Here is a 144,179-nt window from a genome sequence, read left to right on the forward strand (position 1 = left end):
GTAGAGACTTTGGGTAAGTGGGAGTCTCAAGCTTTGGACCCATGCTGATTCTCATTAGGATATATTACATAGGCATTTAAAATTGCTAATGTTTACCTTTAATGGTAATGCAACTGGTATAATAATCAGATATTTATCAAACTACTTAATCACTGAGTGCTTAAGACCTCTTAATGCCTAGATATGTACGTCCTTTCAAAAATAAAAAGAAATATTACATGATGCCTTTCCTCAGTGAGTTTAAAATGGAGAATGAAAACATGTAGAGAATAAAAATAAAATGACAACATACAACAGCCCAGAAGAGAGACTCTCCAAAGTGCTGGGCTTCAGAGGGTGGAGAATGTATCCAATGTGAAGAATAACTAGGAGAACATTGCAGGCAGTTAATATTTAAGACAATCAGTTAAATTTTACAATCCTTCTCTAAATCACCTATGTTTAAATTATGAACTCATTTTTCATCCTAATCTAGGAGATCTGGAATTATAATTGTGATGTCATATGCAATGGTGTACCTAAATCTGTGCCTAAGAAACGACACTACCCTATTTGCTTGACATTTTGGCAGATCTTGAAGGTAACTGAGAGATCACCTCTTCTGACACCATGTTTCAGATGTTTCACAGATGAAGACACTGAGGTTTAAAATGTAAAGTGATTGCCCAAAGTCATTCAATTTGTCCATCATAGTGCAATGAAACTAAGTTAATTACCAGCAGAGTTAGAATGGGTTTCCAACTTCTACTCTTTTGCCCTTTAGCAAGAAAAAACATAGGGATAGTTGTTTCAAAAGAAAACACATTCTTAAAGTCTTCTAGAAACATTCACCAGAAATGTGTTGTATTTTTATATCACATCAGATTGTCTACTGCTTTGCTGCCTCCAGTTGGGAATGGCATGGGATTTATAGACATGACCAAGGAGACAGGGTCACATCACTGTAGACATAATGCAATTCCATAGCATTTTTATGCCGAAGAATTCAGAACACTTTGCAAACATGGTTTAATTAAGCTTTACAGCAGGGATGTTTAACGTGAAAGAAAGCAAGAAGGATGAGATGCTTAGAAAATGAAAAAGACATGAAGATGACCTTTTTATGATCACTGTCACTTTATTGTTCTCAAAGGTGTCTTGGTCCCCTATGAGAAGCTCTAGATGGCATCAAAGAAGGTGACATTTTTTCACTTGAACTATATTTTAAAGTTCAAGATATGTCCATCTTTGCCTTTTTTTTTTGTTTGTTTTCATTCTGTTAACTCAGAAAACCTCTCCTAACTAAGTACATATAGAAAGTACTTTGGTACATACTGTGGGATTTAATGAATAAATAATAAAGATAAATAACTCACGATTCCTGATAAGGAGAATACAGTTTAGAGGAGGAATCAAGAAATGTATAAAAATCACTGTTATTCAAAGTATAACATGATAAATGCAGTGTTGTCTCTATGAAAGAATGCTCAAACATTTATGAGAAGGAATGACTCAGCCCAAAAGAGAGCTAATTTTTGGCCTGTTATGAATTAAACTTATAAGGTTGAAATTTAGGGATTTGAATATTACCCTGTTTTGCCTGCCCTTTTTACAAATGAGTTGGGTAAAGATTTAGGTGACATGACAATCAGGATTGTGAGTTATAGGGGGCCAGGAGGGACAGAAGAGGAGGTGGATGATAAATTTGAGATCTAAGACAATATTAATATGGAGGGATGGGCTGCATTTAATGAGAAGACATGTAATAGCAATGAATGTAAAGTTCTGCACCTGAACGCAAAAAAATCAATACTGTAAGTTGGAAGCTATTTTTACAAAGCTTAGTCACCAACCACCCCCAAAAAAACAAACAAACAAACAAACAAAAAAACCCTATAATAACAACAACTAGCACTTGCTGAGTTTCTACTATGTGTCAGACACTCAACTGCATGCCTTATACATTTTTAATTAGTCCACACAATAATCCTATGCAGTGGGCATTGTTGTTATCCTCATTTTACAGGTGGGAAAACGAAGTGTTGGGTAAGTTAACAACTTATCCATCTTCAATTTGATTGCTGAGCCTGTCGTTGAAGCATGGCATGTTTTGTAACAGATCAAGCTTCCCCTTCTCCCCACCCAGTATCTCAGTTAGGATATGTAAGAGTCTTCCCTGGGCACAGAAAAACAAAATAATAATAATAGTAATAGTAATAATAATAATTATTATTATTATTAGTGGATTTGGAGCCCCTTATCAGATCTTTTTTAGAGTAAAATGCTAATTAATCGTACATGAGTAACTTTATGCAGTCTATTTTTAATGAAAATGTTGTAAAGATTTTATTAAAATATCATTTACTTAGCGTGGTTTGTGAGTTATGTTTTCCTAGATATGTTTGATGAACAGAAAATTTCCTATCATCAACATTTTTAATGAAAAAAGACCCATGATAAAATGTTTTTTTAAGTGGCCACTATTACTGTCTCTGCTAAGTGACCTTGACATTTTAATTAGCTTGCTTTTCATTTCTAGAGCGTTTGCCTTGTCATCCGCTTGTTCTTCTCTCCCTGGGAGGGTGAGCCTTCTTGCTTGTGTCAACTAACATCAAAATATGTTTTTATCATTCCTATGAACAAATGAGATCTCTGCTTGGAGTTGCAGTCATTGAACAAAACCCATTTTATAATAGAATTTAAAATCATCTTTCTGTGATTACATAGTCTTCTTCTTTACCAAACATTTTTAAATGTTGAATCCGAGTTTCCCTTGGATATCTGTTTCACCATTGTAAGTTTTACATCCTCTTCCCACTTTTGAGCCCATTTATGCCTCATTTACATAATAAAATAATTGTTTAAACTAGACCTTGGAAGGCAAGTTCAGAAAAATTGGTATATTTTATGTGACAGCATAACATAGAGTTAAAAAATATTTGATGTCATAAAGCACAAACTACCAACTTTCAATGCCCAGCTGAAATAAAGTATAAATACCAGGTCTTATATAAAAGTGACACCAAATGTCCTAGTTATAAAGCCACAGAAAATGAAGTCAGTGTCAATAGGCCTGAAGCCAAGACCTTTAAATTTCGTTCTCAAAAGTCGCAGATCCACAATAGCTCTGAAGCTTTCCGCAGCTGACTGTCTTCGAAATATAGAGATGTCTATGGGTGCTAGGATAAATTACTGTTTGTCTTTCATTTTCCCTTCCTTATTCTGAGCAAAGAAGGTTTGGGCCAAGTTTGTAAAGCTTTAGACATTTCAAAATAATCTGCCTCATGGCTTTGCTTCTCTAAAAGTGCTCTATCAGAAGTAGCACAGAGGCCCAAGAGTAGGGAGACATGGTTCCCCATGCTGGATGGGGAATCGAGATCAGGGGTCTTGAGTAGTGATGACCCAGCTCACTCTACAGTAGTCCATCAGAGATGTGGCAAGACTCAGAGACCCCACAAGAATGGTTTGCCTGTGAGTCAGGACTCCATTCATTCATTCTGTCATTCCACCATATTTATTGAAAATTTCTGTGTGCCAAGTGCTGGTGTAGACACATGGGATGCATCTCTATAGGAATAAAAAATCACTGCCCTGGGGCACCTGGGTGGGTCAGCTGATTAAGTATCTGCCTTCCACTCGGGTCATGATCCCCCCCGCCCTGGGATTGAGTTTCATGTCCAGCTCCCAGCTCAGCAGGAAGCCTGTCTCTCTCTCTCTCTCTCCTTCTGCCCCTCCCCACGCTCATTCTCTCTCTCTCTCAAATAATAAATAAATATTTTTTTAAAGATTACTGTTCTTCAGGAAAAGCTGTCCTCTCTAGAAAAGACATAATAAACAATGACCATCATTGATATATAGGATGTTCAAATGCAATAATTGATTTTTTTTTTAAAAAGCAAAATCATAAAGATTAACAGGGGTGTCTGACAATTTTAAATAGAAACATCACCATAAACCTCACTGAGTGCTATTATCTTTGGAAAGGTGAGATGTAAATAAAAACTTGAAGGAGGTAAGGGTTTAGCGATGGATCTATCTGGAGACTGAACAATCCAGGGAACAATTCAGAGAAGAGCTAGTTCAAAGGGCCTCGTGGTAGGAATGCTCCTGACATTTTTGAGGAAGAGAGGGAGGTCAGTGTAGCAGAGGGAAGTGAAGTGTGTTTGTGGGAGACAGCCCAGAGATAGTATCGGCCATTACCATGGTGAGGACTCTGGCTTTTATTCTGAATGAAAAAGAGAGTTGTTGAAGATTTCTGACCTGAGCAATGACACAATCTTTGTTTTCAAAGAATCACACTGGTTGTGTCATACCTGGGGGACTCAAGAGTAAAGGCCAAGAAACTGGTTCAGAGACTAAACCAGGGAAGATATGATGGCAGTTTACATCATGGTCGTAGCCGCTAAGGCAGAAAAACATGGCGGGACTGTGGCACTGTGGGAAGGCAGAGCCCACAGATTGCCTAAGGGCTTGGATACAAGACGGGAGGGAAAGACCGCAATCAAGAATAAGGAACCAAGGACTGAAGTTACAACAATCTTCATATAATGTTCAAGAAAAATCCCTGTTTTGAATGCAAATAGCAGTACCAGAAAGAAACACGGGATTTGGAAAAGGAGGACATCACTGGTAACTGCAATAGTGCGAAGAGGGAAAGTGTCTCCTCAATTCTCTGGGTACCACAGAAGCTCCCAAGATGACCTAAGAGAGAGGAGGGAGGACTTCAAGAATTTGAGTTGCATTTTCTTATAATAAGTCAGATTAAGTTATTCAAATAATATATGCTTACACATATCATAAGGGTGCATCTTGGCAAACTTTCCACGAACTGAGCACACCTGTGAAGTGAGGGGCTCCTCGTGTCATGAGGGTTACTCATCCGGTTGAACATAACCACTAACCCAGATTCTCAGAGCGCAGGTTGATTTTGTCTGTATATACGGTGTGATTTGTGGATAGAACCCTTTTCACTCAACATGTTGCAAACCCATATTGTTGTTGTAGCTATAGAGTGTTCATTCCCTTTGCTGTGTTCAAGGTCTGCAAGTTTTTCTGTGAAAGACGAGACCGTAAATAGTTTAGGCTTGGGAAGCCACATATAGTCTCTGGTAAAGATTCTTCTTTGTTGTTGTTATTGTTTTGTTTTTGTTTCTGTTTTTGTTGTTGTTGCTTTTACAACCCCTTTAAAAATATGAAATCCATTCTTCTCCCAAGGTCCATTAATACAGCAGATGTTGAGCTAGATTTGGCCAGTGGGTCATAGTTTGCCAGCCCCTGTTACAGAGTATTGCAATGTGGGTTTACTACAATATATTTATCCAGGTGGGTAGTTCCCAGTTTGGGGCTCTTAGAACACTCAAGTGCAAGTCTTCTGGTGCACAGATGTATACATTCTTATTTGCATATACTTGGTGGTAGAATTGCTGGGTCATCAGATAGAAGTATACATGTGTGTATGTGTGTGTGTGTTCAATATAAGTAAGTATTGTCAGTTTTTCAAAGAGGTTTACCAATACTTGGTATTTTTCATCTTTTCAAATTTTTCACCATTGTGGAAGATGTGCAGTACAATCTCACTGTGTTTTAATGTACATTTCCTTTATAATTAATAGTTGAGCATCTTCCCAGTGTTATGGGCCGTTTTGATACATATAAATTGAGTTAAAGTCAACAAAAATAGGATAATTATTAAACAGTTTTCTGAGCAGAAATTACTTGATCATATTATTCTAGTGGCTCTTGTTTCACTTAGAATAAAATCCAAACACTTTATCTTGGATTGCAAAGCTCTATACCATCTGGCCCTGCCTACCTCTCTGACCTAATTTCATATCTGTCTCCCTCTTGACCACAGATCTTCAATTATGGGGACCTTTTAAACTTTTTCTTGAACAGATCAGGCTTCTTCCTGCCTCAAGGCCTTTGCACCAGCTATGTCCTATGGCAGAAATCATCTTACCCTGATCTTCCTATGACTCACTCTTCATTCAGGTGCCAAGTTAAATGCCACCTGCTGTGAGAATCCTCTGTTCACCCTATTTAACTAACCTGTCAGTTGCTCTTCTTCCCATTCCTCTATGGTAATTTTCTCCATGGCACGTGTTACTACTGGAAATTTCAGGGACCGTGTTTGTCTCACTCATGTTCAGCCCCTAGAGCAGTACCTACACGATGAATGTCCTCAGCTATGATGTTTGGCCCTCCCCCAACATGTATTAGGGAAACGTCCCCACCCATGGTCCCAGTACATTGCCACCTTGTCACAGAGCTGGACTGACTTGAAAAAATGACTTCAGTGAATTATAGTTCTTCTAAACTCTGAGCCAGAAGAGAAAGAAAGGATTGCCAAAAAGTGAGGAAGACTTCATCGTGGAAGATCGTGAAACAGGTCTGTGTCAGGGGAGACCGTGACAGAATAGCATTAGTTGAAGTGGCAGGGTGGGATGGGGGATGGGGAGCTGACTGGGAGAAAGCCCAATCCTTCCCCGTTTGGGGTACCTGGAAAGTGACATCAGGTCACCAGAAGGAAGGTCTTGGAAAGTCTAGTAAGTTCTCCAGAACCATTTCAAATACTAGATCTAAAGGTCAGCTTAGAGACCCTCACTCTTGTGACGCCTGACCTCAGAGTTCCATAGGATCCCACTTAGACTTAGAGCAAATCAACCTTTGTTGGCAGTTGTTTAAATAAATTAGTACCCCTCAAACACAAATGCAGCACGACTGTAGTGTTACTATAGCCTGCGGGTGAATACTCGGTAATCGGTTGACTGAGACCTATTTACAGAACATGAGATCAATTCACTAATAAGCATTGATAGAACAGGCCAGTTTCAAGCTAACAGGTATAGGAAACTTTAAGACATAACCCTAACGGCAAAATAAGAGAGTACAGCTGCAGTATTTTTGTTTTCTCCAAGTCCTTCCCCTCCTGGCAGTCAGTGGGCACCTTGCGTTTCAGTGATCATCTACGGTCCCCCGCGGTGAACACAGCAGCCTACACCTAATCAGGGAAATCATAAGTGAGATTATTCTGTGCCATTTGGCTATAATTAGACCGGCTTTCTTTTTAGTGATTCATTAGCATGATACTTTGCTCTCAGAACCAACAAACTCTATCTAAATTCCACTGGTTCGCAGAGTTGCGAACCAGAATGAGTACTCCTGGTAATAAGAACAAGGAAAAAGGAAACAGAAAAGAATATTGCTTGGTTTCCCTTTATCCCCAAATTGTAAATTGCAAAGCAGACAAAGGCAACAGCCTGTCTTCCTGCACTGTTGAGCAATAACCTTCATATACTCTGCTCCCAAAGGAGACCTGGCTGACAATTATGCTCTCACAGCATATCTAGACTTTCTCATACAATTGTTCCAATCCCAGTTTTCCCTTTCTGTGTCGAGAAGAGATATATTGTATACATGAAATTCATATGTCCTACTGTTTTCATTTGGCCATTGTCTCCTGTTGTCTCTGGTGTGTGAGACATATAAATGTTTTAACTCTCACTGGTACCCACTGGCACGGAGCTAGTATTTGCCGCCATTGTCATTCCACTATGGGAAAAGCACTTACAGCAGCAGAAAAGGAATACCTTACTATTTACTGAAATCAGCATTTAGGAAGCACTGAATAAGCCTTCAAGAGAAAACATATCATAGGTGCCTAAAGAACTGGGGTATCTCCTCCATGGACCCTGTGCTCAAAGGATTGCAGAAGCACAGAGGAACACAGCCGTGTCTGTTGGAAACTCTCCCGATCCAAGAAACTTCTTCTCAAGCTGTAATATGAATACAAATAGCTCAGGCATCTTAACATGCAGATTCTGATTCAGTCGTTCTTGAGTGAGGCCCAAGAGTCTGCATTTCTCACAAGCCCCAGTGGATACAAGCGGCTAGTCAGGAGTCACACAGAATACAAGGTCTAGGAAAGTGCTGTCCAATGGCCCCATGATGGAAGCCCATCAGTGCTAAGTTTCTAGTAGCCGTGTTACTGAAAAAGTAAAAAGAAACAGGTAATACTAATTTTAATACTACCTTACATACCCCAAACATCATCCCAATATGTCAACAGCATACAAAATGTTAATGAGAACGTTTGTATCATTTTTTTGTTGTTTTGTTTTGTTTCAGAACTATACCTTTGAAATTAGAGTACATTTTACATTTTGGCTCATGTCTGATTGCACTGGCCATGTCTCAGAGGCTCAATAGCTACATGGGCCTAGTGGCTAGCATACTGGGCAACGCAAGAGCTCAGGGGACAAGCATAAACCTACGTATCAGTGAAGTCAGCATCTACCTGTCCCAGTGAGCTCCAAGTACCACAGCATGCGTTTGGTCAAAATATCTGCCCTGTAGTTTTTTCTATCTGCCTGCTTATTCCCAGATTATTCCTATCCTATTAGATTCAGTTAGGTGATGTTATTAGATTACATTGTAGTCACAAAGGATAGTTTTGAATCCAGGCTCTGAACTATGTGACTTTGAGCAAGTTATTTTAATCTAAATCTGTTCAGATGTTATAAAACTAGGAAGTTGATGTCTCATCGCATCATATACTTGCCTGCATAACATATGCTCATTAAATTTTATTCGAATCTCAATATTCAGATTTAACCATGAAACGTTGTTTAGTGGGTGTGGAAGGCAAGTTTAATTAATCATTAGTACTCTTTTATACTCCTACTTGGGTGAATTAAGTTTTCATATTGCTAGATCTTACAGAACAGAGAAGGACCAGCTCAGATATGCTTTGATGGGAAAGAGCAGGAATGTGACAGAGGGGAGAAATGGTATGAAAAATAGGCCAACAGAGAAAAGTAAAACGAAGAGAGACTTCGTAGTGGGATTCTTTGAACAACACTTCATAGTAGGATCCTTTAAACTGCGTTGGAGATGGCGGAGGATGTGCTTCCCAGCGTCGTGAGTGGAAAAAAAAAGGAGAATGCACTAACTGGCATCTCTTAGAATTTAAAACATCATCTTATTTAATTTTGAAATCAAAGAAACTACATACTCTTATGGCGTATCACAGTCCTTTAAATTTAAAGCTAAGTCCGGAGTGGGGTTGTGATGACTGTCGAAGAATCAGAGGAGAGGACTTTGGCAAATGGCAGAGATATCCACAGAGATTTTAATTACCCCTTCACGACCCAGTCAGTTTACAGAATGCGGAACAGTTCACACTTTAGAATCGTCACATGATACGTCCCTAGAGCCAAAAGTCACTGTGTTAATAAATTCCTGAAGAGGTTTTATTTATTGCAACCAATAATTTATTTGGTCTTTGGGAGTGAAATATATACTAAAACTAAAATTCCATCTTCTGTTTTCATTCATTCATTTATTCATTCTTATTCACTTGACATGACTTAATGCATCCTACATAAAGAGTAAATAGCTTAGCGTCTACCACTTTGAGAAATGTCCTCCAAATCTTTTAGTTTGGAATCCTTTAAAAATAGTCCTCTGTTCTTCACTGTACCTCCCACCTCCAGGAATTTTTGTAGTATATAATTTCCTGTTGTAGTCCAGTCTCTCCTTCTAACATTAGAAAGTTCAAATACTTACCTTCTATGTGATAAAACTTCATTATTTTCAATTTCACAAATTCAAAATGTATATGAATTCAGACTTGGCCTTAACTACCATTTGTTCTTATGGTATGTATTAAGTGCACACAAATTAAATCTACGGGTTTAATCAAAAAATTTTAATCTATTTAAGCATTTTGGTCATACCAAATTTTGTATAATATATCCATTCATAAATAATCCTCTTCTCTCCATTAAATCCAGCCTGGAAGAACTTCTATTTTCCAGCATTCATTAGCTGTTAATTGTATGCATATATAACTCTCCATCAGGAAATAAAATTCAATTTAAGACCCTTCATAAAAGTGATATTCTATTCATTTAGGCTAGTCTCCTTTCCAATTGTGTTATTAGAGTTTAGTCTCTTCTGAAAATTTTTTCCCATTCAACATGGATTAGAAAGAAATCTAAAACTCTTTTGAAATGTGTAATAAGTTGACTGTTAAAATTTACACAATAAAGGCATGGTGTATTTCATGCATTGCAGGACTAGATAGATGGACTTGGGTTCTTGTGTCTTGTGCCTAGGGTTTCTTGACTTTGTCTTTCCTTACAGTTGCAATGTCCTATAGAAAAGGAAGAAAAACAGAACCAGAAACTAAATAAACTTTATATATTTAGGGCTTTGGTGTATATGCTAACTGAGATACTGTCCCTGACCTGAAATCCTGTTCCTTAACAATCAGACCTTTTAAGTGGACTCTACTTACAAATGACCTTCCTCATCTTCTTGCTTTTGCTTATGTGGTCTCTAGAAGCCTCTCTTCTAGTTTTTTGCTTGCTGGAAAATACCTAAGTAGATGTTTTCACATGTTCTTTTCTTTATGGCATTTATTTTTGATGGTGGGTGTTTTTATTCAGTACAATGGGTCAGTATTATAATTGCCCTTCTGCATATATGTCCCGTTCACGATGTTTATAAAAATCACTTTTCATCATGGGGTCTGTTTTTTGGCCACACAGGGAAAGCTCCAGGGTGAGGTAGCATTTGTGGGGTTTTACTGCTATTTTTGCGTCTGCTGTGGTTTAATGGGTTATGTTTTAGAAGTTCATTCTCCTCTCACCTAAGGTATACACTGTTAAATTATCTCATTTTAATTACCCTGCTCCTATTTTCATCACATTGCCATCATTTCTCTTCATGCCCAATTTGTTAGCTACTGTAATGGCGGGGAGGGGAGGGGGGGAAGCATGTCCTGGTTCTTCAGTACTGTGGCTGAGCATCGAGATTGGATGGGTCATAGCAATTTGCTAATGAAGAGCCGCTGATGACAGGTTACTTGATTGTGAGTTCGGGAGCCTGTCGAAATAAGGCAAAAAAAAAAAAAAAAAAAAAAAAAAATCCGAAACCTTAATGTTTTAAAGAGATGGAATGATTTCATCGTGAACTGAGGCAGTTCTCAATATAGGCAGTTCTCAATATAAGCAACAAACAGAAAGTCTTCAAAGAAATGTTTCTATTTGTCCATGGCATTTTCTTTTTCTTTTTCTTTTTTTTTTTTTTTAGATATTTATTTATTTATTTGACAGAGATTACAAGTAGGCAGAGAAGCAGGCAGAGAGAGAAGAGAAAACAGGCTCCCCACAGAGTAGAGAGCCTGATGTGGGACTCGATCCCAGGACCCTTAGATCATGACCTCAGCCGAAGGCAGAGGCTTTAACCCACTGAGCCACCCAGGAGCCCCTGTCCATGGTATTTTCAACCCAGGGAATCTTGTCACAAACCTTATCATGACGCTAATCTGTTGGCTAACATTTATTATTTTGATACAGTTATTTCTAACAAAGGGACATTAGCATCATTTCTCTCATACACACTCTTGTCTGATTTCCCTCTTCCACTACTTAGTTTTTATTTCATGAAGATCTTCGTAATTTGAGGAAGTATTTTTTTTCTAAACACAGACAGATAAAATATATTTTTCCAGTGTTATAATGTAACCATTATAAATACAGATCTGTAAAATTTAATTCTGAAGAAATGTAAAAAGTAAATGCCTTGAATTTGACAGACAGGGTTGGAGTTTTGGTCCAACCGTTACCTGTGTGACATTGCCAACTTCTCCTTTCTGGGACCTTTAGCTTTCTCATCTGTGAAATGGACAGAGGCCTCAGGTGCACAACTGCCCGTCCCAGCTTGAAAAGCTAGGTGCCAGAAACATTATGTTGCTTGCTGTTCTTCATACAAACCATGTTCCTTTTAACTTCTATGCCTTTGGGGCGTACCTTCTGCCTCAAATGCTCTCCTTTCTCTCCACCAGGTCACCTGGCTCGGGCCCAAATCTATTAGTGCTCAGCTGTCTTCTTCCTACAGGAAAGCGTCACTGTGTGCTGGTGACCCTCTCCCCATTGTCTCAAGCCTGCAGGTTGGGAGTGCCTCCTCTGTATTTCCACACATCCCGCATCATCGCCAATCTGGCACCTTAAACGGTGTCTTAAAATGTGTTTAGGAAGGCGTCTGGGTGGCTCATTCGGTTGAGCTGTCATGATGTCAGGGTTTTGAGATTGAGTCCCACATCCGGCTCCACGCTCCGTGGGGAGTCTGCTTGCGATTCTGTCTCTCTCTCTGCCCTTCCTGCCCACATCCCAAAGTAAAAAAATCTTTTAAAAAATGTGTTTATCCGTTTGTGCCTCTCACAGTTTGAAAGCCACGTGGAAGCCAAAACCACCTACACCTCACTCATCATTTTATCCCCTTTGTTTTGCCCAGTGCTGTCACAAAGAAAGCTCTCTATACCTGTTAGAAAGGTTTCTCTCCTCCCTACCATGGCTCCCAAATCTCCCCGATCCATGTAAACGTTGTGTTAAAATGATTCATTTTAGAATAAAGTGAATGAGTGTGTTCCACGGTTTCTAGGGCACACTATAATCAGAGTGCCCATAAATTTTATTTCTTTTTAGTTTATCATATTATCTGTACTGTGTGATTCTTGAAAGTAGAATTCCATCTTACTCTCCCTGAAAGCCTCAGAGTCTTATATGAGACCTGGTAATAATTGCCCTCAGAAAATACAAAGGAATTTAAAATGAATAATTATTTTGGTGATAATGATTACCAGCTCTCCATTTATGAGACGTTAAACCACATTCAGCGTCAGTTAACTGGTAAACTTATTGAATTAGGTATTTATACATTATATATGGACATCTCTGCATACATGATAAGTCCTCTGAATCCAAAAGAGCAGTTACATTATTTTTCCTGTGAAAACAAAGTATAGTTTTTTTGATTGAACATTATAAATATTTTTATCTATCTCCTAGCTATCCCTCTTTAAATGCTGTCTGGAGGCAGCATTTGAAGTTATGAAAGGATCTTGAGATGTGCTTTCAAAGATTAACTTCCAACTCAATGATCCATTGTGAAGTCTTATTGCTCAACATAATAATAGACTCTACCTTATTGGGTCATTTGTTAAAATCATACCCCTTAATTTGGTGCAATGCCATGTATAGTTATTCCTCAACCTCAGCCAGGCCTTCGGTGTGTTCATCATTCCTCTTCTTCACCCCTGCTTAACTCTCTAGCTTACCCTGTGCAGCAGATCATCTGAACATTTCCCATTTATTTCAGATTCATAATTGCAGGTCCGTGCACTCAGGCTCAGCTGTCCTTGCCTCCTGCTTTAGTGATACAGTCAGTGGCAACTAATGTGGATTTCTGCCACTTGTAAACCTTTCTGACGTTACGTATCAGCACTCCTGCTCACACTCCCTTCTGTCTCCCTCTTTCCTCTTTCTCCCAGACCCCCGCCCCCTGTGGAGTTACCATTCCAGCTTTCTCCTCTCCTTACTTTTCTAACCAACTTTCTCTTCACCACCGTATATAATTCTTTGACTTACTCATGGAAAAAGTCAACAATGGCCACTTTGTTGGAATATATGATGGTCCTTTCTTGGCTTACATATAACTCAACTTTCCCAGTACATCGCTGTAGCACCAAATGTGCTGGGAGGTTGTTAGCCCATGATTTCTACTATGGCCCCTCACTCTGATCAACCTACCCAAATACAGTGAAACCTAAGTGAAATTGATATTCTTCCTTCATAGATGCAATTTTGAGACAGATGCACCACTAGCTTTCCTTCTTATGCACGGGTACCTACTGCATAAAAATTCTATAGGTATTGGTACTATGGTATTTGATACTACTGATTACCTACTTTCTGCTAGAAAATCTTTCTCGCCTCCAAAATGAAACTCTTCTTCTCTCTCTTCAAAGCCTGCTCTTGCCCTCTCTTACTGTGATTCTTTTTGTATCCGTAGATCCCCAGTTTAGTCTTTCTCTAAGGATCTGGCCTGGACTCTTTGCTCTCTTGAGAGAATTTCATTCATTTCTTTGACTCCAATTATCACTTTAACATTAATACCTCCTATATTGTCAGCTTCAAATCTGGCCTCATTTTATTTTTGGTTTACACATAAGAAATTATGTAAATATCATGGTCCTTTAAATGCCTATTAAGATGATTTACGAATTTATGGTTTATTGACAAAAATACATGTAATACATTTTAGCATGCAGCAATGCTGCTATGAATTTAATCTAGTTCTTATTTTTATTCAGGAACTATCGAGTTTACATCCAAACATTCTCAAAATCTTAAGCAAACACCTGAATTATTTTTTCAGTAATCCGTCACACAAAATAAAGAGATCCACTTCAAGAGGGTAGGCTAGCTAAAGTGGTGTCTGCTTTAATCCAGGATGTGGTACATATTGCCTCTCTTGACTACTACCCACAGTATTTAGGACTAAAGTGAACAGACCTTTGAAGACCTTTCTCTGAAGGAAAGAAACCATTCTTTTGATAGCTACCCACAAAACTGTCCTTGATCTCCAAAAAGGGAACAAATGTCTTGCTTCAAGATTGCTGATTCATTATGTTGTGGGAATTTAATGAGCTATTATTCATCCCTTATACATAAAAGCAAGCTCATTGCTTGTGTTTGGGTGAAGATAGTGCACAATAGTGACAACATCAATGACTATTACTATGGTTATACATTAAATGCCGCATGAGAGCATGTAGAGCTTTACCTATTTGTTTATTGAATCCTCACAATAATCCAAACAAGTAGACACTATTATCATCATCATTTGACAAATAAGAAAACTGAAGTTCAGGGACCGTCAATAAGTTGCTGAAAGTCATACAGCTAGTAAGTGGCAAAACTAGGATTTGAATTTATATCTATCTAATTCCAAAGCCTACCTTGTTACCTAGTGTGGTTTTAAAGAACACAGAATTGTGTGTCAAAACACACACTTCTGTCATCATCTAGCTGTGTTACTTTGAGCAAATCACATCAACTCAATGGGCCTTACTGCACACACACACAAACACATAATTAGAGTATGAACTAAGGTCCCCTATAGCGCCAAACATTTTCAACTTTTTGTTATATCTTGACTTTAATTCTTAGAGTAGAATTTCAGGTCACTGTCAATACCATAGATGTTTTTTAAAGAAGAGCTGACTCTAAACTCAGAGTGAGAAATAGATACATTTCTGTTGTCATTGTATTTCAGCCACTTGAAATTCCACTATGTCCTAGAAGTTGTCATAAGACTTAGATATGCAACAATGAGCAAAACAGGAAGAATCTTGAACACATATACTTGCTCTATTCTCTCTTAAAAGTTAAAAATCATAGGCTTCTGTACTTGTTGGTCTAGTAATATGGTAACCCAAAGCTGTACCCACCTTTCCCAGATTATGTGCCTGGGATTTTTCCCAGGTTTCAGTATTGAGTTGCTCATTATATCATCAAAATATGCAAGCAAAACAAAGACTGTGACCCCAGAATCATGCTTGGGCCATGTCTTCCCCCAAACACCATTGTCATTATTTTTCTTCTTCAATGGAGACAGGTATTTTCCTCCTCCTTGTCTTGCTATCTCAGTGTCAGAAAATCCATGGTTGTTTGGGGAAGCATTTCCTACATAAATGATTAAAAATTATTAAAAGCTTGAAAATATATGTCACATAGTAAATTCATTTTTACCAAAGTTAAGCATTTTGAAAGGGACTAATTTTGCAACTGCAAAGCATTTTCCTTTCTAAAACAAATTGTCTGTGTTAAAACATTATTTGTAATGTGCACAAAATCATCCAGATTTTTAGAGATAAGTTTTTTTATTCCTTCATTTTTTACAATACAGAGGGAAGAAGTCTGAGATACTTGTTCTGAGGAAAATAGTGTAAACTCCAAAATTGTTGTTTTACAAAATACAAAACTATTAAACTTAGCACACTCAGACTAACATTAAGATCAATGTGGAAGAGCCAAAAAAGAAAAAAAGTGTTTCTTTGTTTGTTTGTTTTTCGTTTTTTTAACTCATTAGAAAGCTAAGAATAAGAAAGCTAAATGGTGGAGTAAAGATTTTTTAAGAAAGGAGTCCCGTGCTTGCTTGTATCCCTGGGTCAATGAAGGAAACAGAGATAGGAAGAAATTATACCAAACTTCTAAAATTTCCTAACAGTGCTTGGGCTGGAATGAGAGATTAGAAAATTAAGGTCATAGAGATTGTCAGCACCCCACCACAGGCACACACACTCCTAGTGGGAATACACTGAACCCTGTGAGGTGTGAGGTGTGTGAAACCTTCCTCTGAGTGTAACACAGTGGCCTGCCCAGGACTGGGAGCAGAGCACACTGGCTAAGAGAGATGGGCAGACAACAGCTATGAGAGATCTTTCAAGGTATGGAAAGTTCTTTGGTGATGGGTGGACAACTCTAATCTCAGCTCTGATTTGCCAGCCTTTCAATGCAAACTGCTTTGAACCATACCTCTATGTTTGATTTACTGGTCAGCCAGAGACTTTGTTGGAATTTATATGAAGATATTGGTGTATTAGTTGTCTCAGGCTGCCATAACAAAACAGCACAGACTGGCTAGTATAAACAACAGAAACTGATTTTTTCCTAGTCCTGGAGGCAGAAAGTCCAAGAACAGGATGCCAACAGAGTTGGTGGTGGATGAGATCTCTCTGACTTGTGGACAGCTAGCTGCCGTATCTGTGTCCCCACATGGCTTTTGTTCCCGTGCAGGGCGGTGGGGCTGGTGAGAGGAAGAATCTCTGGCATCTCTTCCTCTTCTTATAAGCATCCTTATTCTTATAAGAACACTGATTCTATCAGATTAGAGCCCCCCACTTAGGATCTGTAACTTTAAGGAGATAACTATATCTCCTTAAAGGCCCTAGCTCCAAAGACTGTCACATTAGGTTTTAGGACTTCAGTATTTGAATTCTGCAGGGGACACAATTCAGGCCATAACAGTTGGGGTTTTCCTTCCCCCATTTCTCCCCTTCCTGGGATTCCACCCTTCCCTCTGCCATGGCTGCAATTGCCTGGGGTTCTTCCTTCTGGTAACCCAGACAGTAAAATGATGAGTTTTCTATAAGAGCTTCAGCTACTGAAGTCCACACTCAGGCAACTACAGAAGCAAGGAAGTGACGTCACATGGCATTTTGACTCCCTCCAAAATCTTTCTGCCTTTTTTCACTCTCTAGAGCTGTTAAGGTTGCTTCCTTCTTCTTCTTGTTGTTGTTTTGTTTTGTTTGTTATTCCATCCAGAGTTCTTTGACACTGATTAATATGTCTATTATTTTGTTAACACTACATATTCTCTTTTCCTAGGTTTTAGGGGCTAGAGATGAAGACAGTGATCACTTCTCTGGTAGTGACACCCCTGCTTTATAAGCAGGGCACTAAGTCAGGGGAGGTAGCCTCTGGTTCCTTTTCTTGCCTCTCCTAATGCAGAATCTCTGTCCTAGGATCAAGCTGGGGAAAGGACAAGGGCAAGAAAACCAGGGCTCCAGTATTCTGGGTCTGACATGCTTAAGGTAGAGCTTCTGCTCTATCAGCGGAGGCTGGGTAGAAAAATAGAACTCCTGACGGTCTAGCTGCACTTGCCTGAAACATAGTGTCTGTACCATGGAGCTGGGGCTCATGAGAAATGCTGGAAAACTGCCCTTCCCAGAGAGATACCATAACTTGGGCCTGGAGGACATGGGAGCCCTGTATTCTTGGTCATATTCATCCAGAGTGGAGTTTTTGTCACTCTGAGTTCTGGGAGGAGGAAGGGAAGCATGGGGCTTAAGGGACACAGACTCCCACTATTCTTACCAGATTTAGTACATTTTTTCGTATAATTTGTCCTCATTGATTGGGCCCTTAGAGCAATTTTCAAAGACTTTAAATAACTAGGGATTCTTTAAATACATTTTTTACTAGTTATGGTAGTTTCTCTGGGAAGCAGGTCTATGGAATTCCCCATGCTAGCATCCTGGAAGTGAATCTCTCACTGTACATTTAAATCCCATAAATCATTTTTACTATTTTATACACTCAATATTGAATTTACCTATTTTCTCCTACCTTCTAACTGGGATAAGCTCATTCCTACTGGCAAACACAGTTTTGTATGTACTATAAGGCAAGTCTGATGGTGACAACAATTCTTAGTTTTCATTTGTCTTAAAATTTCTTTTTTTATTACTTCTGTAGGATATTTTATTTATATCTTTTTAGAAAGAGAAGGAGAGCATGAGTAGTGGGGGGGAGAGGCAGAGGGAGGGAGAAAATCTTAACCTCCACCCCAACACAGAGCCCCATGTGGGGCTCAGTCTCATGACCCTGAGATCCTGACCTGAGTTGAAGCCAAGAGTCATCCAACTGACTGAGTCACCCAGGCACCCCTTGTAGGATATTTTAAAACTAGATAGATTAGCAAAGAATTGTTAGCATTACTTTTTTCTGAACTTTGACAGTATCATTATTTGTCTTCTGAATTTTATTGTTTATGCTGATATACCAGATCTTAGGCTAATTATTATAGTTTTGAAGATTATTTGGCATTTTCTGTTAATTTCCAATAGGTGATATTTTTGTTTTATTTTTTATGTTTTTTGTGTGTTCGTGTAGATATGGTCTTCCTTATTTTATTCCTGCTTGGAGTTTATAAGGTTTCCTCTGAATCTTTAACTGATATCCTTTATCAGTTTCAGAAAATCATTTCTTCAAATATTGCTTATGCCTCCCTTCCCAGTATCTTTTTTTTAATTAGAATTATTATCTTTTAGGTTCTCTAACTATATTTCCTATACCACTTACTTTTTTTTAAAGCATATTTTCCATTCTTTTGTTTGTCCTTTATTCTGTATACTTTCTTTTAATCATCTTCTCTCTTTACTTACTTTCTCTTTATGTGTGTCTAATCTATTATTAAAGCAACTCTCTCCTCAACCCACTGAGATCTTATTCACTGTAATTTTCAATTTTAGAATTTCCATTAGATTATTTTTATGATTTTCAGTTCTCTGCTGAGTTTCAGTATTGTCCATTATTTCTTTAAAAGTCCTTGTTTGATTAACCAATGATCTGAATCCCAATATTTCTTTATTTATTGCCTGTTATTTCTCATAGTTTCTGTTACATGTTTTGTCTCCTTGTGTGTCTGGTATAGACCTGTATATGAGAAGCTGTAAAATAATTTAAAGCCTAGGATTATTTTATCTTTATCTAGAGAAAGTTTACATTTGTTTCTGGCAAACATTCTGGCCTATTCGCAGTCATAGATCATTTTAATCCCATTATAGGAACTGAGATTATTTACAAATGGACTTTATAAGGTTAACAACTGGTCTACTTCACATACTTCACATTCACACTTATCAGTAAGATGTAATCTTTAGAGTCTCAATCTAAAATCTTGTGCATTTATTCAAGCCCCCTAGCTTCATTCTTGGCAGACATTGAAGTACAATATTTTTTCTCCTACTCCAAAAGTCTTTAAAATTTCCAATTAACTCCTCCCTCTCTCTGTTGTTTCTTTTGGCTTGAACAGAAACTTCTTGGAGAAAAGGGATCCCAGATATCTGACCTACTTACCTAGGTTTCCTTCTAAAAAGTTACAAGACCTGTAATTTCTCATGCTTTGTTAGCTCCCTAGTGTATTCAAGGAGATGATTTTTATATATTACCCATTTTTCTTGTGCTGAGCAGGAGGGTTAATGTGTCAGTCCTTACTGAAAACAGAAGCCCTGCAATCTGTTCTCCAAAATCAACTTGGGCGATATTTTAAAAACTGAAAAGGAAACAAAATAATCAGTGGCTCGTCAATACCTTCATAATGAAATCTAAGTATGCAATCATATTCTACAAGGTCATGCAAGACCTGGTCACAGCTTGAGTGTGAGAGACCTTGACTGATAAATCCTTAACTCTTTAATTACCACAAGATTAACCTTTCTGCTCTTCATACACACCAAACAACTTCCTGCCTCTTGAACTTTGTATTTATTGTTCATCTTAGAACATTTTCCCAGAACTTTACCCATGATTGACTCTTATCCTTTTTTATCTTTGCTCAAATATTACCTTCTCAAAACAGCCTAGATTGTCCATCCAACTAATGAAGAACTTCTACCCTCTTGATTTGTCTTCTGGCATTCACCACGATCTGTAATTATCTGCCTTTTTATTAGAATTGTATTTTTACAAGGACAGAACTTTGTGAGTCACCACTCCTTAAGCAGTATGAATAATACCTGACACCTAGTAGCTACTTATTAAATATCTATTTAAACTAATGAATTATAGCCCATGACTACAAGTAAATTCATTAACTTCTTTGGCCCTCAGTTTTTCACATTTCATTTTAAAGTGGAAGTAATCATAATTATAATGCTTAGTGTACTCACAAACCTAGCTAATTAAATACTAAATAAGAAAATATCTAACACTTAGAAGACATTCAATAAACTTATTTTTTCCTATTTTTTATTTCCTCTTCTTTTCTTTTTTCTTTCCCAGGTAGTTCCTGACTGATTAAAACAAAGTAAGCATTATTTTCTCTTTTGGTATAACCTATTCCCCTGGAGAATGTAGAAAGGAATTATTTCTAATACAATGAAATTACAAGATGGGGAGATAGTATTCAAATTTCCCTGAAAAGCTATGGGAATTTTCTCTAGTGCTTTTTGTATGATCTAGATTAAAAAAAAAAATTCTAAATAAAATGAATATTTCTTTGATTTGGGTTTGGCACTAATTTGTACATAGCAACAATATTGGAGAGATAGCAAAATACTTGCCTCTGCTGTGTATCCATTACTGGCTGTCACGTCCAGTTCCCCAGTCACTATCTAATTAAGGCATTGCCTAGATTTTATGTCCTAGAAGTGAGATGGACAGAATTTATTCACTGCAAGACCCTGGCTACATGATGGTTAAATGGTCTGAGTATACAGGACTGTTTATTAAATATTATTTGACTATGATTTGTACTGTGTTAGTGTTGAGACATCCTGCAACTTCAATTCCCATGTATCCCATTATTTCTGTTCTTAGGTTTTTAATGAACAAGCATTTCACCAAGTAGATCTCATTAGCAGAGACATAGCAAAACTGGTAGACTTGTTCTATACTTCATTCCATGGGGGAGCATATGATGGCACTCTGCAGAGGCTGGCAGGCCTATAGTCTGTTGCTATTGAGCTATAGAATATAAGATAATGCATGCATAATAGATAAGCAATTTGAAATATTTCTTTCTTGAATTTGTATATCCATAATATATAAAGCCTTGTTCCAGGAAAAGTCCTTCTATTAAAAAAGAATCCACTCATCCCATCAAATTTTTTCCGTTACCTGTATCTAGCATTAGGAACAAGAAATACTTATTTATTAGGATTTCACACTAAAATTCCATGCATTCTGTTTTGTTTGTAGATAGCAGAGTGACTGCAAATTCTTTGTGCTTAAATACTTTGTGACCCCATTAGAGAGAGAGCACAGTATAAAAATATTCAATGTGTCATAAACACAGTCATTATTTCTTGCACACACTGAAAATTACCAGTATCAGCAAGGATATGGAAACCTTCAAATTAAAGTCACAAGATAAAACAGAGTAAATAACCATTCTTTCACAATGAATGTGAGGCTATAAATTTATCAAATGTGAAGCCAGAACTATACACACTATGAAGTTTAATATAATATGTCTTGAGAATTTCCTCTCAGGTAGACACATAGCTTATAACATTTTCATTAGAACAACATTACAATTAGAAATATTTGAAAACTCTGGCTCTTGGAGGAAGGTGTCTCTAATACTGTGAATTGATTTTGACATCATTAGCAGATTTATTCAGCTAAAGGTAAATGCTTCTTTCAGAGATGAAAGATATAATATTTTAGTTTCTTTGGTTCTCTCAAAGACACACAAAGCTGACAAAATTGGATGCCTTTGAAAGTTCATAATCATATAACTTGAGTTATTAATTATTCTTCCTTTATTGAACAACTTCATATTAATTATTGCTTTCTAGACTACATTTCATTTTCCAAGCTGTTAGATTGGTTTGTATTTTTATCACAGTTGAGCAGATATTTATTTGTGAAGCCTTTTGCTAGCAGTTTCTCTTGGGAAAATTCTATGTGTTTAGAATGTTTGGTGGCCTTTCCAATAATCTGTAATTATTGCATCCCAAATAGTGGCTGAATTACTGGTATTTGTCTATCATTCCCTCACTCATTTATTTCTTCATTCCTAATTTTTTTATAATAATGTTATCTACCCTTTGAGTTTCTTGTAACAAACATACCTGGGGTTAGGATACTATTGGCACATAATTAGGGCTTAGTAAATGTCAGTTATTTCTATTTGTATTAATTTAATTATTTAGTCAAGAATTAAAATAGATTGTGAATGGTGGATGCTATAAAAATGTTGAGTAAATCCTCAAGCCCATGAAACTTCTATTCCATGGATGAACCAATTAAATGTAGATCTATTTTGGATGACGTATTTTCCTATTAATAACACAAATGAACAAAACACATCAAAATATTAAGTCATTCCATATTATCTCTTGTTAGTAACAAGTCTCCCATTCTTAAAGAATTTCTGTGACCTAGAAAAAATTTTAGAGTGGTTTTCAATCTTTCTAGTCTCTATAAGACCGCTGTATTTGGAGTTAAGAAAGTTAGGTCCAGGTGACCTCTAGATGTCTGCATTGCCTTGGGCAGGTCATTTAAATTCACTAGGTCATGTAGAATGGAAGGTAAATATCTGGGCAGTGAGACCCACAGATTTGCAGTGTTAAAATCTCCCAAGGTGCTTCTAAAAACTTAGTCAGAGTTAAGAAGATTGTTAACAGATCTTCCCATTCTCTTGTACTTTGGCAAAAACTTCAAAAGTAGGGGGATAAATGAATGATGTAATTCTTTTTTTCTCCCTGCCACAGTGCCAACATGTAAAAGACACACATCTAGCTCTTTAAAAAAAAAAAAAAAAAAAAAATTTTTTTAAATTATTATTTATTTATTTGAGAGAGAAAAAGCATGACCAGGGGGAAGAGCAGGGAGAGAGGAAGAGGGGAAACAGACACCCTGCCGAGCTCAGAGCCCATGGAGGCCCCTATGCCTAGACCCGGAGGTCATTACCTGAGCCAAAACCAAGAGTCAGACACTCAACCTGCAGAGCTACACAGGCACCCTGACACACATCTAGTCTTAAGATGATTTTCCCTAATGCATTTTATCAAGTAGACATTATTTTGGATTCAGAAAGGCCTCTATTAAAATGTAATCCATTCTGAGGCAATTAAACATATCAGTCCTTCCATAGCTTAGTATGAATGATTTTACAACCTCATCCTTTTAATATCAAGCTAAAATTAGTAGGGGACTTTGGCTGTGGGTAAAGGGTGAGGTAATTTTCAACATTTAGTGAAGTTTGGGTTTTTCAGAGGCACTGTGACAGCCAAGGGGCAGAACCATGAAGGTAAGTGACTTGGTAGATAGAGAAGAGATTTCAGGATTTGGGGAAATGACATCAAATAGGAGATGGGGAGGCAGAATTCATTTGTTCACTCATTTGTCCCACAAGCGTTCTTTGAATTTGACTTTCCGCGGAGCAAATATTTATGCAAGCCAAGATTACGCAACCTAAAAGGGATTACAGTTTATTGACCAGCAATTGTTATCTACTTTATCACTTTGCCTGAGATCATGATACCTAATAACTGGCCGGGGCCATTAATAACTATCTTACCTTGGGGTCTAATTTATTCCAACATTTAGTTTCAATATACCTCCTTCAAGATCTTCACCAAATCACATATCCATGATTATTTATTTTATATATTTTATATATTTAATTATTTTTTTATCAATTTATCATTTATACCTAAAGACTTTTATTTAAAAGGTAAAGCTAAAATCAGTACCGTAAGTGCAAAATTAATACCATCTGCCACACATATATGGTATTAGTTGCAGTTTCTGATTAAGGCACAAGGATGACTTCCATATTGTCAAAAAAGTGTTTCAGCAATCATTAGAGAGCTGTTAAAGATGTATTTTCAGCAAGTTGTTGTTTTCTCCTTACCAAAATATCAAAAAAAAAATTATCTATTTAGTAATGTTAATTTAGTCATATACTGTGCACAATATAAAGATTACTGGGCTTGGCAAATGCACAGAGCCTAAACAATGAATATTGACAATAAAAATACTTTCAAATATAGAATAAATGAAACAAGATGGGATTGGGAGGGAGAAAAACCATAAGTGACTCTTAATCTCACAAAACAAACTGAGGGTTGCTGGGGGGAGGGGGATTGGGAGAAGGGGGTGGGGTTATGGACATTGGGGAGGGTATGTGCTTTGGTGAGTGCTGTGAAGTGTGTAAACCTGGTGATTCACAGACCTGTACCCCTGGGGATAAAAATAAATTATATGTTTATAAAAAATTAAAAATTAAAAAAAAATACTTTCAAATATATAAAAAAATCCCAAAGAATTAACGACAACAAAAAAGACACTTGGAACTAATAAGTGATTATAGCAAGGGTGCAGGACACAAAGTTAATATACAAAACTCAATTGCTTTCCTATCTCTTAGTAATGAATAATTCGATTTGAAATTTAAAACATAATAGCATTTACATTAGTATACCAAAAACGATTATTGTTGGAAATCAGAAGAAGTTTTTCCAGAGATAACATTCCCAGAGTGTCTAAATTCCCAGTCCTCTCTACAAAAACTTTTTCAACCCATTGTGTAGTTGAGCACATATACTCATACTGCTACACAAAGTCTTCGCCCATCAGTATACATTTCCATTCCTTTCTCATAAAAGGAAGGGACTCTCTGATTTCTGAATTGCTTTAATTTGGGTCTCTCTGCATTAGTATTTTTTTCAGAAAAATAGGGTAGAGATTCCAGATTGATGGGAGAAGAGGGAAAGCTCTCTGAGAAATACAGAGTATCTTAGACCCAGAATAGGTGATGGTTTTCAGTGGGAGACTTCATTTGGGAGTAAATCTCTGGGAATTACATGGTTGGAAGTGGGGAAGCTATTAATGGGTAGGTTTGGTAAGTTTTTATTTTTCTTTTGATAAGAGGCTCTAATTTATACCAGTATTCTTAAAATATGAGAACCATGATTATGGTTCATATTTAACGGTTGCTTCTTATGTGCCACAAATTAAACCAAAGACTTGGTGTTTATCCAGTTAATCCCCAAAACAACCCTAAGATACAAGTAATATTATTATCCCCTTTTACAGAAGTTTTAAGATTAGATAGCTTAAGTAACTTGCCAAAAATCACGGATTTAGTAAGTGGTTATGCCTGGATTTAAACTGATTTAGTCTAATAATAGACCTCAAAAATCTGAATGTGCTATATATTTCTTAAGAAAATAGCTCAAATAAGAGGAAAGAAATTTCAATATCAGCTTTTATTGGGCTTGTTTCCATAAATGTGTACTGTGGTTGCAAAAGCACAATAATTTGGGACTCCGGATAATTCCAATTGGGAAATACCATACTTAGCAGAAGAATCCAAATCATGATCCAAAAGCCAAAACGAGGGGTTTACTGGCCTGAAAATTGTGCACAGTCACCCCAGTTTTGATTCTAAGAGCTGAAAGAGAAAGCAAAAACATTTTTCTCCAAATTGACTTACACATAGTAATTGTATTCCAGGTCATATCCATGGGAGCTTTCCTTTTCCCTTGCATTAAGCGAACCTTGGCTGAAATAATACTTTGTTTCCTGTTTGATTCTTTTGTAATGATCCTTTGCTGAATGCTGCAAAGAATGCTGTGAAGAGAAGAGGGCAAAAAGCCCGGAAGGGAGTGAATGATTTACCTGGGCATTAGCCTCTTGGATCTTTGATCTGGAGAGCCCTCTGATCAATGCAGAGGGCAGAGGTGTGGGTCAGGCTTTGAGATACTTTGAGATAACTGTTCCTGGGGGTGAGGAGTCCCGGTGGGGGGAGGGGACAATGGGCTGGAGGAGAGAAAGGGAGGAGGAGGGAGAGACCCAGCAGGGAGTCTGCACAGAGGAGTTCAAGCTCTGGCTGTAGAACCTGACCTGTAAGGCAGTGAGGCAAAGCCTATCATAAAAGCAGAACTAGCCCTCTGAGCCTCTAGAACTCAGTTCTAAGCATCTGTGATCTGCCTCCTGAACATTTGTATCTCACTATAGGAAAGAGGATGAAACAGCTGCACATGTTGTCTCCAGTGCTGTAAACCTGTCATCAGCCCTGCATTGTTTACATATGGCTACAAGGTCTTTAAGCCCAGGATCCCTTAGCTATACAGCAGGGACAGATATTTACATGACAGCTGTGTCAATTGCAAGCAGTGCTGTGAGCTTGTTTGTTTCACTAAAGCTTCAGTCACCACCACCTGCCCCTCCCCCACTGCCCCAAAGACACAAATCTAATTCTTCCCCCCTTTTTAAAATGAGCTCCATGTTAATAATAGAACTGCAGTGCAGATGCTCAAAATGGAAATAGCTGGCATTTCCCTAACAAGACTCATAATTCTGCTAGAAATAATGGATTTCAAGTGAAATAGCTTGAGTCCAAGAAGAGTGGTTATAATTCATGACCAGACGCCCAAATGAAATCAAAATCTGGGAAACATGCAAAGTGCTAATTTTCTACATCAGTGGAATTTATCAAGTTCCTACTGATTAATTTGAACAGTGGTTTGGTTGTTCAATTGATAGAGCTTTGTTTGCTTTGCAAAGACATCTGAATGACATTGATTTAAATATTATTGCAACTTCCTAGCTTTGTGAAAAGCTTTTGAAACTGTAAACCAAAACCTTTCCGAATCACAAGTGGCTCATATTAAATGTTTTTATTTTTATTATTATTATTCTTTACTGTTTGTGGGGGAGACTCCTATGTATTTCACCGGTGAGGTGAATAGCAATACATCTTTGGAGAACAATTACCGTGCAATTCTCAAGGAAATGAAGCTTAATTCATTTCTGTTGCTTTAGTTTATTATTAGCTTTTCCAAAGAAAGTACTTATAATATGATAATGACTATTTACAATTAGCTTGGTTGAAAAATAAACTATTCCTAAAATGCTTACACATACTTCAGCATCGATAATATGCCCTGTAATCTCTTTCCCACTATCTTACAACGTAAAATAGAAGAACACTGTCCGGACCTAGTAGGGTCAGTAATGACCCCTCCCACCAACAGCACGGCGTGCACGTCCTCATCTCATCCTGGAACCTGGGAATGTTACTTTATATGGCAAAAGGGACCTTGGGGGCTGTGATTAGGTTAAGGATCTTGAGATGAGAAAATTACCCTGAATTATCTGGGCAGGCCCTGTGTAATCACAGAGGTCCTTGCAGTAGGGAGGCAGGAGATCAGAGAGATAGAAGGCTACAGGATGATGATGAAAACAGGTTTGAAGATGTCACACTGCTGACTTTGAACATGGAGAAAGGGAGTCAAGGAATGCAGCTTTATGAACTGGAAAAAGTGAAGAAAGGTTTTCCTCTTGCTAAAAACAAGTCAACAGCATCAAATGGCATTGCTTGAGCTAAGTCCCTCATCATCAAGCTGAAACTCAACTTAATGAAAATTTCAGTTCTCCCAGAAATGGAATCTTAAACCAGCCAGTCAGGAATCTCGCCTGCTCAGCACTAGTTAGGTAACCAGATAAACTCCTGCCATTCCCTGAAAGGAACCTTGGAATGTATCTTCCTGGTTTCTGCTCCCTTCTGCCTATAAACGTCTTTCATTGTGAGCAGCTCCTTGGAGCTCCTTTCTGTCTGCTAGACTGGATGCTGCCTGATTCGTGAATCCTTAAATAAAGGCAATAAGATCTTTAAAATGTACTCACTTGAATTTTTTTTTTTTTAACACCCTAGAGCTTTCTAAGGGAGTACAGCCCTGCCCACACTGTGGGTTCAGCCCAGTAAAATCCATTTGAGTTTCAGAGCCGTAAGGTAGTAAAGTTGTGTCGCTTTAAGTAACTAAATTTGTGTTCATCTGTTTCAGCACGATAAGAAGCTAATACCCCAGCATCAACCTGAATACTTATAGCAATTAATGCCCTTAGATAAGCAGAGGGAGTGAATGTTTCTTTTGAATTGGAAAATATTGACTAAGATTTAATGCATTCAGGTAACTTAAGACCTAAGATTTCTAGTCCTTTTAAAGTGAAACCCAGTCTCTGACTCTGGAGCCCTTAGGTCATTTGGGATTCTGTTAACTTGAACATGGCTGGACCTGAAGCAGTGTGCCTTTGGAATACCCAAAAGGTGTGGAAAGGACCAAGATAAGGAATGAGCTGTTGGATTATTCAGAAAATTATGAAGAGGTGCTATACAATTCATGTCCTATCATTATTATTTATCAAATTAACAGTTTCAAATTGCTAATTAAGGTTTATGTTTCTTTAAGTCTTTAAAAAAGTTCCACTATATCAATACTCTAAATCCCTATTTGTTACCTTGTAAATCTAGAGGAGAAATTTCCCAAAAAGGCAAGAACTTGAAACATGAGTTTTGAAGTCAGCAAACCACTCAGGTTCAAATCTCAGTGCGACCATTTACAGACTCTGTGACCTTGGGGAAGCAACCAGATCTCTCTAAGCTTAGGTTTTATCCTCTATAAAGGAGGAAGGACACCTTCCTGTTGGTTTACTGTGGAGATCAAATGAGATAAAGAGTGCATGTAAAGATTATCTAAAATTATCAGTCATATGGCATCATCTTTAATATTGGAAAATTTCACACCGCCCATCTCAGAAAGTCATTTCAATCCAGGAAGGCTCAGGATTTGACTCAAAGCCCCAAATGTGCTCTGAAGTTTCTAGAGGAAGAAGACTGATCTGGCTGAGAAAAATGTGTCCCTTCTCTGTTGTCAAGGAATGAAGAATATGAAACCCAGGAATGAACTGCATGAAGACCAGAAGAGCAGTCTTTTTTCTCCTGGTGGTATCCACACCTGCTCTTCCTTCTTCTTCTTTTTCTTAACAACACAAGGCTATTATTGCTGTGCAAATATTCTTTTCTGGAAAGGCATGGTTTAAAATGATGACAGCTTTAGCAATCTTGCAAAAGATTAGAACTTTGGATAAATGAAAATCTCCATGCTTCACCATTTCATCCGGAAGATGGGTTAGAACGCACAGTAAATCCTGTCTGATTTTTGTTCCTTGGTTCATTCACATATACCTCTAAATTAGAAAATAATTAGCTAATCATTCACTAATGCTTTTTCTCCTAATCATCTAGAATTAGGAGCCAAAAAAGTCTTGAATGTAGACTTTGTAGAATTTGTCTACTAATTAATGACATTCAGTTTTCATCGAGCGCATTCTCAGAATGGTTTGGGACTGGTCATTGTGAGAACAACAAAACACAGATGAAAAATCCCAAAATGTAATCTCACTTCTGCCATTTTAAATATATATAGAAACTCTATGTATGTAAGTCTCTAGTTCCTTCATTTATAAAATTAGCATAAAGTTATCCCCAGTTAAAGATTGTGCTTGCAAAAATGCCAAGCATATTCACTTCTCAGAGTGTTCTGTCTACTTTTCCTTCTAGAATGAAGAGTACAGACATTAGTCCACAAACCCAGATATGCAAGAAACATAATGTGGATTTATTCATTTTTCTAGTACTCAGTGTTGAACTCCAGAATTTTGAGTTCCTGTTTCCTTAAGGTGGTAGAAATTGCCATCTGAGCCCATCCTTCAGAAGCAATGAAAACTATTCTCCTGGGAACCAAACTGCCAGATTTGCCATCCTGGCTCCACCAGCAATTATCTCCAAGACCCTGGGACAGTTATTTTATTCATTTGTACCTTGACATATTCATTTGGAAAGGTTATAATAGCAATAACTCCACCACAGAGTTTTGTGAAGATCAAGCGAATTAAACCACGGAAAACACATAATGGGGCCGACACACAGCGAGCCCTTCAATACACACTAGCTTGTTTTGTTTATCATTATTAAGTGATCGTTCCAAGTTGGCTGAAAGTTGGTGGGGAGGACACGCGCAGGTCTGCATCTCAGATGCTGAATCTCTGTATGGACCCGAATTCTGCTTCTGGATTTTAGGAACTCCATCATTCCTCATATGAGCAGACCCACCTCACATCTGGGGTCTGCATGCTTTCCCCACCGCTCAGACACACCCCCACATAGACCAGAAGGACTCACTGGGACTGCCTGACATTCGTGTGCCTTGACGAGTCACTCAGCCAGCTCCCCTACAAGGGCTTCCCATGCTGTCAGAGCTCTCTCCAGATTCTGCTGGTATCTATCTTTCCAGATTGCCCCAGAGCCAAAGGTCAGAAGGTATTTTCCTATGTTATCTTAAAGAAGCCTTATTATTTGTGCATTTAGACCCTCGATCAATCTGAAATTCATTTTTAGGTAGACGGTAGAGATTAATTTTTTTAAAATATGGATATTGAACTGACTCAGCAACATTTAGGAAAGAAGGCCATCTTCTCTGCACTGCAGTACAGTGTAGCTATTATAACAATACCAGTAACCCGTAACCATATACATGTGGGCTTTCTATTTTATTTCTCCTCTATTCATCTATTTGTCTAAACATAGACCACTACCACACTATTTTAATTGCCATAGTTGTAGAGAAAATCAGATCATCTGATAGTGTAAATACTTTGGATTCCTCTTTGATTTTCCTGGCCCATTCCTAGGCTTTCATATTTTCAATATATAGTTTAGAATAAGCTTCCCTATTTAAACACACACACACACACACATGCACACACACACATGCATACACACACATACACCACAACACTACTGGGAGTTTGATTAAGCTTTTTTGACTCCATAAATTAACCTGAAATTTATCTTTACAATAATGAATCCAATCTATGGACATGATATATCCCTTCATTTGCCTAAATCTTTAAAACCTCTGTATAACTTCTGGTGAGTTATAGTGTCTTTGTGTAGTAACTTTAATATCTAGGTACTTGTGAGCATCTGTTTTTTCTCTTGATTATATAGTCCTGTGTCTTGGCATTTCTAGCATTTGTTATATGGCATAATAGATATTTTATACAAAATAACTACAGTGACTATTGATGATATTACCTTTTCCCGAAGAGGAATAGAAGTTTCTCATTCTCAACAGGTGAGGTTAGGGAGCTAAGCACCTTAATCTAATCCAGAAACTGTTAAACTAGTTTGTAGTTTCGGTAATAATACATTTACATTTTTGTTCAATGCCCTTCATATGTCATAGCTCTCCATAGCTTTCAAATAAGAGCTTGGGGCGTTTCTTGAGGTCCTTCCCACTGACAGGTTCTGAACTCTCACCTTTGTTTTGCAAAGACGAGAGTAAGAAAATCCCACTCTGCTTCTCAGAAGTCTGTGGCTTAGTTCCTTATTCCCTTACACTGTGTTCCTTCAGAATTCAGCAAATGACTTGCAGGCGAAACCTGTCAGGAGCTGGAGGCCACTCAACTCTCTAATTTTTTCACTGCAGCCCCATAAGCTCTTTCAAAGCCCTCCTGGTTTCTCTCTCCCTAGGAGGATGTTTCTACCCAGAGAGATCTTAGATCTGTCTCTATCCCACACTCAGAAATGCCAAGTGCCTCCCAAGCAAAACTAACTACAGATTGCAGTTCTTTTTATGAAGTTGTAACTCCCCTTATCCTCCTTGCTTAGGGAACTGTCTGACACCTTTCAAAAGATGACTTTTGTGTTTTAGATAGCTTTTGTAGTTGTTCTTAGTGTGTGCACTGGCCTGCCACAAACTACCCTGTCTGACCAGGAAATAGAAACTTCTGTGGATTTTGAGACCTGCTCCTTAGACCTATTTGAGAGAATAGCTCTTTTTTTAAAAGGAGGCTTCAGGCAAGATATACCCTGTGGAAGTGTGACAATGAGGAACTAGCCCCAGACTCTAAGAATAAAGACGACTATGTAACACAGAGGCTGACCACTGTGAATGACTAGACCTGTATCCAGCTGATTCTTGGGTGACTCATTTTTAGTGACATATTTCAGTGCCTTTATAAAAAGTTTCTGTGGTGATTAGTCCAAATACTGCCTTGCTTTCTCCTTTCTTTCAGTTTGTTAAGAAAGTATGGTCCTAAACGTGTGTTTCATTGCGATTTCAAATGGCTAATTATTATGGACTAGAACCATTTCATCTGGGGCACTGCCCTCAAATTTATAGAATTTACTAGTTAGAATGATCTAATGCTGTTGATCCCACACATATTTTTTTTAGAAATCACTTATTATCACACATTTTACCCCATTTTATCACTTCCCCCCAAATTCTTCTCTGGACCAGAATTTGACTCAGACAATATGAAAACATACTATGCCATCTTTCCCAATCACAGTTAGCTGAGATAATCTGTTTTTATGCATCAGCCTTTTTTTTAACTTTGGCAAGTTTTTATTATCATTATTTTGGTAACTTCTGTGTCCCACCTTTGAGTTACCAAATTCTGACTGGCAGGGACATTGAATGATGCTGACTACATACATAGGCTGGCTGGCCAAAGCAATTCCCATATAATTCTTTCCCATAGCATTATATCTTGGCATAGTGCTAGCAAGTTACAAAGTAGATTTATAATGCCTATTAATGTCATTTGAGGAGAGAAGTCAGTGTCCATGCAAATGAGGGATTAATGCTGATCCCTAAATGAAGTGTTGGTGCAGCCAAATGCTCTGACAGCAACGCCTTGCAGCCGATTTAAAAGGCATTTGCATCATGATATGATAAACTGCCCCCACACTAGGCTGCGCGACCTCTCTAAAATAGGAGAGGCCAACTTCCAAAAAGATACAGCCACTCGGGAACCCAAAAACATTTTGTTTGGCTTCTAAGAGAAAAATCTACCCACTCTCTTGTATATTTTAAAGGCAGGAACTTGGCCTCTATCCCTAGCAGTGAGATGAGTATGTGTCTAGCTTCTCTGTGTGTAGATGACTTTGGCAGTGATGTGGAATGATACAGACGGGCCATAGCTTTCATGTTCCATGATGGACTGTGAAGACTTTGCCACAAGCATAGCCCCTTGACATTTTTGAAAACATGAAGACATATTGCAGCGTACAGGAGATTCACTATTGCAGTAAGTAGAGGTAAGCCTCTCCGGCCAGACCATTGCTTAGGAAGTACTGGATTTACATAAACAAGTAGGACAATATGATTGGCCTCATCGAAGTAGCAAGCCTCATTTTGCATTCATTTTTTTGTGATAGGTTGCGGTAATCTAGAAGCAAAAAAATCTGTATTAGACTAGTTACTTCAAAGTATCAAATGTAATTATCACTTAGCGATTTTTCACTTTTAAGGGTCAGGAAGAATCCCGAGGACCTGGAATAATTTGTTCTCATCACAGTTGGCATTTTGCTTTGAGACTCTGCTGTGCTTTTATGACACGAATAAAAGGTAACAAATTCATCTCTTCTACCCAACGCCCCACCCTTTGCCTTCTCCACGCTTGCCAAGGGACACCTTGTGTAGTCTTTTCTGGTAATCCAAGGCAAATACAGATCTAAGACCCTGTCTCAATTGAGCCTCTAATTATGATGTTTTAGTAGCTCATCAACTGTCTTTACAACACAAATGAGAAACACAAAGACGTTTCTACATGACCTATATTTAATCTACATTTTTTTAATTTAAGTATTTTACTTCCAATCTGTGAAGCAGTTATCTGCTATTATAATTTAAATATGAATTAATTCAACCTGAGACCCACACTCTCTCTTAGAAGCCATTGTACCTTAATGAGTAAATATGTATTAGCATGTCTTAAAACTGCACATTATTGACCTGGGAGACAACGGGGAGCTATAATGATGGATTATGTAAATCCTCAGTTGTGGATTGTCACCATACTCCATAATGTCATTAATTTACATTAATGTCAGTCTTTCCTTCCCAGGCACCTATTAATTAGCTGTTCCTTGACACATATTCTAACGTAGACTTTTTGTGAGTCATTGAAGTCCTTTGTGTGGAGACCTTCTTGAAGACCTTCTAGTTTGTGTATAATTGACAATTCAGATGACAGCTTTTACTGTTGATCATAAAACTGCAGCCAATTCACTTGGGTGCTAGATTTATGTTTTGAAACCTTTCCTTTTAACGTTTTTGTGGAGAAAAAGTTTAAATGCGGGTACATTTTATTTATTAGATGGTCTAAAATATGCCCTTTTCTGCAAGGTCAAGTTCTGATGAGTTATCAAACCGAATGCACAATGCTTTTGGAGATTTTATCATCACAAAACCTTCTCAAAAGCATCCACTACATACGGATACTCTAAAAAAAACTTGTGTTTTAAGATGGTTTTTCTAAACTAGCATTTAAAAGTATAGACTTTCATGGGTTGAATACAACATCTAACTGAATTACCTCTCTGAACATCCAATGCCTGGCAACATCTACTTCTGGTAAAAGGCAACATCATTTGATTTCAAGGTAGTGCTTACAAACCAAGGGTATCCAAGGTCTCAGATTGTCTCAGTTTTGTCTTTGCTTCATTTAAATGAATTACTGTATTAGTAATCACTATAATCCATTCATTAACTCCTTGATTCATTCAAAAATACATTGTAAGCATGAATTCGATGCCCAGAACTACCTAGACTACACTGAACAAAAGAGACCAAAAAAAAAAAAAAAAAAAAAAAGCCTGCAAGCAGCTTACTTTATAAAAGGGAGAGGAGCTAGATAATAAGCAAGAAAGTCACATAGAACTTTAGAAGATACTAAAGTGTGGAGTGAAGCAAAGGAGAAGTATAGGAAATGCAATAAAGGCAAGGAACAGGGTGGGATGGGGAGTAGTAATTTTAAATAAGGTGATCAAAGAAAACATCCTTGAAAATGGGGGTTTGGACAAAAGTTTGAGTGAGAGGAAGGAGATTTGATCTTTTAAGTTGCTCTTTAAAGAGAGAAGTAAATCCTGGGGATGAGTAAGTTGGGGGCCTTCAACTTTACTTTCATTTGTGTCTCTGAATCTATTACTCACAAGATCGTATGGCTTGGAAAACAATTTAAAAACATTCACTGAAAGAAAAAATATTGATAAAACAACATTTTCGAGAAACAGTGTTCATTCTCTGTCAGGATCTTTTCTCTTCTTCCTCTTCCCTAACTGACTTTGTTTTCTAGGGTGGCATTAGGCCTACCTAAATAACTCAGCTTCCCTACATACCCACCAAAGAACATACAATAGGTCTGTACAAGTCACTGGGTGGTACTTGTGGGGAAGTTCGTGAAAGGAGGAAGGTTCCAATGGCAGGTATCTTTTTGCATTTCCCCTTTGCCTTTGTCTCCTGCTCTTCTATCTGGAGGGACAGATGCCTGGGGATGGAGCAGACAGCTTGCGACCACGTGGATGAAAGCTATTCATTGATGGTGGAGAAGCAGAGAGAGAGGAGGAGTCTGGTTCCCTGTGGCATTGTAGATACACCATGCAACACTTGGGCTCTCTACTCTGGCCATCTCATGGTATGAGAAAAATAAACATCTATTCAGTTAAGACACACCATTTGTGCTCTGTTACATGGAGCTAAACAGAATCTTATTTGTTATAATTTTTTGCTTCAGTGATTTTTTTTTTAAATCCCCAGCCATCTACTTGTTATTTCTGTTTCTTTCATTTCCAAAGGTAGTAATCTTGGTCTGGCATATCTGATGCTTGTACTGAAAGTTGTTTTCTAAATCATGATAGTAGAATTTTTTTGTCTGTCTATATTATCCACAGAGGCTCCCCTTGTGGGTAATGTTAAGATGACCCCTTGGATTTGAAATAAAATCAAGGTGACTGTTTTACCTGAGGATTGTGTCCTACATGCTAATTGCCTTAACTCTGTCACTTGATTCTCTGAAATGACTGGCCTGAGATATACTCACTGCTGCTTTTTCTTTCTATAGTCTCCATATTTATATGAAAGTTGTTTGCCATCTATTCAAAGTTGTAAGAAGCTGACTACCTAATATGTATGATTTTGAGGGCCAGAATCCAGTTCTATTGAAGTATTTGTACTTATAAAATTAAAAATGTATGACTTTCCGTGCCATCTTAATCAAAAGACAACTGACAGAATGGGAGAAGATATTTGCAAACGACATATCAGATAAAGGACTAGTGTCCAGAATCTATAAAGAACTTAGCAAACTCAACACCCAAAGAACAAATAATCCAATCAAGAAATGGGCAGAGGACATGAACAGACATTTCTGCAAAGAAGACATCCAGATGGCCAACAGACACATGAAAAAGTGCTCCATATCACTCGGCATCAGGGAAATACAAATCAAAACCACAATGAGATATCACCTCACACCAGTCAGAATGGCTAAAATAAACAAGTCAGGAAATGACAGATGCTGGCGAGGATGCGGAGAAAGGGGAACCCTCCTACACTGTTGGTGGGAATGCAAGCTGGTGCAGCCACTCTGGAAAACAGCATGGAGGTTCCTCAAAATGTTGAAAATAGAACTGCCCTATGACCCAGCAATTGCACTATTGGGTATTTACCCTAAAGATACAAACGTAGTGATCCAAAGGGGCACATGCACCCGAATGTTTATAGCAGCAATGTCCACAATAGCCAAACTATGGAAAGAACCTAGATGTCCATCAACAGATGAATGGATCAAGAAGATGTGGTATATAAACACAATGGAATACTATGCAGCCATCAAAAGAAATGAAATCTTGCCATTTGCGACAACATGGATGGAACTAGAGCGTATCATGCTTAGCGAAATAAGTCAAGCAGAGAAAGACAACTATCATATGATCTCCCTGATATGAGGAAGTGGTGATGCAACATGGGGGCTTAAGTGGGTAGGAGAAGAATAAATGAAACAAGATGGGATTGGGAGGGAGACAAACTATAAGTGACTCTTAATCTCACAAAACAAACTGAGGGTTGCTGGGGGGAGGGGGTTTGGGAGGAGGGGGTGGGATTATGGACATTGGGGAGGGTCTGTGTTTTGGTGAGTGCTGTGAAGTGTGTAAACCTGGTGATTCACAGACCTGTACCCCTGGGGATAAAAATATATGTTTATAAAAAATAAAAAATTTAAAAAAAAATGTATGACTTTCTCAAAACACTTGGATTCAAACAGCCCTATCAGTCCACTTACCCCCCCATGTCCTCACCAGAGAGTCTTCAGGAATTTGGGTGAGTTTGGAGTTCTTGAGTATTTTGATCCATCTAGGATATAAACTTCTTAGGGACACTATCCTAAAATCATTTGTATAGTCCAAGTGATGAAAAACAGCTTAGCATCCTGTTTTAATAAATCCTTAGTGAAGCACCTAATACTTATCAGTGGGCTAAACATCAGTCTCTTTTGTGGATTTCTCTCTGAACTTAGGTCAGATGATGTTCCAAATCCTTTTGGAAAGTATTTGACAATTGAATGCAATGGATCATCCAATTATTAAGTGGAATATTGAGAAGATGGGCATTAGGATCTGTACATATCACTTAATAAGTCTTTTTATCTTTTACAGATCATCAAGACTGCCCAAAGATAGGTTCATCTCTCCTCTTCTTTCCCTAAGCTTTCCCCCTCTAAGTAGCTCCATCATCTTGCTTCTATCTCCTGTAGGGACCTGCTTCCAGTTTGGCTCCATCATAAAAATAAGTTGAAAATAAATTCTGATTTCTCATGAACTTACTGTTTTTTAAAAAGATTTATTTATTTATTTATTTATTTATTTGAGAGAGAGAGAGAGAGAGCTCAACTGGGGGAAAGGGCAGAGGAAGAGGGAGAAAGAGAATCCAAACAGACTCCCCTCTGAGCTCGGAGCGCAAACCAACCCAGGGCTGGATCCTAGGACTCTGAGATCATGACCTGAGCCTGTATCAAGAGTCGGATGCTTAACCCAGGCACCCTATCCTGCGCTTATTGTTGATAAATTGTTGTATCAGCTTTTGTATGAGAGGGAGGCATTTGGGCTGTCCCTATATTTGTAAAGAGGTCTGATAGGGTCTCTTTATTTAAGGTACACACAGTTTCATTAAAAGGAGGGATGATTACAGTGGGTGTATGGAAGGCATGACAAATGAGATGCACAAAGCCTATCTGGCAAGAAGACGTTCTTCACATGGAGTCTCAAGTCTAGGAAAGGTGGGACTGAGATGTGCTTTGCACCACTCAGAGGCGTAATGGACTTTAATCGTAATGATGATAATGAGCTACCACTGATTATTTGCTGTGGTCTAGATATCATAGTAAACATTTTTCAAAGATCATCCCAAGAAATCTCAATCATGATACTAGATTGGAGTGAATTTTAGTTTTCTCTCCCACTTTAGAGAAGAGAATATTGAGAGTTAGAGAGGTATCTGCCCAGGATTACCTAACTAATAAATGTTGACGATGGGATATAAATTCAAGGTAGTATGGCCCCTGATCTGTTTTAGCTCTAAACAGGAGGACCTGAGAAACAAATTCTATCTACTTTTGATCCATTTACCATAATTTACAATTGTTAGCTCTTAAATTATGCTCAAATTCGTGAACCAATACCCCTGGATTTCAGTATGATGGCTTTAAAATCAAGGAACTCTGCACTTGGGCTTACTTAATGGGCTGATAAACTGCCAGGACTGTGAGTTCATTGTTAAACATTAGCCTGGAAGTGAAAGATAAGAACGCACATGCTTTGTCTACAGATGGAGCAAGTTGTCATTCAAAGCAGCAAAATATAGCTAAGGAGTTTAAGAACTGAGGGGAACATAAGTTCAAGACCCAGGAGGAGAACATGAGACCAGACAATATGCCAATTAATGGAATTAAACTGAAAAGATTTAAAATGAGGTCCCCTCAGGAGACAATGTGAAAGAAAAGGCAGTTAATTCAATAAGGACAAAAGGATAAGCGAGCTAACTATGAGAGGATCAGAATATTTAAAGTTGATAGTGTCTTAAGAATTAAAGAACACTGGCTTGTGATTGCTGTGAATTTATTATGCCCCAGTAGCTCGGTCTAATTTGGTCCCTTCATCCTCTGAACAAATATGCTCATCCTGAGATTCCAGGACAAAAGCAATAATCCTTTTTGTTGCAGTGAAGCTATAAAAGTGATTATGATCAGCAGCCATTCACAGAGGAATAAATAAAGGACCCATCCATCATGCTAGTAAAGTTTTCTGTCCATCTGTCATGTTGCATTTCAAAGTCTATTTCACCACATTTAGTTGTGTTAAAAGGTGTACTTAAAAAATACATTTTATACTTGGAGACTCCCCAGTACACGGAGAGTTTAAATGTATGGATGTAATTTCTCTTTTGCTAAGCAGGTTTTAGAGTGCCAAAGACATGGCAGGGGGTAGTTAATAGAGTGTAATAAAGTGAATCTGTATGTCTCTGTAGCAAATAACTGAAAATATGAATTTAAGAAATTCTGTTAGAGGCTGCATTCTCTAGAAAAGCAGTTGCTCAGTGTCATTATTCAATTGTGTATCAACAAATGTGCCTCTAAAGACCAGAGTCTGAAGACTACAGCAGGGAGTAGGTTTAAAACGCTGCACAAAATGCAGAGGCACCAAAATCCCTTAACTGAGTTTTGGCAGGTGCACACTTAGAGGAAGGGCACTGGGAGAATGTGGGATCGGTGGAGGCAAATAACATTATCTGAGATCAGGGGGATATAAACTAGGAAGAGCCATTTATGAGGAAGAAAAATTTTTAATCAATGAATATCAATGAGGCTGAAACAGTGCAATTATATTTAGAAGCTTCCCTGTCTGATATTTATACCTGGAGACTATCAGTCTTTATAATTGTTCTCCAGCTGATAAATTGCACCCTTTTATTTTTTATGAAGCCCTGGTCTACACAGATTTCATTATCTGAAAAATTCAAGAGCAAGACTAATAAATTTGATGAGTTTTTTCTTTTTTTTCTTTTTTCTTTTCTTTTTTTTTTTTTTGGTGCAAATGATCTAGATTATCTGGCAAATCAGCTATACTCGTACACAATTTTCTTTTGCTCCACTTCACTAAGCCTATGTGTACATATAATTAAACTTAGTTCCTTAAATGTGGCAGAAAAAAACGTTGTTAGTTTATAAAGAAATACAGTGTCTTATATTCTGCAAATTCTCTGCTCTAAAACATTTCTTTAAAATACTTAATTCAAACTAGGGCCGGGGAGGATGGAGATTCTTCTCTATGAAACAAAGAGCCCTTTCTCCCCTGTTTGTTGTTGCTGTTCTTGTCGTTGACCATAGAGTTTAAGGAACTCATCACTCAGGTTATTGACAGAAGTGGATTATCACAGAATTTCTGACACCTGCTAATTCCCATGAATCTTAGCATTTAACTAAAAATAAAAGGGGACACTCTAGGTTCTGCTGAAGCTTCTGAAGAGGTCCTTCTCAGGATTAAGTCTGATACTGCCATAGATCTACTTTCCTGGAATTTTTAATATACCTTCTTATAAGGATTTATAAACTTACCCCCAAATGTCCAGTGGTAAGAACCTAGAGGTAGACTAGAATAAAAGATACCTGAAAGTTGAATACACACTTGAAACATGGTTTGTGTTTGACAGAGAGCTCTATACTTCAAGGGTACTGCCCACCAGTGAATGCCAGTGTTCACAGGACTCAGTAGTTGTTCTATTTCACTGGTGGCATCAGATGAAGAAATGGGCCTTCATACATTACAGATCTCTAGGGACATTTGGTTCAATACTTCTCTGTAATCCAGTACCATGGAGGAACTAGAAGATCTAGTAAGTGGATAATTAAAATACTTTGCCTATGAAATGCATGGTTCTGGGGTAGGTATAAGAGAAGAAAAAAGCTAAGAGATAGGATTCCTCACCAGCTAGAATACACACATGTGGCTACCTGAGCTAAGTGCCATGGGGTAGTGAGGTAGGGAAGGAACTAACAATCTCATGAAGGTTTTTAACCTTAAACCGATCGTCTTTTTTTTTTTTTTTTTTTGGCGGGGGCGATGGGGGCAAAGGGAGGGTAGGTAATTAGTACATTTTAGACACCATGTGAGGACTTTATCAATTTTAGGTAATTTTAATTAATGCTACAAAGAATAGAAGTTCTAGATGTTAGTGCTGAAAAGGTAGAGAGTCATTATGGATTTGATGATCTCGAAAAGGTTTCATGGGATCGCTAAAGACAGGGTAGAGTGAATGGAAGTTGAAAAAATGAGTTTAGTGGTTGTGGAGGAGGAAGGCAATTGAGTGAGAGAGTGGTCTAAGTAAGGGAAGGTGGGAGGAATTTGCGAGGAAGAGTATTTGGCGAATGAGGGATGTGCACTTTCCCTGCACTTATCATTTGTCATTCCAATGGTGCCTCACTGATCCAAAGGCTATCAATAATTCATCTGACCTGTTTACTTTGATAGCCACAGAAACAACTGAAGAGAGATCCTTTTGTGATTTGAGATTCATGGCATGTAGCAAATGATCATTCAGTGGAGCCATGCCAACTCCTTGTTCTGCAAATTGCAAATGTTTCAGCTGAGTTGCTCCTCCATTGTCTTGGTCAGTGTCGAAAGGTCAACGTTCTCTTCATAGAGGTAGGGCAGCCAAAGCTGCTTTAATCCCAGAGAGGGTGTCTGACTCATATTGTACAGTAACTTGTTTAGTCAGCAAGAAATTGTGTTCTAATATAATTCGAAGATTGCTGACTATGAAGTCTATCCAATGTACACGAAGCCCCTCTTCCTCCTGCCGAAGAGAACTCTGTGCCATGAAATCACCCCTTTGAGAAAGTCGTTCCTGTCTGAGAATTATCTCCGAACAATTTGATAGAAATAGAAATCAGAAAATTGAGACAAAGGGACCTGCAGCTTTAATTCACCTCTTTATTTTCTACTGCATTTGGAAGTGAGGCTGACACCTTGCTGTGTGACATTGCGTTTTCCAGTGGAAATCCAGAATTTACAAACATGATCTAAGTTCCCCAGACACTTTATCTTCTGGGTTGTTTTTTCTTTTGATATTTCCAAATAAAATCACTCCTGTTGCCATTTTGCAGAACTGAACAAATCCCACACCTTCTCTCTCCCCAAATCTATAAGAATGCTGAGGGAGTGCTTTGTGCAAACTGGGTGTTACTTGTCACCTCCCTCTCCACGCTGCCACCCAGGAATTTCCTCTCACCTCCTTCTTGGCCATGCTCAGGCAGCTTCCTGTGCTGCATTCCTCTCTTCAGTCGTATAAATTCCCACCTTTCATTCTCCTCTAAGCACTATTGAACTAGGCTTTGGTGCTTAAAAAGGTTCAGGAAAGACTTGAGGCTATCATAAAGGAATTAACAAAATGGCAAAACTCAGAACTCAGCCAGCATTTCTTTTGCTCCTAAAGGTCTCTTAGCCATCCACCATCAAAGATAGAAAGATACCTCCCTGGCTTCTCTCTCTGAGGATCCCAGCCCTGGCACATTTTGCAGAGCCTCCCTTGTCCCCAGAAACACAGACTTTCTGTTTTGTTCTTTCCTCCCAGTGCTTGGGGGCACCAGAGAAAACACTGCATCCTTTCATACACCTTAAGAAATCTCTCTATAGGGGCGCCTGGGTGACTCAGTCAATTGGGCTTCTACCTTCGACCGGGGTCATGATCTCAAAGTCCTGGGATTTAGCCCTGCATTGGGCTCCCTGCTCACTGGGAAGTCTGCTTCTCTGTGTGTGTGTGTGTACTTGCTCTTCTCAAATAAAAAGAAATAAATCTTCAAAAAAAAAAAAAAAAGAGGGGCGCCTGGGTGGCTCAGTTGGTTGAGCAGCTGCCTTTGGCTCAGGTCATGATCCTGGACTTCCAGGATCGAGTCCAGCATCGGGCTCCCAGCTCCTTGGGGAGTCTGCTTCTCCCTCTGACCTTCTCCTCTCTCATGTTCTCTCTCACTCATTCTCTCTCAAATAAATAAACAAAATCTTTGGGGGGAAAAAAAAAAGAAAGAAAGAAAAAGGCAAAATCTCTCCACAAAAGTTCAACTCCTATCCTTATCATGGAGAAAAACAAAACAAAACAAAAACAAAAACAAAAACAAAAAACAAAAAAACTTCTGTATTATCTCTAATGCATTCCTTTTAATTATTGCTGTCTCTCCCTCCCTACCAAAATCTGGAACCAAAATGGCCCTGAAAGTACATTGTTTCTCCCAAAATGTTGCTTTCATAGGCTGAAGTACAGTAATGGTACTGACATCTTTTAGAACATTAGTAATTTTTTCACTCTGGGTTTCAGGGTAGAACCAGGGAAGAGGCTAGAAATGAGTAGGAGGGATGTAAGGAGAGATTGGAATACTGCATCATTTAAATGGAAACTGCTCTCAGATTTTAGGACCTTGTAAAATGGAATGTAAAAGTCAAAAATGACTGAGGCTTCTAAGGTCAGCCCAGAACTCCCTCTGAGCTCAAATGTGGTAACCTGAAGCCATCTTGTCTGTGTTATAAAAGACATCTTCCAGGGAGGACTAGATCTGTATGTTCTTAGAGAAACTCCCAAACCCATCCTACAAATCCATTATCAGTGTTTTTCATCTGCAAATGTGTACCCCTCCTATTAAAATAAGAATGTGCTCCTAATTATTTCTTCCAGTGCTACCCAAGTAATTTACAAAAGTCATCTGCAAAAATAAAGGACCTTTTAAAATAGATTTCATTATATTCTATTTTTAAAAGTAGATACATGAGAAGGGCAATTAGGTATATAGAATGAGAAACATTCATCAAAGATATTCCTGCAAATTTCATAGGAACAGAGGGCCATTCATTTTCTGGGAAAATTATATTTTAAACACCTCTGTTATATATATTCAATGAAGTACACTTTCCAAAAGCCATTTTACCTTCTATCCTAAAGTGACCTAAAAACAAAGTAAAATATGTATTTGGAAGAGGGCAAAAAAACTTCAATTTTCTGTCTTATTAATACCCATACCATTGTTACTGATTCTTTTCTAACTTTATTGTCTTCTAACAACATTTGTTACATTTAGTGGTGAACACCATAAAACTTCACACAGGGGCATCGAGACAAGTAAATGATGTTATTTTGGTGATCTTGGGAGTAAGAAATCTTTTTTTTTCTCCCTTTTTTATAGCTGACCTTTTCAGAAAGGAATCCCTCTTGAGAAATCCCACTTTAATTTGTTATATTTTTCAAACCAGACTGTCACGCTTTAATGACACAGCATTTTTTAACACCTAGAAATAAAACCAACACCGCTTTTGTGGTTTTTAACACTCATGCGGTCTTATTCACTAAATTCAATCTTCATTAGCAAAATATTATTTTATACACGTTTTCTTTTTGAGGGGTTTATATGCGTCAGGATGGATCTCTTGTTGAGTAAAATTCAATAACAAGCACCTTGGGAAATGCTCTTAGCTACTACTTGGGTGGAAGAGATTGCCTTGGTCAGGAGGGTTTAATGAGGTTCATGAAGGAGTTCTTTTGTGATTCCTAACGTAGAAGACTGTGGAGTTAGACCTGTTACTTCATGGATCATGAGAGAATTTAGTGCTAACCCGATGCATAGAAATAAAAATGTGGGAAGATACATTTTTCCATTTCTTTATTTTTTAAAATGTTGGCATCATTCCACACCTGGTAGTAGGAACATCTTGACCTTGCTTTTTTTTTCCTGCCCCCACCCCAAAACTGGTCAACATTGAATAGATCTCTTAATTGTCCTAGCCTTCAGTTTCCACAGTTATAAAAGATGCAGATTGTGTTTAACAATGCTTAAAATCCTAATTGCAAATCATAAATCTGATAAGAGACTTGTATCCATAATATATCCAGAACCCTTATAACTCAATAATAAATAGCCCACTTAAGAATGGACAAAGGATCTGAGTAGACATTTCTTCCGATGAACATACGTGAATGACCAATAAGCATCACTAATGATGTTCAACATTATTATTAGTCTTTAGGGAAAAATGCAAATCAAAATCACAGTGAGATACCACTTTATATCAAGTAGAAAAACTATAAGAAAGAAGCCAGTAGCAAGTGTTATGAGGATAACGAGAAATTGGAACCCTCATATTTCCTGGTAAGATTGTAAAATGGCACAGCCAGTGTGAAAATAGTTTTGCAGTTTCTCAAAATGTTAAAAATGGAGTTCTCACATGACCTAGTAATTCAACTTCTAAGTATATACACAAGGGAATTGAAAACTTACATCCACACAAATACTTGTATGCGAATGTTCATAGTAGCATTATTCTTAGCAGCCAAAGTGAAAATAACCTAATTATCCATCAAGTGATGAATAAATAAAATGTGATATATTCATAAAATGGGGTAGTATTCATAAAAAAGATATTTATATCCATAAAAAAGTAATGTGGTCCTGATACAGGCCATAATTGAATGAACCTAGAAAATACTGTGCAAAGTGGAAGAAACCAGTTACAATAGACTACATATTACATGGTTCCATTTACATGGGAGTCCAGAATAAACAAGGCTGTTGGAACAGAAATTATCATTGTTGCTTGGGTCTGGGGAGAAGTGTAGAAGAATGAGAAGGGGTATAAAGAGGTATAGGGTATAAAGAGGTATAGAGGCATAAGAGGTATAGAATTTCTTTACCTAAGAGGTATAGAATTTCTTTCTTGAGTCATGAATATGTTCTAAAATTGATTGTGGTGATGGTTGGACTACTTTAAATATACTAAAAACCATTGAGTGGTATACTTTAAGTGGGTGAATTATGTGATGTGTGAATTATATTGCAGTAATGCTATTGTGAAAAAAATCTCATCTATCTCTAAAACATGATTTTATTATTAATTATGATTACTAGATATTACTTATGTATTTGTCCTTATGAGCAACTTTTATATCATTTTGCTTCCAATAAAAATGACTCTCCAGGTAAATTGGATATATGCTCATTTTGAAGGTAATCAACATTTTTTAAAAAAAATATGCATTTTCAGTAAATTACTATACTGGTATCTCAACACAATTCTTGGTGTCTATATGACACGAGTAAAATTCTTCCTAGAACAATAGATGTCTATAAACTATGATGCCTCCGAGAGTCTTAGCAATGACAAATCTTTGAAACATTAATTTTAAGCTCTTGTCACAATTCCCATAAGAAAGAACATATCAAAAGTGATGAGTGCAGAAAGCATTCTAAATTTTGCTTTAGTGAAAGAATAATTAAGAAATGGGTTTTCATGAATGCATGGAGGCTGGATGAAAATGGGGAGGACAGCATGGGATGAGTATCAGATATTAGTTACCATGGAGACTGCAGTATGCTGTAGGTCTCAGCTAGATGCCTTAGATCCAATATTGATCACTTATGTTCCAAAGAGGGACTCTGGGCAGAGGCTCAAGGAACTATCTAGAGGTTGCATCACAGTAGATATGCTCTGCTGCCCAGGTCATAAATGTGGCAGAATCAGAAAGAAGGCTATAGTTTCATTCTAGTAAAATATATACTATGTCTCTTTTGCACTTAGTTTTGTGTATTTGTGGCACTGAACACACCATTTGTCAGAGATGTCAACAATCTAAAGGAAGATGTGAGTAATGATGAGATGCTCTCCACCAGGGCCATCCAAAGCAGCAGATTTCAATCAGGGGAGCTGGAGAGGGGGAGAAAATAAAACAACAGTTCATGGACACACAGAAGATACCCTCTGGGGATTCTCAAAAACACCTGGTGGATGGGATGGGAAGGTGATAGTGACCCAGGCTCTGCTTACATAGGTGAAATTTAGGAATAGCTATTAACATGGAATCAAGAACTATGAAGAGCCTGAAATTTTACTAACCTACTATCCTGCCCATATCCCTATTTTTTCAAAATTCCAAACTTCTAGGAAATGGAAGCACCTTCAGGATAGAGGTGAGAGTCTCAAATAGCAAGGCTCATTATAGCTGAAGAGGCAAATTTTGCAATAAATGTGTCAACCTACAGAGTCTTTTGTGTTAATGTGTCTCTATAAATTGGCCAGTGTGATAACAGCTGTTACTGACAAGAATAACGTCTTGGAATGGTCTTGTCTGAAAGTCAATGTTTTGTTTTGTTTTTACAGTCTGCTGGCCTTATGATTTCACCCGCTTTCTGTGCATTTATACGTGTGTGTGTGTGTGTGTGTATGTTGTCTCATGAAATTTCCACCAAGGTCTACATGTGGGTGCCCACCACCACAGCCAATGTACAGAATATCACCTCGTTTCGGAACTTCACAATGATCCCTCATCCAACCCTTTCATAACCAGTCACCTCCCTTCCTACCCATTCCGAATCCCTGACAACTACTAATCTGGTCTTCATTTCTATCCTTTGTCATTTCAAGAATACTATATAATGGAATCATATAGTATGTAATATGTTGAGATTGGTCTTCTGTCCCTACTCATTCAAATTTTCTGGAGTTCCATCCAAGTGAGGTTTGGATAACTTGCACCTTTCTCTCGCTGAGTAGTGTTCCATGGTACTTGGTCCTTTGCTTCACACTCACCCTTGAAGGGCATTTGGGTTGTTTCCAGTTTGGGGCTATTCCACAGAGAGCTGCTATGAATATTCAAGAATATCTGTTTGTGGGAACAGAAGTTTCCATTTTTCTGGAATTAATGCCCAAGAATGCAATTGCTAGACTGTGATAAACATTTTAAGTGTATGTATAGCTTTAAAAACAACTTCCAATTTTTTTTCCACCAGAGTGGCTATACCATTTGATATTCCCACTAGCAATGTTTGAGTTGATCTAGCTTCTCTGCATCCTTGTCAGTATCTGATGTTATTACTGTTTTCTTTTTTAATGCTAGCCATTCCAATAACTGTGTAACTATATCTCATATGGTTTTAATTTTTATTTCTTCCATGCCTAATGATGTTGAACATATTTTTGTGGATTTACTTGCCATCTATATGTACTCTTTAGTGAAATGTCTACGTATGTCTTTTGCCCAGTCTCTAACTGTATTTTTTAGCTATTGTGTTTTAACAATTCTTTGCATGCTCTGATTACAATTCTTGTGTCTGAATGGATGGTTTGCAAATATTTCTTACCCAGTCCGTAGCTTGTCTTTTTATCTGTGTAACAGAGGCTTTTGTAGAGTGAAAGTTTTCATTTTAATGAGATCCCTTTATCAACTTTTGGTGTCAAGCCTAAGAACCTTTTGGCTAGCTCTAATAATGAAGAATTACTCCGATGTTTGTATTTTGTTTATTTGTTTGTTTCTAAAAATTCTGTGGTTTTCTGTTCTACAGTTAAGGAGGTGAGCCAGTTTAAATTAATTTTTGTATATAAGGTGTGAGGCTCACCTGAAAGTTTACTTCTGCTTCTTCATGTCTGACTGCTCCAGAATCATTTGTTGAAAGTGCGGTCCTTTTTCACTGAATGGATTTTGCATCGGTGTCAAAAACCAGTTGGGTGTATTTGTTAGGGTCTATTTCTAGGTTCTTTATGCTGGCCCACCAACCCACTTGTCCATGGTTGATATTTGTTACTGTGGCCATGCAATAACCCTTTTCATCAGATAAATAATATTTACCACTTTATTCTCCTTTTTCAAAATTATTTTAGCTATTTTAACCTCCAGGTACTTTTACGTATAAATTTTAGAGTAAGTCTGTCGATGTTTAAAAAAAAAGCTTGTTGAGATTTTGATAGGAATTTTGTTCAACCTATGGATCAATTTGGGGAAAATGGACATCTTAACTATGTTGCGTCTTTCAATCCATGAACATTGTATTTGTCTTCATTTATTTTGGTTTTCTTATTTCTGTCATCAGTATTTTGTAATTTTTGGAAGTCAGATTTTGTATATGTATCTTTAGATTTATACTGAAATATTTTATTTTGGGGGGTAATTATAAATCATATTGTGTTTTTAATTTGTTTCCAAATGTTCATTGTTAGTTTATAGAAATGTAGTTGAAGGTTTTTTCCTTTTTTTTGTATGTTTATCTAATAATCTCCACTCTTACTGAGCTCACTTATTCTAAAAGGTGTTCTATAAATCATGTCATCTATAAATAGCGATGAATAGCAATGATTTGTTTTTTCCTTTCCAGTATGAATGTCTTCTTTTTTTGTGGTGGGAGGGGCTTTGTCTTGCTGTCCAGAACTTCCAATGCTATTTTGAATAAGAACAGTGAGACTAAAAAAAAAAAAAAAAAAAGAACAGTGAGACTAAACTTTCTTGCTTTCTTCCCAGTCTTAGATGGAAACCATTCAGTCTTTCACCATTAAGCGTGATGTTAACTGTAGGTTTTTTTGTATATGCTATTTTTCCATTTGAGAACATTCCCTTCTGGTCCTAGTTTTCTGAAAGTTCTTATTGTGAATGTGTAGTGGATTTTGTCAATGCATTTTCTGCATCAGTTGATATAATTATATGATTTTTTCCTTTATGCTGTTGATACGGTGGATTACAGTAATTGTTGAATGTTGTATTAGCCTTGCATATCTGGAATAAATACTACTTGGTTTTTCTTTTATATATTATCTACATAATATATATATTCCTTTTATATGTTGTTGGATTTGATTTGCTAATATTTAATTGAGGATTTTTGTCTCTAAATTCCTGAAAGATATTCATCTGTAGCTCTCTTTCTTTTCTTTCTTTTTTTTGTTTTAAAGTATCTTTGTCTGGTTTTAGTATCAGCATAATACTAAAATAATTTAGGAAGTGTTCCTCTTCTACTACTGGAAAAGATAGTGTGAAATTGGTGTTAATTCTTTAAATGTTTGGTAGAATTATCAAGTGATTCCATCTGGGCCTGAAAAAAATTTTTGTAGGAGAGTTTTAATTTAAAATTTAATTTCTTTAATGGTTTTAAGACCATTTATGGTATTAATTTCGTATTTTGGTTTTTGTGTTTTGTAAGAAATCAAAAGACTATTTTCACAGTGGTATGACATTCATACTTCTGTACTGTTTCTACTCTCTCTCTCTCTACAGAGGCCTTCTTACCCCTAGATCTAATACAGTATCCAAGATTCCTCGTTCAGGATTCCCTTGGTCCAGAATCCCCCTGGGTTTAAAGAAGAGCACTTACACTGTTTTTTCCTGCTTTCATAGCCTACTGCTGGGCATGGCTCCTGGAGTTCTTAAGTATCCATGTTAGTAGGCAGAGATGGCCTTCTGAGGCTTTATACTTTTAACACCCATGACACCTCAGAAATCTTTTTGGGTAACTTTAATCAGTTAATAACATCAAGAGGGTAGTATGGTAGACTGGAGAACAAGTAGGGGAGGATATCCTAGGCTGCAATTTTCACTCCTCTTTTTAAGAAGCTATTTTCCTTGAATTGAGGAGTAAAACCTAGTAAAACCTATAGCAGATTCCTCATGAAAGTGTGGACTGTTGTTCTGGCTAATGTAAACCTGTGTGCTTTCAAAGATGTTTAAAATGAATTTGGACAGTATTTTATACTCATGCTCAATTGCTGGCAGAAATCACATTTTTCAATTAATATGTTAAAATTTTATTCTCTGCTATATCATGAATAATCTAAATTCAGTTGGTCTAGTAATCAGATTCAACTGCACTTGATCTGTTAAAAACACCTACTTTTGCTGACATAAATTAGTGTCAACATAAATCTCAAAAAAATTTTTTTTAATGTTCTTCTAGACCATGAAATTAAAATGCACTTTGCTAATTCTCTTGCATGTAACACATGCAAATGTCCAATATAGTAACTCTAGAGACATTCAGGAAAGGCTATTATATGTTAACCACAGTAAGTTGCAAATGATAGTTAAACTAAGAAGTACTCTCTTTTTGAGAGATGTTTGCCTTTTAAGGATCAAAATGTCTTTTTGGTATAAACCAAAGAAATTGGGATATAACTTTGATATTTTAAACACCAGAGAGCAGGATAAGAAGGTCATTGTTTCAGCAAAGAGACCAATGGTTTGAAATTATGTGTATGACTCCCCCACACAAGATCAGCTCTTCACCATATTGAGAGGGTTCTCTTAAGTTTTGCACCCAAAATCCTGGCAAAGAAATCAGCCTTACTAAAATCAAAACAGCAAACTAAACAGAATTTAATCTACCAGGAAAATGAGGAGCCATGATTAGGATTTCAGCAAACTAATTGACTGTTTATCACTGTTACAATGGTTCAAAAGTATTTATGGTGCGGATAGTTCAGTTTTGTCCATTTTGTGGGTATATTACCAAAGTCAGAGACTTAAGAAAATTGTTCTTGTTTCCACTCTTCAGGCTATGTCCTCTCTCCATGTTTTGAAACTTCTTTAACATTGTTCAAACTTAAATTCAGAGTAGGGGAACAAACTACTTGTGTTCTCTTTGTGTGTTAGTGGCTTAGATCTGGAACAGCAGTATCTAAATGAGCCTCTTATGTGCATATCATTCCCCGGGTAGCTCCCTAGATCCATACAGAATATTTTTAATAGACCCCTCATTTTTCCTGACTATCAGCCTTCTACAAAGTCAAGATTTATTCACTCCGAGGGCGTTCGCATGGCTGTTGGCCGTGGATCCAGCTCCTAGGCACACTTCCATTATGATTCATGGCATAGGCTGTGCAGCACTCCACTGGGTGAGTCCTTTCTCTTAGGGGTACATGGAGTTCCCATTAGTGTCAGTGGGGTTGAAGCTTGTATTTCAAGGGAATCTAAAACTTGCCAACAGTAAGAGGACATTTTAGTTTCTCATGCTTTGATGGAAGCTTCCTGTGGTGATTTTGATATCTCTGATAGGATTTCTTTTCTTTCCTGTTGTTAATAGGTTTACAGAAAATCGACTGTCTGAAGAACATATGGCAAACTGGAGTTTCTCTTTCTGTCTCTGTCTTTTTTTTCTGTCTGTCAGATCATTACATGTTTATTGGAGATAATTTCCTTCTTGTTTCCTTTTCATTGATCTTTAGGTCAGTGACTTCAATGTTTCTTAGCTCCGTTACTCATTCCAGACTCTTAGTCTTAGAGGAAATCTCCCTCTGATCTTCATTTTATTCTTTTTCATTTATTTTGAAATGACTCAGTTCTGCCTTCTGACATAACACAGAATTTGTGATTTAAATACTTGAGGGATGCAGTATATTTTAATTATTTAGTCTACGTACGACTCAAGACCATCAGTTAAATGTTCAGAGAAAGTTTATCTCGATGCTATAAAAAACTTAATTTTTCCCCCCCTGGATTCATAAGTTAAACTGTAATTTTGACACCATTAAATTCTCATATCTTAGGAAATCACAACTTTAAATTTAAAACATAGCAAAAAATGCAAGTTCTCTTCTTTCCCAAGTCCCTTAGCTTTTTTCTCACAACATAGAAGTCACTCGAACAAGACTTCTTAACCTAACTTCTATGGACTCCATATGTGTTCATGGATGCACTTTAAAGGATTTGCAGAATCCCATGAAATTGTTTGTTAATTTTTGTTTACATGCATTTTTCTAGGGAGAAGGTTCAAATCTTTCAATGGATTTATTACTTGAAAAATGTTAACCATCCTATTAGCAATGCATTTCAAGTTTCTTAGATTATTTTTTTAAACATATAATGCATTATTTGTTTCAGGGGTACAGTCTGTGATTTATCAGTCTTACACAATTCACGCACTCAACACAGCACGTGCCCTCTCCAAGGTCCATCACATTTCAGGTTTCTTATGGGGATAGCCCTAATTCTGATTCTCCTGGAAAGTGGGTAACTTCTAAGGATTTGATGAGTGTGTAAAAGCTCTTGCCATCCCACCTTGTGCTTTGGCTTCCTGATAAACTATCTCGACACTCCTTAGCAGAGACCTACCAATTTCTACTCTCCGAAACTACTAGTTCCTGATAAAAAGGATTCATTGAAGCGAATTTCAAAGTGTCAAGAATATAACCCCTTGGGCTGCCTGGATGGCTCGGTCATTAAGCATCTGCCTTCGGCTCCTGGGATCCAGCCCTGCATTGGGCTCCCTGCTCAGCAGGAAATCTGCTTCTCCTTCTCCCACTTCCCCTGCTTGTGTTCCCTCTCCCAGGGTCTCTCTTTCTGTGTCAAATAAAAAAATAAAATATTTAAAAAAAGAAAAGAGGGGCGCCTGGGTGGCTCAGTAGGTTAAAGCCTCTGCCTTAGGCTCAGGTCACGGTCCCAGGGTCCTGAGATCAAGCCCCGAATCAGGCTCTCTGCTCGGCTGGGAGCCTGCTTCCCATCTTCTTTCTGCCTGCCTCTCTGCCACTTGTGGTCTCTGTCTGTCAAATAAATAAATAAAATCTTAAAAAAAAAAAAAAAAGAAGAAGAAGAAAGAAAGAAAAGAACATAACCCCTTGTTCCTCTCTGCCAGATAACTCAAGAGTCAGGTAAACCCAGAGAGGCATGATCCTAGCCCATCCCTGCCCGGTAACAACACGGTCACTGGTCATTGAATCAGTTCACCCTGAATTGCCCGATTTGAGTTCCAGTATTATGCATATAGGCAAAGTGAGGTCAGCTGATTCTCACACTGTGGATGAGCATAAATATTTATATAGTAAAGCAATACTGATTTTCTTTGTTTGGATTTGTTGCTTTCTTTTATTACCTTTATTCATTACCAAAGATTTGCGAATCCCCTTTGCAGTTGGCTCAGTTAATCCCATGTGAATTCAGTTCCTCTCTCAACATCCTGTCTTTGGCATGCTTTTGTAGTCTTTCTTTCTTTTTCTTTCTTTCTTTCTTTCTTTCTTTCTTTCTTTCTTTTTTATGCACCTTCTACATGCCAGCCATTATTTCCTTCAGCTTCTGCTCCCCACCTCTGGGCTCTAAGTCTTTGGAGGGATCTCCTAATGTTGGTTCTCTCTCTCTGTGTCCTTTTCATTGGATCACTGACTTTACACTGGAGACTGTGATCATTCACGCTGGGTGCTGCTCACTCGAGCTCACTAGTTTCTGTTCTATTTGTAACTATTGAGTGGTTCTCTCTGATGGGAATAGTTTAACTTCTGATCAATGTCATCAAGAATAATCTCCTCAGGAAGGAAAAAAAAAATCTGCCTATTTCCTGCTTCTTTTCTATTAAAAAAAGTGACAAAGCTGAGAGTGACAAAGCTATCTTATATTTCAGGGATACCTACTATCTCCCTGGTTCCTGTTTGTATGTGTTTGTGTATATGTTTACTTTTCTCTCCAACAGACACAAATGTGTTAGACATTGTGTAAGCTCCTGGAGATAGGAAGTCGTCTGTGTTCTTGTCTCTGCCCCCAAAGGGCTTACCATCTAAGATGAGAATAATCTTTGTGGTAACATTTACTGTTCACCACACTTAGATGGCATTTACATCTCCCAGCAGTAGTGAATCACCCTCTTTTTGCTTTTTTTTTCCCCCAGAGTTTGTCATGCTATTTATATTTAGTATACCAAGAATTACCTTCTATCAGGAGAATATTATGCATGTTATATAGAAGAGCTTTCTTTTTCTTCTATGTTACATTTTTACAGCCACAACCTTTGACACCCATTTCTATTCCTGCCTTCTCCCCAGAACCTTCTCCTTCCGAGCTTTCTTATTTTATGAGAGCATTGAAAGGCATTCCTCAATCCTTTTTACCTTTTCACCTTCTCTTCAGTCAGAGACACCAGCTTGCATTTATAGCACGCAAAATTGATGAGTGCCTCGGAGAGAAAAGGAAACATAAAGCTCAGACTGCATGTTACCTCCATCATTCCGATCCCTTGTGCTCACATCTCCAGGGAAAGAAGGAGAGCCACAGTTCTTTGTAACTCCCTCAGAAATTTTTCTGTAAATGCCCAAAGCAAGCTGCCTTTTGATGAGACCTGTTTATCTCTGGGCTCCTGGGACCACTGTCTTGAAATCAACCTGGGTGCTAGTCTCTATTCCTTTTCATTGAGACTCCATTATTTTCATAAGACGATAGCTTGACTTACTAATTTACATTCTAGGTGTCTGTCTTTCTCAGATACCGAATAGACAAACACACTTCATTCCAATTTTCCAGAAACGTTTATTCGCCTGCCTTTTCTGATCATCCTTAAATTGGGAAAATTCGTGACCAAATGCGGTCATGAAACGTGGCATGCCACAGCCATGCGTCTGGTAATGTGTTGGATGCTGGAATGCAGAGATGGATCAGGCATGGACAAGAAAAATGAGAAGACAGTTATACAAAGAAGAAATTACGGCAAAAGTGTCCAATGTCATCCAAAACAGAATTATACAAGAGAAAGAGAGAAATTATGTTCTCCTACCACTATCCAGGTATGGGAAGAAACATAAATCACTGATCCCCCAGTTTTTCTGAAGTTTGCTTTATGCCACTTTGCTTTCACGAAAGACCTACACTGGTACCTAATTTTGCTAACAACAAGAAATCCGAGGAAGATTTCCACTCCCCCCTACCCAAAAAAAGTGGAAAGCAAAAGTAGCATTCGGCATTGTTCAACTGTGAGTCCTTACAGAGGCAGTGTGCCCCCCAAACAGCCAGAGTGGCCCCACCAAGCTTCTTTCCCAGGAACTGCTCTCAACTTCTCAGCATCCGGCCCCCACTGCTTGGAACGGTGTCTGTGAACACCTGTGCTTTATCTTCATTTATTTTGTGCATCTCTTAACAAGATGTGTCCTAAGGTATCAGAAAAGCCTAAGAGAAGTGAATTTTGGCGTCTGGGAAAGTAAAAAAATTTTCCATATAGATTAATGGTAATTGTCTCTTACTTTATGCCATTTCAGCTTTCAGAAAGTTTCAAGGGAAAGCTATATACTATGGGATAGCAGGAAAAACCTGTATAATGAAAAGCTTTGATGTAATGGTGAACTGTGAGGTAAAGCAGATCTGGGGTTAAGCCGAGGCTCAACCGTTTACTAGTGGTAAGTTCTCTGTAAGTCACATCCTCTTAGCCAATTTCTTTTCTGTACAATGGGAATACAGGAAAGTACTTCTAGTTGTCAAGGTAGTTAAATGAGCTAGAGGATAGAGTGCAAAGCACTCGCTTAATATATACAGTAGATGCTCAATTAAATATTTGTAGAGCAGACGAATGTATGCCATCAGCCACAGGCTCTGGTAAACATGCAAATGTGATATACGGCATAGTATTTTAATGTCACAATAATATTGGTTTGAATCACTGCTCTCCCGTTTCCCAGCTTTGGGATTGTGGGTAAACATTCCTCCAATTCTCAGTTAGTACAACTCCTCCACAGATGAGTCAGAAGGACAGAAACATAATATGCACAAATCAATTATCATAGTGCCTAGACTATGGTGAGCAGTCAACAAATATTAATAATTTTGATACCATATTCACTTTCCTCAGATTTAAAATACATTTTAACAACAGTAAAAAAAACTTTTAACTGGAAAAATAATAACCCACTTACTCTTCATCTGTTTTGCATTGCAACAGTTGTCCCCCCAAAATAAGGCTGTCAGTCACACAAATAGAACTTCCAATATTTTCAAAAGAAATAGATTATTCCTAGGATTCACTTTTCCCACCACTCCCAGTGTTTAGTGCATGCAGTTCTGCCTTCATTTTCATTTGCCCCATGGATTTGTTTAAATCATTTTGATAAACTACTCAAAAATCAAAATAACTTTTTTTTGGTTTAGTCTCATTTTTTCAAACTTTTTAAGTTCCAAAATTACATATGAACCTCTCCTGGGTGTTACATATTTTCCCTTCACTCTGGTTTTCCTTCATTGTTATTTGTATGACTTTTTCATTTAAATGCTTTTTCTGAGCACTAGGACTCAGTAATGTGAAATCCTCATATGGGTTTCCGAATTTACAAATCTTTCCTCATATGGTTAGCAACCATCCCTAATCCTCCGCCTGGCACGTGAGACCCATGGCAGGAGGGTGCTGTCATTTACTGATCGAATCCTTCAGCAGCCAGGACAATGCCAGCTATACCATAGATGACTAAAAACACATTGTTGAATAAAAAATGAATGTGTTTACAGAAAAAGTACATGCCTAATCTCCTGGGGTTTTTTTCAGCCATTTGAAATTACTTAATATATATTAGTAGACTATGGATGTTTTACTATGCTTTTATAAGCGTTCTAATAAATTCTTCTTTTTTTTTTTTAAAGATTTTATTTATTTGTCAGAGAGAGAAAGCACGCACAAGCAGGCAGAGGAAGAGAGAGAAGCAGGCTCCCTGAGAGGAAGGAGCCTGATGTGGGACTCAGTCCCTGGACTCTGGGATCATGACCTGAGCTGAAGGCAGCAGCTTAACCGACTGAGTTACCCAGGCATCCCAAGCATTCTAATAAATTCTTTACTAAATAAATGACTTGCATGTTCAATTATTTTAAATAATGGTAACCTAGAGCACTGCTTTTCTTGGGCTACCTTTTCCTGCCATTAGATCACTTCGGGGTACACATTTTCCTGTTTCCTGCCATCTGCTGATCTAGAATATTTGGGGTTTTTCATTAACAGCTTTTTGGTTAAAATACAAATTACAAAGATGTTTGTTAGAAAATATATAATTAGGATATGACCCATTAGTTGTTTGAATTGTATTACTAGGGATGTAATATAGTGAATGGGTGTTTCAGTGGAAAAGGAACTCCATTCCTGTTGATGCACCTGTCAGAAGACAACAGTGTTTATGAGAAAATTTATTACCTATAGTTATAGGTAATAAAGCAGTGAATCCCAGCCTTTTTAAAGTGCAGGCATTCCCTCTGATCCTCAGGCCCTATGCTTTTAGAATTCATTTGCACAGAATAATAAAATATGTATTAATTTGGGAATGTTAAAGTATACTTTATTGATTACAATAGTATCTTCATTTTTTGAAATAGCAGTCAATACCAGTTAAGAATATAATTGTTGCAATTTGTACTAGTTTGCAGGTCACTCCAAGTGGCTCTACAGGTCAGTGTGCTCTCAGTGGATCTCAACCCAGTTTGTTCATGAGAATCATAAGAGAGCGTTTTACAAAGTATGATTTCTGTGACGAGGGCTGACTTCATGGGCATGGGCTGACACGAAGGACCATGCTTGGAAAAGCTCCTCTCTAGAGTCAGTGCTCTGCTGTTGCCATGTTGACTTTTTTATTTTATTTTATTTATTTATTTGTTTATTTATTTATTTTTAATAAACATATAATGTATTTTTATCCCCAGGGGTACAGGTCTGTGAATCACCATGTTTTACACACTTCACAGCACTCACCATAGCACATACCCTCCCCAATGTCCATAACCTCATCCCCCTCTCCCTCTCCCCCTCCTCCCAGCAACCCTCAGTTTGTTTTGTGAGATTGAGAGTCACTTATGGTTTGGCTCCCTCCCACTCCCATCTTGTTTCATTTGTTCTTCTCCTACCCCTCCTTAATCCCCCATGTTGCATCTTCACTTCCTCATATCAGGGAGATCGTATGATAGTTGTCTTTCTCCAATTGACTTATTTCACTAAGCGTGATACCCTCTAGTTCCATCCACGTCATCACAAATGGCAAGATTTCATTTCTTTTGATGGCTGCATAGTATTCCATTGTGTATATATACCACATCTTCTTGATCCATTCATCTGTTGATGGACATCTAGGTGGCCATGTTGACATTTTTAATGATTCCGAACAAGGGTACCATTCATTTTCACTTTGTACTGGTCCCCCCAAATTACATAGTCAATCCTGGCTGTGGCTTCACCCACAGCTATCAAATCATAGTCTAAGGCTGGGGAGTGGATGAAGGAAGCTATGGATTCAAGGTTACAATTTGTTTTTAATGTAAAGGCTAAAAAGCAGAGCACTTTAAAAAATTTTATAAATAATGAAATACACTAATCTGAAGTGTGTATCAGTAAGTACTGACCAATGTTTGCAAATGGCTCTTATGTGGTGATGTAGTCTATGTTTTTAATTTTAACTAAATTTTTATCCTCATCTATGGAATGTCTTTTATATTTTCTTTGTGGTTTCTTTTAATAAGCAGATTTTTTTTTAATTTTGAAGAAATCTAATTTATTTCTTTTATTTAATTTTTTCTAATTTTTAAAAAGAATTTTTATTTGACACAGAGAGAGAGAGAGAGAGAACACAAGCCAGCAGAGTAGGGAGTAGATGGAAAGGGAGAAGCAGGCTCCCCACTGAGCAAGGAGCCAGATGTGGGGCTCAATCCCAGAACCCTGGGATCATGACCTGAGCCGAAGGCAGAGGTTTTAATCCACTGAGCCACCCAGACGCCCCATTTAATTTCTTTTTAATGGCAAGAGTTGGCAAACTAGAGCTTGCAGACCACTCTTGCCACCAGCTCTTTTTTAAATGAAGTTTTATTAAAACGTTGGTTCATTCATGTGGTTGCATATTATCAATGGCTACTTTTGAATGATAATGAGAGAGTTCAATAGTTCTAACAAAGATTGTATGGCCCAGCAAATTAAAAATACTTACTTTACTATCATACCTTGTGCAGAAAAGTTTGTCAAACTCTGGTGTATGTTATAAGAAAGAGATCAAGTTTACTTTTCTGTGGCACTTAATCCAGTTTTTTATCACTATTTACTGAAAAGATTTTCATTCCTATATTGAATTGCCTTGAAACCTTTGTTGAAAATCAATTGGCCCTGTTTCTGGACTCTCTGTTTAGTTCCATTAATCTATCTGTCTGCTCTTACCACACTGTCTTGGCTATTTCATTTTTATAAGTCATAGATCTTGATATCAGGTAGTATAAGCCCTCCAGCATTATTTTCCTTTTTTAGGATTGTATTGGCTGAGTCTTTGTTATTCCTTATACAATTTAGAATCAGAATCAGAATTCCTTTGAATGATTCAGAAATCCTTGAATGAATTCCTTTGAATGATTTGAATATAAATTGCATGAATTTGTAAATTGATTTGGAAGAAATTTATATTTTAACAATATAGTGTCTCTCCATCCACGAAGATGATGTCTCTCTCCATGTAGTCAAGCCTTTATATTTCTCAGCAATATTTTTAGTTTTCAGTACCTCTTTTGTTAAATTATTCTGAATTGTTTTATTTTTTGAAACTGTGGTGAATAATATTTTTAACTTTATTTAACTGTATCTTCCAAAAGCTATTGTCTTAGAATATGGAAATGTATTGATTTTTAGCGCGCGCGCACACACACACACACACACACACACACACACACACCCTTTTTAAAAAAAAAAAAAAAGATTTTATCCTTTCATTGATAGAGAGCAAAAGGTAGAGAGAGCAGGAGCAAAGGGCAAAGGGAGAGAGAAGGAGAAGCAGGCTCCCCACTGAGCAGCGAGCCCCCCATGGGACTGGAGCCCAGGACCCCAGGATCATGACCTGAACTAAAGGTAGATGCCTAACTGAGTGAGCCACCCAAGTTCCCCAATTTTTGACCCTTTGTATACTGCATCTTTGCTCAGATTATTAATTCTACTAGATTTTGCAGATTCCTTAGGATTTCCAATATAAACAATCTCTCCTACAAATCTTTAAAAAACAGAACTTACTTTTTCTTTGTAATATTTGTGCTCTTTACTTCATTTTCTTACCTTATTTCACTGTCTGGGATATATGATACAATGTTGAGTAAGAGTGCTAAGAACGAATGTCCTTATGCTGTTTTTTATTTTATGGAGGAAGTGCTAAACATTTGACAATTTGATGTAGTGTTGGCTGTATGTTTTTCATAGATAATCCTTATCAGATTGGCTAATTCATCTCCCATCTTAGCTTGCTGTCCTTTCAGGAATGAATTCTGAATTTTGTCAAATGCTTTCGCTGTATCTATGAAAGTAATTATAAGATCTTTCTCCTTTTCCTGGTAACAGGATGAAATATAGTGAAAATTTTTTGAATTACAAACCAGTTTTACATTTTGTGACAAGCCTCAATTAAACAAAATGAATTATCCTATTTTGGGATATTTTAGGAGTTAACTTAAGAGTACTTTGTTAATAACTGTTGGATTTTTGCTTATGAGTATTATTGGTCTGAAATTATGATGAACTCATAAAATGAATTAGGAACTATTCCCTCCACCTCTGTTCTCTGAAAGATATTTTGCAACATCAATGTTATTTCTGATTTAAATACCTGAAAGAACTCACCAGGGAATCGATCGAGACCTGGAGTTTTCTTTTCAATGGGCTTTTTCTTTATTATTATAAATTAAATTTCTTTTATACGTAGAGTTTTTCTGTTTTCCATTTCTGCATCAGATTTGGTAAGTCATGTTTTTGAATAAATGATTCCATTCTACCTAAATTCTTGAATGTATTGGCATAAAGTTCTTAATAATACCCCGCTTATTATTTTTAATGTTTATAAGATCTGTATGGACATTCACATTTTAATTAGTATTTCCTCTTTTTTCTTATCAATTTTGCAAATAGTTTATCAATTTTATAAGCTGTTCAAAGAATGAAATTTTGACATTTCAAACTTTTTTTTTCTTATTTTTGCTCTTCTCATTATTTTTAACTTTCTTCAGCTTACTTACGTTTCTGTTTATTCTTTTTTTTACTTCTAGATTTGCCATGTATAAGCTTAGGTGTTTGTTTGCTTGTTTTACTTCAAACAATTCTTCTTTCATCTTACATGCAATTAGAGGACATTTCCGTCTAAGCACTCTTTTAGTTGGGTCCCCCCAAATTTAGATATGTTGTATTTTCATTATCACTCAGTCAAAATATATTCTAATTTTCTTTTTATTTCTTCTTTTGTTCATGAGTTATTTAGAAGCTTCTTGTTTCATTTTCAAAAATATAAAGGATTTTCTAAATAATTTATTATCACTGTTTTCTAAGATTATTCTGCTTTTGTCAGAGAAGATATTCTCTAGAGTTTCAATCATTTGAACTTATTGAGACTTATTTTATGACTGACTCCTTATAAGTTCTATTTTGAAAATGTCAGAAGAATACATACTCTTCGGTTGTTGGTTGTACCTCTAGAAATAGCCTTCAGGTCGGGTTATTTTATTGTGTTGTTCAAATGTTCTATGTTCTTATAGTGGTGGTGGGGGATGGTAGTCTGATTTCTCTAACACTATTAAAAAGGTTATACAATTTCCGAACAAGATTATGGATTTGTCTATTTCTCCTTTTGGTTCTATCAGGGTCTCTTGGGCTTCGTTCTAGAGCTTGATCTTCGAGCTCTGTATGTGATCAGGTACATACACATTTGGATTGCAATGTTTTTCTAATGAGTTGACCATTTTATCAATCTAAAATGATGGTCTTTAGCACTAGTGATACTCTTTTTCTTGAAATCTACTTTATCTGACGTTAAACCAAATACAGCAAACTTTCTTATGCTTGCTGTTTACACTTAAGGCTCACATTCTATAACTTTTTCTATCTTTATATTTTCAAACTATCAGTGTCATTAAATACATTTTTTTGCAGAGAGCATGAGGTGAGGTACTGCTTTTGAAATTGGAATACTCAGTCCATTTATATTAAATGTCATTGTTGTGCTACAACTGGACTAATTTTACCAACTTTTTGTTTTCTATTTGTCCTATGTCTTTTTGGTTCATTTGTTCTGCCCTGATTTCTTTTGTCACTCTATGTATGTGTTTCTGTGTCTATGTGTGTGTGTTTATGTGTACACACACACACACATTTATAATAGAGATCTAGGAATATAAAGTATACATATATTTTAAATTTTTATTCTTATATGTAAATATACTATATATTTTCCAAAGTATTTCACTTTGTTTCCTCTTGTGTTTTAGATATATTCCTTTATATACTTTTTAGTGCTATTTAGGAATTATAATATACCTCCTGAACTTCTCATTGCCTACTTAAAATTAATATTCTAGTAGTTTAAGTAAAATCGAAGAAACTCATAACAGTACAATTTCACCTATGCCCTATCTTTTGTGCTTTTCTTGTCCTATACTTTATTCTAGATGCACACAGTCAACATCATTCTTACTTGAAATAATCGTAACTTTAAAAGATGTACCATTTACCCACATATCGATCCCTGCTCTTAGTTCCTCACTTATTATAATTCAATTAGTATAATTCCTAACTTAGTTATAAGTTTCTATCTGATAACATCTGCCTTTAGCCTGAAGAACTTTCTTTAGCATTTCCTGTAGCACAGCTATGTGGACAACCTTTTGAAACTGTTATTGAAGCAAATATCTTTTTATTTCACCCTCATTATTGAAGGAGAGATTTCTGGTTTGATAGTTTTTTCCACAGCACTTCACATATGCTATTTCACAGGCTTCTGGCTGCCATTATGTCTAATGGAAGTTAGCCATCATTTTTGTCATTGTTCACTTAGAGATGATGTGTGTTCATTCTCTGGCTACTATTAAGATTTTTTGTGTATCTTTTGTTTTCAGCAATTTGATTATGATGTGCATAGATGTGGTTTTCTTTGCATGGGGGTTGGGGGGCATTCAGTTGATCCCCAGAGAGGACTTTAATGAGAGTGAGGACTGTGCCTTAGAGTAAGACCATAATTTAGGTCCGAGAAAATAGAACACTATAGACCTAGTTTAGCCAAAGATAAAAACCAAGCCAGCTAGGCCTGATGGGATACAGTATGGATCTCACCACCTGCCAGAGCACAGCTCAGCCTTGGTGTGTGGTCAGGCCAGGCCAATAACTTCTCCCAACAATGCACCGTCTTGAGGTTCCGTGCAGCTCTGGTTCTGTGCAGCAGCCCTGACAGGACTTATGGCTCCTCAGCTCCCACCCCTGGATGCGCTGGGCTCTTAGAGGGACACTCCATACTGTCTGTGGGACCACCATGTACAGGATCAGCTCCTCTCGTGTCCTGTTTCAACGGACCCCCACTGCACTCCCAGCTCCTCTCCTCAGTTCAGCAAGATAGCTGCTGTCTGCCTGGACTCCACCTGCCTGTTCTCAGGCTGGGAAAGGAGCACCAAGGCGAAAATGGGTCACCTCTCTTGCCTCTTCACTCTCTCAAATACCGCAGTCCTCTGCCTCTGACTGCCCAATGCATAAAAGCAGTCATCTCATATACTCTATCTGGTTTTGTATTCATTTACAGCAGTAGAGAAAATTCAAGCCAGCTATTCCATTATGGCCAGAAATGGAAGCCCTATTTTTTTTGTTTTTGTTTCTGTTTTTTTCCCAAAAACTTCAGGTGATTTTTTCATAGGTAACCTAGATAGAGATGGCGTCAGCTGGACACTTCGCAGTGCTGGACACCAGGGCAGGAGGAAAGGTGACCAGAGAGGGGATTCCAAGAGAAGGGTACCCAGTTTTCCTTTCCTGGAAGTCCATTTCCAGGAACTAAACTTCTGAGACAACAAGGTACAGTGGATAATATTCTCAGAGTAAGAAAGCCTTAAAGTTTATGTTCTGTTCAGCCAATAAGCCAATAGCTACTGGATGTCCACCATTAGGCCCATTCCTCATCCACAGAAAGACAGTATTGGATACAAAAAAAAAAACTTACTTTTATCTATCATCTAGAGTCTGGGGACCATAAAATATTATACTATCTGGGGCGCCTGGGTGGCTCAGTGGGTTAAGCCGCTGCCTTCAGCTCAGGCCATGATCTCAGGGTCCTGGGATCGAGTCCCTCATCGGGCTCTCTGCTCAGCAGGGAGCCTGCTTCCCTCTCTCTCTCTCTCTCTCTCTGCCTGCCTCTCCATCTACTTGTGATTTCTCTCTGTCAAATAAATAAATAAAATCTTAAAAAAAAATTATACTGTCTAATGATTTCCATAATCAAGTGACCCACTGGAAGGCATTGCAAAAATTGGGTTTCTAGAAGCACCTGGGTAACTCAGTTGGTTAAACTTTGGGCTCTTGGTTCCAGCTCGGGTCATGATCTCAGGGTCCTGGGATCAAGACCCACATGTGGCTCTGAGCCCAGCACAGAGTCTGCCCGAAATTCTTCCCCACATACACTCTTCCTCCTCCTCTGTCCCTCCCCCAATCCGTGTTCTCTCTCTAAAATAAATAAATGAATATTTAAAAAAAAACTTAAAAATCAAAAATCAGGTTCCTATTATGAAAAACAAGAACAAAAACTTCATGGAATAAGCTCACATGCTTCTAAGAAAATGATAAGACAGAAGTTAAAATTGCCTGTCAGAGGCTACAGGGATTTTAATATATTGTCAAGAACTCTTTGCAGAACATCAAGATTTTCCAAAGCAGAACACCAACTAAATCCCAAGTAATTGAGATGATCAGATATTTTAAAGAAATTTTCTAGTCTCAAATGTGCTCTATTGTTAAGAGGGCAAGTGAATCACCTGACTATAGCCAAATGAAACCACAGCCAATAAAGAAAGGGGGCATGTGAAAAATTACTTTTAAGCCTTAAATAAATTAAATATTTTGAAAGCATAGTACAGAAGACTTACCACTTGGCATTTCCACATGCTTTTTAGCAAACATATACATTGAAATGATAAACTTTTTCCACCTCTTCACATTCCTATTTCTCAAGTTACTTAAGGGCTGATCATTGAATCCCTTCCATTAAGCATTAGAACCGACTCTTAGGCTCAGCTTTCTAAGAGCTATAACCTGCTATCATGGATGAAACAACCTAAAAAAGTCCAGCTAGGTAAAAGTTTTGGCATATGTTGAGCTGGGAAAACAGAACACATTGTCTTAGAAGGCATGTTTTGAGGACAAGACTGGGATTCTAACAGAACTTTGAAGTCTGGGGTTCTGTGCATCCTTGTCCCATGAAAGTCCTGATTCCAAGGCTTCCTTCTAACATAATTATAACTTCCCTTCATCTCTGAAACTCTATGATTTGCTTCTGCTCAGATTGTATTTCCGATATCCAGAAGAAACACATTCAAAATGGTCAGAACAAATTCAGTTGGGTTTTCATGTTTTCAAGAAAAAAAAAAAAAAGAACACCAAAAGACATGCTTATGGAGACTCATTTTGAGACTCATTTGGGTCTGTCTTTAGAAAGAGCATTCTATGTATAAGTAGGGTGAAGGGGGCTTAAATGTGACATAACCTCGGAAAACTCATGCACATTTTAAGAAAGGCATAGGTGTTAGGGTTAATGACAATTTTGAATCAATATCTGGCAGCATACTATTTACAATAATAATATATCATGAGAACTTGTAGTTTCATTATAAGAAATGAAAATTGATGTCAGTAGCATATAGAAGCAAATTATGCTCTAATGATTTTCTAATAAAGTAATTTGCTCATAGATCAGAGGGGATACAGCAAAAACCTGCTAATACTGAGACCAGAGTAATTATTTTTCAGCCTTTAAATATTAAGCAACTTGCCCACGGCTTGTCCTGGCACGCTATATAATGCTTCCCTGGCCCACCAAGTTCTTGGGGAAGATGATAGGTCAAAGGCAGAACTTCAGAGACAATTGAGTGCACTTAAAATGCAAATGTTTACCAAGAAGGAGCAGGTTAAATTCATATTTCCCCTGTGGCTAAGTCAGTTTTCCACCTGAGGCCTGAGGGGCAGACTGAGAGATTTGTGTAGATGCCTATAATCTTGGTGTTTAACCAAGGGACCGGGATCGCTTGGCAGAATCTGTAGAAATTTGACCAAATACTGTCCGCTAACCACATCCTCAATGACACCTGGATTTCATCCCTGGGTAGGTAAATATGAAGGTTAAATCAAATGGCGCCTATGAAAATGCTTTGTCTATTACAAAATGTTATACAAATAAAAGTTATTAAGACACATTCGACTGAAAAAGACAAACTGTTTCAGAACCTAATTACATTTCCTTCAGGATTTCTAAAACTAAGCTATCTTGCACTTTTTATTAAGAAATAGTGAATAATTGCATTTGCATACAAGCAATAGCATAGAAATTATGTTCCTGTTTGGTGGACTTTCAATCAAGCAAAATAAATTGACAAATTAAAAACACTAAGGATGGACATTTGGGACAGCAAAGCCTTTTGCACATGCTTTTCTTCATTATTTCTCCTTGCCTTACCTTGGGCTGCTTCTAGAGCTTATTTTAAAAGGTTAAAACAAAATTGAGGAAGGAAGCAAAACTAACAAGGCAGATGGCTTGTCAAATCAGAAACAGGAAGCCTTTCCAAAAACAGAATAAAGAACATGGAGAATTATGAGAGCGAAATGTTCATCGTGGGTCTACTGCATTTCCTTTGGATGTAAAAATAAAACATTGCTATAGTTCAGCCTTTAATAATTCTTCACGTCCCTTCATTTGTTGATCCTGCATTTTTAACAGGCTCAGCTTTCCTAGACGTACATCTCTGAATCGTGAAGTTTGTCCGATCGTTATAAAAACCCCCCAAACAAGGCTCTAATTTTTGTTCCTTTGAAATCTGCAATTGCAGACACTGCCTCCCTCTAGAGCAACTTTTTGGATTCAGGATGAAAAGGGTCCACCACATGGCGAATAACCAGAGACCAAAAATCTGGCGTTACGTGGGGGTCTGTTCTCTTCAGCGCCTCGTGCCTCTCCTCCACCCCCTTATCCACCGCACCCAGGGGTGAAGGAGAAGCAGGAAGCTGGAGGCATCACCAAGTTTGCGAGCACAAAAATGAGTCAGATTTTCTTTCCATCACAATTACCATCTGATCCTCTTTTTGCATGTCTGCCTCCCCCTCCCTATTGGGGACCTCTGGCTTCTCCTTCTTCCTCTTTCTCCTTTCTTTGAGATTCTGTTTCTCCGTCAGCCCTTACCATATTAGCTTCTTTTTTCTATTCCTTGTTATCAGCTCTCTCTTAGTTCGTTCCTTCTTTATAAACGTGGTTTTTTTTTTTTTTAAATCTGCTTCTCAGTAATCTTTTTCAAGTATAAAATGCATCAAACTCTACACTTGTTAGTCCTGGTCCTTTGAGAATCAGGTATCAAAAACAAGATGGCAAGAATTAAACATGCAAGTGACTTATTAAGAGAAATCCCACTCGAAGAAAACGGAGGGAACGTTTGGGGAGACTAGCAAAGGAAGAGAGAAGCAAGAAAGGTCAGAAAGTGGAGTGGAAGCTGTAACCTGTGATGCAGTTCTGAGCAGCGTTCAGCAGGGGGAGCGCCCGAGGCAACGTCGCTCGACAAAGGAGCCTCTGTTAACCAGGAATGGTCCTTCCTTAGGATCCAGGCTGTGCTCAGTGGTTAGGAGCAGCTGGCGGGAAGCAGGGCCTCAGTTACAATGTGGAAATGGGTCTCGGTCTACAGAAGCTTGAGGCCATCAGTAAATTATTCTCTCTGCATTTGGAGTTTGGTGAGGTGTATTCTTCTGGCGGGCAAACTATTCTTAGAACTATGGCATGGGTGTCTGTGTGTGTAAAAATAACTAACTAACTAAATAAATAAATATGTATCTGCATACATACATATGTATGTATATATATATATATACACATATATATTTCTAAAATTTATAAGATTATTTATAATTTACATATGATATATAATATATGTATAAAATTTATAAAATTATGTTATATAAAATATATTTATATTATATTTACTTATTAATGTAGGCTTTACTTCTTCACAAAACAATTTGGAATGTGTAAGTAACTAAAATAACCCCAACAAATTAGAAAGCTGTTTCAAGAAATTACCTTTAGAACCACATTTGCTGAGCTGGTGAAAATGAGATCCATTTTTCTCAGCAGGAAAATAGACTATTCAACAAGCTATTGGTAAGAAGTTCTGTGCTGATTCCAATCAATGTCAGCAGCCACCATGGCTGCTCTTACATCTTCATCTAAAGAGATATTTCTCTGATTGTTAAATTTCTTTTAAAATGTGTATTAGCACAATCACCATAGGAGTGAGAAAACACAACAGTTGGTGAAAGTTTTCTTTTATGTGAATGGTGGTTGTGAATGTAAAGCTATATAAAAGTCACCTAAGAGAAAAAAAATCAAACACTAAGGAATATGTTTAGTCTTGTGGGTTTTGAACTAGACCAAGTAAGATTAAATATAAAATGTAATAGCTATTGCTAAATACAATAATTTAAAAGAAATGTATTCTGTACTTTATACCTCCTAAAGACATTAGGCCTGTGGTTATAAAAGGGTCATGATAATCAAAAAGCTAGAATAATATGGTCTAGTCAAGAACTACTGCCGACTTTTTCTGTATCTTGTTGTACAGTCAGCACATTAAGCAAGAGAAAAACAAACAAACAAACAAAAATTCAACACAATACAGAAAGAAGAGGGGAAAGAGAAAAAGTAGACTGATTTAAAGAGACTATAAAAATATTGATTTCTAAACAAATGTTCACTCCTTTTGATGATGTCCCAGCTTTTGACTTTTCTCAGTTCCTGCTCACATGATATATATCTAAACACACCTACTACTTAAGTAAAAAGCAAGTATGAATAGAAATAATAAATCACAAGAAAAATATAGACTTTAGGTGACTTTGGATAGGTTATAGTAAGTATTGAGAGGTAGAGATAGTATTTGGAAAGAGTAATGACAGTCCAGGTAAGGTCAAGGAATTAATGATAGTAATGGTAGTCTAGAACTTTGAGGGGTTGACAAACTGTATGAGTCAGAGTTCTCAACAGACACAGTAGGATAGAGAAATACATATATAATATGATTTATATTTGCATATGTTACATAGTTATAGATAGAGAAAGAAGGAGGGAAGAAAGGATAGAAGGAAAGAAGGAAGGAAATTTACTGTAAGGAACTGGCACTCACAATTATGGATGCTGGCCAAGTCCCAAATCTGCAGGGTGGGCAAGCAGGCTGGAGGCCCAGGATAGCTGATGTTCCAGCTGAGCTTGAGAGCTGTCTGTTGTATAACCAAGCAAAGCCTATTTTGCAGATAAAGTCCAAAGAAAGTTGGTTGCAACATTTTTTTTTTCCTCCAGGGAGATGGTCTTTTTATACTAGCCAGGCCTTCAACTGATTGGATGAGGCCCACTCACATTGTAGAAAGCATTTTGTTTTACTTGTAGTCCACTGATTTATGTGTTGATCTCATCCCAAAACACCCTCACAGAAAAACTCAGAATAGTTTGGCCAAATATCTGGGCACCTTGTGACCCAGCCAAGTTAACACATAAAATTAGCCATCATACAAGCCTTCCAGATTGCCTAACTCTGGTAGCTAGGATAGTTAACTGGGTGAGGCCCCACCCACTCTGATTCTATGAATGATGAGAATAAGCCCTAAAAGTTGGGTCAACTACCCTATGAAAAGGTTTTGGAAATGGATCCCATCTTCCTAGACTTGCCTTCCTAAGTCATTGAAATTCATTTTGAAATTCAGCAATGTTCTACTGGTCTTTCTTTTATGCAACATTTTATTGATATAAAGCATACATGCAATAAATTGCACAACTCTGAGGGGACAACTAAATGTCTATATCTCCATGTCACCACCACCCAAAACCATATACAGGTCACTTTCAACATTCCAGAAGACTTTCTCATTTTCCTTTCCAGTTAATAGACCCCAGAGAAAAACGCCACTCTGACTTTTACCATGGCAAGATTTGTTTTGCCTTTTCCTGAATGTCATATAGGTGAAATCACACGAAATTCCCTCTCTTAATGTCTGGCTTTCTTCCTGTTAAGTCTATAGCTGCAAAAGGACTGTAATACCCTCCCCATGAGATAACAAATTAGCTTGCCATCATTTTATACACACACACACACACACACACACACACACACACACACACACACACATCCTGACAAACAAAAACAAGATCCTAGGTCAGACACACAGATGGTTTATTACTCATAGCCAAAAGCAGCCAGGACAGCATCTCAGCATCTGTTCCCCATGCCCCAGTCTCCACGAGGTGACAGAATGAGGGCCAGATGTTGACCTGCACATGCACTGGGTTTGCAGCACGAGAGAGGAACCCTAAACAATGAGGCTTGAAACTTACACCGGGCAGCTGGCACACCTGCCCTTCTTCTGTGACAGACAGACTCCTGCTCTCCTACTCTGCAGAGTAAACAGTCTTCTCCAGAGGAAGGGCAGGGTATGAGGACCACCCTGGACTGTAAGCAAACATCTCTGGAAGAGTGGAAGGAGGCATTACTAACTTGAATGTTTCTGGAAGCTTCTATGCTTGCAGATATACTGTCTGTAACTTCTAAGGCATGTTTGTGAAGCATCCCCTTTACTCAGAACCTAAACCATGCAGAAACACTGAGCCATCCAGAGGAAATTGACTACCAATAACACCAATCTTTTCTTGACATAAATACATGTTTTTGCATAAATCAGTGGTTTCTTTCCTGTCTGATATGCAGACTATCACTATCGTTTACTGAGAAATTAGTTGTCGAGTACTTACCATGTACTCAGGCATGATGTTTGGCGCCAGTATACCTTAATGAAAGGACTGATAGGTTCATGATTATGGAGCATGGGATGTAGTGCAAGAGTTTTTAAGGTGAGTTCCACAGATCACTTAACAGTTTCTGTTTGGGATTCAGGTGGCTCACGATCCTTTCAAATTCTGCTTAGAACTTTGTGGTTAATGTTACCTGCATTTTTCTGGGGGAAATGGAGCCACTGGCTTTATCGGGTATATAAATGTGCAGAGAACTGAAAAGATGAAGGATTCCTGGTGCGGTAATTCCATCACCGCTACCTTCCAGCCGAGGTTCTTTGGTCTTGCTTCCTCCAGCCTAGTCGAGACCCTGAGACTTTAATTACCTTAAACTGCTCCCCGTCCCCTCCTCCTCCACCAGAATAGTAGCACTGCCAAGAAACATATAAAAAGGAAGGTCGAAAAACATGGTGGGTACGAGAAGTCAGGCAAAGTAGAAATTATTTACCTTAGATGAATAATTTCACAATTGCTGTGTGTTTGTGTGTGTGTGTCCTTTTTCTACTATCTTGGGGAATGAAACAGTAATAAAAAGACTCAGGACCAAGGCCCGAGACCCACATGGCTGCTGTAGTCTTCCCAGGACTTAATCTAAAAAACCCTTACCATCCCAAAATGCTCAGGTCTGCCCACTAGTCTGACACATTTAGAATAAATTTCCCCCAACTTAACATTCACCTGCAGGTGTGCAATTTCTTCTCACCTGGCACTGAAAGTAAATTTAACAAATGGACGCTCTTCCTCATTTGAATTTTTGCCTTTTTGGAATATTTGCATTTTAACATGGGTATGCCAGAAAAATAAGTTTCTGCTTGAGGGAATGTATTACTAATGTTAAAATGTGAGGCATTTATTATAGCCTAGTTGAAGACGGATTTAAAGATGAGTAAGCTTTTCTGTCACGCTGTCACACAGCAGCACTCCCATCACAGACTACCATCATCTTCTCACGTTGGCTTCAAAGAATTCTCTATTTTTCTTATTGAACAAGTTGTTCTTTGGAACAAAATGGCTGCCCAGATCACCTCACTAGGCTTCCAAGGATGGAGTCCAAATCATGGAACCGCCACTTCGTCCAGCATGACCTCGGGCACATTCATAAATTCCCAGAGACTCTGTCTGATTAGTGGTAATACTGGATAATAATGATTGTGGTAGGACTTCATGAGCTGTGAGGTGTTTTATAAACTCAGGTAATACCGTGACATGATCATGCCCCCAGCCAACCCATGCAACCTTCTCTGGACCATATCTGCTGGTTATAAGACCATTTCTTGAAAGTTCAAAATTGCAACACTGTTAAGATGGAAGTTTTGAAATGTCCTTTGGGTCAAGGTCGGGGGAGTGGAAGAAAAGAAGGGGAAAAAGGAGTTGAGAAGAGATTATGCTTTCCTTGAGCATGCCATGGTTGCTATCCTTGGGGGAAACATTACAGTTAGCCAGGTGCCTTTGCAGTGCAGAACTCATATACATAAATGTTTGGTGCTCTGCAATAAATCAAGAGTGAGTTGCATACCTCTGTCAGAGAGAGACTCAGCTGTCTCTTCGTTAGTCACAAGTGAGAAAGAGCAACCATTCACCCACCAAGACACATGAACCCTGTGTCTTCACACCATTAGCCTTATAGGCAGGTTGGTGATTAGCAACTTTGTGGACTGACAGGTGTGTTTAACGTGATAATCTATATCCTAATACATTTAGAAATGTTAGTAGAAAGCAACCCCATCCTTTGCTTATGGAAGGCAGAGCGCAGTATCTTCCCAACATCATTAGTATTGAACAGTGTTTGAGCTATTGGAGCCCTAGTGTTTCCAAATTTAGAGTAATGGCTGTAGAAAGGTAGAGAACTATTTTGAAAAAAGAATTAGTTATATTCTTTGGCATAGGACAATGCAAGTTGCGTCGACTGTAGTCACATCTTTGTCTAGAGGAATTGCCATTTTAACTGACTACTTCATAGCTGTTCACCTAAAACTTTCACTCAGTGAAGAATGTTTCCTAGGCTTCTGGATGGGGATGAGAACAATAGCATAATGTCAGCTGCTTTTTTAGAAGGACAGAACAAACACAGAGGCTGAAAATGGGCTTCTTCAGGGAGGGGATGGGAAAGATAGCATTCTTGCATTTGGTCAGAAAGAAAAGTAAACAAGCAATGGGGGAGCCCAATAAACTCTCTTCTGTTTCCCCTCCCATTCCTACCAAATCATACACGATTTTGAAAATAAAAAAGAAAGAGAAAGAGATGCACCATTTTTTTTATGGCTAATACCCCACCATGAATGAGCTGTGATCAGAGAATGTAAGGACTGTCTTTTGGTTGAGGACCATAAATGGAAGTATAGCATTCGGTCTTTTCAAAAAGAATGAACTCTGTAACTTCAAGTTTCTTTCCTTGACTTAGCACAATCACTTTTTTTTTTTTTTTTTTGCCCTAAAGTTGAGGTCGTTTATTTTTCTAAAAATCTAACATTCTTATGGTTAGGTTTGAAATTCTGACATGTCAACATCATAAGAAAAGATTGGAAACCTTAGTATCAAATCATGAAGTCTTTATTAGATAGGTAAAAGGTCAGACAAGATTATTACTCAGTGATTTACTACTCAGAATGAGGTAGTATGTCAGTTACTCTTAGATATGTGGCCCAAGAGATGTCTGCTTGAGGAATTTGGAAAACTCTAGCTGGTAGACTTTCAAACTTTCCTTTTATATCTAAACCCCCTGACGCTGATTTATAGAGTTTAAAGTAATGATGATACACACATTTTTTCCTTGGCTTCTAAGAGATCGTTGTTCTAAGGCAAGAATTAAAAAGTGCCATGGCTCATGACATTGCTATGACTCCCAAATAATGTAATGGTACCATCTCATTTTTTAGATGTTAATTTTATTTTGTTTGTGGGCCACTTGGGTAAAAATTAGCCTGAAGTTCAAACTGAGCTTACTATCCTAACCTCTACTGCTGGGGAGTCGGAAAACATGTCCACCAGCCCAGTGAATGGTTGTATATTTGTGATTCTTGAGTCATCCCACAGAGCACGTCAGGATCCCACAGAGCACGTCAGGATTCTGAGCCATTTTGGTGGGCAAAATCTAACGTAAAATTCACAAAACTTAAAGAACAAGTCTTTATTTCCTGTTTTAGTGTGTTAAGAAGTTTCCCTTGAGCCCATAATTTTATGGGTTGTCATTTCAAAAAAAAATTTTTATCTAACATACACACACACGTGTGTGTATATGTATGTATATATGTATATGCATATGTGTGCATGTATACATATATATACATATACCAATGTATATGACACTCTTTCCGTGTCTTTTAAAGAGCTTCTAGAGCATTTCTTTGCAATCTCTGAATCCTATTTTCAATAAATCATGTAGAAATGTAGAAACTTCATGAATCTCTGAGACTTATTCATAGACCTATGGTCTCCAACTTAGAAAACCACTGGCATAGAGGAATTGGAATTGTATCAGCTTAAATAGATGAATATCACATCTTACATAGTTCTAGGGACTCAGCAAGCACTTCATAAAACCTTCTGGAGGAAACAGCAGATAGAATATTTTTTTCCTTCTCTGCTCTGAAATTACATTTTCTGGACCACTCAGAGACCCAATAAGGTGATCACTCATCATTGCTGACATCCCTGCTGTTCATTGCTCAACTACAAGGAATGAGAGGCAGGAGAGTAAAGTCCATATTTCAGTATTCATGAATCTTATCATTACATGATCTCAGAAAGTTACATTAGGCTTTTCTCTCTTGTCTTTTATTGGTCACTGAATTTGCTCATGAATGGAACTAAATGAGCTTTAAAAAGTTTTGTGAAAGGGAGACAAATATTTCATTTGTCTTCTTTTAATTTTTATTCATTTGTTTTTCTTTATCTCTTTGTCTTCTGTCTGTCTCTCTCAGCCACAAGAACTTGTTGTGTGTTACTAATTTAATTCTGTAAATACAGTAATGAAATACTTTGCTCACAGGAGGAACGAAGGCTTAGTAATTCAACAGAACAAATGGAATCATCTGAATTCTATAATATAGTTTTAGCTTCAGATACCACATCAAAACCCACCTGCCTATTTAACCTCAACCATTGTGATTTTTATTCCCTTGGGTCACTGTGTCATTGAACTATTCTGGTTTTAAAACAGGTGAAAAATATTTTTTAAGTGAGAAATTCATTTCTGTAGTTGAAAAGCTATACTACTAATAATTTTCATGTTTTATTGGCCTACTAGTTTTGTCATTATATAAAAAACAGTAGTTTAACTTAGACATAAGTAAGGTACATTTTATTTTCATGGTGAAACTTCAACACGGTTTTCAGAGGTTCTTAGATTTTAAGTATGACACAAGTTTGACTTTTATTAAATAACTTACAAACTGGGATGCCTGGGTGGTTCAGTTGGTTAAGCATTTGCCTTTGGCTCAGGTCATGATCCCAGGGTCCTGGGATGGAGTTCCCCAGGGAGTCTCCTTCTCCCTCTGCCTGCTGCTCCCCCTGCTTGTGCTCTCTCTCTTTTTCTGACATATAAATAAATAAAATCTTAAAAAAATAATAAAATAATTCCCAGACTGAGTCTTTTAAAATTGTGTATTAAAGAAAATTTCAAATACATACAGAAGTGGACAGAATGGTATGATTTTATAACCAAATTTTAAGGGGGGGAGGGGCAGAGGAAGAAGAAGAGAGAGAAACCTGAGCAGACCCCACACCCAGCGAGGAGACCAATGGAAAGCTTGATCTCTCAACCCTAAGATCATGACCTGAACTGAAATCAAAAGTCGGACACTTAACTGACTGAGCCCTGGTTTTGTAACCAATTTTTAAATTGATTTTGAGAGGCGCCTGGGTGGCCCAGTGGGTTAAAGCCTCTGTCTTCGGCTCAGGTCATGATCCCAAGGTCCTGGGATGGAGCCCCGCATCAGGCTCTATGCTCAGCAGGGAGCCGGTTTCCTCCTCTTGCTCTCTGCCTTCCTCTCTGCCTACTTGTGATCTCTCTCTCTCAAATAAATAAATAAAACCTTTAAAAAAATAAAATAAAATAAATTGATTTTGAAGTCAGTGATTAAATTATGGCTTTCTAGAACAAGTGTATGGAATTATTACCTCATTCCCCTTCCCTCTCTCACTTCCTCTCCCACCTTAAAGAACTGAAGCTAAGTAAATGCCTTTCTATATAGAATTAATAGATGCTTATTTAGAAAAAGGCATGCAGTTCAGAAAAATGCAAAAAAAAAAAAAAAACCAAAAACCTTTTTTGAACCATATCAATTTCCATCCCCTCCAAATTACTCAAGTTACTCTTTTGTGAACAAACCTTTCATAATTAAAGAGATCAAGAGGTGATAGAGTAAAAAGCGTGATCACACTATATGTACAATTAAATGGAATTATAGAATTTAGATAAAAATAAATTGAAAAATAAACTGAAGTAAAACTAAAATAGCAGTTCCCTTAAGAGATTCTCCATCTTTAAATATTTCTTACATTTAAATATATAGAAGGGTTTATTTAAAAACTACATTTCTGGGGCGCCTGGGTGGCTCAGTGGGTTAAGCCGCTGCCTTCGGCTCAGGTCATGATCTGAGGGTCCTGGGATCAAGTCCCACATCGGGCTCTCTGCTCAGCAGGGAGCCTGCTTCCTCCTCTCTCTCTGCCTGCCTCTCTGCCTACTTGTGATCTCTCTCTGACAAATAAATAAATAAAATCTTAAAAAAAAAAATCTTTAAAAAAAAAATAAAAAATAAATAAAAAAATAAATAAATAAATAAAAACTACATTTCTATTTTAAATAGTATCTATTTTCATTTTGATTAGGAACCATAATTCCCATAATTCTGTGTTTAAATTGATTCACTATTTACTGCAGTCTTTTTTACCATGTTTTTTCCATATCAGAGTTTTTATTTTGCTTCATCCTCTGCTGCCTGGTATTCATTCTATTCGAGAGTGTTAAGTTGTTAACAAAGTTGCTAACTTCATGGAAATAGCTGTTGCCTTTCATTTGAGGACACTGGACAGTATAAACTATTGGATTACTCTCTTGAAACTTTGTAGCTCTTGCTCACTGCCTTCAGGAAACCCCTGAAGCCAATCTGATTTTTACTCTTTGTCCACTCTTTGTCTTTCTTGTCACATGCTCGTATTTTTTTCTGAATTGTTGAAATACAGCAACTTCCACAAAATGTGTCGGATAATTCTGTCTGAATTTTTTAAAGATAGAATGTGCCCTTTCGATTTGCAGATTCTAGTTTTTTCTCATTTCCATGATATTTTCCCCTGTGATACTGCTTTATAATTTTAACTGTCCCATTTGTTCCATACTCTTCTTCAGAAATTATGGGTATACCAGATCTCCCTCTCTTCCACATCTTTAATGTACCAACAATAATTGTTATTTTCCATTTCATTACTACTACTACTACTATTCCTTACCTGACTTTCATCTTTATCATGGTTCAATTTTCTCTTACATTTTCTCTCTGAGTTGTGCCTGCTCAATTTTTTCTCTAACTGCTATTGTACAGTTTCTTCTTTGAATCCTATATCTACCCTGTGAGATCTTGTCAGGAGTTATCAGGCTGTTTGCAGTTTCTTTGAGACCTAACAAGGTAAATGCTTCTGTGATATAAGCAAGGCTGTTGCAATATTTGGTAGGTCTACTTATAGTTTGAGGTCATAATAACTTCCTTGTTTCCCTGGAGAGTAAGCACTTCTTTTTTTTTTTTTTTTCTTTTTCACTCTTCAGTGTGGGTTTTAGGAAAGGAGAGTGGAATTTTAAAAAATGGCTTGCCCAACCATCTTTGACCTAAAAGCTTACAGAGAAGTTTAAATTCATAGTTTTATACTACTTCATTGCTATGAAACGCCTTCATATTCAGAGGGGCATCCTTCTGTCAGGAACAAGCAAATTCTTAGAACAGGCTAAGAGGAAGGAATTGAGAATACAGGACTATTTTTTGAATGCTCCCAAACACCTTCACCTCAGAAAATTGGAGGATAGAGTCATTTGCCCCAGATACCAGAGTATGACTCTCGGGTAAGACGCCATAGATATTATTAAAAAGAACCCTTTTTGCTCACACAGAATTGAAATATGGGTGTCAGAGTCAGTAGCTTGACTAGGTTGGTTTTGGCCGCTTTGCACCTTGGGTAACTTTTTACTGTGCAGGAGGTTGAGATATGAGTCTCTCACGTCAGAGGTTCTCTTCCTGTTGGAAGGGGGTCGGGGGGAAGAGTCGAAAGACTTACCAAGAGTTTTCACCAGCAATAGAAATATGTCTAGCTGGAAATACTGACTAGATTATAAGAAAAGCTCTCCTTTCACTCTTTCTGACCCTTCAGGTTCTTCTTCAAGGAATGAATTCCTTATAACTAGCCTTTCTGTGTTTCTTCTTGTTCATATAGGCAAGTCACTACAGGTCTTCTTTTTACAGTCAGTCAGAAATTGGTTCTTGACCAAGCATACCACCAGTACCAAACCACCCCCTCCAGCTTTGGGAAGCATCTATGTTTGTACTAAACTTATATAAGATGATTTTGTTTGACTATCAAAGCCCAAGAGGCATACTCATCAGTTGACTTATCAGTATAAGCTATTCCACTACTATTATGTCTAAGTGGCAGTGCCAAGTCTGAACTCTTGGCTTATGGATTAGACTCTTTGCTCTCTTTCTCCATATTTCCTTCCCTGTCTCATATACAGTCAACAACAGTACATAACTCTGAATTTATTCCCAGATGCAGCCAGCTCTGAGATGAAAGAATAAAAGAAATAGTCGTCTCCTAAATAAATAAACACTTTAGATTTAAAGAAAAAAGCATCATATGACTTACTTAAAGTGCAAGAAAATGAGGAAGTTTTTGAAAGTAGTTATTCCAAAAGATATTGAAAGAAAATCTAAAATAAAAATAAATCCACAAAACCTTTGGTGTATCAAATCTCTCTCTAACAATAAACACTATAGAAAGCTTGCACAAGTATATATATATATATATATATATATATATATATATAAATTGCAGCTGATTTGGGTGGTAACTGGAAGTAACAAATACCCAGGCATTTGGAAATAATGACATATTCTAAGGAAAAGACATAGCCATTGAATAGTATGAAGTCGATCTCCATATAGGAAAGTGAAAAGAGATTCATGAGGCAGTGTTGAATTTTTTTAAAAAGGCAAGTTACAAATAGTAAGTAGAAACATCATCTCATTTTTTATAATTCATGCTTCATACCGAGGAAGGTGTCTGTGGTTTTAAATTATTCAAGAAGGGTGAAGATGTTTTATAAATGTAAAGGATTCTTAAAATTCATTGTGGGTTTAATGGTTTGAGCATTTCTTCAACTGCTGATGCATCTGCATAGATTCTGAGGTTCCTCTAATGGTGGTTATCCTAGGTGAGTGGGAGATTGGGGAAGGGAGAGAGGAGACATGATTTTTACTTTTAAAACTCCAGTCATCAAATGCATGTAATTAATAAAGAATCCTATGTAAGTATCTCCAAGCAAATCTACACTACCTCCTTCACTGATGACCCAGTCATTACTCTTCCCACATCCCACCTGACTTATGAAAACATACAAGACAAATGCATAGAGTGATGTAGGAGACATGCTAATAAAATGCATTTCTAATTCAATGTATGCGTTTGGCAAATTAAAGAAGAAATACTGTATTTGAATTCTTTGTAGTTACCTTCCCCATGGTTGATGGAGATGTGTCAGACATGTGAAATAGCCATGTTTCTGGCAGCAGTGACTTAGACCCAAGCTCTGTTTGGTCCCAGAAGAGGTGATGTTATCCATACCAGTTAGAGTCTATCAACATGGCTTAACAACCCTGCATTAAACCATTTCCATAAAGAGCAGCTGTTTCTTCCAATCTGTCTCTCCCCTGTTGTCTCTAAATACATGTTCATACTTTCATTGGTCTTTGTGTTTTGATACCATTTGAGGTGGACAAAGGTGTTTTATAAATATGAAAGATTATTTTCAAAGGTGATCTGAAGGCTTACTATTTTAAACATGATTTAAACTGTAGATGCTCAGTGTTTTCAGTGGCTTAATGCAATAAAACCCACCTGTTATTTTTGGCTGCTTTATTTAGACCATCTGCTCCACAAAGAATAAAAAGCTCAATAGTGGATGGAGAATTGTCTACTTCTCATGTGTCAATAATTTATTTATTCTGTCTATCCAAGCCTTCGGGTCATTGCAAAAGTGTTTATTCATTTTCTAACACAAGGGAAGCCAATATTTGGTGTTTGGCTTTATTAAAAATCATCACAGGAAATTGCATTTTTTGTTTTAATTCATGGTTTCTTATTTTCCCTTATGTTAAAATAACCTGCTGGTGTCCTTTATTTTAAAGACCTGAGTCTCTCTTCCTGCTGTGGCAAGAGGAGTATCTGCTGGAGAGGTATTTTTGGTGATGGTGAAATGAATAATATATCATTCACAGGTCAGGTAACTGTGTGAGCATAATCATGTTCCTAAATCAAGGAGTCTCCACCAGAGACAAGAATGGTAAAGGCCGAGCACTTTGGTCACCAAATGCTTCCATTTGAATGGAATGGTTTTATAGTTCTCATCCTCATTTTATTGCAACAAAGACCACTGGAGATCACCTGACTCTGACTTTTCTCCTTCCCTTAGTGACTGTGACCTCATTCTCTCTAGGGTTCACTGTTACATCCTGGACTATCTCTAATAATAACAGCTTGTATTTATTGAGTGCTTACTGGGTTCTAAATTCTGTACTAAATATACCTCAAACCTATGGCTCATCTTTATTCAACTCCTCTTTTTTTCTCAGCATAGGCTTTCCCTAAAACGTACTCAAGGGTCTTTTCTTCTACTTATTCATTTATTTTCTCAATGAGATTGCTTCCCATATGGTTCAAAATACCACCTTTTTGTGGATGCCGTCTAACACATTTCTAGCCTGGGTTAGTTCGTCCTGGCAGCGATAATAAAATGGCATAAATTAGGTGCCTTCCAAACAACAGAAATTTATTTCTCACGGTTCTGGAGTTGGAAGGTCAAGATGATGGTGCAGGAGAGGACCTGCTTCCTCCTTGATGGTCATCAAACCTCACATGGCAAAGGGGGAGCAGGAGGTCTCTCTTGGACCTTTTATTAGGGCACCAATTCCATTCATGAGGACATGACTCTCAGGACCTAATCCACTGTCAAAAGCCTCACCTCAAAATACCATCACATGAGGGGTTAAGACTTTTGCATTTGAACTGGGAGAGGTTGCAAACATTCAGACCCTATTATAGCCACTAAACTAAACTAGCCACTATAGCCACTAAACCTAACTTCTGGTTTCCAGCTGCCTCTATGATATTTTAGGGTTAATTAAGTGGAATAAGGAACTAATGTTTCTGGGGTGCCTACGAATTACCTGGCACTTATTCAACATTGTACATGTTATCTTGTTTAACTCTCACAGAAACAACTTTAATCTCCTTTCAGATTTGGGGAAACTTAGGTATAAATAGTTTAATAATTTTCCTGAGGTCACACTGTTGATAAGAAGCAAGCTGGAATGAAAACCCAAGTGTAACTCTAAAACCTGCAACTTTACAGCATTTCCTGCGGGAACTTTGGGATGTAATACTTTTTCCATATCATCGACCAGCATGTGAGATTATCACCTATGTCCTGCCAAACCATACTTTCAAGGTTTCTCTGTTTCTCTCCGGCTCACTTCCCTGTTCTGACTCTCACTCTTCAACTTGAAATCATTGTAGTTGCTTCCCTTCCCACTTTTCATGTCCAATCCATGCTGCACAAAACTATCCAGTTGATTTTCCTGTGGCACTGTTCTCCTACTATCATCCCTTGGCTAAAGAATCTCTATTGTCAGGGCGCCTGGGTGGCTCAGTGGGTTGAGGCCTCTGCCTTCCACTCAGATCATGATTCCAGGGTCCTGGGATCAAGCCCCGCATCGGGCTCTCTGCTCAGCAGGGAGCCTGCTTCCCCCTCTCTCTCTGCCTACTTGTGATCTCTGTCAAATAAATAAATAAAATCTTTTTTAAAAAGAAAAAAAAGAATCTCTAATGTCACCCATGGTATCCTTCAAGGGCAAATTATAGATTCAGAGTTTTCCTTCAACTTCCACTAAACTACCTGTCCAAAATGATCCTTATTTATTAATTCATTTCACTCACAACAGTCATTTCACTGGGCTCTTCAGTAACTCTGCTCTTTGCTATTCCTATTCTATGTCTAGGAATCTTGCCTCCTTTTCTTGGTGGAGGCAATCTTACCCTGGTTCAAAGTTCCCCACCAAGTCCTTTTCTTCCAGGGAAGTCATCTTGTCTGTCTATAACCTGCTATCACATTTTCATCTTGGAATCCCTGCAGTTCTTATAGTATGCTCCATGCCTTTATTTAGTGCCTCTTATTTGCCTTTCTTCATTTGAGTCTCCAGGTATTAGACAGTAAACTTTTGATATCAGAAGTGTTCTATGCTACTTTTGGGAACTTGGCATAGGATGTTGGCACGTAGTGTGTGTGCAATTCCTTCTTTTAGATTAGTTGACTGGCATAAACTGTGTACTTAGAAATGACAACCGTTCTGCCACCTAGAGCTTATAGCTTCCCCAATAACCTTACAGCCTGTTTCTCCCACAGATGTTTGGAATTTCTGACTTTTGATATCATATATGCCTAATAGGAACCAACCAACAATATTTATTTAGATCTTAACATTTGTTTCATATCCAGGACAATCTCTCATGCAAAAAGATAATCAGACTTACATGCTGCCATACTTCAGAACCTACCTATGGTTAACTCTGAAAATGCAATGTCTGTCATTTAAAGAGAGAGAGTAAGATGAGATAAACCATAGTATATCACTAGGTTTCTTATCTATAGTCACGATTCCCTCTTCTTTCCAAAGGATATGCTTATGAAGTATTGGATGAAGAATTTAAAATGTCCCTTCTGTCCTTGAAATGCAATCTCTTATGAAACAGCCTGAAAAGATTCCAAAGAGCAAAAAAGGTATGATTTACTTTGAGTTGTTTCAGGGCAGAAACTAACATTTCAACTATCTCTAAGATAGTGATCTCTGCAGAGATATTTAATGCACCTTGATGAAGATGAATGGTGTGACAATAAATAAAGTAAATGACTAAGAATTCAGAGCTCAGACATCCTGGTGACTCTTGAGATGCAAGCCAGGTACCTCAACTCTCTGTAATATGAGAACAAAGGACAGTACGTCCTAGGAGATTTAGCTTCTCAGCAAGAGAACACATTGTGTGCAGAAAGCACCAGTTTTCCTTTCCAATATTTTAAAATATGTTGGCATCATTAGTGCAGGGCCATTTAAAGGTCTATAGAATTCCAATAGAAAAATCAATGATCAGTATAGGATAACACTAAGGTCACACACACACACACACACACACACACACACACAGGGTATGAAATGATCAACTAATTCCCAGTGATTTACTATGTGATGCCCAATGGGACATCTGCTGGAAGAGTGATTAAGTAGAATTAAAAACTATTAGCAATATCTCTGCTGTGTTCATGCATTAAAAAATGAATCTATATTTTTGGTATACCAAAGATATAATCTAAATTGCATGATGAGGTAGAAACATAAAGATACTAATTATGTCCCCAAATAGAAAGTGTTACCAATTTAGGAATTATATCTTGTTTAATCCACAGACCAATTCTGTGATGTTGGTATTTGTATCTTAATTTTATAGATGAGAATATTAAATCTTGGAAAGATTAAATAACTCACTCAAAATCAAAGTGAGTAAAGGGTAGAGTTAGGATTTAAATAAGTCTGAAAGTTAATTCACTTTCCCCACTCTTTTATTCAGTGTTTTGAGAAATCCCAGAATAAACAACTCCTTTTCACATTGTTTAGACCAAGCTCTGCTGTAGCCATTTAACCAGCAAACCTGTTTTCTGTGGGAAGCTTTCTAAGCCCCAAGACACTAATGTTCTTTAGCACATACTTTGGGGTGTCCTCCACTGGGAAGATGAGTAGGTTGGCAGGGATATCAGATCTCACACAATTTAAAAGCACTGCTGAGGTAGCTGAGTACAATCCAGTCTGTGGCCAAAGTGCACACATTGGTGCTATGGGTTCAAAAGAGGTACCATTCCCTCTTTGCTTCTAAAAGCAGAAGTGCACGCAGCCATCTGCTCCAAAGTAACACTGAAGGAATAATCAGCAAAGTCAACAAGTCAGTCATTGGTCTCACGCAGGATTCTGATCAAATCAAGCAAGAGAAATCATGGTGGATGCCTTTCTTCTCCAAGGATGCTCTAGATCTAAAGTAGATTCTCCCGTGAACTTTTTCAATGCTAGGTATTTGCAAATGTAGGCAATTGCACTCTACCTCCAATAGCTGGAAACCACTACTCTGAATAAGCTTTCCTGGATAATCCGGATGACCCCGCTGGAAGCTGCTTACTTCTACTGAACCTGTGACCCTGGAGAGGCCAGGAGTTCTCCATGAAGACAATCTGATGCAGCTGTTTAGATGAAACAGCTATTTTTACATGGCCTGAAAAATCAGCTATTAGATTTTAAGCTTTTAAAATAAAAAATGAAAGTTTCTCCTCCCATCTTTGGCCCCATCCCTTATCTGATCCATGAGTTTGAAGGAGCGAGGAGTGGAAGGAAGTTTGGAGACAAGGTAAGGTTTGATTTCAAATATTTTTACTGCTTTAGAATAATTACTTTATATTTTGACACAGCTACATGACAAATATCCTTTGAGTCAAAGTTCTCTTGAGAAAAGAGGTAAGTCAAATTAGCCAAAATAATTTGACCTCTCTTGAGGCAATGACCATGTCCTATTTATTTTATGTTCCAAGGACCTAGTGCCCTATTTCACACTAATTAAGAGCAATAAGGAAAACCACTGCCACACTCAGTCCAATCTAACCCAAATGGTTAAAGACTATGAAAAGGAGAAATAGAACCTTGCAGTCCCCGCTGTAACCTCTGACTACACTGTTCCCTTAGGGACTCCTCACTCTTTCTACTGTCAATACTCTCCTGGCTTCTGGGGGCTCCATTTCTTCAGTACATCCATTTTGTACCCAAATTGAAACAAAGTTGGATATTTAAAGAAGACTTTTACTGGGTGCCTGGGTGGCTCAGTGGGTTAAGCCGCTGCCTTCGGCTCAGGTCATGATCTCAGGGTCCTGGGATCGAGTCCCGCATCGGGCTCTCTGCTCAGCAGGGAGCCTGCTTCCCTCTCTCTCTCTCTCTGCCTGCCTCTCCATCTACTTGTGATTTCTCTCTGTCAAATAAATAAATAAAATCTTTAAAAAAAAAAAAAAGAAGACTTTTACTTAAAGGCTTATTGATAAGAATGTGGTGCAAGACCCAGAGATAAATGTATAACTGGATATGAAACATGGCTTACTCATTTTCTTCTTGGGAACATCTACAGAGATCCTTTATTTCTTAACATGTATCCATAATATAAGCACCATCTTCCCTCACCATCATGAGCTAAAAACTTCAATTCTAAATTCCTTGTGAGCCCCGAAAAGAAATCAAAGTTCTTCTCAGCTAGAGTTGCCCTACCCTGGTTTTGACAACTGTAGGAAATACCATTTCATTGCCCAAAGACCCCAGAGAGTATACTGTAAACAGTAAGAGCTCAGTACTGTGAGCTGGCTGACTCACAAATAGCCTTGGGTTAAAGCACAGAACCTGAAGGCAACAACTTAGCTGAATGAAGGCGGTGCTTCTGACCTGGAGTTCAATGTCATAAATGCTGGCTCCTGGCCTACCTGCCCCAAATGTGTCCCCTTCGTATTTCCTCCTCACTGTAATATTCTGTCACCACTCTTCCAGGGAACTCGCTACTGTGGGGTTGGCAGATTCTGAATTTGAAGTTGTTTCAACAGTTAAGATTCTTTAGGGGTTGTTTGTAGAGCTGATTTAGCAGGTGTCAGTAAAGTGATGGGGAGATTTTTCTGTGTCCTACCTGATAATTCTGAGGAAATATTTTGCTTTGAGGTTCTAGTTCCCACAGATCTAGTGTACAAGAATATTGTGCTTTTTCAAAGGGCCATGTAATAAATAACAGCTGAGAATATTTTAGTTAACTCTTTCATCCTATTCATTCTTTCTCGTGCTAAAAAGAGGTTTGGAGGGACAGGGGGATGCCTGGGTTGCTCAGACGGTGGAGTATCTGGCTTTGGCTGAGGTCATGATCTCAGAGTCCTAGAATTAGCAGGGGGAGTCTCCTTCCTTGTCCCTCTCCCTTTGCCCCTCCCCCTGCTCATGCTCTCTCTCAAATAAATAAAATCTTTTTTAAAAAGAGTGCTTTTAAATAATTCTTGTCTCTCGACCTCTGGCATTTCAATTTTTCAAGAAATTAATCTTTTAAAATACTTATATAAGTATTTTAAATACTTGTATAAGTATACAATACTTATACATTGTACTTATACAAGTACAATGAGGATTTTTTTCCCTGTCGTTAGAGTGCATATTTTGCAAATATACAATTATATAAAGAGCTAAAATATCCCATAATTTCCTTTTTGGAATACTGATAGGTATGCTATGTTTAATTACAAATAGCTCTTTAAAACACACACACACACACACACACACACTAACCCCAAATAACTCTTTACCATTCAAAAAATATGTTTTTGCAAGGCCCCTAGGTATCTCAGTTGGTCAAGTGTCCAACTCTTGATTTTGGCTAGGGTAATGACCTCAGGGTCCCAGGTAGGGCTCCCCGTTCACGGGGGAGCCTGCTTGTCCCTCTCCCTCTGCTCCTCCCCTACTCTCTCTGTCTCTCTCTCTCTCAATAAATAAATAAAAACTTTAATAAATAAATAAATCAGTAAATAAATAAAATCTTAAAAATAAATCTTTTTGCAGGCTTCTGAGGAGGAGTTGAGGGAAAAAACCAGATGCGATTTCTCAGGTAAAGAAGTGAGGTTCCTTCAAGGAGGACGCTCATTGAAGAAGGGTAGAAAATTGTTAAGTAATTCTGCCAAGGTCAGCGTCAGCTTCCCTTACTAGCTTCATATTTTATAGTAAACGGTGCTCAAGTCATAGTTGCTTGTTATGGGTTACATGGGGGTACTACATTATCCCATTCCCTGGTTCATTTGGTAGAGAGACCACAGGGGAAGGCTATGCATGTACTCAGGTTCATTCCCCTTTGGTCTCTCAAACCTTCTTAATTTCTTCTTCAGGTGCATATTTGAAAACTGTGTCTGTCGAAATTATATTTGTGAGCCATAATGAAACCCTAACCCCCACTTTGCTCCTGCCTCATTCATGTGTTTCTCACTCACCCAGCTTTTGGGTGGGAGATCTTCCTTCCTGGGCTACACCAGGGGCGATTCTCTTGTGGTTTGCTTTTCATTTATTGACTTGGGCTCCATGTCATACAGACAGCTTTATGGTAGGTACAGATATCCTTAGCCTACCAGAAGTCCTCTGTTTGACCCTGAGCAGTCCTGGAGGATTTGGGGAGCCTTGCCTTGGCCTTTTCTCTTTTTGGGATCCAGTTCCCTGGGGCACGACCAGCAAGGAAGTGCTCACTGTTTATCTGAGTGTCCCACACTGAAGAGTTATAAATCAGGTGTTTCTTTAGAAGTTAATTTTGATTCCTTAGTGAAAGTTTAGGGTCACAGCATTCCTGGTGGGTCAGGGTAGAGGGAGGCTGATTGCTGAACAGCAGGTTGATTCATGTGATGGGACAAGTAGTTGCTAGAGAAGGGAAGCAGTGCTTATTGGCTCTGCCTCTCTCCCCCCTGGTAATTCTTAAGAAATATGTAAGTCCCAAGCTGCTTAGTATCTGGCCAGGTCATATTCCAGGGATAACTGATGGATAATGATCAACCTATTTTGAGAACTTCTGCATTCTTTAATCACTGGCTTAGCAGGCAGCCCTTTTATCACTGGTTTTCTCTGGTTTTTCTAATCTCTCCTCTGGGCTGGATGTCTGGGTTGATTTTTGCAGAGACTATGGGACCTGAAGTCACAGGGTCTGGACTTTCATACTCATCTCTTTTCTTCTTTGCTCCCTTTGTTTAGTTAAAAGAATCTTCATTTCTCTCTATGGATTCTTGGCCATTAAAACATTGCTTTCAGTGGTGATCTAAGGCAATAGAGGTCCTTCTACCACCACCCCAGTGGTTCTAGGACACTGTGGCTCACCACTAGTGATTCTGTCTGGAGGCTGTTCCCTCCCAGGGAGGACCACTGTGGTCTTACCACTGTGACTACTGACACTTTTGTGTGTTACCTTAAGTGAGGGCATTTTCTCAGCTTGAAAATATCACAATGGCCACTGGAGTGGCGATCGATAGAAATGTGGATCTAATAACTATGGGTACTAGTTCAAGTCAAGTATGGTCAGAATATAGGAATCTTGGCTTCTACGGACAGCTATACATTCATTTTGCAGCAGCATTACTATTGTATATTCTTAGTTTTCCATCACCATCAAATATTACCTTGCCAATGTGGATCACAGGAGGATCAATATCTTATGAAAAGATTAACAAAGGGAAAAATACAAACTCTTTGTCTATATAGATCACAGACTATTGACATTTTGTGCAGGGAATACCAAAGAAAACACATATAGCAGGGATTTTTTTTATCACATATTTATAGAAAAGTACACAGTGATCAATAAGGCTATGTAGTTATTGACCTGTGAATGCTTGGCTAAAGAGAATGTTCGTCTGATAAACCTAGAAAAAGAGCCACATGTCACGAACAGAACTAGCAAAATAACCCATCTAGTTCCATCCGTGTATGTAAGGAGCTCAGAGGTGAGTAGGGACATGGGTGTCCTGACAGCCTGCCTTCCCCGCGATGTCTGCCTACCTGTTCGTGCTTTCGGCCAGTCATTTGTCTGGCAATAAAGAGTCCGTCTGCTGCTCCAGGATCCCGTGCTGTTTAGTAAACAACTGAGAACTCCTGCCACCATCAGGAGTAGTGAAAACTCAGCCCTGGGAGATAGGGGTGGGGAGGGTTCCAAGTTGCAATCAGGACCTGAGCTCATTCATACTGAACTGCTCTTCTGGCCAAACTCATGAGCTCCCTTTCTCTCTCAGATTGGGTTACAAAGGCTTTGCTCCCTGGTAACCAGAGTATCTCTCCTCCCCTACATCTCTACTAAAGCCTATTCTGATCGTCCAGCTCAGGATTGCCTTGAACTTGGTGGAGTACATGAGAAGTCCATAAAATGTTTTCTCTTTAGGTTCTATAATGGACTCAATGTAATTGACAGGGCATTTTTACCCAGAAGGAACTTAAAATCTAGTAAGTTGCCATATGTTTGTTTTAGCTATTATCCCTTAGAGTTATTGGTGATCGAATTCTCTGTGTGTTTGCACCCTGTGTTCGTGGGAAGAATTAGTCTCAGATTTTCAGTGAACCTATGCTGTTAACTAGCAGGTATGATTTGGAAACGCATCCCATGACTACGTTCTGTGGTAGCTCCAAGGAAAACAAAAAAGATGTAACCAAAAATGAATCCTTGAAGGTTTTCTAAAAGCAGTAAGTTCTGAATCAGATTGTAGGAAAAGATAATTTATCGTTTTGCTTAAAGGCCTAGCCCACTACAATGTGCAGGAGACTAATTCAAACACTATTTGGCAGAAATTGAATGGAAATAGATAAATCAGAGTTTTTTTCAATCTTAGTCTTAAAAATGTTTTTAAATTATTAGTTATAGTAGAATAAAACTGAATGAGCTCTTAGTAGGAAGGTATAAGCTGCAAATTAAAAGACAGGAAAGATCTGAACTTGGCGATGTCTTCTTTTTGATTAAATACCTGCTTTATATTTTTGAAAGAGGAAGAATAATGTAATATTTGATTTAATGCAAATGATTTCTTTGAAATGTAAACTAGCACTTGATACAGAAAACACATTTGCAATGAGAGAGAAAATAATATAATGTAGTGGTTCAGAACAAGTAAAAGTAGATTTCTATCAAACTATATTATAATTTAATCTGTCATATCCATACAAAGTCTTTAACAAAGAAGAAAATGGGCAGGTGTTGGGACAGCATAAAATTCATATCCTAGATAATAATACTGTGTAAGTAATAAAAAGGGTACTCAGTCTACCAGAAACAGTAAAAGAACCATCATTGAATAACTGATATAAGATAAAATTTTTTTTAAAAGATTTTATTTATTTATTTGACAGAGAGATCACAAGCAGGCAGAGAGGCAGGCAGAGAGAGAGGGGGAAGCAGGCTCCCCACTGAGCAGAGAGCCCAACGTGCGGCTTGATCCCAGGACCCTGAGACCATGACCTGAGCCAAAGGCAGATGCTTAACCCATTGAGCCACCCAGATGCCCCTGAAATTTATTTTTAAACTGAGTATCTCCATATACTAAGGATGGACTCAAACTACAGCACATGACTCTCATCTCAACCTTAAATTTTCCCAGTAAGTGTGATCTAGAATTTGTTAGGAAATGTTGCAGTGCATTCAGAAAAAAATCCAAAGGTTTTATCCTGTCCTTTAAAAGTGTTCCCGATCTATGCCTTATATAAACATTCAGCTTAATCTTCCATTACAGTCAGTAAGACCCCAATGCTTCCATTAGACCTGCTGGCTTCATGTTCTATAACCTGAACCCTATGTCCCATATTCAGGTCTTGTGCTCAGCCAACTTCAGTTGGCTTCTTGCCAACTTGCCTTCAGTGCCTCTTCTTACAAGTCAAAGTCAAACACCCCCTGATCTCCCTAGCCTTTGCAGAACTTTTTAGAAGAAATTTCCCCTTTTCTCCTGTTCCCCTAGTGGATTGTTAGCTACTCTCTTTGGCAGCTACTACATCCAATCAAACTCTAAGTGCTGTGAATTTTACCTCCTAAGGCAGAGGCTGGCACATAGTAGATATTCTCTTAATATTTGTTGTCTGACTCAGTACTTCTCAAGTTATGTTTTCTTCCCCCAAACTGTCATCCCTGATCCAGTCATGTCCCGATCTTCTTTGACCTAATCACAAATATCGTCCCCTAACAAGTCGTCCTGCATTTTGCCCTGACCTCCTCCACATAGCTGCTATGGAGATCTCTCCAAACATGACATGCTATTTTTAAAATTTCAATTATCTCTCTCTCACTCAGAGGTTGAATTGAACAGGCTTTATATGCCCACGAAGCCCCACGGTGTGTCCTCTTTCTCAAAGAATTGTCTACAACTGCTAATCAGATATTTCATGACCCAGCAATCCTGGAGAGTTGCCTGCCATCCACGTGCTGAGTTCCTGAAGACTTCTGAAGTTTAATATTTAAGTCTTATGCAATAAAAAATTTCCCATGTGAATAAGTGTAAACTTGAGGCAGTGTCTGGGAACAAAGATAATTTAACTGTTGTAGGAACTGTTCCCTTCTTATTTCTCTGCTCAGCAATGCCTCTGGTAGAAGATCACAACATCCTTTCTGTTAAATTCACGGAACCCATTGTAGTGGACTTGGGGACTTCTTGGTGACAATTTACTGCATTTAAATTCTGTTTCAGAGTGATGGATTTTCAAGCATTATTTCAGGCCTGACTTTTAGCCTTAGTCCTAGCAGCACTGTTTAATAAGAATCTCAAATCTATTATTCTACGGTAGAAGGAGATCATTTAAATTATAAAGTAGTGAATGCTCCAATTACAGGGCGAAAGTCACCGAAAGCCTTCACAGGAGTCTGAACGCTGGTAAACAACAGCGGTCTCATGTAGGACAGGAAGCATCGCCGTTCACTAGCTGAGAAACTGTTCTCTTCCTATGTTGACTTGTTCATCTAAATAGATGTGCCTCCACGTGCCTTTCAAAGCTACACACCTGAAGTTTGCCCAAGCAGTATTCCGAATTCAGCGGTAAGGGCACATCACAAGGCACTGCCATTCTTTACAAGCTTGATCCTACCACCTTCTTTCCTGAACTGTGACCATCCGCCTCTAAATCATTGATTTCATTTTCCTTTCCTGGAATTGAGCGTCCGTCCGTGAACCTGCTCTTTGCTCTTTCTCTTTTCTCTTTTCTTTAAAGTAGTTCATATAAACCTTTCCAATGATACACTCTAATTTCTCATTCAGTCCCAGCCCATACAGCCTCTTTATATTCCTTACAGCTGTCACCTCTGAACCTCTCTTTATGTTTTATAAAATCGAAGATGCTCTCTCTCAAACTTCAGGGTGCTTAAGAATCACCCGGGGAATGGCAGTGAGGGACAGGGGGCAGGCTCTTGATAAAACATACAGATCACCAATATTCTGATTCAGTAAGTTTAGGATAGGGTTGAGAAATGTTCACTTTAACAAATGTGGCAGGGGATTCTGGTGCTGGTCCCCGTGGTCCACAGCCCTTGGGCTGAGACGTGCTACCCGACCCTCAGGCACACTTCCCCTTGTTCCTCTCCTTCATCCGTGATCTACTCTACATAAAACTCCTCTGCTTGGTGCTGTTCATTATTTATCTATTTTTTTCCCCCACGTTTACTCTCAATTCTGTCTGAAGTTGGAAATGTCTCTCAAAATACTGATTTTGTTCCTCTGCTTCAAAATGATCTCCATATTATTGTCTGAAGGCCAACCACTGATATTTCGAAAGTGACTTGATCCATATTTTTATTATGTTTTGCGTGTCATCCTATTCTATAAACAAATTGGTCATAGCACAGTCTAATTTCTCAGCATTCAAAAAACAAATTTGAGATAACTTCGTGATCAGGAAAGATGGTAACTTTCAATTTACATGTCACAAATTTCAAGTTCTCTTGTGTGCAAATTGCCTGGTTTTTGCAGGGCCATTTCTCTTCATTAAATGTATTCAGAACCATTAGTATGTACATGCAAATCAGTGCCCTTCAATCCCGGTAATTTTGCAGGCTGGTTGTAAATATTTGTCTTCAGAGAGTACATTGTCCCTGCTTATGCTTCTGCGATTGAAAATCCTGTCTATTCAACATCTTTATTGTTATACTAAGAAGAGTAGTCAAATTCTTAATTTTTTTAGTTTATTGGCAAGAATGGAGCAGAGAATAAACAGGATGTGAGATTAGGTTCTGAATCAATATCCTTGATCATACATTACTTAACACATCTCAATCTTGGCTTCCTTTTCCCTTACAGATGCCACTGGGATCCTAGCATTGTTGGGGGCAGTTGTTATGAATTCCTTATTAATTCTTAATTCTAGTGGTTCTTCTGTCCTGAGTATCGTGACACTCTTCTAAAATCTGTGCTTCTTTACCTGACAGTGGTTATGTGTAATTCCGATGGAGCAAAAAGCATCCATACAGACACTCTACATGCCTAAGAACTATTTTATTAAAATCAGTGACCTGTAGGCCACCGTTTGTGTTGCCTCAAGTAGTATCCACATCTGGAAAGGAATCCATCCAGTCTCAAAACAATGGTTTACTGTTTCAGACAAAATACATATGTCTATGCATTTGTATACTTTTTTTCCCATTGCAAATCTACTTGACCCTCATAACAGCCTCACTTGAATACCTGAATAAGATGGCTAATGGATTTTTTTTTTAAGATTTTTATTTATTTGACACAGAGAGAGAGAGATCTCAAGTAGGCAGAGAGGCAGGCAGAGACAGAGGGGGAAGCAGCTTCCCCTCCGAGCAGAGAGCCCGAAGCGGGGCTCCATCCAAGGACCCCGAGATCATGACTTGAGTCGAAGGCAGAGGTTTAACCCACTGAGCCACCCAGGCGCTCTGGCAACTGGAATTTTTTAAAATGTAGGACTCTTAGGTTAAGTATTATGTAGTAGGATTCAAAGTAGAAATAAAAAATTAAAAAGCCACAGAGTTTTTTTCATTAAAAGTGACAAATATCAAGAGATCCTAATCCAAGTCCAAGGAAGCATCATTGTTATCAAAAGTGATTCAGAGTGGGAACCTAGAGGGTGACATTTTGCATAGGTATGTGAATGGTTTATGCATGTTCTGACTCTGTCACTGAAAGGTTTCCTAGTATATCCAGCCCTGGGTTTGCTCTCCTGTAAAAGAAGAGAATTGGTCTGGTGGGCCACTGGATCTCTAAAGATGGCTATGGCCAAATCACCTGAATGAGTCTCAATCCCACTGCAATACCTGTGCTATGGGTTGAATTGTGTCCTTCCTCAAAGGTATGTTAAAGTGGTTGACAATGTGACCCCATTTGAAAATAGGCTCCTTGCTAATGTAAGATGATGTCATATTGACGTAGGGTGGGGCCCAATCCAATGTAAGCGGTGTCCTTATAAAAAGAGCCCAGAGTCACACACATGTAGGGGAAGGGGCCATGCTTGAGGCAAGAGTGGAGTGATGCTCCTGCAAGCAAGGGACCACCAGAGACGGCGGGCATCCACCAAACACAGGAGTCCTGGAAGGACACCCAAATAGGATTCAGTGGGAGCAGGGCCCTGCTGACCCCTCGGCTTCAGATCTTGCCTCCACGGCTGTGAGACAATAAACTTCTGTCCTTCTAAGCCCCTCAGTCTGTGGTACTTGGTTATGGCAGCCTGGGGAAGCTAATATCCCTACCAAGGACCTTTAGGAATTAAACAAGGCGATCTGTATTTTGAAAACTCCACCCTCCCTGGTGGTGACTCTCCCAGGAGCCAGGTTTGGGACCCCTGGAGGGATAATCTCTAAGGTTGTTTTCAGAGCTCAGATTCTACAATGCAAAGATGCATATGTGTTGCAAACAGCAAAAGCAAACAAACAAAAAGATAAAATAAGGTTGAAGACTGCCAGCACTTCATGACAATAGCCAAAGTTTCCCTCCTACTTATGATAATGAAACCCTAAAGGAGGCTATTCTATTGTTGTTACCCCAGAAGTACAAGGCACTTGAAGGTCAATTCAATTTCATCCTGACAAACACATCTATTTGAACTTATTTGCTCTTGGAGATATGATGCTTATTCAGTTTTCAGTCAGTAAGTGTTGGGGTACTGTTTGTGACAGATTTGCCTCATAATGGGTAATATATCTTCTGTGTATGAACATCCAGTTCTTTTGCAATTGTCTGTGATGATTGATATTAAACTATCATTTCTTGGTCTGTGTCATCAAGTGCAAACTTATCTTTCATATTGCCAACTCCAGACACTTCTCTCTCCTGCCTGGGTCTGCCCTTGAGACACAATAACGTGTGGTGCACAGCTCTGCAGCAGCGTCAGGGGTCCGCGCCAGGCCCGGAGCTGACAGAGCGCCCTGAGTGATGGCGGCAGCCTTCCTAAACCCACAAGTGGGGCCTCCATCTATAGCCATATCAGAAAACAATGACCCCTAACTCTACAGGACATCTTGTTCATCATTCCTGTGAGCTGTTCTTCTTCATTTTTCTCTTTATTTTGTGTCTTCACTGTGGACTACCAATGGGAATCCTGTAGAAAATGCAATTCTCTGAGGGGGAAAAAATGCAGAAGAAAGAAAAGAAGTACTCTTGAGCATTTTTCTCTCCTGTCACATATTACTGAACAGAACAGGATTGGAAATACTACTCAAAAGTCATCAGGCATCTGAGAAACAGAAACCGAAGCTTATCTTTCCCAGCCCTGTCCACCCAAGTGGTTTCAATACGAATGGCGGGTGCCAACAACTTCTGTCTTCTTTGTCAGGGTGTGTGTGTGTGTATGTGTGTGTGTGTGTGTGTGTGTGTGTGTGTGTGTGTGTATTCATTTGTGTTTGTGTTTATTATCTCCAATTTTGCGTGACCTCTTGTCCACTCTAATAGGAATGCTTATATGGGAATTAATCATCCTGGTTGTTTAACTGTCCTTTCTCAATCCTTTGCCTCAAAGAAGAAGATTGCTTATTTTTTTAGATGATTGCAGCAAATATATTATCTTCTATCTCTTCTATTGGAATTGATCAGATTAGTGTATTGGAGACCTTCATTATAATATTAAAAAGGTTCATTTATGAATAGATGACCTCCAGAATGTTGTAAGGTCTCTAAGATCAGGGCCTGTGTTTAAACCTACACTGGTATCCTCCATTCGTGGGTGTTGTACCTAGCACATACATTTTCCCCTGAATTGTTCCCTTACAAGCGTAGTTATTCTGGGCTCTAAAAACAGAGTGAAGGAGGAGCGTGTACAGTTCTGTACTTTGGTGGTACTCACTCCAAAGTAGTTGGGAACCAAGTTTCACATGAGAATCAAGACACCAGTGTGCAGAACTCGTAGATTACAGATACAGTATAAGAAGTCTAGAGAGTCAAGGCTAAGAGGAATGGAGACCGCCTAAACTGAGGTTACAAGCATATTTAAAAGTATAGAACCAGGGGCGCCTGGGTGGCTCAGTGGGTTAAATCCTCTGCCTTCAGCTCAGGTCATGATCTCAGGGTCCTGGGATCGAGCCCCACATCATGCTCCCTGCTCAGCAGGGAGCCTGCTTCCCCCTCTCTCTCTGCCTGCCTCTGCCTACTTGTGATCTCTCTCTCTGTGTTAAATAAAGAAATAAAATCTTTAAAAAAAAAAAAAAAGAAGAAGTATAGTGCCAGTTGGGAGAAGTTTAAAGTGAAAGAGAATGTGCAGGCACCTAGAGTCTGAGGATTCGTGAGCTGGAATTTAAGTCAATAGGCAAGATGAAAACCCTCAAAGATCATCGAAGGTCTAATCCATGGGTTGGCAATAGGAGGCTAAGAACCCCATTCTTTTTCCTTCTCCCAGACAAGGAAACTGAAAATCAGGAAGGAGACATGTCATTTTGGATAATGAGAGGTAAATGGTTTGGTTAAAAAGAACAAAGTAAAGCATAGAAATATTGTCTGTTGTGTGTTATGGTTGTTGTTGTTTTAAGCACACAGAAAGGATTTCCTTGAAAGAGTTTTATCCAAACTTTCAAGTCTAGTTTCAAATATTTAATAAAGTGGCTAATTACCCATTCTATTTTTAAAAGTCCAAAAGCCAGGGCTCATATAATTAAGTGGGTAGACGACGTTAAGGCAAAATTACTCAGTAGATTGCATTCATACCCAAGCTTTAATTTCACATACATGATTGAATGCAAGTAGTAGTTTTTGAGCATACTGATATTTCTGCTGAAAGAAAAAGGGATGGACATAATTGAACAGTCGTGACTGTTGCTGAGTCAACAGGATACCTGCTCGCATCCGTCATGCCTCTTCACACTGAAAGGGTCAGTGACTGAAGTCAACAAAATGGCTCCACACCAATGTGAAAAACACCAATATGGTGCCTTAAATATTAAAAATGCTGTCCTTCCTGAGTACAGAGTAGTCCCAGGATGTGAAAATTAACCCTGAGGCATATTTTAAGACATTCAAAGACCACGCGGATTCAATATTCATTTGTCTAAGTACTCACAAATGTTATGTAGAATGCTTACTTAAGCACAGAATATCTGCTTACCAAAGTGAAAACCTATTGGAAGCAACATTAAGACGAATAATTATGAGTTTTACTAGTGTTTTATGGGAGTTTAATTTTTATACAGTGAAATGTCAAATCCTAAGTGATCAGTTCCGTAATTTTTTTCATGTGTATACTTCCACAGAATCAGCAGCTATTTAAGAATATAGAGCATTTCTACTACCTCCAAAATCATTTTCATTCTAAAAGAGCATAAACTGTGAATATTGGTAAGAAGAAGTGGGATTACACATCCAAAATTTTAAAAGAAATCAGTGGGAAAGCATAATTCAGTTTATAAATATTAGATTCACACATCATTTTCTGGTATGTTTCGGTATGTATAATGATGGTCTCCCACACCTCTCAGAGTTACTTAGCTTCTGTTTTTACCATAACCCCTTAAAATTTTTAAAGACATTTGCCAGGTTATAAACAAATACATATTATTTGCTAAAGGAATGATTTCCCACCATTTCTCAGAATGGCTGTATTTCTTCATCAGCCTGCCTCACTCACCATTGATTCCTCCGAAGATAGACATAATTGTAGTTGAGAGTATACTAGTGACACCTAGTGCTTATCCACTAAAAATGTCTGCATTTGAGAGAACATTTATTTTCTCATGGTTAGCTACTGTTAATCAAGTTCTTGTTTATGTGCAGAAAGTGACAATGATAATATAAGTGCTATTTCGTGCTGTTAAAGACAAAATGGATAACCTTCCAACGTAACCTCTTAACATAATTAAAGCAAACAGATTTGACATTAACACTGCATTAAGAGCAAGAGCAGAGAATGAGAGGATCACAGAATGAGAAGGCATATGCTTGAATTGCATTTTTATTATTCATAAGCAGATATGAATGCCAAAAAGTTGTGGCATATTGGCTTAGTCCACTCATTAAGAACTAGTAGGTGACAGGGGAGACAAGAGGTGAAGTCCCATCACACAATGAAAAAAAACATAAATAAGGCTCCTTGTTATTAATGAGTTGGTTCTAAGATTTTCCATAACTTAGGTCAGATGCTGAAATGCGAGGAGCCCAGCAGACAAATATAGCAAGACTTGTGCTGCAAGGCTTGTCACTTCCCTTTGATGGCCAAGTCTTCGTATCTTCTCTCTTGCTGTAGTCCAGGAAGAAGATGTCAGCTCTTGGTCCCACTACCTTTGTGGAATAATAATCACAGTAACAAGAAGCCACTCCACACCCAACCAAAGTATTCTCCATTCGTCAATCATTCCTGTTACACCACAGTTAGAAATTCTGTTCCCCTGATCCATCAAAATCTTGGTATAGTTTGTAAGCTAAGCTATACTGGAGATGACTTAGCACTCGGTCTTTGGTTGATGGTGGTGGAGCAAATGTGATTCTAGCAGAGGGAAGAACTATTGTTGAAGGTGAAGAGAGAGAATGCTGGAATAAATTTAAACTCAAAAACATATATTGCAAAATTTTGCCAAATGTTAAGTCATACAACCATGTAGTAACTTTCATTCTTTTTAAAGTTGCCTCCATCAGCAAACATTATTAAGCATCAAGGATGTTGGGTACTATGATGGGTACTGAAACATTATATATATATAGGCTAATGCATGATATATATGTATATGAATATATGGTAATGCATAATATATATATGTATATACAAATACATATACTGGGTTCTAGATTCTGGAGCTAAAGCAATAAACAGTCTAGGTAAGATGTCTTTCCTATGCAGGTCATACACTACTACAATACACAGATAGTATCTGTAACAACAATAATAACAAAGACAATTTTGGATAGTCAAAGTACAAAGAAGGAAAAACAAGGTGAGATAATGTGGTAATGATGGCAAAGGGATAAGGAAACATATTTCTACCAAGAGATCCAGGGACTACCTCTGCAAGGAGGTGATGCTTGACATGAGAGCTGATTGAGAAAGCACATGAAGACATGGGAAAAATTAGGTCCTGGCAAGCACGAAGTCCCAGAGGTAGGAATAACCTTGGTGTACTGAAGGAACTGAAAGAGAATCCATGTGACAGGAGAAGAGAACACAAGGTCCAAGTGAAAGATTGGAATGAGCTCTTGCAGGTTGTTACACCTGTGTATATATATACAATATATATATACATATATGGCATATGTATATGTATATACATATACATATGCATGTGTATATATATATACACATATACAATGTGTGTGTGTGTATGTGTGTGTGTATATATATATGTATATATATATGTATATATATATATTTAAGAATACTATGGCTACCATATAGATAATAGGTACAAGGGACAAATATTGGGATCAAGATGGCCTCGTGTAATTTACTATGTATCTAGGCAGGTAAGACACATGCATGATAAAAGCTAACACTCATAAAGAATATAGCCTACGTTATGAACATACTGTACTCTGAAAACTTGATACTAATGATTTCCTCCAGTGGGTACAACAATTGCTTGTGCAGAATGACCTTAAGAAGTAAACCCTTAAGAACGACAAGTTAGTGGACTTGGAAAAGGGGTACCATGCTAGTCTACTATCTTTTGGGACCTTACGCTATTATAGTTCTGGTCTCATACATCAAGTCACTTGAGGTGTCACCTTACATGATTTAAGGCTGCAAAAGGTAAACCCACTCTGTCTCTAGGCACCACGGACTGGGTGTTTGAAGGGCAGGCCAATGATTGTTTTATTTCCCTGAAAACTTACACAGCTAGAGACATAATGAGAAATACCTCTAACAACTTTGCTGAAAAGCTACCCAAAACTCCCATGCAACATCAAAACTGGTTTTTGAATTTTTATGCTCTTTTCTGTATGATTCAAGTTGACCTTTCTTTAAGGAAACAAAGTCTAGATTTGGGTTTTGCTTTTGCTTTTGTTTTTACATTATATGTCACTTCCTAATGTTTAGGAACAGAACTGTACCTTCCACTCACTGTTCAACTTAAATTTAGCAATCCAAGAATTGCTTCTGCTTTCTAAACACACACCCACACACACGCATGCGCAAAAACACAGACCAGCTATGCAGGTTCTAATCGCACCTCACCATCTGATCATTTATTAGCTTGTTTCTCTTATCCTGTTGCCTAATTAAATGGAACTCTGCTAGAGTATGTATGCTGAAATGTACATTCCTATTTCGATTTCTAGATGGCAAGAATTCTCTCTGACCAGTGTTCTTCATTTATGTACTCAATACTGAGTGCTCAACATGGATGGATATCTCACTTGGCATGAATGGCAAAACTCCATATGACATAGCTCCTGTCCTTAAGAACAGCACGTTGTCACGGAGAAGCATACCAGGGTGGAGACAAAGCCCAAATGCCTACTTAAAGTACCGAAAAAGGGGAAGTGTGTTATAATAGTGATGGATGATAGTGGGGGTAGGGGGCTTGTCTACAGATAATATTTTGGGTTTGATTGCACGATTCATTTCACATTCTAAAAATTCCCATTCATTCTTCTTATTTCTTGTTCATGTGCCTGTTCAGTCTAAAACATGTTCCTTCCAAGACTGTTCTAGGCACAAGATAGACAAACAGAGCAGTGATCATCATAGGCAAACAGAGTACTGATCACCATCGAGCTTATGGTCATACCATTCCTCTCCCCCCCACATCAAAAGTAAGGAGTATTTATGGTACATATTCAATACATCTAGCATTTATCAAGGCTAAATTGATAAATTTGCTAAAAACGCAAGGCTTTTAATAGTAGTGTCTAGACAGATATTTGAATGATGCCTCTCAATTATCTAATTTGTTAATGAAAGGGATCACAGTTATTTGCCCAGAGTGACTTGATATTTTTCTTGAAATTTGTAACAAATATCTATATAAAGCTTAGTGTACAGTATGGGCTCTACCACACAGTGTAGGACGGAAGCTCCTTTAAAGTTCAGGACAACCCAGTGCTCCCGGCAGCATCCTCTATCATACAGATGATGAGACTAGTCAAGGAGAGATCTGAGGCAGAGCCCACTTTCGAATCTAGGCAGTCTGGTTCTGGAGTCCACACTCTTGACCACTACACTGCGCTGGTTCACTTACCATGCTGGTCTTCGTTACACTGTCAGCTTTTGAATCCATGCATCCATTCAGCAAGCATATTCCTTTCCATATGTACCACCACCATTCTTGTCAGACCCTCACTGTCACATGCTCATGTCAGTGGAATAACCTTTTTTCCTTCCTTCCAGGTTTTAATCGCTGATATCACCCCACGCTGGGTTCTTGGTCTTGCATTTTTACCTCTTTACATTCTCTCTCTTGGAGAACTTCCCATTCAGAGTATTCTGTCTTCCTGTTCCAACCTTATACCTCAGTTTCCCTTTTCAAATATTCTGCCCCAAATATCCCTTGCCAACACAGCACGGAACTTTCTAACCTGGACTCTGTTCTTGCTTCTGTGTTGCCTGGTCTCCACAAGCTCCATCTCTCCACTTATGAAAATGCTCTCTCTCTACAGCCAGTCTCCCAAGAAGCCTTCATTCCCTCCCAGTTCACAGTGTTCCTTCCATCCCTCCCATCTATGTTCCTGGGGACCTGCCTTCAGCACCTCTTTTTTCGTATCTAGACAGTACCTTTCAGTGGTTGGGAACCGAGGATCTGCAGCCAAGCTGCAGGGACTCATTACCTCACTCTGAGAACTTGGATAAGTTCCGTCTCATCCATGAAATAGAGATAATGATTGCAAACTCATGGAATAGATACCAGGATGACTGAATTAACTAATACCTTGATATATTAAGGTTAAGGTGTAGGTAAAAACTGCCTAGAACAGTGAACACGTGTTAGCTACTATTACTTAACTATATATAGACCCTTGTAACATCTCTGATGATGATATTTAACTCCTAAGAAGTTTCCTGTGCCTCATCAGTTCCTATCTCATTTTCCACACCATTGCTTCCCATTTGCTGTCATGGTGTTCCTTTTTTTTTTTTTTTCATTTTTTATAGATTTTTTAAAATTTTTATTTTATTTTTTGTAGGCTCCACATCCAGTGAGGGGCTCAAACTCACAATCCCTAGACCAAGAGTATTGTACCAAATAAGCCAGACAGGCACCCCGGTTATCTTGTTTTTTATTAACTTTGTCCACTGGATTGTACTTTCTGATCCTAATGCCTGAACTAGATCTAAAATTAGACCCAATGGATTCAATTCCTATCTGCTTTTCTGAGGCTTTCACTTGTCCTGTATTCAGACCAAGTTTTCACCTTGTTCTCTTCCTTTGTACTTTCCCACTGACATAACTGAGTCTTTCTCCGCATTATCCCTCCAGTGACCCTTGCAAGGCACTCTCCATAATCTCCTGGATTTATTCAACTAGAATTTAAAAACATTGTAAGAAGAGAACTGTACCCCTTCTTTCTTTGTAGCCTCCCATTACATTGTAGATGATCCAAAAATATGTAGTAAGTAAATTAATGACACAAAAAATAAAGATGTTCATTGCTTATCATTATTTTTCAGCTTTCAAGAGAAGACAATTTAGGTCAGTGAAATTTGACAGGCACCTATGAAATCATATTTTAAGTAGGTTTGAAGAGATAGCCAGAACATTTCATTTCATGTGACATATAACAGAATTTTTCTCTCCTATGAGCAATAACACTTAAAAGAGACTTTATTTCATTAGTAGGGAGAGGTTTATTTGCTTACGGTTCCTGGAAGATGAGAATTTGATATTTATTCTCAGGCAATTGGAAAATTGATTCGACCCATTTAGGAGTTTAACAATGGATTCATAATAACTCTCCTCAAAGAGTACAAAAGAACAAGTACATCAATTAATCAATAGTACATTTAAGAAGAAAAAGAACTCAAGATCAAGGGAATCTAAAGAGACTGTTGAAGAAAACTCTCTTTTCAGAGAATTAAATCATAAAGTATTGCAGAGGGGCAGAGGGTACAAAATAAATCTAAAGTCTTTCCTTAACTTTGGGACACCTATTTCAGGGAGGGGCCTCAAAACTCCTTCCTGTCAGTGAAAGATCAAAATGACAATCCCGCTCAAAACTGGGTCATTGAAAATCTATTTAATCTAATCCAGTGGTCAGCATCGAATGTCTCTTTAGAGCAATTCCAGGTCCCCACAAAGTACAAAGCCATCTCTTGGGGCCAGCTAGATTCACAGGTGGAAGGGTGAACCCCAGTGATGGAAGGCTCGGTAACAGAAAAGGCTGAATGGATGTCTAACACTGAGTGTCTCCCATGGGAAAACAAGAAGTTTGCCTCCTTTCTGGTTTCTTTTCAAAGAAACACCAGCAATCTGGATGACAATCTTTATATCAGCCATTATCAAGACTTAGCTCTGATCAATATCCAGAAAATTCCAACTCTTGACAGGTTCTAGTTTTATCCCTTCTTCTGGTTAGATGAGTAACTAGTCTTTCAGTAGAGTAGCTTAACAGAATAAGACCTCAGGTAATCAATGGGTGTTATTCTTTTTTTTTTTCCCCAAATAAGTGAACACATTATTTTCCTCAGGCATTCACCCAGCCTTCTTCTCAGGGTATCAGAAGAGGTCGGGTAGAATGAGAGAAGAGGAAAATAAATATGTTCAAGTTTCAAATCCATGTGGAAACTAAAGAAACTGGCCAATATTAAAAGGTTAACTACCTTCTAATGTTCAGTTGACAACAGAAACATGGGGAGAATAGACAATTAAGGAGACCTCTTTGGAAATACATGGATTCTTTACTAGATTTGTAGGTGCATATTATAAAAGAATTTAAGTTATAGTAAAGTAGCTGAAGTAGCTATTTTAGAAGTTCATACAAATGTAATGATAATTGTCAAGTTTTAAAAATATAATATAGGAAAAAACCCCTTCTCTCCTTTAAAAGAAATAATTTAGATATAAATCCAGTAAAGCTATACTTGATTAAAAACTGATTTTGGAAGATTTTTTTTCTAAAGTTAATAAGACTATAATCACTAACCCAGAAAACAGAATATTATATTAAGGATAGTAGGATTATTAAGCATGAAGTTCACTAAGTAGAAAAAAAAAAGCTTCTAAATATAACTCTCTTGGAAAATGATTTCGACCTTCAAATGCTATCTTTCACCTGCTATTGTCATTCATTCATTTATTCCACAATACTTGTTTTAATCTATTCTAGAGAAATAGGGAAGAGACTTCTTTCTATGCCTTAACTTTTTTGAATATACTTTATTTTTTTAGAGTAGTTGTAGATTCACAGCAAAATTGAGTTGAGAGTAAGAAGATTCCCATGTCTACCCTGTCTCCACTCCCACCCAAACTGCCCCACTATAGTCATCCCATATCACAGTGACATATTTGTTACAATCGGTGAACCTCCAGTGACATGTGATTATCACCAAAATTAGGCTTTTACTTTCATGTTCCTTTTTTCCCATAGTAATAACTTTTTTAGCTATGAATTAACCATCAGTTATGATAGATAGATAGAGAGAGATCACATTTTTCAGCCCTTCCTGTAGATGTGGCCATGTGACTCAAAATAGGCCAAAAAAATAGAAGAGAATAGAACAAAATAGAAGAGAATGTGACTTATAGCTGTTTTCAGGAGGCTTCTCTAAAAGGCAGAACAAGTGTACCCATAGCTCTTTGATTCTTCAGCCCATCCTCCTGCTCCCTTTGGAGTTCAGAAACCGTCATGGTCCTCAAGATCAGAGTCATGCATGGCAGATCAACAACATAGAATGAACCTGGATCTTTGAAGACTCTTTGCAGCAGAATTTAGCTATATCACCAGGCTGTTTAGAGGAAAGAAAAGTAAATTTTATCTTATCTAAAGCAGTATTATTGAGGGTATTCTAAAACACATATATACTACAAATTAATACAATAAAACAAAGTACTATTCCTGGGGCACCTGGCTGACTCTGTAGGTAGAGCATGCAGCTCTTGACCTTGGGGTTGTGAGTTCGAGTCCCACATTGGGTATGGAAATTACTTAAAATAAAATCTTTAACCAAGTACTATTCCCTGTCGATGATGAAATATAGACAAGGTCTAGCCCTTGCTCCTACAATTTCTCTAGTCTCCTAGGGAAAATAAGATATATAAATGAATGAATGGGCTATAATGGTCTTACAAACTGAGTCTTATAGAGTATAGAAGAGAAAAAAAATAATTTAGGGGAGTGAAAAAGGGTAATTTTATGGACAAGATAACTTGAAATTTGTGTCAATGGTCGTATTAGGAAGGGGAAAAAATTGAATGTTTTGGGAACAGAATGAATTAACAGAAGCCCAAAGAAAGGCATTTGAGAGAGCCAAAAGTGATCTCTTTGGCCAGAGAGACACGAGAGACCAAGGAATCCCAGGCAAGTAGATTGAAGCTGTTTACAGAAAATAATGTCGGGCAAACAATTGTGTTTTTAGGGAATAGAATTCACTGAAGTCTTAACATTAGGAAATCCTGTGGTTGTAACGTCAGAAGGTCAGGACAGGGGCAGTGGAAAGAGTAGAAGAGACAGTGTTCCTCTCCCTGCAATGAGATGATGGCATTAAAAGAAAAAGAAAAGGAGCGGTGGGTAAGTGTTGGAAAGGATCCATCTTTCAGACTTGGCAACCGATTATGAAATGCGATGAGAAGTAAATTTAAAAGCCCAGATTTTAAGCCAGATGACAGCTCAAGGTATAGTCCATTAACAAAAGCAAGGCAGTTAGCAGCAGGAAGCTGTTTGATGGGGCGGATATGATAAGTACTGTTGGAGGCTTTATGTGTTTGAGGTGCTGGAAGGAAGGCATGTCCATCAAACCTTTGGAAATATGGGCTTTAAAACAGGAGAAAGTTTCAGGCTAAAGATACTGATTTAGTAGTTTTAACCTAAAAGAATGGATGCAATTAAAAAAAAAAAGTGAAAAGTTTTGACATTGATGGGTCCCAGCCGGCAGCGACTTGGGCAGACCTTCAGTGTCTCGGGGACACCACTGTCCATTCCACCATTGGTGAACAGCTGTAGTAGGTCATCCTACAGCCCTGAAGTAGAGGAGAAGGAAGGAAGGAAGGAAGGAAGGAAAGAAAGAAGGAACGAAGGAAGGAAGGAAGGGGGGGAAGGGAAGGAAGGAATGAAGAAAGAAAAAGAAAAGAATTTAGATCTAATGTGTTGATAGACAGGTAACAAGAAGGACCCCCTGACAATTTACTTTCTTCAATCAGCTTTTTCGTTCCTACAGAAGGAGCAAGTGGAAATTCAAAAAGACTCATAAGTAAGGAGGTAATAAAATTGCTCCCACAGGTGGCAGCAAATAAGGAGTGGGATGAGAATCTATCTACTGTTTACATTTACTGCAGAATCCTAAAATTGATATTAGTTGGTTAAGATTGAAGATAGACCCTGACAGTCTATCTAGGCCATCACCAGCAACCTTAAAGGTAAGATTAAACATGTCTTTTGTGTTTGCTTAGACACTTCTGCAACATCTTTTCAGTCTGGGGACTAAAGCCAAAGAAAAAGAGCAATGGGAGTGTGCCATCCCAGCAGTTCAGAATGGGATATGTGTTTGTGCGAGCGCATACTTGTGTGTGCATAAGGTCTATGTGTCTGAAATGGTCCACATTGTCCAATGGAATCCCTCCTCTTAAACCTGCCCCTTCCCAGTATTAAAATTGAACAGCAGCTCTGAGTTGCATCCATCCTAACGGAACTAAGATATCAAGGTGAACTTACTTACTGCTGTTTCTTTTTGTAGTCTACTCTCCGAGGCCAGAGATTTTCCTATTCTTTGGAATTCACTCCTAGGCCCTCTTCTTACTCTATTCTCTCTGCTTGGACAATCATATCTACTCCCTATAGCTCCCATTATCACCCAAGGACCAACAACCTCCTGTTTCTATCTCCAGTCTTGGTTGCTGGAAAAGGATAGAGGTAAATGCTTAGTCTGCATTTCCACTTTGATTTGTCAAAGACTCACAGATTCAACATATCCCAAACAATCCAGCTCTTGGTTTCCCCATGCTAAGCCTACTCTTTCTTCCCCTCTCCCCATTCCAATAGTTGACCCCAGACTAGGAGTTATCCTTGATTCCCCCTTGATTTTTGCAGCCAGTGGGCAGCGCCAAAAATTCCTATTGGTGCTGCCTCCTAAATCTTTCTCGGTCTATCCATTGTATCTCCCTCCAGCAGCCCACAGTTCCAGCCACCATCGTCTCTCAGGAAGAATACTCAAAAAGCCGCTTAAATGGTTTGGCTGCACCCATTATCAGCTTTTCCCAGTTCATCCTATGTAAGATAGCTGGAGAATTCATTTTAGAAAACAAGATTTGTCCCTTTTCCTTGCTAAATACCTTCCAGGGGTTTTCTATTCCTTCTTGGATAGAAAAGACACAGTCCATAATCTGGAATATGTCCTTTGAGGTTCTGCGTGATCAGGCTGCTTCCTATCTTTCCTGCCTCGGTTTGCTCTTCTCTATACTCCAACATTATTGCTCTTTAAAAAAAAATTTCTCTGATGGGCCATTCTCCTTTTTTTTTTGCCCCGGGACCAATATATATGCTGTCATATAATTTTTTCTCTCTTTCCCACTTACTCTGCCTTTACTTATCTAGTGCCTCCTTTATGGTCAACACAAATTTCATTTCCTTAGGGAAGTCTTTCTGAACTCTACAGTACAATTTCCTCTCATATGCTTGCACAGAACATTTCTCCTACATAGAACTCAATAAAATTGTTTGATGACTCTCTTCCCTACCAGGCTGCAATCTGTCTTGTTCAGTGCTGTGGATCTAGCAACCAGCACATTTTGAGTGAGGAAAAGAGAAGCAGCAAGTAATGGTTTTAGGAAACTCTTGCAGGCTTGAGTTAACATTTTAAACCCATTTTTTTTTCTTCTGGCAGAGTAGCAATTATCATCAAATAATAGCTCTCCTCAGATTTGTTTATCAGATGAGCAGAAAGCACTGTGTGGAAGAAAAGTGACACAGCAGGATAGCAGGGGGTTTTGGTGGCAGAACAGAAGGTAAATGTTAGAAATATAGGACAGTGCTGAAAGGAGGCCAGGGGATGGTGGACTCTGCAAAATAGAACACTAGGGGAAAGGGGAGATACAGAAGAAAACTTTGTATCCGTCTTGGAAATAACTTGGGGGCCTCGAGTCAGAAAGACCCTGAGCTAAATCCCAGCTCTGCCATTTACAAAGCAATTAATGAATCTGTCTGAGTCTTCATTTTTTTACTGTGATTTGGAATGCTAAAACTGCAAAGAAACAGAGTACAGATTACTTCTTTTCTAAAGAGCAGGGAAATTCTTGGCATACAGCAGCAAGTCTGGACTGTCAGTTTCTTCCTTCTTCTCTAACTCCAGCAGGACACGCGTTCCACTTCCTTTCCGTTTACATTCAGTTGACGGAGCCGTCAAATTTGGGGCACATACCTTTCAGGTAAATTGTGTATCAGTCAGGGTCTCACGAGAATACATGAACCGTGCTGTGTAGCTCAGGAGAGTACTTGATCCGAGGGACTAGTTAAAATAGTACTAAGAGAGAGAGCTGAAAATCTAAACAGAGAAGGTGAGCAGGAACAGGTGGCTGCTGGCACCCTTCGGTCTAGGGAACCAGAGAGCAGGAACCCCGGGAACGTGGGCAGAGGGGAAGCAGGGGCCGCCCACTGAAGGTGCCACTCAAAGCAGAGAGGAGAGAAGGACTCCGACCTCCTCCATCCTCCCTTGTTCCTTCCAGCCTCCTGCCAATCTCCCACTGGCCAAACCTAACTGCAGCCAGTGGACAGCGCCTCCTGGGAAACACCGCTTGCCAGGCGGACCTCTGTGACTGAAAGCAGAGAAAGGAAAATGGATCTGCGTAAAAACAGGCAAATGACTGGCACGAATGGCAAGGAAGGGCAAGCAGAAGTGAGTCAGTAGAGCTCTTAACCAGATAGGACTACCCTGTTCTGGTGCAATCCATCAGACCATCTCGGGCCAGATGACAGATCATAGTAATTTTCACTCGCTGGGCTTTCCACAGCCTCTTCAGAGGGTAATATGGTGTAATGGAAAGAAGACAGTCTTGGGAGGGGACAGTTTTGGGGTGTCAGCTTTAACACGAGGAAGGGTCGAAGGAGAAAGCAAGTTTCTCGTATTCTTTCCACTCTTCTCCCCAAATCAGTAATCACCGATTCTCAAACTGGTAAAAATCTTCTAGAAGTTGTTGCTGTATATGCAAATAGATACCTATACAGAGACATAAAACTTAAAAAAAAAAAAAACAGTAACAGAATGCTAAAGACACTGTTCTGAAACTTTTTTATACTTCAAAATATACCTTTGACCTCTTCATATCACATACATAACTTTGTCATTATTTTTAATGACTGCATATATCCACTGTATGCTCGGATAATAATTCATTTAATGAATCTCATATTGGAAGTTATTTTTGGTATTTCTTTTTTTTTTTAAAGATTTTATTTATTTATTTGACAGAGAGAGATCACAAGCAGGCAGAGAGACAGGCAGAGAGAGAGGAGGAAGCAGGCTCCCTGCCTAGCAGAGAGCCCGATGCGGAACTCGATCCCAGGACCCTGAGATCATGACCTGAGCCGAAGGCAGCGGCTTAACCCACTGAGCCACCCAGGTGCCCTATTTTTGATATTTCTAATCTTTTTTTTTTTTAATTGAAAATAGGTTTGGAAAGAACATATCTGTATAAATACCTGCAGGGTAAAGCTCTAAATGTGAGATTGCTGGGTCAAAAAGTGAGATGTCATAAATTTTAATAGATAGTGTTACCACAAGGCATTCCCAAATTTACATTCTCATCAAGATTGGATAGAGAACCTTTGTCCTATAGCCTGGACAACACAATGTTTTCTTATTTTTAACTACATAAAATACACACAAACCCAAATTGCATTATTGCTTAATAAGGAAATCAGATTTTTTTTTTTATGTCTTTAATTATTGGGTAAGTTTAACATTTACAAGTACTTTGGCAACATTTATTTTACTGTGAACTGCTAACCCATATTCTATAGCAGAGTTTTGACTAGAAAGCTTTTTAAAACCTGCTTGCTGATTTATAAAATATAATAAAATTTATCCCAGTCATTAGGTATTGCCATTTTTCCCCCCTCTTTTGTTTTAGGCTTTTGAACTTTCCTGTTGTTTTCCATACAGGCATTTGTCACTTACAAGGTGTGGAATCTTGAGCAAGTAAATGAAATTAAATTAAATTAGCCTCTCAGTAACTTATGTTTCTGAAAATGGGGAATAACAATAGGCTACACGTGTTTGTTTTGAGGATCTCTGAGAGTGTATGTTTGCATTTTCTTTGCATGGAACACAAATGGCCATTTTTATTGTTAAACATTCCTTCATGGTATGTCACCTCATTCAAACGACATAACATCTTTCTGAATTGGGTATGGCAGGTCTCAATATTTTCATTTTACAGATTGAGAAGCTAAGGCTCAGAAAATTATCTTGAATCCATTACAATCAGACAACTCTAAAGATTTAAAGATGCAATTCTTGGTCTACAGACATCAAAAATAAACAGACCACTTTACCCTTGCACTTTCTAGTGCTTGCATGTGGAGACCAAAAGGAGAGATCTACAATTAATGAAAAGGAATGTTCTAGCAGGACTGATAGGTGGTTGAGCTGGGAAGCAAAATCAACTCTGTGGGGGGCCTTCTCAGATTTGTTTCAAATTAACATGCTAACTAAGGGACAAAGACAGTAATCTTTCTGGCTGTGAGAGTGGTAAAGGGGAGAGAAAATGGTCATGAGCTCTTTTAAAAGGCCTCTTACAGCCTTATCCTGCCTTCAGCTCCTGGATACTGCCTAACACAAAAATCCAAGTCTTCATACAAACAAAAAGACAATTATTTATTGTGCACAAATCTACTCAGCCAAACTCTATGCAGACTAATAACTCTAAGAAACAGGATATTTGAATACAAAGGAAAAAAGATATTCTCCAAAAATATCATGTTGGAATATGCAATAGTATCCTCATAGCTTTTCATCTGCTATTCAGGGAAAGTTACCTGTGACATGAAAGAAAATTTAACAATGAAAGTTGATCATGTAGAAAGAGCTAACGTATAAATAAAAATGGAAATGCCTAGCATATAGGCCATTATCAGTAAGCCAGATGAAAGTTAAAGCATTTCAAATATCCTGGGGACTCCAGTTGCTCTAATAAAATGGAAATGCTTCCAGACACACATGCTTAGAGAGATTATTTCAAGGTTTACAGATGCAAAGCATTTTAGTTTCAGAAGCAAGAATGGGAGCCTGAATCAGATGAGACTAATAGCAAGTTCATCACTTCTGAAGCCGCACACAGACACTAAAGATTTTTTTCTCACAATAATTTTAGGAGGAGGTCAGCCCTGTGGCTCTGTGCACTGGAGAGAGACACAGCTGTTGAAGTATTTGGAAGGTGAGGCAATGTATGTCACCAGCCATCAAAAAGAGGAACCACCACCATCAGGTGCTACATGGTTCTCAGAATATCTTTGAAGACAAGAGCACACTGCCATTATGGTCCCTTGCTCGAACTCATCCGGAGACTCATCACCCTGGAAAAGTGTCCTGTGTTGTGGAGTTTACAAATGCGGCTAGATATTTTTAAAAAATTCAAAATGTTGGGGCACCTGGGTGGCTCAGTGGGTTCAGCCTCTGCCTTCAGCTCAGGTCATGATTCCAGGGTCCTGGATTTGAGCCCCACATCGGGCTCTCTGCTCAGCGGGGAGCCTGCTTCCTCCTCTCTCTCTCTGCCTGCCTTTCTGCCTACTTGTGATCTTGGTCTGTCAAATGAATAAATGAAATCTTTAAAAAAAAAATCAAAATGTTATGGAGGAAGTAAACTTTAAGCAATAAAAGACCTGAAGCCCCTCAGTCAAGGAATGTGTTCTTATATTTTAGGAATACATTTCTCTGGCCAAACCTCAACCTGAGTTTGCCAAGAGGCAGGAATATCTGTAAGACGGGATGAGGTAAGGAGTTCCTTTCTTTCTTTTCTTTTCTTTCTTCTTCTTCTTCTTCTTTTTTTTTTTTTTTTAAGATTCTATCTATTTATTTGTCTGAGACAGAGCAGAGCAAGTGAGAGAGAGCACAAACAGGGGAAGAGGCAGGCAAAGGGAGAAGAAAGCTCCTGGCAGAGCAAGGAGCCTGATGCGGGACTCAATCCAGGACCTGGGACCATGACTTGAGCCAAAGGCAGACACTTCACCAACTAGGCCACCCAGGTTTCCTGAGGTGAGGAGTTTCAATGCTGACCTGGCCTAGGGAGATCTTGAACTGGTTCTGTTCTGTGTAGACAAACACTCAAGTACTTCAGATGTTTTCCCTTCTGTATCATGTCTACTCCTCCAGAGACCAGGGACCTTCTGTCTCTGAGGAGATCACTATTGCTTAGACTGCTGGAAGAAGGGTGGTTGGTTCACATAATCTAAGTCTGCGGGCCAAATGTATGGGCAGAGATGGCACTGTTATTGGGTAACAAGCTGTCAAAGCCTGGTGGAAGGTGTTCCCTTGATGCCGATGAGAACAAAGCTAAACTTGCCTGCTTGATACCAACAAAACACCAAACTCCCTGGAGTGGAAATACAACAGACTGTGAGTGATTTCGTGGCTTCTACATGGCTTTTGGGAACTGTGGAAACAGGATGATTATTCGACTTCAGAGGAGGCCGGTCCCCGGGGGTAATGTCCCTCCTGCCAGTGTGGTCGTCACTCAGGTCTGTTTCTCCAGTCTCAGCACCACTGACTCCTGCTCATGGTCTAGTCTTCTGCCTTCTTTCGTTGTCATCCAGACTCTTTGTGTAGACTGCTGTCATGATAGCCACGATTTCAGCCATCCCTCAAGACATCATCTTTATGTCCTGACTTAAGTGCTAGACTAGACCTAAAGGGCAAGAATTTGATTGTTCCAATTTTTATTTCTCCATGTTTTTTTCCCTGAGGCAGTAGTTACAGGACATGAAATGTATGGGATGGAACGGGGCCAGGAATGTCATGAGAAAGAGAAAACTATCAGGATCCAAAAACACAATGGCTAATATCCTGCTCTATACCATTTTAAGAATTTGCTAGAATATTTGCAATTAAACTTAGAGCCCATAGTGGATCATTGACCCTTTCCATTTCACCACAAGCTTCTAACAGATTCTACTTCAAAGGTAGCATGTATTAACAGTATGGCTTCAAATCTATATGCATCCTCATGCGAGCATCACGTTGGAGAGAGTTGGATGGAACTAGTTCTATCCCATGGTTCTTGTTACAACAAAGCAGTAAGACAAGAGAGAGGGCCCTCATCTGGGTGCTTTGTGCTTTTGAAATGAAAAAGGAAGGTTGCCTGTAATAGGCATTTTCACCAGAGAGCAGCCACAATGCCCAGTTGGTTCTCAAGCTTTTGATAGTTCCTGACTGTGTCTAACTCTCCTGCTGAGTTCCTGTCTCAGGCTCACATATTAATATTAACTCGGGCTACAATGAGGCAGATTTCTCTTGTTGGGAGACAGCATTTTGATCTGTGCACTTTATCATTAAAACGTTCCCTGAAAGCCTATCTTGCAGCATTCCCCAAATCATGTTCCAGAGAATCCTGGTATCCAGTGAGACGTTAAAATGTGTTGCACAGATAAAAGGGATCTGTACTCAAACTACTCTGCGATATTCTGCAAACTTTACCTCTTATCATAAAGATTCTGAATTCAATTAACATATAAAAGGTTCAGAGAAAAACTACATGAAAGAAACCTGTCTAACTTTGATAAACCCACTATTTCTCAAACTTTGCAAATACGATCTTGGTTTTATTCATCTAATATCAATGAATAGCACATGGCGCATGTTTGAAAAGGCTGCTGTATTCACATGACATAATTTATTCAGATATTTGATTCCACACATCTTTTCCAGTAGAGAGAGAATCTATTTCCATTTAGGGCAACATCATACAATATTTGGAAGCATAAAAATATTCTTAATTGATAAAAATTTTTTCATACTGAATTCAGAACTTCAGGCGGCCCTTGGAACCACCTGGAAAACTAAAGTTTTGAACACTGTGGCACCATTAAAATTAATTTGTATGGACATCACTATCATTATATGAGTCATTGACCTTCTGCAAGGTCAGAGATCCAGATAGTAAGGAGGTAGATCCAGGTGAGTCTGGAGCAGATGAGCCACATAAAATCGGGTGCTCAGACCTCTCTGCTCAGAACCACATTGTGAGGTGTTGATCCATGAAGCCCAAGGGCAATGCAAGATAAGGGAAGAGTTGTTAAGGCAGTCAGGAGCCAGAAGAACTCAGTGATTAGAAAGCAGTTAAGGCAGTAAAACAAATTCCAGGATCTTGGAAAAGCACAGATATCAAAAGATTAGGCAGAGGAGGGGAAAAGGCATAGGGGGCAAGTGTGCAGACACACAGGCAGACAGACTGGAGAGGAGGCATGAACACTGAGAAAGCCCTTGCAGCAGATGTCTGCTGTAATGAATAACTTACCAAAAAACCTCCAAACTCTTCTATTTGGGACAGATGAGCTTTGCAGGCAGGGGCTAGTGCAAAGTCTAAAGGCTAAAACTAGCTGCTGAGTGGTTTAGCTGGGTAGAGGAGGAAAAACAAAATGAATATAAGGGCAGCGTCTCTGTGGTAAGGCAGGAATCATCCTCATGTTCACCTGAGTTTGGAGGAAGAAGGATTTGACCAATTACTAAATCAAATGATCCATTTTGTAGAAATCCCCTTCAGAGTCTTAATTCCAATTTGACCTTTCTTCATTTACAAAACAGTAATAGGTTATGTGATAGAAACACTATCGACGAGCTGACCAATATGCCTGTCATGAAGTCTTCTGTCAGAGATGACAGATTAATTATTTAACATATTAATAAATGTCCAATGCCAATGAATATAAATTCTAATAACTATGAAGAACCAAAATTTGAGCTTACATTATTATGCACAAGAATTAAATATAAAATATGGAGAATTTGTCACTTACTGATAAATGTACTATAATTGATTTCAATGAATTGAGTGATGCTTTATTTTTTATTCTAGTAAATTTCATTTTTACTTTAGTAAAGCCTTTGATTCTAACCCCCAGATCACTATTAACACAAATTAAGAAGTGTTGTACTTGCCATATTAACCTTTCTGGGAATTAAAAGCTGCACATAATAGGTCATTGCAATGGCTTTGCATTAGCCTAAGGGGATATAATGGGTAGTATTTGGAATGGATTGATCCTAGGGTCTCTCCTAATCAATAATTTATTTATGTCCTGCTCTAAGAGTTTAAAGCATACTAACCATGTTATTGGAGAGCTTATGTTAGGTGAGTTACTAAGACTTTGAAACTAAGAAATAAGGTCCAATATGATTTTTCTAAAGAATATATTGCATTTTCAAAACCACAGCACATTTCAATGAAAACATATGCAGACTGATTTAGATAAGGAAAAGAATCCGAAAAGGGATATGGGGTGTTGAAATAATGATTAATCATAAGTATAGAAAGACAATGTATATGCAGAGCCAACATGATACCAGACAGATTAATATGATTAACTTATATAAATAATCTTAAGGTCTCTCATAACAGGACTGTGAGAATTAGTTATGAGCAGACTTTAGAGAATGATCAAACATATGATCTGTATAAAAGTGACGACCTGAGCCACCTGGATGGCTCAGTGGGTTAAGCCTCTGCCTTCGGCTCAGGTCATGATGGCAGGATCCTGGGATGGAGTCCCACATCAGGCTCTCTGCTCGGTGGGGAGTCTGCTTCCCCACCCCCCGCCTGCTACTCTGCCTACTTGTGATCTCTCTTTCTGTCAAGTAAATAAATAAAATCTTTAAAAAAAATAAATAAAAGTGATTACCTGAAAGAGGTGGAAACTAAGACCTATCTGATAACATATTCATTGGCACATAGGATATTCTTCGTTGGCGTCTATTGATGTTATAGCTGTTAGGTTTTGGTCAGGAAGACAGAAGTCCATGCAGGTCAGACATAAAGTTTAGGGCATAGGAAATGTGGACTTAAATAACTGTTGGAATAGTTGGAAGGGCAAGGTCAGGGAAGCCACCTCTGGTCTTCTCAACCTGAAACACCGAAGAGAATGGTTTTCCACACTATCAAGGCAGATGAGCTAAACCTCTCAGGCACCCATCGCTTTGCCTACAACTGCCTTCAGAGCAATCATTTCTCTTCCACCTTCCAAATCTAATGGGAAGACTTCTCCTTGTCAAACTCTGCTTGGGCCATGTGAAGAAAGGAGTTCTGGGGAAGAGAATTCTCACCCTAGAGAAAGATGATGGTATGATTCAGAGCGTACAGCAACCCAGCACAATTCTATACGTGAAGACCCTAAGAAGAAAGGACAATACAAATAGAGTTTGTATATTTGGCCTGGAAGAGACGTAATATGAGAGATTTTTCACAGAATTTTTTACCTCTTGGGAAACCAGGTTAAAATTCTTAGCCAAATCAATTTGTAGATGATTCAGTCAACAGTTGCTGCAATAGTAAGAAAGAACCTCAATATTTCAGGACTACAATAACAAGCATTATGTCTTGTCTCTGTGTTAGCATGTTAGCTGGGGCAACAGTCCTAATCTCAGCTGGGCTTGGGAATTATTTCTAGGTTGGGTTCAGATTCAAGTCTTCTCCACATGTTGCTCATTTTTTTTTTTAAGATTTTATTTATTTATTTGATGAAGATCACAAGTAGGCAGGCAGAGAGAGAGAAGGAAGCAGGCTCCCGGCTGAGCAGAGAGACTGATGCGGGGCTCAATCTCAGGACACTGAGATCATGATCTGAGCCGAAGGCAGAGGCTTAACCCACTGAGCCACCCAGGTGCCCCCATGCTGCTCATTTTTAAGAGCTACCTATGGCAGGCAGATTAATGGTCCCTCAAAAATGTCCATGCCTTCCCCCCTGAAACCTATGAATTTGTTACATGACATGGGAATTATGGTTATAGAAAGATTTAAAGTTGTTAATCAGCTAACTTAGCAATGGGAAAATTACCCAGAATTATCCTATGTTATCCGGGAAGGTCCATTATCATCAAGGGATCTTGAAATGTAGAAGATGGAGGCAGGAGAGACAGAGAATCAGGAGATCCAGAGAACAGCACGGGGAACACTTGGCCCAACTTACCTGGCTTTACAGATAGAAAAGGAAGCTACAAGGCAAGGGCTGGGAGCAACCTCCAGAAGCAGGAAAAGGGCATGGAAACAAATTCTCCCTAGAGGTCCCAGAAGGAAAGAAGCTCTGCCAACACCTTGGTTTTAGCCCAGTATGACCATGTTGGAATTCTGAACTGTACAAAACTGTAAATAGTGGGCACCTGGGTGGCTCAGTTGGCAAACCATCTTCCTTTGGCTCGGGTCATGATCTCAGGACTCTGGGATCGAGTCGCGTGTCCTGCTTCTTCCTCAATGGGGAGGCTACTTCTCTCTCCACCCTTCCCCCCTGCTTGCTTGTTCTCTCTCTCTCTCTGTTTCTCTCTCAAATAAATAAATATATATAAAATAAATTTATATATATATATATATATATATATATATATATATATATATATACTTTTAAAACAGTAAATGGTAAATTGGTATTGTCTTAATGCATTAAATTGGTGGTAGTTGGCTATGGCATTATAGTGTAACAGAAACCTAATATACTACCCAAGGCTCATTATCCTTGCAGTGATGGAAGAAGGACAGGAGAGAGAGAGAAGAAATGCTCAGTGCTCATAAGGCTTCAGCCTTGAGCTGCCTCCTGTCACTTCTGCTCAGCTCCCTTGGTGTGGTAAGGAAATGCACATTGTTTCTTGTAGAAGGAACTTCAAAGTCATATGGCAAAAGACATATGGACTAAGGGAGGGATGACGTCTTGGCCACGGTGATGCAATTTACTGCAGAGGACATCTTCCTGCAGTAATGTGAATTCACAAGTAACTCCTATGAAAGGAGATCAACCATTGAGTGTTCCTCATATTAAATGAGAAGTCAGGCATTCCGTATTATTCAGCCATAAAAAGAAGGAAACCCTGTCATTTGCAACAACACAGATTGACCTTCTTATGCTAAGGGGAATAAATCAGACAGAGAAAGACAAATACTATATGATCTCACTTATACATGGAATCTTAAAAAGTCAAAGTCATAGAAACAGAGTAGATTGATGGTTGCCAGGTCCTGAGATGTGGGGGAAATGGGAAGATATTGGTCAAGGGTACAAATGTCAAGCTGTAACATGAATAAGTTCTGGACATCTCATGTACAGCATGGTGACTATAGTTATCAATATCATGTATTTGAAAGTTGCTAAGAGAGTAAATCTTCAATGTTCTTACTGTACATACACAAAAAGATGATAACTGTGTGAGGTGATCGCCATGATAACTAACCTTGTTGTAGTAAATCTCTTTGAGGTATATATGTGGATCAAATTACCATGTTAATATATATTGTATTAATAGTATTTAGCATTAATAATATTATATATTTTATAATATATATATAATGACTGAATTCTTTTTTTACTTATATTTCCACTTTATTGAGACATAATTGTGTATATATGTCTACTATATATAATATTACAAATGAAACATACAGTTTATATAATATATAAATAAATACACATATAATATAATTATGTATATGTCACGTTATGTTATGTATATATCATGTATGTAAGTGTATAGTGTATACAATATATTATATATTTTATATGTAATATATATTACATATATTCAATTGTATCTCAATAAAGTGGAAAAATAAGTTAAAAAATAGATTTCAGGCATTCCTTTCTCTACAATGTGGTATAATTTTAAACACATTATATTGGCAAATCATGAAAGTTGGATAATTTTACATGCGACATGGGAAGTATGAAAATGAATAGCCTAGGGCCATATAAACTGGCACTGCCATTGTTAGGGGAATGAAACTTAAAGTGTGATAGGCATATTACAGAATGCTGGGTCAGAAGCAGTGAGTTAAATTGGCATAGAGAAACATGGATAGATTATAGAAACATAGGTGGGTGGGGAAGAGAGAGAAAGAATGGAAGATCCCAAAGCACAGTACCACCTACGCAAAACTAAATGCCCACCCAGAACTGTGCCATTTTTGAGCATCTGTAATAACCCAAATAAGGATATAGCAGATGGATTTGAAGAACATGCAGTAGATATACTAACAGGGACCTACAGGTGGTAGGAGATAGGATTGAGAAAATTAGGCAATAGGGAAAATCATCAGATTTTTAAAGGGGACACTCTGATACATGATGACAATAGTAACTCATGAACTAAGAAGTGTTGGATAAATCAAATTTCGTATACCTGATCCTCAGGAAGCACGAAAGGGGAGGAGAGGGAGATCGGGAGGAAAGGAGGCAGGAAACCTAAGAAGAGTGGAGAGCCTTCGCAGAGGAGGGGATTGGTGGCAATCAGGCTAAAGCTTCATAAAAGCTTCATAAAGCAGCAGAATTTCTCTATCATGGACATTCTTTTCCATTGTTTTATATTTAGCAGGAGTAATAAGCTTTCTAACCTCTCTTAATGTCATACTAGTTTTATAGATGGATAGATCAGTAGGTAGATATAGATATATGCATATAGATTATATATAACCACATTATACATATACAGGATACATAATTGCAACGTATACAGACTTAAAATATAATGTATATTATAGTATTGCATTATTACAAGTATACATCACATACATATGAACGAGAGAAATTCTTCTCTGTGAAATCTCTCTCTAGCTACTTCATTTCTCTCCCTAACTGTTCTTAACAAGCCAGTTTCCTGAGAGCTATTTGACCTTAAGGGTTAATTTTTTAAAGCTACATTTCAAGGTTTCCCTTTTAAAATGTATCTTCCTTGTGAATAAATATTGTAGAATGTGGCAGCTGAAGTGGTCAGTTAGTTACCTTGGGTGGGTCTTCAGTCATGGAAAATTTTCTCTGCAAGACGGAAATTGCTTCAATCTTTCAAAGTGAAGCAATGGAAAGAAGGCTGGTCCAGCCCGTTGAAACATGGGGGGAAATTCTCGCCTGTCAATGACAGGGACCATATAAGCCCTTCCCCAGGCTGCGGCCACTGGGATGGATGCCCCGCGCATCAGCCACAGAAGTGAACCGTGCCTCGTCCTCTGCGTGCTTGTGACCTCCTTGTTTTGTGGTCCTGTTACCATGTTTACTTTTCACCTTTGCTACATCAGCATTCATTTCTCCCAGCACTCTAGCTCCCCATTCATGACTGCTCTTGCCAGACAGAGGATTAATTGAGACCGAGGACGCATAGTAATTTTGTGATTATCACATGCATTAGTAATGAGTGAATGAGTGAATAAATGTCTACTGCATCCCTCTTTCCCTCTCTGTATGTACACAACACACAGACACCGTGTGTGCATTTTCCCTTAGAGACCTACTCAGCCATATCTCTCTGGGCCACCAACCCTCCAATTTCTGCCAGAATCTGGGCTCATCCTGCTGCCTCCTCATTCTTGCATAGCTACCCCTGCTGTGGGTCTCAACCAAGATGCAGGAGATGCACTCCTTAGGGAAACTGGAGGGAAGGATAGGACCTGATGGGAAATAAACACAGAGGTTCTTTTCTCATAGAACACCTGGCCTGACTCATCCACAGCCTCTGGCTCTTAGCCCAAGCCCAGCTGGCAGGACAGGGCCAAGTATGAACAAGGCTGCCTGCCTGCGGCCCTTACTCCCCCTGCATCCTAGGCTTTCCTGTGGCCGGTCTGCTCAGCAGCGATCCTGGAAACAGAATTTCATTTCCAAAAAAAGTGCAGAGGACTCCCTCTGATTGTATTCCATTGTCAAAGGAAAGAGGGTTGTTTAGAAGAGATAAAGGTGCTGATGATACAATTTAAGGCTTTAGTGGAAAATGTCTTTTTAAAAAATCAAAAGGGTTAAGCAGCTGCCTTCAGCTCAGGTCATGCTCTCAGGATCCTAGGATCCAGTCCCGTGTCGGGCTCCCTGCTCCCTGCTGCTTCTCCCTCTCCCTGCTGCTCCCCCGCTTGTGCTCTCTCTGACAAATAAATAAGTAAAATCTTAAAAAAAAAAAAAAAGAGCATTTACACACGTGAAAAAAAACAGATATAGCCATGTGCCACCTCTATTTTAATCCATTTCAAATGCGAAGCACGGTTAACAATTTGTCTTAGTCCACTCAGGCTGCCACAACAGAAATACCACAGACTGGGTGGCTTACAAATGACAGAGCGCACTTCTCATGGTGTTGGAGGCTGGAACATCCAATTTCAAGTTGCGAGGATGCACTTCCTGGTTCCTAGACAGCCATCTTTGTGCTGTGTCTTCACGTGGTGGATGGGATACCTCCCTGGGTCTCGTTTAGAAGGGCCCTAATCCCATTCATGAGGGCTCCACTACATGACATAAGTGTAAGGTTTTATAGGCAAGATAAACATGACACCAGGCGAAGTGGGTGCAAGGCAAGATTTATTAAAGGCACTCTCCTGCGAGGTTTCAGGGCTCAGGAGAAGGGGAGCCAAGAAAGTTGGACCGGGAGGAGGTGGGCACCCTTGGGTGAGGTTCCTCGACTCTGGAAAGGGGAGTGGGGGAAGTCACACTGGGAGGGAGTTGGCGGGGGTCTTTTATCGGGCCAAGGCACGGGATGGGCTCACATCCATATACGGTAGGGTATTTGGTGATCGGAGGGTCTGGGGTGTGTGTAGGGGGGGTCCTGTACTTCTGTTTCCTGCATAGGTATCAGGTTACCTATGGAGATGTGACCTGGGCATACATCCTTTTGACGGCAGAGTCAAGGGTTAAGGAAAGTGGGGGAGGAGGCTGGAAGATGGAAAACCCTGGGGGGTCATTTCCATTGTTCCTCCTGCATTCCTGGAGCCCACCAACTCAACAATAAGCACCCTCCTAAAACCTCCATCTTTCAATACAATCACATCTCTTTTCAGCCTAAGAATTTGGAGGGGGGGGTCACAAATACTATTTATAGCACACATCTTCTCATTTACTGTAAATAATCCGCTCACCCAGGTGTTCCTAAACAATGGGTAGAAAGTGAAGGAAGGGTTTTACGTTACCCAGTGGGCAGAATTTCCTTCAAAAGTTCACATCTGACATCTGTTCTCAATCCTCCACAAATACACTTCAGTCCCTTCTTTAAATCTCCAGACGTGCACACCTGCACCCCCTCTGCGCCGACAACAGAGCTTTCCAGACACCCAGGATGCACTCAGAAGACTATGAGAGCTTTCTGTCACACAGAAAATAGGCCAGACTATGAGATAAGAACTGGAAAATTGGGCTTTTTTTGTGTGCGTATATAAGATCCTTGCTTGTATATACATTTATGTGTTATATGTTACATCGAGAGACTCTTCAAGGATGTCTACAAGTTCCAGTGATATTTTTCCCCCAGGTTGTTTTCCAGAAAGAAAGAAAGAAAGAAAGAAAGAAAGAAAGAAAGAAAGAAAGAAAGAAAAGAAAAGAAATAACTATTGGAACCACCCTGATTTTTTTTTAATTTAAAAATATTTTTTAGGGGTGCCTGGGTGGCTCAGTGGGTTAAACCTCTGCCTTTAGCTCGGGTCGTGATCTTAGGGTCCTGAGATGGAGCCCCGCATCTGGCTCACTGCTCAGCAAGGAGCCTGCTTCTCTTCCTCTCTCTGCCTACCTCTCTGCCTACTTGTGATCTCTCTGTCAAATAAATAAATAAAATCTTTAAAAAATATATTTTTCAAAAGTATATGCAAAAAAGCTCCAGGTTGCTATGATTCTTTAATCATGACAACCTTAAAATATGCAATCTGCAGAGCAATATGATTCTGATCAGTGAAAAGGTTAAACCGTAAAAAGCTGAATTGTAAGGCTGACTTCAAACTTAGCTCAGAGTGGAGAATTTATTACATAGTCTTGATCTCATTGAGTATGCAGGGTAAATAGCTTCATTAAGAATATAATGTGAAGGAGAATCACAACTTTTCCAGCAGGGTCAGAGAGATCAACTGAGGAAGAGGGGGAGGCCAGGTGATGGAAATAAGCCTCCGACGTGCTCTCCTCTTGCCCTGTTTGCTGCCTATAAACTTAGTCAATTTCAGAGGAATGGCATCAGTCGCTGAAGGAGAAAGGCCCTATTAGAAGGTTGAAACCCTAAAAAGCCCTCCAGAGTTTTTTCCAGAGGTCACGTATAGGAAACCCAGTGATAGAGAGGCAGTTGAGCAAGTCAGAAAGCAAAAAGTGAGAAAGTGTAGAGAAAGGAAGAGCCTCTTCGGTTAAAGGCAGGATTTCTTTAACCCTGAGCTGGTCCTCAGCACAGCTGGGAAACAAGTGAAGGTGGTTTTTCTTCATTTCATTCATTTCATTGGTTTATCCCCACTTTTATTTCTTAATCTGGCAGGAAATCTCTTACTCATCTTCCCGACTCATGGCACAACTAACTTCTCCAAATGTCCCCATCCAAACTTACAGTACAGAAATCTCTCCGAAACACCTTTGATGACCTTGGGGCCCATTTAGGCATGACCTTGACCTTTTGTTCCAAAGGTGGTATGCTGCCTCTACAGCAGCCATTCCTTATCTTTTCTGGCCCCCTTTTAACTCCTTCCACTGAAATAATTTCCTTGGTCCTTTCCTCTTCACAGCTTTGCAGGTTTTGCTTGACTGGGTGACGTTAAATAACCAGAGAGGCTGACCTCTGCACATGGGCTAAATGGAGAAGCCCAAAGGGCCACAGCCCACGAGCCATCAGTCCTTACCTTCCAGGTCAGAAATGCGTTCAATCAGTGGTCTTCTGAAGGCAGCTCTGCCTGTGGCTTTCTCCCACAAAAAATGATTTTAATAGATATTTCAGAGAAGGTTGGTTCCTTTTTGGTAACAAAGCAAAGACAATACTTTTGGCGTTCAGTAAAAACCTGAGATGGAAAAACAGTCCTTCTTGACTAAGAAACTATCTTTCTAAGGCATGGAGAAGACACAGTTTCAAAGTTCCTAAGATACCCATAGATATTCAAGATAGCAATGCCTTCCCCATGCTCATACAATGGGGAAATGATCTAATTTCCTCTCAGAAAGGAGCATCTAATGATTTAGAAGGTAAGTCTCTAGTGTGCCAATACCGTAAAATGATCTTATTAACTCTACTGGACAATCATATAATATTGGTGTCTAACGATGGCAGGGAAACTTTCAGGGACTAATTTTAACCAACTCTACCTGTGCGTCTGGTTGTAAGAACTCTGCTAATTTTAAAAAGAAGAGATGTAAAAACTATCTCCTATTTACATACCATTAACCATCGTAATAGGCTAAGAATGAGCTTAGGGAGCTTGCAGATTGCAGAGTTACTGCTCTGTGGGTGGACAGGGGAACTATAAAAATGTCATTGCCAAGTAGAAACGAGTGAGGCTTTAGTCCAACTCCTCGGAGGAAGCTTGTCATCATAATTTTAGTGTCCTGACTTCTAAAAGAGAGTAAACTACAGGGTCTTAAGATCTAATTCAATTTACCACTTTGGGGCATTTAGATATTTTATACGATGGCTTTTGGTCATGCATTCCTGGCTTAGGATCATCAAGAATTGTAATATTCATAGAAATAAAAATGAAGCAAGTAGATCTTTAAAAGACAACCACCGGTCATTTTGGAGTCTGAGCAATCTCCCAGTAAAGAAAACCATTGTCCGGCTTTCACTGTAAACTCCTGGCTGGCAGCTAATTCCCACCATATTCTGCAGGGAGGCAAAAAGACAACAATCAGAAGAGGAAGAATACATAATAATAACATGGAAAGAGAGAAAGGCTGCTTCTTGAATCTGGCACTGAACATCTTCATTTGACCTATGAAGATCATGTCAGTGGCTAACACGACACAGCAAATTTAACAGTCTGAACGAAGGCAGACAGAACCTCTCTGCCATATCTTCCTTCCCCGAGCGCCGCCCGATCTGGAGTGGGTAGAAAATTTGGCAGGCTATACCGTCCTGTTGTATACACGTGATGTATTCTGAAGGAACCCAAACAGTGCCCATTCCAATCACGTTCACCGCTCCCACGCCAAATCCATGAGGACTTCGTTCTACTTCCCCACAGGCATCAAAATGCGCTGACACTGAAAGGCAGAAAGTAAAACAAAAAACAGGAAGTCGCACATTCAGTCCTGAGAAGCGTATTCTGAATGTGTAAACTACCATAGTCATTGCTAGTAATGATCTGATTGTGGGTAGCAATGAAGGTCAGAGGTTATAAATGTTTGTGAGCCTCCTTAGTCCCCATGAACAGGAAAACAATGAGCAGGACATTTAGAAAAATCCCACCTTGATTCAGGCGAAGCTGTACTACAGGAAAACCTTTCAGGCACTCGGGAAAAATCACTCGTGAGCAGCCCCTTCCATGACCTCATTTTGCCCCGTTTCTGAAACAAAGCCCCTAAACATTTTCAGACCATTTCCTCCTGTCCAATTAGAGTTAACATTCTAGGCAGGAACAAGGCCCTTTGGATCACTGGATTTACTACGACTAGTGGAATATCATGCTCTTCTTTTAGACATTTTTGCTAAACTCTCATCATTCCCCCCAATCCTGAATATGACTGTTATAATTTTTCTCCCCGGTTTAAAGTGAACTTGATCCTTCTAACAAGCATGAAAGCAAAATATTGATTATAAGCTGTGTTAATTTGGGTAAAACACAAACCTTTGTAAATTCCTTCTTCTGGAAAAGGGAATAAAAGAAATACTTTTATGCAGCCATATGATAGGAATTCAATGAGATGACCTAGTATAGACTGAAATCTTAATAAAATAGCAATTATTCTTATTAAAATAAATAGACTATGAATAATAATTTGAAACCATACACAAACATTATTTTAAACTATTACTTATATTAGTATTATGTTAGTGAAAACAATATTGAAAGGACAATATATAGCCTTACACAATATATACCGGACACCTGGTTAGCTCATTTGGTTAATTGTCTGCCTTTGGCTCAGGTCATGACCCCAGACCCCTGGGATTAAGCCCTGCATTGGGCTCCCTGCTCAGTGAGAAGCCTGCTTTTCCATCTCCCTCTGCCTGACTTTTTCCCTGCTTGTGAGTGTTCTCCCTCTGTCAAATGGATAAATAAAATCCTTTAAAAAAAAAACATATATTTTAATGTTTAGCAAAACAAAATGCAAATACGTGAACCAAGCACGAAGCTAAAAAAGTTAGAAAAAGTAAACTATATTAAGCATTAAAATTCAATGGAAAAGTAAATAGAAATCATTGCATGAGAAAACAGAAAAGTTGTAAAATTAATGTAGTTTCCGTTCTAATACTTTGAAACATCTCATTAAATAAGAAAAATATTTTCAAGTGTCATCAGTCAAACGCAGAAAATCCAAATGTATATAAATATATAAAAGGTCATATAAAGAGATTTTGAGGAAATTAAAGCAGTTATGAGAGAGGAGGATATTTAGCATTAAATTACAAAAATCATCGATCCAAACAATTTTCTAGAAAAAGGTAAAATCCCAAAGCTGATACAAGAATCAGAAAACTTGAACAACCCAGTAACTATCCAAAATCTACCTAGTTCTGTCAATTTTTATGATGTCAGGGGTTTTTTGTTTTTTGTTTTTGTTTTTGTTTTTGTTTTTGCTTTTGCTTTTGGTTTTTTCTGCGAAGGGCCAAACAGTAGATCTGGCTTTGCTGACCATGCAGTCTCTGTTGCAACTACAGGTCTTCAGTTTTGTCATTGTAACATGAAAGAAGCCATAGATAGACACTGTAAATTAATGTTTCTATAAAACTTGATTTACAAAAACAATTCAGGGGCCAGCTCTAGCCTGTGGGCCACAGTTTGCAAATTCTTGATGTAGTCTAAACGAGTAGCTTCACCTCCCTAGATAATATCAGTAGTCTTCCAACTAGTTCATTTGCTTTTATTCTGCAAACCAGCATCCCTACCCTATTCTTCACAGTGCAGAAAGGCAAATCTAATTAGGTAATAAAACCCCTGATTTGCCTTTAATATTTTAAAATATATTCCCTCATAGTATAAAACTAGAAATTCAGGGGCACCTGGGTGGCTCAGTGGGTTAAAGCCTCTGCCTTCGGCTCAGGTCAGATCCCAGGGTCCTGGGATCGAGCCCCACATTGGCTTCTCTGCTCAGCAGTGAGCCTGCTTTCTCCTCTCTCCCTCTGCCTGCCTCTCTGCCTACTTGTGATCTCTGTCTGTCAGGTAAATGGATAAAATCTTTAAAAAAAGAAAAAAAAAAACCTAGAAATTCACAAGGCAGTCCACAAAGCCCTGAACTGTCTGGACCCCACCTGCTCTAAACATGGACTTTTGCTCAGTTCCTTCTAGCACAGGACCTTTGAATATGCTTGTTTCTTGGCCTGAATGCCCCTACTCTTCTTTTCCCTAATTAATATCTCATCATTCATATCCCAGCTCACATTTCACTTTCTCAGCTCATCATTCTCTGATTTACCTGCCTATTACAAAACCCCTGGCTTTTCCTACCACTACATTGTTTGAGCTGCAATTTCATCCACATTTGTTGTATTTGGGTCATTGCTCATTTCTCCCCTAGATTATATACCCTAGGAGGGAGATGACATTTTCTGTTTAAAATTTTGTCCTCAGGGGCACCTGGATGGCTCAGTGGGTTAAGCCTCTGCCTTAGACTCAGGTCATGATCCCAGGGTCCTGGGATTGAGCCCCACATTGGGCAGTCTGCTCAGCGGGGAGCCTGCTTCCTCCTCTCTCTCTCTGCCTGCCTCTCTGCCTACTTGTGATCTCTGTCTGTCAAATAAATAAATAAAATCTTAAAAAAAAAATCCCAAGGCCAACTTTTTTAGTTCTCAGGCTTTCTTAAAAAGTTGCACAGCATAAACAAATTGGGAAGCCTACCCAGTGTGTTTTATATACCTTGCATCAACTTACATTAAAACACAACAAGAAAAAGAAGAGTTGGGGATTGACTTTTCACAATACATTTCTTGCCTTGCTTGGCCCAGTCCTGAGGACATTTTCAGCCTTCCAGGTAATTTCAGTGTACACCCCAAGGCTGAGACCCATTCACCCAGGCAGCTTCATCTGGGGCAGGAAAGAAGGAATCGAACACCTTATGAGACCAGTGGGTCATTGATAAGAGATTTAGATATTTCCAATTAAGCCATCCTCCAGCCATGTATATTTTTATTATTAAACACTGCTTTTATAAGTGACACTGAGATTACAAGATTAGGATGTATTTTTATCTCTCCAATTACTTTGAGAACCAGGGCACGCTGATCCAAGAATAGCTAGACAGAACAATAGAACAAAAGAGGCCTGAACTCTATGCTGGCCTATATAAGAAAGTATTTTAAGATAAAAGTGATTCAACAAATCGGCGGCAAAATAAATGATTATTCAGTAACCAGTCCTGGACAATTGCTCAGCTCTTCAGAAAAAAAGGTAAAGATTTCTATCACATACAATAATCCAAGTAAATTCTAATTAAATGTAAAAGATGAAACTAAAAAACAGCTTGAAGTTTTAAGAGTGGTAAATATTTAGTTCATACTGTGTAAGGACTTCCTGAAGCATTTAAGTACTGACAGAACTAGCAAGCAAAAATATCAATAGCTTGTCCACATTTAAAAAAAAAAGTCCATGTTTCATCTGAATGTGTATATGAACATGTGTACATATATGTTATAAATGAAAATACAAAACGTGAGACAAATATATTTTAGTAAATATAGCAGTTAATTTCCTTTATATGTAAAGAGATCTTAAAATCTGTTTTTAAAATTATTAAAACTTCAGGAAAAATAGGTGAAGAACATCCTTATATAAGAGTGAATGAAGAAATTTAAATGTTGCTGACACACATTAAAAGCACATGTCCAATCTCATTAATGTCGTAAGAATTGCCGATTTAAGCAATAATGAGATATCATTTCTCAGGTCTAAAATTGGCCTATTTTTTCTTTCCTTAATGATAACTCTCAATGCTAATGAGGGCAAAGTGCACTGTTTACTTTCGTTTACGCCTGGTGTGAGTGCAGATTGATAAACCTTGAAGAAAGCAAATTAGGAACCAAAAGCCTTTAAAAATTATAATTTTGGCCCCCTAAGACCCCTTCTAGGATTCTATTATGTATAATCACTGACTTATTTGTGATAGTGAAACACTGGAGCAACCTAAATGATAATAATGTGAGAACGGTTAAGTAAAAAAAACTCTGTTCCTTATGATTTAATATTATGCACTCATTTAACTTCGTGCTCCTGAAGTGTACTTCAAGGTCACAGGAAAATGCCCATGACTGAACCAGGGTATACGATGCATGAACTGACGGGGTATACAAAGTGTGTGTGTGTGTGTGTGTGTGTGTGTGTGTGTGTGTGTGAAAGACTAACATGCCAACAATAGATCTCTCTGGAAGAAAAAAACATAATTGATTTTTACTTTGATCTTGACAGTTGTCCTCATTTCCCAAATTTCAGCAAGGAGTCCTGCTTTTCAATCAGAAAACAATGTATTCCAATTTGAAGAAAAATATAACTATAAATATATTTACGTAAATGTATATATATTCCTAGTTCACTTACTTGCCTTTTCTCTTTTTACTTCCTTCTCTACTTCCTTGAATCAATCCACAAGGGAGAGGAAATAACAAACTGGTGAATTCAGATAATGATATATTTTTGACGTTTGTATCATGGTCCTTTTCTCTTTTAACATTGAATTCATGCTTTGTGGTTATGTTTGGGAAAGTGACTCTGCTATGAAGGATGCATATGGGATAAGAATCTGTAGCTGACTATAATATTTAATCATTATAGTTTCAGATTTAATTGACAAAATGTCATAGCTCCATAAAATACGCATTTTGCTTAAGATGATAGAAAGGCGAGCCAGGGCTACCAGGAAGAAGCAGCGTCCTGAGGAAATGTTCTGGCAACACTTAGGGGTCCCTCCTGGGAAAGGAGAGCCAGCTCAGTCTTCTTAACTTTCTTTCATGTTCATCCCAGCGTGGAATCCAGATGCTCAGCTTACTTCAACATAAAGCAAATGTCCTGGGCATCTCAAAGCCTCATGCTTTGTGAAAAACTGTGATTTCTAATATGGGCATAAAAAATCTTCGTAGGTAAAGATAAGTTGTATCACTTCACTGAATTCTCTCTCTCTCTCTCTTTGAAATTTTCTAACATACGCTGTCTCCGCAGCATGGTATTGGACTTCAGCCTTGCCACTGGCTTTCAAATTTTATTTCTGCTTGTTCACTGTTAGCAGATTTGATTTGGGCTTAAAGGGCAAAAGAGGAACAAGACCTCTTCCCAGTTCCTATCCCCATCGTTAGAAGACATGTGCAATCACGGATGCCTTACAGACATCTGGCAGTTCTCATCTTGCTTGGCAGAGTGGCATTCGTTCCTTGATGTTTCTTAGTGCTTTATAGAATAATTCAGCTTTGGGGGTTGAATCCATGTTGAGGGGAAAGGAACTCTCTACTTTGGAGACATCCTTTCAATCCAGACCAGACAGAGACACTGGAAACCCATTCTGACTAAATGATGTGACCCTGTAACAACTATTCCTCATCGACAAAAGGCTCCTGCCACCTTGGTAAAGATCACTTTCCTCCAGAAGGAGAACCAACTGGAGACTCCAGTTGACCTTGGTCCTTGAAAATGAGAATGTTTCCCTAGAAGCACTTATTCTGGAAAATGAATAAAACAACAATGATTGGCATCTGTTGAACATTTAGTCTAGGTTAGACAATGTTCTGATATGAATTTATAGATAATAACTCATTCAATCATTACAAGAGCCCTAAAGTTTTGATGCTATTAATAAAATAATGGTGGAGAAACTGAGGCAGAGACAAAGATGGTAATGATAAAGCTGACATTTACCCAATGATGTAATTGTATTTCTATATAGTATGAAAAAACAGTTGAAAATAAAATAATACCATTTTAAAATAGCATCATAAAACTAGTATTTAGGAATATTTTAACAGAAAATAGATAAGATCTCTATAGTAAAAGAGATCAGATATAACTGAGAAAACTTAAAGACCTGGTCTTTAACCTAGATAAATACAGGTTCATGGATTGAAATACTCTATATTTTTAAGATGTCCATTTAAAATATGGATCTATGGGTGTGCCTGTGTGGCCACATCAGTTAAGTGTTGGACTGTTGGTCAGCAAGGGAGTCTGCTTGAGATTCTCTCTCCTTCTATCTTTGCCTCTCATGCTTGTGCTCTCTCTCTAAAATAAATAAATAAATCTTTAAAAAAAAATTTTTTTAAATAAATAAAATATTGATCGAAGGATTGAAATCTGTCATTGTACCACCAGGCTATTACATAAAAATTAAAATGGTGATTCTAAAATTCATATCAAAATACAAAAGACTTAGGGGAGCCTGGGTGGCTTAGTCAGTTAAGCATATGACTTCCGCTCAGCTTGTGATCCCAGAATGCTGAGATGGAGCCCTGCAGCAAGGTCCGTGGTCAGGGGCAAGTCTGCTTCTCCCTCTGTCCCTTCCCCCACTCATTCTCTCTCTCCCATCTCTCTCTCTCTCTCTCTCTCTCTCATTTTCTCAAGTAATAATAAAATCCTTGGGAAAAAAATACAGAAGACCTAAGATAGCCAAAATAATCTGATAAAAGACCCAAATTGGAGAACCAGCATTTGTGAATTAAAAGGCTCAGTATAAACCTGCAGTCACTATGACCGGGTTGTATTAGTGTAAGGATAGACAAATAGCTCAAGGAAACAGAAGAGAGATTCCAGATGGAAACCCATACATATATATTCAGTTAATTTTCTATGAGGCACTAAAGTAATTCGATGAACAAAGACTGAATCTGGCAATAAGGCTTGGTCTTGTGGTTACAACTATGACCAAGGCAGGATTCATTATATCATCATTTCAGGTGAAGAAGCACCAGCTACTCCCTGGGCATGATATAGCCTTAACTTGGGTTAGAACCCAGGTCTTCTCAATGCCATAACTCTTGCTTTTTACCAGTATGGTCTATCACATCCTAAGGTTGTCTTGCAATGTTCTGATGTTATCAAATTAAAATAGCCTGGACTAGAAACAAGTCATTTTTGTTTTAGATCTTACTTACTACAAATAGTTAATAACTACTAAGCTACAGTTACATTCCAACAAAACAAAAGGCATCATAGAAGCATGAAAAAAAAATTCCTGAAATACTGGGATGTAACACTGCTCAAGACACTCTACGTGTAATAATAAAAAAAATATGCACAGATGACTGCGCCTGCATTCTCCAGGGTATTTACTTTCACACCACATACTCTTCATCTGTATGTGCTATACAAATGTACGGTTTTACACTAGGAAACATGAACAAACCAGAGTTTTCTAGATTTATCATTTTTGTTTAATTTTACATTGTTGGAAGAATAATAAAGAGGCATAACATGCATAAACAATGACATATTTATAAAAATCAAAACATGTATGCAGATGCCAACTTTATTCTTTGTCTATATGAAACTAATTGCCTCATCAACAGTAGGTAACTAGTTAGCAATCTGGGATAAGTTGACCTCTGGTATGTAACATATTGAGTATAAGTATTGTTTGCTATCACTCCTTGTGTTTGTATAAAAATAAAAATTTTTATTTTGAGATATTTATAGACTTATATACAGTTGTAAGAACTTACACAAAGAGATCCCATATGCCCTTTGTTTAGTTTTCTACAATAAGATCATCCTGCTACAGTATGATACAATATCACAAGCAGAATATCAATATTGATATAGTCAAGATACAAAATATTCCCATCACCACAAGGATCTCTTATGTCACCCTTTTATGGATACATCCACTCAACACCTTCCCTCCTACCTCACTCTTATCCCAAACCCCAGACTAACACTAAGCTCTTCTCCATTTTTATAATTTTGTCATTTTGAGAATGTTGTACAAATGGAATCATATAGTATCCAAATTTTGAGATTTTATTGAACTAAGTGTCATTCTCTGGAGATTCATCCAGGTTATTGGGTGTATCAATTCCTTGTCCATTTTCTTGATCAGTCGTATTCTATGATATGGATGTACCACAGTTAGTTTAATGATTCAGCCATTAAAGGACATCTAGGTTTTTTAGGTTTTGATTATTGTGAATAATTCTTCTATGAACATTAGTGTTCAGGTTTTGTGAGAACTTAACTTTTATTTCTCTGTGATATATGCCTAAGAGTGCAATTTTTGGGTTGTATGATAAGCACTATTATTTTTATAAGAAACCGTCACACCTTTTTCCAGAATATCTATAACATTTAACATTCCCACTAGTAATGTATGAGTAATCCAGTTTTCTTCTCATCCTTAGCAGTTTTTGATGTAATCACAGTTGGCCCTTCTGATAGGTATGTAATAAAACCTCATCACGTCCTCCCAAACATTTGTACTCAAAGTAGCTTACATCCTTAGTGTGTAATAGTGTTGAACATCTTTTTTCTGTGCTTATTTGCCACCTGTTCATGTTTCTTCATGTCTTTTGTCCATTTTCTAATTGGATTATTGGTGGATTACTGCTTAACTTTGAGAGTTCTTTATATATTGTAGGTCCTGATCCTTTGTCAGATACATGGGTTTCAAATATTTTTCTTTCAACCTACTTCTCATACTTTCATTCACCTAAGAGAGTCTTTTGTACAAGAAAAATTTTAATTCTGATGAGGTCTAATTTATCATTTTTTCTTTAAAAAGATTTTTTCCTTAAAAAGTTTGTGCTTTGGGGGCACCTGGGTGGCTCATGGGTTAAAGCCTCTGCCTTCGGTTCAGGTCATGATTCCAGAGTTCTGGGATTGAGCCCCACATTGGGCTCTCTGCTCTGCCGGGATCCTGCTTCCTCCTCTCTCTCTCTCTGCCTGCCTCTCTGCCTACTTGTGATCTCTGTCTGTCAAATAAATAAATAAAATCTTAAAAAAAAAAAAAAAAGATCGTGTTTTCGGTATCAAGTATAAGAACTTGTCACTTTGTTCCAGCTCATTAAGCTCTTCCCCTATTTTTTTTTCCTAAAAAATTTGTCATTTTACCTTTTATATTTAAGTCTGTGATTTGGTTTGAGCTAATTTTTGCCTGTGGATGTGCAACTGCTCCAGGACCATTAGTTGAAAAAGCTATCCCCACTCCATGAAGTTGTTTTTGCATCTTGGTCCAAAATCAATTAGGGGAGTTTTGTGGGGTTTATTTCTGGGCTCTCGATGCTGTCCCATTGATCTATGTATCTATCTCTTCACCAATATCACATTGCCTTAATTATACAGTCTTGAAATCAATTAAATTGAGTCCTACTACTTCATTTGTGTTACTCAAATCTGTTTCCTTTCTTGTGGGCCCTATGCTTCCATTATAGGTATTAGAATAAGTCTGTCTATGCTTATACAGAATCTTCCAGGAATTTTTATAGGAATTGCATTAGAACTATAGATCAACTGAGGTTAACTGGCATCTTTATAATATTGAGACTTCCAATCCATGAACGAAGTATCCTTCCAACAGCCTTTTGTTTCTAGGATACACTTCCTACACATGTTTTGTTAGATGAAGTCATGTGTTTCATTTTCTTTGGAGCAATTATAAAAGGTATTGTGTTTTGAATTTCAGGTTCTACATGTTTCTGTTAGTATACAATAATGTGATTGATTTTCATGTGTTTATCTCCTGTGAACTTTTTGAGCTAATTTATTAGTTCTAAGAGGTTTTTTGTAGATTATTGCGGATTTTTTACATGACAATTATGACATTTTCAAACAGGGACAGTTGTACTTCTTCCCCCCACCCCCCCATCTAGATGGTCTCATTCCCTTTTTTCCCCTATTATTCTGACTGATATTTCTAGTGCTGTCTTGAAAAACAGCGATGAGAATAAACCCTTTTGCCTTGTTCCCAGTTTCAGAGGGAAAGCAATCAGTCTTTTGAATTGAGTATAATGGTAGCTCTAGGTTTTTAGTGATTTTTTTATCAAGTTGAGGAAGATCTCCTCTATTCTTAATTTGCAGAGAATTTATTTTTATATCAAGAAAGCTTGTTGAATTTTGTTAAATGCTTTTTTCTATGTCAGTTGACATGATCATATGATTTTTCTTCTTTAACCTCTTAATATAGTAGATTATATTAGTTGAATTTCATAAACTGAAACAGCTTTGCAATGACTCCCACTTAGTCATTGTATATAGTTCTCTTTTTTTGTATCACTAAATTCTATAATAGTGGCCTTTAGTTTTCTTTGTATTTGTTTGTTAGTAGTACTGCTTTATCTGGTTTTGATATCAGGTTAATACTAGCTTCATACAAGTAATTCTCTTCCTCCACTCTCTGGAAAAGATTATGTCGAATTTGTGTTAATTCTTCTTTAAATGTTTGGTAGACTCCAGTCTACCATGGTTTCAGTGAAACCATCTGAGCCTGAAGATTTCTTTTTTTGGAGTTTTAACATAACAAGTTCAATTTCCGTAATAGTATAGGGCTATTTATATGATCAGTTTCTGATTGGATCAGTTGTGGTAGTTGTTTTTGAGAAATTGGTCCATTTCATCTACCTTGTGAAATTTATGCATGTAGAGTTGTCTGTAGCATTCTCTTATTCTTCCTGTGATGTCTGAACAGTCTCTAGTGATTTTTTTTTTCATCCTTGATGGTAATTTGTACCTCCTCTCTTTTTTGTCTGTCCAGAGGCCTGTCAGTTTTATGAATCTTTTCAAATTTGGAAAGATTCATAAAACTGAGAGACTTTCTCAGGTCTCTCTTCTCCCTCTCCTCATATGGGGGTCAGTTTCTGATTACAGAGGATGCTTCTAAGGAACTTTCAAGCCAACACTTTCCTCTGCTTGTTTTGACCTACTTTTGCTCTTGCTTTTTCCAAGTTCTTAAAAGAGGAGCCTGGATTATTTGTCTGAGACTTTTCTTCTCTAATATATACATTTAATGGGGCACGTGGGTGGCTCAGTGGGTTAAGCCTCTGCCTTCGGCTCAGGTCATGATCTCAGGGTCTAATATATACATTTAGTGATATAAATTTCCTTTTCAAGACTGCTTTTACTACATCCCACAAATTTTGGTATGTTGTATTTTCGTTTTCATTCTACCTAATGTATTTTTTTTACCTTCCCTTGAGACTTTCTTTTTGATCATTTACATGTGCTGTTTAGTTTCCAAGTGTTTGGAGATATTCCTGCTATTTTTCTGTTGTTGATTTCAAGTTTGATTCCATTGTTATTAAGAGCACGATGTAGGACTTCAATTATTTTAAATTTGTTCAGTTTGTTTATGGTTTAGAATGTGGTCCACATTGGTACATGTTCTCTGGACAGTTAAAAAGAATGGGTAGTCTGCTGTCATTGGGTAGAGTGTTCTATAAATGCCAATTAAATCCCATAATTTGATGAGTTACTTTATATTCTTGTTTGTTTTTTAGTCTAGTTCTTTCAAAACTGAAGGAGAGAGAAAGAGAGATTGAGATCTTCAACTATAGCTGTGGATTTGTCTATTTCTTCTTCTGTTCTATCAGTTTTTGCTTCACATATTTTGTGAGGCTATTGATTGGTACAGACATGCTTAGGATTATTGTGAACTGATTCTTGCATTACTACTGCATTCTTGCATTATTGTCCTTTTGTTTCTCTGGTAATTCCCTTTCCTCTAAAGTTCACTTTTTTATTATTAATATCATAGTAATAGTAGTAAGTGTAATAATAATAATAATAGAAAAATAGAAAGCTACTCCTATTTTCTTTTGATTAATTTCCCTATGATATGACTTTCTTCATCTTCTTACTTTCACTGTACTTAAATTGTTGCATTTGAAATAAATTTCTTATAGAAGCATGCTTATAGAAGCATATAGTTGGATCACATTTTCTTTTATTCGGATAGAATTGACAAAATCACACTATATTTAAAATGTAAAGCAATGATTTGATATGTGTATACACTTTGAAAAGATTTTCACAATTGAATTGGTTAGCACGGCCATCATGGCACATGTTTACCTTTCTATTTTTTTTTCTTTTTTGAGAACACTTGAGTTCTACTTGCTTAGCAAATTTCAAATAAAAAATGCAGCATTATCAACTATAGTCACCATGCTATAAATTAGACCCTCATACCTTATTCATCTTATACTGTAAATTTGTACCCTTTGATCAGTCTCTCCCAATTTCTCCCACCCTCCAACCCCTGGCAACCACCATTCTACTCTCTGTTTCTATGAGTTTAACTTTTTGTTGTTTTTTTTTTAATTCCACACATAAGTGATATCATGCAGTATTTGTCTTTTTCTGCCTGGCTAATTTACTAAATACAGTGTCTTCCAGGTTTATCCATGTTGCCACAAATGGCAGGATTTCCTACTTTGTAAGACTGCATTGTATATGTATTCCACATTTTCTTAATTCATTCACTCATTGGTTGACATTTAAGTTATTTCCATACTTTAGCTATTGTAAATAATGCTGCAATGAACATGGCAATACAGCGATCAATGTAAGGTTGATAGCATTTCCTTTGGATATATACCCAGAAGTAGGATTGCTAGATTAGATGGTAGCTCAATTTTTATTTTTTAAACAACCTCCATACTGTTTTCCAGTATAGCTGTATGATTGTACATTTCCACCAAGAGTGCACAAAGGTTTCCTTTTCTTCATCTCCTTATCAACGTGCATCTTTTTGATAGACAATCCTTATCTTTTTGATAAAGCCATCTTACCAGGTGAGCTATATCTCATTGTGATTTCAATTCAAATTTCCCTGATGATTAGTGATGTTGAACAACTTTTATGTGCCAGCTGGCCATCTGTATGTCTTTTTTGTCTATTTATCTACTTTTCTCATATTAAAACACAGCCACTTCTTTTGCCATTGAGTTGTATGAGTTCTTAATATATTTTAGGCCTTAACTATTTGTTGAACACTTGATTTTCAAATATTTTCAAACATTACATAGATATTCTTTTATTGATAGCTTATTTTTCTGTACAAAAGCTTTCAGTTTGATGTAGCCCCACCTGTTTATTTTTTATTTGGTTGCCTTTCCTTTTGGTGTCAAATCCAAAATAATAATTTGCCAAACACAATGTCAAGGAGTTTACTGTCAATGTTTTATTTTAGGAGCTTTATGCTTTTGGTCTTTTCTCAAGTCTTTATGTCAGGTTATCTAACCTGCTGATGTATCATCAGTGCCTTTGATTTCTTTTCTTGGCTTCCTATGGGTTGCTTGTATCATTTTGAGAATTCCATTTTTGATTTATCTATAATGTTTGTCTATAATCCACAATGACTTTTTCTCTTTGTATAGTTTTTTAAGTAGTTGTTCAAGATATTATTATATATATATATATATGTATATGTATATGTATATGTATATATTACATATACATGTAAAATACTTATGGTTTCATCATTTTACCAGTTCAATTTAAGTATAGAAAACGCATCTTTCTTTATATTCCCTTAACCTCCCTTGTTTAATATAATTGCCTTAAAATTCAGGAGAAGGAGAAGGAAATGGACAAAAGAGTGGTATTTACCTCTGCTTTTGTTTACCATATTATTTCTTCTTTATATGTGTTCCAAAATTCCTTTGTTTGTTGTTTTCTTTCAGTTTATAGAATTTCCTTTATCCGTTCTTTTAGGGAAAAGTCTATTAGTGGCAAGTCCTCTCAGTTTTTCTCCACTTGAGAAATCTTGAGTGCGACTTCATTCCTAAAAGATATTTTTGCTGGGTATAGGATTCTGGATTGAAAGTTCATTCTCTTAGCCCTTGACAAATGTGTGTCGCTTCCTTCTAGCCTCCATGGTTCAAAGACAGAAATCTACAACTAATGAAGTTGTTTTTCTCCTGTAGGTGAGATGCTTTTTCTCTTGCTGCTTTCAAGATTTTTTTTCTAGGTCTTTAGTTTTTAGAAATTTGACTATAATGGTTTTGTATGTACATTTTTTGGGTTTTTCTGTTTGGAATTTGCTCAGATTTTTCAATTTGTAGGTTTATGAATTTTGACAAATTTGGGGAATTTTCACCATTATTTCTATGAGAACTTTTTAAGACCCACCTTCTTTCTTTTAATCTTTTTGAGACTTTGATTGTGTAACTCTTACATTGTTTTTGAGACTTTGTGTAACTCTTACATTGTTTGGTGTAGTCTCATGGGTCCCCAAGTGTCTCTTCCTTTCTGAGTTGTTTTTTTTTTCCCCCAGTCTATTTTCTCTCTTTCATTCAGATTTTGTCATTTCCATTGTTTTATCTTCAAGTTAATTAATGCTTTCTTCTGTCCAGTCCACTCTGATATTAAGCCCACCTATTGAATATTTTGCTTATTGTATTTTCAGTTCTGAAATCTCCATTTGGTTCCTTATATCTTCTGCTTTTTTACCAAAACATCTTATTTTCCACATGTTTCAAGAAGGCTTAGAATTGTTTGTGGAGGTATTTTTATGATGGCTGCTTTGTCAGGTAATTCTAATTTCCCTGTCATTTCAATATTGTCTTATTGTCTTTTTCCATTCACTTTTGGTATTTTCATGGTTTGCAGTTTAAAAAGTGGTTTTCAAAGGAAACGTGAACATTTTGGTTATTATGTAATGATTCCTAGCTGTTATTTAAATCTTTTGTTTTAACTTGCTTCCTTTGACGCTGCCTTGGCATGGAAAGGGTTCTGCCTCATTACTGCCTAGTGAAAGTAGAGGAGCGGAGATTCCCCATTGAGCATCTATTAGCACCAGAGATGAGGTTTTCTTGTTACTGCCAGATGGAAGTGGAAGTTCCAACTGCTAGCTAGGCCTCCACTGATACTTCCTTGACTAGGAGAGGGAAGAATGTCTTGGTACTGCTCTGCGCATTGCCTACACTGACAGCACAAGAAAGGGTGTTAGCTTCATTACAACTGGGCAGTGGTGAAAATTGCAACTCTCAGGGGCGCCTGGGTGGCTCAGTGGGTTAAGCCGCTGCCTTCGGCTCAGGTCATGATCTCAGGGTCCTGGGATCGAGTCCCGCATTGGGCTCTCTGCTCAGCAGGGAGCCTGCTTCCTTCTCTCTCTCTCTCTCTCTCTCTGTCTGCCTCTCAGTGTACTTGTAATTTCTCTCTGTCAAATAAATAAATAAAATCTTTAAAAAAAAAAATTGCAACTCTCCACTAAGCCTCTTTGTCACCCCCCCAGTGGTGATACGGAGAGTTGCAATCTTATTGAATGAAGAAAGATCTTCAATCCTATTCAATGAAGAAAGAAATCCAAGCTCCCCATCTGGACTCCATTGACATCATGTGGGGAGTCATTTGTTACCTAGTGGATATGAGAGTCTCAGCATCCTACTTGGCTTCCTCTGACACCACCCACAGTATTTAGTGTTTAAGATGTTTTGCTACAGGCTTATGAGGGTTGACATTTGAACTTCCCATTTGGCTTTTGCCACCATGGATTGGAGAGGGACCATGTTTTACTCTGTGATATCTTGCTAAAGCAGAAAGATCACTTTCAAAAAGTTTTTTGTCTATCTGGATTTTCCCTTTGCTGGTCTTATGGCTAGAGAGGGCAGGTTTTGTTGGAGAATTATTTTGTCTCTGCCTTTTGGCATTTCCAAGTTTTTGGCTTTATGTGTGAGATATATGAGGCAAAAGGAAAACCCAGGGAACATGCCACAAGGCCATGTTGTGGGTTTAGGGGGTTCCTAGCCTGCCCTACTTCTTCCCTCTCTTCTGAGTCTTCTTATGTTTGCTTTAGATATAATGCATAGTGTTTTTAGTTGTTCTTAGGAGAAGAATCTTCCCAGAAAGGGTAGTTCTGGCATCAATTTTAAAAATGACATATATAGGGGCACCTGGGTGGCTCAGTGGGTTAAAACTCTGCCTTTGGTTCAGGTCATGATCTTGGGATCTTGAGATCGACCCCGCATCAGGCTCTCTACTCAAGGGGGAGCCTGCTCACCCCTCTCTCTGTCTGCCTCTCTGTCTGCTTGTGATATCTCTCTCTCTCTCTGTCAACTAAATAAATAAAATACTTTAAAAAATAAATAAAAATAGCATATATGTTTTAAAAGATTAGATTTGAACAATGTGGAATACTGTAATCATTACCCTGAAGTCCTAGGGTTCTGAAAACAACAACAACAACAACAACAACAACAACAACAAATAAACAAACAAACAGGTTTGAAATCACTGGGCAAACCAGGGGGACATTTTGGAAGGTTTTTAAGACCGGGGTAAGAAGGTCAGATTTCCATGAGAGTAAGATAACCAGGAGCACTGTGCCCTCTGATAGGGAGATGCCAAGAAACTGAGTAGGAGACTGTTATTACACCACAGGCACAAAACACTGAGAGTCTCAACCAAAGACAGCATTTGGCAGAGAAAGAGACCAGTTGGGGGAAAGATAATGAGATGATTAAGACCTAAGTAATGGGATAAAAGAAAAAAAGGGGGGTAGGTTTGGGGTCCAAGGGTGAGGGAAATAGCTTTAACTTATACATTTATTCCATGAGCATTTATTCAGAGTCGTGACAGTATTCAATGGAGTTCTAGGGACACAATTATGAATTCAACCCCTTCTTGCCTTTTAGAATATGATTGTGCCACAGACACATACACATAATTATGGTGTGAATAACTTCATTGTCTTGGCCTGCTTTAAGTTGTTATTATTGTTGTTGCTTTAGCCTCCATAGCTAGGAGTTTAAGAGGTACAATAGCTGTTATCTCAGATGTGGAGTCATCGATTCATCTCTAAGACAAACTACTTCATTGTTTGAGGGGAAGGATAGAGCAAGATTTATAATCCTGTATATAAAAGCCTGAGTCCTCTTTTGAAACACAGATGTTTTGGGCACTGTGATTCATGAGAGCTGCTTGATATGATAGATCACATACAACTTGGTCCCTATTTTAGGCAAAGTTATATTCCTATAAAGTTTTCATGAGAAAAAAAATGTGTTTTTATCTAAGTATAGATATAGATCATAAGGAAACTAAATGTGACTTCCTGTTAATGTGGAGACAGGTATGATCTCATTCAAGCATGTGTGCATGATGAGTAATGAAACCCGGAAGATGACTGAAGATTTGACTTTCTTTCCTTCCTACCCAAAGAATCATAAAGTGGAACTCTGTAAGATTTTGTCAAACTCAACTCAGGGTGTTGTGTTGGTGCTCCACATGGATATTGAAAAATCAAATATCCCAGCAAGCACCGATGTTTAAGAATGGTGTTCTTCAGTTGTTGTCCTAGTAAGAGCCATAGGGAAAACTGTATGTCCACAGCTGAAGCTTCTCATTTCCCCTGTATGGACTTGATACTGGGGTTTTCCGACACCCTAAACGATGCTAAAACTAGGCCTGAAGTGAGGACCTCAGACTGGACGGGGTTGCACGTGAACTATGAACCAGGACCCTGCATAGAAGTTACCCATTTATGGAACTGGCTTGGTCTCAGCCCTAGAAGCATACCAGGACCCAGGAATAGAAGTATACTGCAGAGTCGGGGCGCCTGGGTGGCTCAGTGGGTTAAGCCACTGCCTTCGGCTCAGGTCATGATCTCAGGGTCCTGGGATCGAGCCCCGCATCGGGCTCTCTGCTCTGCGGGGAGCCTGCTTCCTCCTCTCTCTCTCTGCCTGCCTCTCTGCCTACTTGTAATCTCTCTCTGTCAAATAAATAAATAAAATCTTAAAAAAAAAAAAAAGAAGTATACTGCAGAGGAGCCATGGGTATATCTGAATGTCTGACTATAGCTACTTCTAACAGCAGGTAAAATTTCTACTCTCCTTCTGTTATTCCCAGTGTATGCATTGGGATATCTCAGCTGCGGCTCTGATTATACCCCATTGTAGATAATCAGGATATGTGTCTGATCGATGTTTGGGCAGTATGAAAAAGTAAGGTGCAAACATGAGCTACCCAAGACCAGAGTGTCACTTCACTTCTAGTGTTGAAAAATGGTGTAAGCATGAGCTAGATGCTGCATACCTCTAATCATGATGGAAAGGGAGGCAGTTATTGAAAAGTTAACCTGGAAGGTGTTGCTGGAAAGCAAGGTAAGTAAAGAAACGGGGCCAGGGAAGACAGAAAAGCTTCTGCTCTCTCTTTGGGTAACACAGGTCTTGTAAGGGAAAAAAAAAATTATCAAGTATCTTTCAAATTTCATGTAATGGTAAGGAAGATTTTTTTCTTACTTCCTTAAGCTAAAAGCCACTTTATTAATTTACTTATCTCAGATTTTAAATAGATCATGAGAATCTGAAGAAAAAATAAAAGAGTCACAAGAGCTTCAAAAGTAAAACGTTGGCAAGCCATGAAAAGAAATCAAAGTAGAAATATCTCAGAAGCTATCGAACAGAAGCCAGGGCAACAGTTGAGCTCTCCAAATGATGAGCATTCTACAGTTTTGTTGTAAATAATTCTTCTAACCAGCAGTGTTCATAACTGTTCCTCATTATGGAGAATGGAACATAATCTGGTATCAAATTTTGCCTTTGATAATACACAATAGAACTGATTATTGTCTGCCTAGTTCTACAAAGTAAAGCTACAGAGAACCTGATGACCATTTAATGACTATTTTAGAATTTGACAGTTGAGCTAGCTTTGTGTGGACTGAATAACTCCTGTGTGGGGAGAGGAGCAGG

This window comes from Mustela erminea, chromosome 13 (assembly GCF_009829155.1).
Source record: "Mustela erminea isolate mMusErm1 chromosome 13, mMusErm1.Pri, whole genome shotgun sequence".
NCBI classification, from domain to species: Eukaryota; Metazoa; Chordata; class Mammalia; order Carnivora; family Mustelidae; genus Mustela; species Mustela erminea.